We start from the raw sequence: 121,896 nt of genomic DNA on the forward strand, positions 1-121,896 counted from the left end.
TCATAGCTGTTTGGTGGATTGCTTCACCAGCGCAAGGTGTCTTTTTTGTGCATGTTTTCAAAGTCAGAAAAAATTAGTCGTAAAACATACACATCAGTCATAAATCAAGGACATTGTAATGCATAATTAAATGTATTTTAATATATTCATCTAGGCAGGGGTTAACGTTATAGTTTGGTTGTGCTTTGATGAACTGAATTTTACGGTGGTAACCCTTGTGAAGGGCTGTGTCTGGGAAGCAAACTATGAATGGCTCCAAACCATCAGTCAGCCATTTCTTGTGTTAATGAGTTAGCTCATGGTATGTCAGGCATAGGCGGTAGGAGCTTGAGCAAAGCTTCTCTCAAGCTCATGCGCATAAAGCCTCGTCGGCTCTCACATTAATGAACGATATGACCGTGCCCTTATATGGCATCGAATAACTTAAGACCTGCCTTTATTTGTTCATCCTGCACCACAATATGCACACATTTGATCCTACTCCCATGCAGAACATAAGTTCTTTGTTACTGCTAGCCTTTGTTTTCATGCTCTGGTCTACCGGGGACTGATTGCTCAGTGCTGTCAAAGCAATGGATTGGATCAGACAGTAGTTGAGCCTGGCTTTCTGTAACCTTACCCCTTGAACAAAAGAAAAAGTAGAAAGAACATTCAGATGCAAACCATCTTGATCTTAAGGATGGTAGCTGTCATAGACGTGCAACGTGGCCATGGAGAATGTGGAGCCATTCAAAGGAAGGTAGGGTTGTTTTGCTGTTCCTCATGCTGATGGTCATTATCACTTTTCCATCACAGGCAAATAGGTAGTAGTGGAGATGTACAGAAGCAGCACTGTGTGGTACACTGAGAATCAAGTCTCAATCAAGTGACAAGCAGTTTTAAGTGAGCGCTGAGAAATGCCCTCCCACCCACCATACTATGGATAATATAATACAATACAATACAATATAATACAATACAATACAATACAATATAAATGTGGTAAGGCAGCAGAAATGCTGCCTGAAAGCTCTGCCCATGAGGCTGGGAGTTCAATCCCAGCAGCCGGCTCAAGGTTGACTCAGCCTTCTGAGGTCGGTAAAATGAGTACCCAGCTTGCTGGGGGGGAAACGGTAATGACTGGGGAAGGCACTGGCAAACCACCCCGTATTGAGTCTGCCATGAAAACGCTATAGGGAGTCACCCCAAGGGTCAGACATGACTCAGTGCTTGCACAGGGGATACCTTTACCTTTACCTTTTAATATAAGGTCCTTCCAATGCTACATCATCATAGGAAGGTTCCTTGTGACAGGGGAAACCATTGTCTCTATGGTCCATTTGCATATTACAAAGTCTTTGTGTTTGTTGGGGAACAACACAAGAACTTTGTATCATGTGTACAGTGGGAATTCTGTGCCTCCCAGACATACATTGACTCTTTTCTGTTTGTGGCCGTAACAGGTAGAGAGACAGAGAGTAGTGCTGTTCTCTCTCCCTCTCCCCCCCTCTCTCTCTCTGTCTGTCTGTCTCTGTCTCTCATACATACTCTCTCTCTCTCTCTCTCTCTCTCTCTCTCTCTCTCTCTCTCTCTCTCTCTCTCTCTCTCTCTCTCTCTCTCTCTCTGCATCCTCTTTTTGCATCAGAATCCAAATACCATCAACTTCAGCATTGTATTGGATATCTGTGCTTTGTTTCTGCTAACTTGAGTAGGGTTACCAGCTCCAGGTTGGAAAACACTGGAGGTTTTGGGGGTGAAGTCTGAGGAGGATGGGTTGAACTGATCTCTGTTACCTGGAGACCAGTTGTAATAGCAGGAGATCTTCAGATGCCACCTGAAGGTGTGTTTGTTGCCCTGAACTTGTTGGGAGAAGTGTGGGATAAAAAATCCCCCAAATAAACACACATGTCCTCAGGGAAGATATATGGCTGCTGCCAGAAAAATGTCTAAAATCATCATGCCCCCAAGTCCCCCTTTCCACCTCCTTTTTCATGGCTACCACTTGCAAGGATGGGGGAATTCTGATTTCTGCATTACCATATGTTAGTAGGAAGAAGGTAAGAATTAGATGTGTGGCTGCTGCTTCTGGCAGCACTCTCCTATCCATCGTGTTGTCTAGTTCCTACTTGAGGCTCAACTAGCTCTTTTTGGATTAAGACCCCCAGCTCTGGGACATCAGTTGAAGTCCTAACAGGTTTTCTGCATAGACAAGAGGAAAGGGGCACTCCCCCCCCCCAATGATGCTTTATACGAAAGACATGAAGATACACCTCCAGTATGGAAAGACAATGAACAACCTCATCCCTTGTTTTCCTAGTACCAGCAGCCTGAATAGCCCAGTTTAGCCCAAACCTGCAAGCTAAGCAAGGCCAGTAATAATTAGTATCTGGATGGGAGACCACCAAAGAAGAATGGGGTTGCTAGACAGAGAATGGCAATGGAAACCATTCTGTTTGTCTCTTTACTGGAAGACCCCTTGGATGGACTTGCCATACATCCGCTGCAACTCAACGGCATGTTTTCCTTCTTCTCTCTCATCCCAGTGAAAGAGCTAGCAGAATCCAACCCATTGTTCAAGAACCCATCATGTGAACACTGACAGAACTTTTTGTGTGCCTGATCTCAGCCTAAGTCCACATCATCCATTTCTTTTTCTTCCTTGTAATATTAGTTACACTGATGCTGATCACTTTCTGCTTAAAATTCTGAACGCATAAAAGGCTGTCAGATTTGGTTAGTCATATCGTTCCCCAGGCTCTTCTTTTCCTCAACCAATTTCTATATTGCAAATATTCTAATGATCAAAATCAGACAGTTTTGTTTTAATTTTCTGGGCCCAGCTGAGATCCCTGTAACAGACTTCCTCTAATAAATTTGATTTTGTTCCTGCTGTTTAATAATTTGTAGCCACATTGTTGACAAACGAAGTACCTGACTGAATAGATATGATCACATGGTACTAATTCAACATTCCATCAAGAGAGAGGCAAAGTCTTAATTTGGACATATTGTATGTACACTGTGGACAGAGGATTAGAGCAAGATAGACACCAAAAATAGAATGAGGAACTATTGAAAATGAAAGGGAATAGGCTATACTTGTCAAAAATCAAAGATGCCCCCTATTTTTTAGCATGTTGTTTTCAACATGTTGTTTTCCTTAGTCTGCATAACTAACCAGTTTAGATTTTTAAATGCATATTACAGCATTGACACAGATCCTGGGAAATGTTAATTTCTTTTGTGGTCACTTCTGATTTTAACGAAAAAACTTGCATATCCCCGTTAGCTGTAACATCTGAAGTGTTTCTAAATGTGCAGACGGTGTGTCCCTGTGCAAGGACTAAGAGTCCATGTCTGCTTTTAATGCACTGTAAACGTTTTCTTTCATGCACAGGCTATTTCCACCATGGAATATCTGCACACTGACAACCCATTTGGGAAACAGGCTGCTTGATGCCTGTATCTGAGATGTGGGAAAGTCCTGTCATGGTAATTACTGGGCAAATGGCTCTGTGGCAGGCAGAACAGCAAAATACAGTTGTGTAGGTGCATCTCATAGCAATATCTAACAAGCTTGCACTTTTTTGCTGCAATGGAAAGGGAAGAGGCCTGGATTCAGTGATACGCAAGTAGAAACATACATTGACTTAGCACACTTCTGCTTGTGTAAGATTGTGCACATCTAGCACTTTTCTTCCTACATAACACTACCACAACTGGGCACACTGTATGCAACAGCCCAGCAGGGAGAGGAAAATCTGGTGCTTATGTAAGGGGTGAAATATGTGCAGAAAACCAGTGTTCAGAGGCGGAGGAGGCCCACCAAGCCTGGTGAGCCAGAGCCTGCTAAACTGCTGACCCAGATGTGGCTCCTCTTCTATCTCCCTCCCTCAGCAGCATGGAAAGGATCCCATGTTCCCTGCACACAAGTGCTGCCATATAATAGTCTGAATGGAAGCAAGGGGCAGAGGGTAAGGCAAAGGTTAGTGACAGGAGAAGTCACTAAGAAAAGCGCACTAGGTTTTTACGGGGCAAAAGTAGGCACTGGATGTGCCTCTGCATGCTCGCTTAGGGGAAGTAACATTTTGGGTGCTTGGATCTTGCTGTGGAACTGACTGGAAGTAAAAGTTTGCCAAAGGCAATTAAAGCGGAGATGGCATCTTTGGAGAGTAGCAGGGCTTGAGGATTACTCATGATGCTGAGGAGCATCACGGTTCCCTTCTTGCTGCTAGATTTGGGGCTTTACAGGGGGAACTGTGGGACTGTGCAGCTGCCTCATCCCTCTCCCCTCCTCAAAGCCTCATGACCACAGCAGTTTCTTTAAGGCAGGGCTTGTTGGGCTCCCCTAGTTGATGGCCCTCGTAATGTGCTGCACCTGCAGCAATGGAAGGCAACACTCCATGCTTCGGCTCATCAAAGGTCTCTGGCTCTTGCAACTCGGTTGCCAAGCAGTAGTTCTGTGTGCTGTGCGAAATGTCTTGGGCATATCCATCCAATAGCGGTTTGACCTGGCTCTTCTAATGAATGAGTTCGACACCTTTGCTCTATGGCCTTGCATCCCTGTTGAAGTCCCTGTCCTCCTCAGCTTCTACTGCTCAATCCCCAGGAGTTTCCAAGCTTGGAGCTGGCAACTCTAGAAAGGTCTCTGAATGCATCTCTTGCTTTTTAAAGTCTCGGAAACTATCCACCAAGCTTTTGGATTTCATCAGTTAATGTTGGATTATGGAGGACACCCTTCCTGTGTTCCGTCCCCAGCCTGCTGCCTGTGGAGTTCTTTGGGCTACCCCTGATTTGAAGCATTATGTGAGAAAGGGGACAATGCAGCCTGTCTATCCACAGGCACACAAGCAAGCTTAGTCACCCCCACAGACGCCTGCAGGCAAAGCCGGCCTCATTTCTGCAGTATGTCCTCCTGCATAGCCGCCTCTCGGTTTGGTTCTTTGCTATCCTGCATGCATTTCTCGTACCTGTGCAATGCTGACCAACCTGAGGGTGCCAATAAAGTCCAAGGCCCATAAAATCCAGACCTCATAATAAATGAGCCCATTATGGCACAAATTGAGTGCCAGAAAAGGATTGAAAAGAAGGACACCCCCCCCCCCCCGTAACTGAACTGCCGCACACCTTGATGGCCCGTTCCACACCCATAGCTTTCTGATCCTCTCCTGAAGTTATTCTTAACAAATCCAACATGTCTCCTGGAGTTATATTAGGGATACAACACAGGTTGCCTAATGTACAAGTGAAATGTTCCCCTGTCCCCATTGTTTGCAGGTGCTGTAAATGCCAGAGCCTCTCCCTGGTTTTTTATTATTTTTCCAACCTTTGTTCTGTCCCTAATCATAAACCTCTGCTGGCTTTTAGAAAATGCCACTCTGCCTTTCAAGCCAGCACAATAGGTCACATCAGGTAGAGCTGAAACTGCAAAGGGATCATTATAGCAAGAGTTATAATGTGGCTGAATGCTAGCAAAGGGTTTTGATTTTTGATTTTTTTTGAAAAAAATAAAAAAAACAAAAAAGCAGTCTGCAAAGCTTTATCCTGAATAGCACTTAACCTAGTTCGTATCATTACAAAACAATATATCTCCCCCCCACCCCCCATAAAAAATGTGCCCAGGAAGAACGAGTGGAAAGGCATCAACAGTAAGAAGCTTTGAATTGCTGAAAAGCAAAAAGGATTGATATTCTCCTGCTGCTGATAGCCCAGGGCCTGGTCTGGGTGTTTTGGAATCGTTTGCCTAGTGTGCAGTACCCAAACAGAGTGACCACTAGACTGGAAAACTTTTTATAATTTTATTCAACTGCAGGAGAACAAAATGAGACAGAGGGATTGTCCCAGAAAAGCCTGTGTGTTGAACAAAGGATTACATGAGACTTTATAATATTCCATTGAAGGCAGGGAAAGATGATGCTTCTCAGGTCAAACCAATAACCTGGGGTCTCCAACTCCTTGCACGTCCCACAGGACCACCCATTGCCATTATGCTAAGTCATCGGAAAAAGGTTACAAAAGGCAATTTCCCATTCTTTCTCAATCCTCGAGTAACATAAACAATGGCATGATATAAACAATTGTCTCTGGCCTTGAGAATAGAACATATCAGATACAGTCAAAAATAAGTTTCTGGTCCTTCTATTAAGAAACAGTCTGGTACGCTAAGCTTCTCTTTACAGAACAATAATTAAGAAAATATTATTTTACCCCCTTATACATCACTACCATTCGCCCTCCCCAGACAGAAATGGTCCACAGTGACCCCCCAAAAAAGAAGTTTCATTTTTGCCGGAATATGCATGCACATGTGTGTGTATGTGCTGATATGCCAGTAACACGAAGACTTCCTGTTAGCAGAGGTGTGGGGGAGGCACTCACCTGGACTGTAGGTCCTAGACTGATGTCAGCTCCCTTATCTTTCCTAAATATGTATTGAAGTTGGTGCAAATAAAGACAAGGAAGATAGTGCAACTCAAATGTTTGCTATTTTTGTCCCTTCCCACCAATCGCTTAAGGTTGGGTCTGTGAATAGAAAGTGTTTATGGGATGGCTTTCTCCACCTTCCCCTTAGCACTCCCTTTCTGCCAGTTTGGTGTAGTGGTTAGGAGTGCGGACTTCTAATCTGGCATGCCGGGTTCGATTCTGCACTCCCCCACATGCAGCCAGCTGGGTGGCCTTGGGCTCGCCACGGCACTGATAAAACTGTTCTGACCGAGCAGTGATATCAGGGCTCTCTCAGCCTCACCCCCCTCACAGAGTGTATGTTGTGGGGAGAGGAAAGGGAAGGCGACTGTAAGCCGCTTTGAGCCTCCTTCGGGTAGAGAAAAGCGGCATATAAGAACCAACTCTTCTTCTTCTTCTACCCCCAAGCTACTCCTGAAGGCTAAATAGCCAGGGCCTTCAGCAAGGAAAACAATTGGGCAGAAATTGCCCATCCTCTTGCACAAGCTCTTGCTGTTTATTGTTTGTACAGCTGATTTTTAGCTTTTAGCAATATGGTGTTTATCCCAAATTCCTTGCTTCTCTATTTTTCTTTCCCCTTGTGTTCTAAAAGGCACCTACTTTTATAGAGATAGGAGCATGATCAAAATTGCTGTGTGGCTGAGATACTATTTGCAACAATTTTTATACCTTCCTATTGCTCGCTATGAGAGTGGGTTCTGTTTTCCCAGCTCACACCCAGTGAGATAAGAAGATTAAGCTGATCTCATGCTTTGGGGCATGAGATGACTGCTAGTTGGGATCACAGTGGGGGGAAATCCCCATTTTCCTTTAAAAGGCTTTACAGATTAGTTCAGGTATATTAATGCAGAGGTCTATGCGTCTTAAGCTCCCCATGAATGTATCAGCTACAGGCTACAAGCAAAGCATGGGCGGATCAATAGTTCTGTCATGGTATCTTATAGCCTTCTGGGCAAAATTCAAGGAGATGGTTTTAACCTGTAGAACTTTTTAACTCTCTGACATTCCTAACAGCCTTATCTTCCTATGGATCAGTTCCCACTGTAGTAGCATCCTATGTTGCTCATGACAGTCACCGCCATATATTTAGGTTTTTTAAGGAACCTTATACAAGCTAAGTTATGAAGCTGTACTCTGGTGTTGTTGCTAGAGTGGAGAACAGAAATAGTGGAGGTGTTAAAAATTCTGAAGCTGTAACATCTTGGATTATTGCTTGGAAATAAAAAGTTGAAGTTTCCTGAGGTGCTCAAGAGCTGTTTCTTAAAAGATTAGGTCATGGCTAAAGGTCATGGTGCAAGGAAACACAAGACATTGTCCCAAAATTATCATGGCAAGCAAAACAAAACATGAATTGGTAAAGTCCAGACGAGGTACAGGTGTTGGTGTTAGATGACTGGCGAGCAAGAGGAACAATCATTTATGAGTTCCATAAGAAGTTATAATCCTCCTTAAAGAACTGATGTGCAGCCTAGACTAACCTTGACCAAATCTAGCTGCATAGTAGCCACAGAATATCCACCCTCCACCGCCCCCATGCTTGACTTTGACTGATGAGCCAACTGCGACCTTTTTCAGAAACACCTGTCATGCCAGCACTAGTTAACCTCTTGTGTAGACCACCACAGACTGCTCCGTTTGGAACTGCATTTGAAATTGGCTTCAAAATTGCAGATCTCATTGGCTTACTTTCCAGTGAGTATAAGTGCAAAGAGCACTATTGTCTGGTTGCTATTAAGTTTTCGAATGCCAATGCAAAAGTCTTTGTTCTTCTGTGTAAGTATTGTGTTGTGATGCTTCACAACACATAACATATAATGGCGTGGGTCCTAGGGTGATTCTCGGCAGAAGAAAAAGATTTCTGTCAGTGTAGCAGACTTCCTCATTGCCTCCTATAATTCTGTTTTTAGGGCAAGGGACCCTGTGATGGACTGTACTTGTTAAAATCCTAGATGTTCTATACAAACAGTTGAAGGGCTGTGAAGGGTTAATTCTTTACAGAAACGGAAAGCCTTGTGTGACAGGCTGCTCCAAGCAATCTATTTAGCCACCTCCAGCATAGATTGCTGTAACTCGCTCTATGTGAGCCTACCCTTGGATCTGACCCAGAACCTGCAGCTGGTACAGAATACAACCGCCTGGGTCTTTACTAGGATACCATGGAGGGCCCATATACAACCTAACCCCTAACAGCTACATTGGTTGACAGTCGAATTCTGGATCAGGTTCAGGTTTTTAGTCTTAACCTTCAAGGCCATACACAGTCTGGGCCCTACACATCTAAGGAATCATCTCATCTAGTAAGGGGGTGCAACCATTTTGACAAGTAATAATGCATTGGGGCGGGCAAGTGTTCCTCATCCCACTGTGTCACAGGTCTAATCAGGATTGGGCCCTCATAGCATTTTTAAATCACTTAAAAAGTGCAGTGAGATCCTCATGGCTACTGTAAGAATGCCATCACATCTCAACTGGCCCCGTGTATGAATAGTGAAGATCAGACCAAGGACATCCTGACTGATGGTGGTCTCTTAGCCCCATGCTACAACAGCATTCCAGTGTGTCATTGAGCATCTAGGCAATATCAGGAAGACTAAACAGTAGGGACTTTTCTACCATGGCATCTGATGGCTGGCATTTCCTCTTGAGGGAGGCTCACCTGAACATCCCTTTTAGGCATTTCCAGCAGGGAAACTGATATCCTTGGGAATTTACCCTGGGGATTCTACTACTGCTTTTAGTGAGGCTGTGAGTGTATTATAGTTATGTTGTTGCTATGGATTTGGATCCAATGAACCCCACAAAGAAGTGGGACACATGTGAAAATGTGGGGCGTGCCAACCCAGCCCCCTTCTCTGCTTCTTCCCACACTAGGCATGCTGCTGGAGAGGGCTTTCCAACACTTTATTTATTTATTTGATTTCTATGGCACCCTTCCATATGGCTCAGGGTGGTTTACATACAACATCATGGGGGGGGGGTTACATGGAACAGATTAATATATAACATAAACAAATACAACAACAATAATCAAACAGAGGTTCCAAATAACACAATTTAAGTGATCTTAAACAAAAATATAATAAGAAAAGGAACTTAGCTAAGGCCCTTAGAGAGGTCAGACTGATTCAGGCCATGGAGGGAATGTCTGAAGTGGGCCTGTGGTTGGTCTCAGGCAAATGCTAAGGAAGAGGGCATACGAACTTGCATTTTGGGGGAAGGGAGGAATCAACCACAGTCATGAATGAACCCTTTCTGGTTGATTCTCATTGTTCAAGGGGATCTTTGGTTTGAAGTTACTGAAATGGTTACTTCATTGCATTGCTCACATTTTAGTTGCTTTTTATAGTTGGAGTTTTTAGTAGAGAAGTGGCAAGTGAGTGCAATAAATGGGAGGTTGTATCCAGATGACCTTCCATATGGTTTGATGTTGAGACTTCCAGCTGTCACTGTTGGCTCCTTCTGTGAGATGATGGCTGTGGTTGCCATTATTTCCCTGTTTGAATTTCTCATTCTACCAGACAAAATGGTTCAACTTGGAACACAGCTGACTTGGGATAGTCTTCTTCACTTAATTCTTGATTATTCCATTTACATGGGAACCTGCTATTTTAGAAAAAGTGTTGGTTTTTATATCCTGCTTTTCACTACCTGAAGGCAACTCAAAGCAGCTTAAAATCACCTACCTTTCTTCTCCCCACAACCCTGCGAGATAGATGGGAGTATAACCCAGGTTTTGTTTTTAAATTATACTCAGGACTCTTGGGGGGAAGGGGGGAGGCAATCAAAGGTGCAGAGTGGTGGGATTAAGGGGCATGATGAAAACAAGGGTGCAAGCAGGCATCAGTTTGCAAAAAACATATTGTTGGATAAGGGGAAGGGAGCAAAGCATGATGGGAGGCTGCCTCCATTGGATTCAGTGTGGGAAGCATGTTGCAAATTTCAGCCTGGGAAATCAAGGGAGAAAAACTCAAATGTGGAAACGCTGGAGTCAACACAAAGCATCCAAAGGAAATCCAAAGCAAGGCTAAAGCAAAGTTTGCCTCCTCGTGTGGAAACATTCCCTGTGATTTGATCACATCCAGTGCAAATGAGGGTCAGGTATTACCTGTCAGTAGCAGAGGACGATTTTTCCAAGAGGACAGGCAATTCTTCTGAGGAAACTTGAATTAGTGTGTTTCTTGGGGAACAGACTTTGCAAATTACTAACTTAATATCTTTTGACACCATACATGTAAGAACTTAGGAAGTGGATCTTTATAGCTTTCTGTGTAACACTGTACAACATTTTATTTACAGTCATTTCGACTCTGGGCATTAAACTTTTTATCTTCACCTATCCCAGTAGTTTGGAGAAGGTTCTAATATTCCTAGTGTTTTACGTATAACTAACAGAGCAATGGCATGAAAATACCCAACAGAAAATCATGCAATGCTTAATTTTTCTCCCACTTCTCATTCATTGCTTATGAATGGGCACAAGGTTTCATACATGGAAATGACTCGTCCAGTGATGTGAATGGGCAAGCTCTAGCAAAAGGTGAGCTTCACATATGCATCAGAAGACCTCCATGTTGCTAGCAAATCAGGTGGGTTTTTTCCCTTATCCTTACTATTCTGTGATAAACCTGTCTACCAAGTATATATCTGGCCTTCCTCCAAGAAGCTCAGGCAGATATACCTTGTTCTTTATCTCTCATTTTATAATCTCAATAACCCTATGAGGTCGGCTTGGCTGAAAAGATAATCCAGGGTCTCCAGTAAGCTTCAATCCTGAACAAGAATTTGAACATGGGTCTCCTAGGTCTATAACATAGTCTATAACCTCAATTACTGAACAATTTTGGCTCCCTAAAATATCCTCCTGCTCATAGTGAAGAATGTATATCATTGGATGCATTTGTTACATTTGTGATACTTCAGCCAGTTTGCTGTTGTAATGGGCATGATCCAACAAAAGAGATGTGACTCCCATTGTTTTCAGAAGGAAAATTAAATACCTGCTCAGGTTTTTTTGTCACTGAGATCCATGAGACTTACAAGTTTTTGCCTAAATCATCACCTATACTCATGTAATTTTTCATTCCTTGGCAACTGACATCTATAAACTACTTTTACTCTTAGGTTTCTTGTGCAGCTGTTCTGTCTGCTGCAGCCCTTGTGGTCTTTCTCAGTTTTCATACGAAGATCTTTTTTGGCCTTTTTCAACCAAAATAGGCGGTTTGGAGGATCAGAAGCTTTTCCCCAGTCAGTGGTTTTGTGGGCTAATAAGAGCCAGGATGCCAGATACAGATGGAAGAGTCATGCACAGAAATGTTATTAAAAGGACAGCAGGAGTCACTTGATTTGTCAAGTCCAGAGAATATAAATGCCTGCATGCTGTATCAGAGAAGCTGTGATAGACTGGTTTTCCTTTGTTTATTTCTACACTATGGCTCAATAGTCAGTTGAACAAAATAATCAAAAGTATTACCCTATAGAAATAGAAAGGTGGCAAAGAAAAGGTAAGCATTTTGAAAGCCAGGGAGAAATGGTAAAGAGGAATTAATGACTACTACTTTTTATTCTTTGCTAGCGGATATACATTATTTGAGCAGGGTGTTTAGGGTTGCCAGCTGTGGAAAGGGGAAATTGGATTTGATTCCCCACTCCTCCACAGGCAGCCAGCTGGAGACTTTGGGCCAGTCAGAGTTCTTTCAGCCTCACCTGCCTCACAGGGTGTCTGTTGTGGAGAGAAGGAGAGAAGACAATTGTAAGCCACTTTGAGGCTCCTTCAGAGGTTAAAAAAATATCATCAACTGAAAGGGGGGAGCACACAGACAAAGCTGTGAATTGTATGCTGGAGATTCAGTGCACTCAATGTATAAATAATATTTCAAAAGCAATTTTATAGTACAAAAGTCTTCTTATTGATAATTTTAGATATGTACAATTTTACTTATGGAAATGATATAAAATTTTTCCAATGGATGCAATCACAAAATTGAAACGAAAAGGAAAAAAAAAAACATTATTAAACACCAAGTCCTTTAACCAAAATGATCCGGTGAAATGTTGAGGGAGAATAGTAAAACAATATTTGATTGGAGAACTTATAGTAAAGATCATGGTGGCAACAGCCAGCTAGATAAACCCTTTTTACAAAAAAAAAAAAATCAAGCCACTATAGTAAAAAGAATTCTACTGACAGTCAGACAGAGAGTATATGGACACATGCCTGCTCTGGGGCACTTGGTCAGGGCTCCCTCCCTCCCCTGCAAACACACACTCCCTTCTCTTCCCCCTTCCCCTTTCCTGTTGGTTTCCTGACCTCCATCTTGGTTCCTCCCCCCTCCCTCACTCACAAACAGACACACACAGACTCCCCCCTCCCATTTTCTCACTTATCTGTTAGTTTCCCAACCACCTTTCTCCCTCCCAAGCAAACAGACACACAGGGACTCCTCCCCTTCCATTTTCCACCTTACCTGTTGATTTCCCAACTCCTCCCCTCCCTCCCAAGCAAACACACAATCAAACACACAAAGATTCCCTTCCCCTTCCCATTTACCTTTGTACCCGCAGGCTGCCTCCACCGCTTCCTTGGTCCCTGCTGGCATCGCAGACACTGGCTGGGGCACTGTGACCCCTACCTCGGCCTTGGAGGCAGCGCAGCCACTTCCTCACCCCCCTGGCATTGTAGGCACTAGCTGGGACAGCACAGCCTCTACCTCGGCCTTCTCAACTCCCTTGGCCTCTTCTGCCTCTTGTGGTGTGCTCCCTGGGGGTGGGCCTACGGAAGTCATGTCTGTATTCATATCCGTTTGAGAAGGCACGCACGAAGATGTGTCCCACATCAGTAATAGCATTAAGCATTAAGTGACCTGCTGGCTTCCTCTCTTGGGGGAAGGAATTCTGCAGGCAGCCTAGCTGGGTTGTGGAATGCAGCCTGATTTGCTGGTACCAGTGGCTGATCTCATTTCATTTTCTCTCTGTTTGCATACTAATTTAAGGTGACCAGATTGTCCCACTTTTGGAGGGACATCTGGGGGTACCTGTCAAATTGTACTTACAGTATTTGCTGGCGTATAAGACTACTTTTCCCCCCTGAAAAACATGCCTCCAAGTGGGGGGGGTCATCCTATACACCGGGTGCACTTCAGTTGGGATAGACATAGCTGCCCATAGTGGCCCTGTAATGTAATGTAACAAACTCTATATTTTGAGTGGAAATGTTGGGGGGTCGTCTTATACACCCAGTCGTCTTATACACCGGCAAATACGGTATGTTGAAATTAAAAAAATATATATATTACAATACTATTTTTGTGTTCCATGAGTTCTATGAAACTTTTTGTTGCTCCATATAGACCAAATTTTAAATCAAGAACCCTCCCGGTCAATGGTGTCCCGCTTTACCAATGTTAAAATCTGGTCACCTAATACTAATTGTTTTGTAACATTTTAAAACGAAGAGTTACCCTTCTTATGAGACATAAACAATCCTGTGTTGCTGTACTAGAATGCATATAAAGAAAGGCTGCATTGATAAATATGCCTGCCTGTAGGTCTACCTGGAAATAAGTCCCATTTTATTGATTGAGACTGACCAAGCCCAAAGTTAAGCACACATCCTTCCTATTGATTGTAATAGGGAAGTGACTCCTTCCCTGTAGTTAATGGGAGTTTAGAGTGCTTTGGTTTACCTTGATTGTGTCTGAGGTTGCTAGCTGTCCAAGAAAAAAATAACATCCTGTTCCTTTAACAGTGGTTTAACTAATGAAAGGGGACCGTGGAAGTTCTTCATGGTAGTACTTTAAAGAACATCAGCTGGTATATCATGGGCTGGGATTGCATTTCCTCTACAGGGGTTTCCCCAGAGTTGCATACAAATAGATCTTTATCCTGCTTCTGTGTAATAGCAACTCGATGTTTAGACATTTATGGGCAATATAGATTTAAACTTATTTCCATGCCACCTGCTGATTGCTTTAGATCAACAAGCTTTTAAAGGTAGGAGTGAAACCTGATTATTTGGCAACTCTACATTGAATCAGTAGGTTAAAACTCAGAATGCTAAATAATTTAGATGTTTAAAAAGGTGGGGCCACAGCTTTACAGGGAAGATGCTTCTGTCTTTTGTTTGTGTGGGGGGGGTGAATTTCTACTCACAACATCTATGTTTTCTTGTCAAAAAAAGGAAAGGTCATCAACAAATGATATATTTCCCATGCAGAACAGTTCTTTACATAGAAGGCCTGCTCTCCACCATGCTTAACCTCACAAAAAATATATCTGGCTACCTTCTTGAGAACCACCCTGGCTCAAAGCTTGGAGAGATGAGGCATCTGCTCCTCCCTCATTCTTGCTTCCTTGTCAAACCCTGCTGAGAAATGCTAAGCATCAACACCCTTGCACTGTGTTGTTCAGCAAGCAGATACAGGAGGTGATGTCCATTACTAAGAGAGTTCCTCTTGCTGTGATCTTGCCTATAGTTTCCGGTTTGGTTACTCGCCTTTCTCCATTACTAGATGTTTCTAGGTGCTTGCTGATCTAAACTGCAGCACCTAACTTACACTCATCTGACCAAGTGTTAGCTCAACCTTTCTCAACATTTTTACCATTGAGAAACCCCTGAAACATTCTTCAGGCTTTGAGAAACCCCAGCAGTGGTGTGATTGTACAGAATACAGTTGGGAAGCATAGCTGTGTACTTGCCCTCCTGGGTCCCCTTCCCACCCCCTCCATCATTGATCATTTTGGGAGGGGAAAAGGGGGGGTCATATATGGTCATATCGCCCATTAACTGTTTAACCACTTTTAAAAATATATTGAAAAATGATTAACTCCCACCATTTGGGAAACCCTTCTAGGGTGTCAGGGAACCCCAGGGTTTTGAGAAAGCCTGCATGAGCTATTTAACCAGCCTCACTGGGACACACTCCAACAGGAACAGTGTGAAGCAGGCAAAAATATAAAGGACTCATTCCTTGGACAGCTTTGGATTCTTGTTCCATCCCAGAAGGAACCAGCTAGTCCTATTCTACATTAGGGTTGGGCACTTCGGCATCTGAAGCAGCCGTTCGCGCCCGAATCAGCCAGCATTGCAGGGGGGGGGGCGGGAGGCACAGGCATCGGCGCGCTGACGGGTGCACACACTCAAGCGCCCCCCCCCTGATGCCCATGCCCCCCCCACACACACACTGCATGGCGCTGGCTTCGGGTACAACCAGCCGCTTCGGATGCTGAAGTGCCCAACCCTAATTAGGATGTCAAACTGGCGTCGACCAGGGCCTTCATAGCCATGCCTGGTGGAATGCTCTGCCTGGAGAAGATCAGGGCCCTGCAAGACATAGGATAGTTCTGTAGTGCCTGTAAGCCAGAATTGTTCCCCCAGGCCTATAGTTGAGGCCAGGAAAAATAACTAAATCCTGCTCAACACATCCCTGCTCAAAACATCAGTCAAACATCACCAGATGATTGACAGGATGACTTCAGAATGAGTGGTTTCAATGTATGTTTTATGGTTAGGATAAAATGAGTATTTTATTATTTATTATTATTAATTATATTTCATAGAACAATAGAATAATAGAATAATAGAGTTGGAAGGGACCTCCTGGGTCATCTAGTCCAACCCCCTGCACCATGCCGGATACTCACAACCCCGTCGCTCATCCACTGTAACCTGCCAACCCTTTAAGCCTGATGCCACCCTCCCCTGAGGCTCAAGGCAGTTCACATGGAACATAAACCGTACATGGAACTTTATTTCTTCATGACATATAAATGGACTGCAACAATGATAACAATAACAATAACCACCGTAACCAAAGGTAAGAGTCTAATCAGAATAACAATCGAATTTTGCTAATTTATTGTTATACTAGTAAAAAAGCCCATTGTATGAAGAATACAATGGGCGCTAGCAGGCGGGGGCCAGAGCGAGGGGCAGGCGAGGGACAGAGCGAGGGACAGAGCGAGGGACAGGCTACCTGAAAGAGGAGGCGGACGGCGGCTCCTCGGCGTCTCATGTTTTTCGGTGGCCATTAGGCAACGGAACCCCCAGCAGCCGCGCTGCCGGTGCCTCTCAGGCGTTGTGCGCTGGGCTGCGGCGGCTCCTCAGCGGCTTTTTTTTTCTCCTGCGGCTTTCCCGGCAGTCCCATGTTGTTTTGCGGCCATCAGGCTCCTGACGGCTGCTCCTCGGGGTGTTTTTTTTCTCCTGCGGCTTCTCGACGGTTCCATGTAGTTTTGCGGCCATGAGGCTCCTGACGGCTGCTCCTCGGCGGTTTTTTTTTTCTCCTGCGGCTTTTACTGGCGGATCCATGTTGTTTTGCGGGCATTACTTGGTCTTTCGGCGGCGGCGGCCTGACGCGGCGAGAGGCGCTTCGCGCCTGCCGATTGGTCCCTCCGATTGTCTGTCATGAGGAAGGGTCCAATCTGGACCCTTCCTCATCCCAGACACATCCCGCCCCAGAACCCCTTACTGTTTTATTTAGTCCATGGCGCCCGCGGCGCCACGGGCGGTTTACAGATGCTGTTACTGAGCTTTCAGGGAAAGGCAGGTTATATGTAAGTTGTTGTTGTTGTTGTTGTAGCTGCTGCTAAGGATTGGTAGGGCAGCTTTCCTCATAAACAGCTAGCAACATTCCTGCATAGGCTTCAACTAGCCTGCCCTTTCTGCCTCTCACGTTAGCCAGGCTGTGCCCAGTAACTTTTGCCTGTTTTTTTTTTCAAAGCACTTCAAACAAATAACCATTCACATTCTAACAAGCAGGAACAGCACTTACCTCAGAAATCTTCATACCACACCTGTTAGCATCTAGATACAGTTGCAGAGAACAAAGTAACCTCGCTGTCATGTAAGGAGTTCATAGTATGAGGGAGAGTTCTTGCACTCGAAAGCTCATGCCCTGAATAAATCTGTGTTGGTCTTAAAGGTGCTACTGGATACTGATTTTATCTCACTGAATCCAACTCAGGTCAAGTTTGGGCCTGAATTGGGTACGTTCTGGGTATTTTGTGTAAGTTGCCTTCAGTTTTACAATGTGCCAAATCTGGGATTAAAAATTAATTGAACAAATAAATAGCAACTGAGTTTAGATATATTGTGAGAGGATGAAAACAGGAAGTATGACCTTCCTTGCTCTTCCTGCTTCCCGGACATGTTGAGTGTCTAAAGCCACTGGAAACCATAGGGCAAGCTAGGACTTGACTTCAATAATAGTGTCTCCTCTCTTTTTGATTAGTTTTCAGAAGTCCCATTACGGATAATGGGAAATAACACAGGTGATGAATAGGATTGTAACAAGACAGCAATTGGATACCAAAGAGCATTTGTTCAATAAGTGTCTTTTTTATTACCCTCTGCAAAATTGGCATTCTGCAGAATTGTACAATTTATTCAGACATTCATTTTTAGTATTGATCCAATTATTGGGGATATTGTAGATTTGTGTGTGACAAGGTTAGGTTGAAAAGAATGAAAATCTACTAAATTCTGGGAATCATTAATGGCATCTTGAGCAACATTAAACATTTAAAGAATGATCGTCCTCTGCCAATGGATAAATTAGATTGTCCTTAATAAGAAATCACAATGGCCTGTTAGACAAATAATGGCAAAATGAAAAAAAGCTGTATATCACTAATATTGTGTTCAATTCGTATCTTCTTCTAGCTGAAATGTTAGCTTGATATGAAATAAAGGGCTGTTAAGAAAATTAAAAGCTTAACACAGATGATATAGTGTCTCAGATGATTGACCGAGTTTGAATTAAGTTTCTTAATGTTCCAGCCAGGTAAAACTGGTTGAGGCAATCATTCAACCTGCATTTTTATTATTATCTTCAGTGTTATTTTAACAAGACCTCAAAGACATTGGCACATTGTCTCACAAGGATATTTCCTTCTACTACAATGTGAGGAACATTTTCCCACTCACAAGTAATAGATGCACACAGTTATAATGAACACATGTGGACCCTGAATGTGATCTACAAAAGCTGGTCATGCCCATGGCACTGTGGTGGGGTGGGGTGCCAATATATATTTTGATGGGGAAATGTCCATTAAATACAGTAACACTGTCCTCCTGATGGTAGTGTATAACATTTTAAGAAATACATGAGGACTACCACCAACACCACATTTCCTGCACTGTGCAGGGGGTTGGACTAGATGACCCAAGTAGGTCCCTTCCAACTCTATGATTCTATGAGATTCTATAACTTCAAATTTAGGGTTGGGGGCGGTACTATGAATGCTTACTTCCATTTCAGGTTTCACTTTCATGTGGTTTCAGAGGGAATTATTTTCAACGGGGATTGTCTCTGAGGCCTGGGACAGTGGATTATAAATGCACTACCTTTGCATAGATTCCCTGTAATCTAGAGATCCCCCAGGTTCATTATTAGCATTTTATTATGTCAGCCCAATACTTTCAACAGTTGTCAGTGGTATGGTCAGATATGGATGTGGCAAACTGAGATCCGGACACATGGAAAAAGCCTAATATTGGGAGGAGAAACAGGATGGTTTGAGACATGATCTATGATATTTATTTGTTTTGCTTGTGCCTGAAGTATGTGAGAAGGCTGAGAGAAAGCAACTCCTCACTAACACTTTTGTCTATTTTAGTGTGAAGTAATACTGTTCATGTAAGGCTGATAATGTGAGTAACCCTGACATACTTCCACCCATGATAAATGTTCTGCCCTTCCTATGCAAAAAAGGAACTGTGTTCTATGAGGCAGCGACCACTGAGGGCCTGAGAATAGGGTGTGATGGTGTTATCATAATGTTAAAATAAATGCAATGTCTTCACCTGTTCCCTAGAGTTTGAATATTTTGGCAAATATGTTAATAGATCGCCACTGGAACTGGTATTTTAAATCAATAAATGTGCAGACAGATACCTTGATATATTTCACCATGGAGAAGAACAAGTCACAAGGCTCTTTGATGAACAAAATTTGAGATCCACCTTTCTTTCCTTTTTTCTCTCTTGTCCCTTTTTATATATTGTCCTTATTTTAAACAATACTTGAATCAGCTACACCATGCAGCAGCAGTCAGCTTTGCTGAAAGCTTACTAGAATTAAAGGCAGATCAAAGGAAAGGTCTTCCAACAGAGAATGTCATGAAACTGCCGCTGAATAGATATAGATATTTCCTCTAATTAAAAATAATCTTTCTGTTGGCAGAGTTTTCCCTCCATTTCAGAACTATTGTATCAATTACACATTCCAGGGCATTTGCCGGCCAATTAATTGGCATCTTTTAGATAGTTAGTAAAAACTGTCCTCTCTAGAATGTCGATTGATTTGAGTTGATGATTTTTTGCAATCTACACTTTCTTATAATAATTTCATAAACTTGTTTCATTTCTTTTTAAAAGGGTATTTTAAAATATTGTAAAGTTTTCCAAAGTCAATGCCAAGAAACATAATGCAAATGTTATGAATAATAGTTTTCAGAGGAGAGCAAAATTGCCAAATATTTATGGGAAACAGTACAATCCTGAACTTATCCTTCTAAATTCCTTGCAGTTAATAGTTTAAGACAGGTTGAACTCTGTTTAGGATTGTACTCTGAGAATTGTGTATATTTAGAAATAGGATTATTTATATATTTTTTTATTTTTATACCGCCACTCTCGGTAAGTCTCACGGTGGTTTACAAGATAATAAATTCAATTAAAACCCATAAAAACAGCCCTTATCAGAAACCAAGCAGATGGTGATCACTACCATGAAAGATTCTAAACACTCCACCCCCTATCCCCCAATTCAGCCCAAGAGCCAGGTTCTCTTCTGATGGACACGGGGAACCAGATATAACCTATCGTTTTATGTGGGGAATGGGCCCTTGATTTGCAAATAAATACTATGGATGGGGCAATTACCACCCACCAATCATTTCAGGATGTGTGACTAGTGTTATTTGCTATCAAAGTTCAAAATTCTCAAGCTCAGGATATAAACTTGTTCATTAGATAAAGGATAGATATATGAAGTCATAGAGGATATGAGCCCAGACTGCTCCTTAGAAGGCCAGATCATGAAGATGAGACTGAAATACTTTGGCCACCTCATGAGAAGGAAGGACTCCCTGGAGAAGAGCCTAATGCTGGGAGCGATCGAGGGCAAAAGAAGAAGGGGATGACAGAGAATGAGGTGGCTGGATGGAGTCACTGAAGCAGTTGGTGCAAACTTAAATGGACTTCGAGGAATGGTAGAGGACAGGAAGGCCCGGAGGATCATTGTCCATGGGGTCGCAATGGGGCGGACACAACTTTGCACCTAACAACAACAACAGCTGTCTGTAGAGAATTATTGTTCACACAAAGGTGACTTGGGAACTGACACTATTCATATGTCTATTGAAAAAATAGTTTTGTAGGAATCGGAATGTTTAAACCCAGGAACACAATCCTGCTCATGTCAGCATTCAGTGCAAACTGAAATGAATGAGGCTTAACATGTGCTGTGATCCTGGGCACTCTTGCCTATCAGTAAAGTCCATCCAACTCAGCAGGATTTATTTCAGAACAAGCAAGATCGGTATGTGCTCCATGGGGCTAAGAAGAAGAGAGCTCATTTGATTGTACGGGGAACATTGCATTGGATAACATATTGGGAATTAATTTAATCTGAAAACTATCTATAGATATAATCATATATCCTAGGCATTGTTTTCCAAGCAATACTCTAATGCATCACTCATTGATTTCACTTGGAGGGTTGTGCTCTTAGTGTCAAACTCTCTCAATTTCTAGTCCTCGGGGGATAACCTACTCCCACTTTCTGGCTCCATCACAATCATCTCACCCTCCACTGGCTCACCGTGAAGCAAAAAATCAATACGCATTTATTTTAGCACGCAATGGGCCACATAGCATAAAAGATTTTTTTTTTTAATTCCGTGCTCTGCTGTTTTCAAAGCAGGGGCATGTTTTTATCTCTCATTCCTCTGTCGCCACAGTTAAGGTCCATAAACCTGTGTCATCGGTTGTGAGCAGCTCTCTTTGTTTCGGCGATGTCCGCAATCACATTTTCAATCAGTGTAGCGGTACATTTTTAGCAGTTAATGGAGACTTTACGTATGATTTACTGTATTTTAGGCCTTGCTTTGCTAGCTTTTATTGTGCCCATTTATTGATATACAGAACACAGCAATTGAAACAAGAATACGGATGTGGGCAAAAACACACGCATACTCCAGAACAGAAGATCCTGTATCTTAGACCAGGGGTAGTCAACCTGTGGTCCTCCAGATGTCCATGGACTACAATTCCCATGAGCCCCTGCCAGCAAATGCTGGCAGGGGCTCATGGGAATTGTAGTCCATGGACATCTGGAGGACCACAGGTTGACTACCCCTGACTTAGAACATTGTAGCTGAACTAGAATATGACGGTCAACAGTAGTCTTGGAGATTCTACGGCAAGAGTCATGTTTCGCAACACACACTTAAACTTGTCCAATCCACTGGGGAATAATTAGTCATCCATCCAAGCACACATTGAGTTCTGGAACTCGTGTGGTTTTGTGAGGGGAAGGCGGCGAGATCAGATCCCAGACTATCCAGAATCCTTTGCCAATTTAATACATGCCCCTATCAGGCCTTCAGGTGGTATTACAGACATGGCTGCACAATTCACCCTATGAATGGTATATTGAACACTCCCCACCCAACTTTACATTCTACAGTGGAGGCACAAGCAAACAACAGAAAGCATTTATAGTGGTGAATGCTGCAGTAGACACCCTGAACACTTTGTGCTTCAAAAGAGCACTGGTCAAAGCGGAGTCAGAGGTCTGACTGAAATGTTTAATCTGGAAGCATGTTTGACATGATTCAGTCTGTTTTGTCTGAATGTCTCCTATCTGTTTTCTTTGATTTTTTTCCCACAAACCTCACTACCTAGATCTAAGAGCACTGCTTCAGAGGAGACCTGACTGGGCTGACCTGTAGGACATCCTGGCCAGGTTCAAGTCAAGCCCGCATGGCATTTGCAGCAACGTCTCTAGGACGTGGTGCCAGTCACTGAGCCACTATTTGCTGGGAGTCAATTAAGCCCTTGCAGGGCATCAGCACTGTCCTTGCACTGATCCGGTTGCGTGGGTATCTTGGCCCACAAATGGGCTCTACACTCAAGATCCAAAGCTAATGTTTGAATTAGGGCTTTTTGTGTCCATTATAAAAAAAAAAAAAACCCAGCAGCACATTCTAATTGGGACTTTCATTTCATTGGACAAGATTATTTTTGGACAATCAGGATACTCATTCAGTTTAGAATGGCGGGCATCCCGGAGACTATTTTTGATGCTCCCCTCTCTTTGAAACTCTTCACTTCATTAATTCCTCTGAATAGTTACAAAAAAAAAACCCTCACAAGAAAACAGAAAACAGACTCAATAGTTCAAGTCCTCAAAGATTTTAGTGTTTGTGGCCTTTGTCACCACCAATGTGACCCTGCGTATACATGTTTAGATGTTCTGTCTTTTCCAGTGATTTCAAATGAGCCAGAAGTGCTAACGCCTCATGAATGACAAACAAGGGCTTCTTCCTTCTCCTGCTCCCCATTAACCTTCATTAATACAAGAATCCGCATTGGGGGAATGCTTTTGAGTGGATGACAATATTTATTCATGCTTACTTGACAGAGATCTTTAGCGTCATGCTCTTTCTTCCATTGTGGAACCTGAAAATAAAATAGCTTTTATTTTCCTTGTCAGGCATCCACAATATTGTATACAAGTTGCAGCTATTGCTTCATTAGGGCTGTGCTGATTTTTGTTTTTTTGTTTGAAACTAGTGATTTTCCCATAGTACAAATTCTCCTTGTCAAATTTATAGAATGTTGAACTTTTAAAAAATCCTATCTCATGCCATTATTCCATTACAGCCTCTTATTCTTTCCTGAATTACAGGGCAATCAACTGCTGAGGCTGGAGCAACTCTGCACAGGGTTATACTGCTAGTCATATGCGCAATCCCAGCCAATCAATGATCACATGTTGAATGGGACAGCATCAGAACACTGCGATCACACCCACAGGGGAATGGTTCCCCCACTACTGTGGCTACGTATGAACAGGAGCTGAGTCTTCACCCCAATCAAATGCAGTGTTGATGTGGTAGGACTCCAAAAGTGTGATTGACGATGCCTTCAGCCAGGAAGATGACTAATTTAGCAGAAAGTTAGCAACAACATTCTCATTCCATAAATGTGCTGGCTTTTTCCAGCACAACGACCTCATTGCACAGAAATGTGAAATTGCAGGAATCCAAAATCACTCCGAAGTGCTAAGTGACAAATATTTGCTTTAACAGTATGCATAAAAAATCTGTTGCTGCCGCTCAGTTATAATTTACCATATGGCCTTAGGAAGGTACAAATCATTTCTGCGCACTCGAGACCTGTGCCAATGTCTCCCAAAATGAACAGGTCACTTTCCATCCACTTGTGCACGGTCCGAGTCATGGTCTTTTGTTAAATTCCCTTTTAGATTTAAATTGGAAACTCTATCAGCACTTATTGAGGTGAAGCAGATGCCAGATATCGGCCAGCCTTTTCATTTTCATAATGGAAAACCATTGTCTTAGTCCTTTTTTCAACAACCTGTTAACACGCCGGTGTCGAAAATTTCTGTCTGTAGCACCTGCTGATAATTACTATACATCAGTAAATTAAAGTGCAGTCTTGATGATATTGATTAGATACTGGTTTTGCTTTAATCTACAGCCCTGGGGTGCAATAAAATCTGTTCAAAGGTTTATTCTTTGCTAAGGCCCTGACAAAAATGTTAAAGGAGATTTTTTGCAAGATATATCCTTCGAACATTTCCCCCTTCAACTCCGAAGAATACTGTGGCACATTACGTTTCTTTGATTATTGATGCGATGTGCCATAGCGGAGGAAGATAATAAACTTTATTAACTGTACAGCAAAGTCGTGAAGTTCAAGATCAATACCACGGAACTTCTTATCAGGCAAGAATATGAAAATCTTATTTTCCGTTGCACTTAAAGGAATGGCATCAATAAATTACATGGAGCACATGAGTGTTTGTGTTGAAAATAGTTCAGCAGTAAAAATGACCTGTTCTCCTTAGCAAGATTAGATTTCAGCTTTCACTTTCCCGTCGTTAATGTGGCTTTCTCCCATTTCAATGACTTTTAAGCTGTTGCAAAGGTGAGCTATTTCATTATCAAAAGTACTTACACTTGATCGTAAAGCAGAGGCATTCTTTCCATCCAGCGTCTTGTATCTTCAATCTAAAGCACCAGCAACCTTCTCGTTGATCTCAAATATTTTATATATGGTGCCATTTTTTTCTCTTTTTTCCCTAGGATTGTGAGGTCTATTCTACTGAGTGATATATACAAGCATGCACCACATGGGCCAAAACTGGTATTATATAGCAGTTGAAAGCTATTTCCAGCTTTCCGGAAGTTGTTTTTGAGCTTATAAAAACTTCCACTATTTTATCGATAGTGGGGACCCACAGTAAACTTGAGGAAACTGCTATCCTATTTCCAAATCTTGTACCTCCTCTCTCCTGTTCCTTTTCTCAGTCTCTCTCTCTTTTCCCCTCACTATCCCTTTTCTTACTCTTTCTCTCCCCCGTGCCAGCCATATTTCTCTCTCTTTCTGCCCTCCCATGTGTCTCCCAGCCTGCTGCCCCCCTACCCCTACCCCTCCCAGCACTGGCACTGGCTTCAGCCTCCTGAAAATCAGAAGCTGCTCAGGGAAGGTGGGACTGGCGACAGCAGCATTTCCACACAGGTGCTAAGAGGTGAGGTTTTCTTTCTTTAAAAAAAAACAAAACTTTTTCTGGTAAATTTTTAGATTTTTCTGCAAACTTGGATGGCCACCTAAGATACATGTATAATTCTGCTTCACAAAATTTAGCAGAAATTTAGAGATATACAAATACTCCCAACATACATGAGACTGTAATAATCATATCGTAATTCTTACTGTATGTCATGTGAAACCCTGGTACAGGCTTTCTCAACCAGGGTTTCATGGAACCCTCGAGGGTTTTGATGGCCGTGGAAGGGTTTGTGGAAGGGATGGGTTTTAATTCATTTTTATTTTTTTTTAATGTTAAATATTTATTGAGTGATATGACCATAAATAATCATGTCAACCCACACACCCCTCCCCAAATGGTCAACAATATTTCTGGGGGGTGGGTAGGAAGGGGAGGGGTCCTGGGTGGGCCTGTACACAGCTATGCTTCCCAAACATATTCTGCACAATCATGCCACTTCTGGGGTTTTTTGAGGCCTGAAGGATGCTTCAGGGGATTCTCAAATGGTAAAAAAATGTTGAGAAAGGCTGCCTTACTATGTGAGTAGAAGGTTTTTTTTTTTAAGCTTTCAGTCACCAGGAGCCTAAGGGAATGCTTGTTCCAGCGATCTTTGAATAGATCCAAACAGAAGGCAAAGTTAATTCTCAATGTTGTTTTGTTTTTGTGAAAGGAATATTCCTTTCCAAATTAAGCACATCTGTCCCATTGATTTCAATGGAATGGGATTAAGCATATGCTTAATTTAGCCACTAAAAAGAAATGTGATTTAAATGTGTTTAGCTTTGGCTGGGTTTCTCTCAAAGTTTGTTCCTCATTAAGGAAGTTCTGACTTCCTCATGAGGTCCTTCATGTTTATGGATCCTTAATTTTATATTGTAGTCTTGTTGCCAATTGTGTGTGAAAATCTAGCAGAAAAGAACTCATAAATATAACACACAAATAAATAAATGCCCTGGGATGCTTTCCTCTTTCCTTTATCCCTCTTCTGCTCCTTGAGTATAAGAATTTTATAAGTGCTCTGAACCAGTAAGAGATTTTTAATCTCCAATTAGTCAGGCTGTCTTTGAACTGATGTATGCATTAAGTAATTGATTAAATTTAAATACATTTACATTGGCAGATCCCAGTGAAGGTGCCTTTGTTCAAGACCCCAAATGAAGGGGCAGCTTCTTCTTCAACTTAAGGAGGCAATAGGTAACAAACAAAAGTTATGACATGTTTTTTAGGAACTAAAGCCACATTTTAACGTTCACTTTCCCACCGAAGCTCGTAATATATTCCCCTTTTACCAAAATAGCTTAAAAACAAAGATCACCAATGATCAGAAAAGGGAATAAACAAGCATTTCTTTCAAGGTCGTGACTGAAAAATTGCAAAAAGTGGGAAGAAGGAGGCACTTCACAGTGCTGCCTAAATATTCATCAAAAAACTACTCTTTGTTCAGCCCTAATCCTAAAAATATAAAAAGTTTGTGTGCAATGCCTGGACAACCTTTTTCATGCTCTGGAGAGAATCACTCTGAATTAATAAATGACTAGCCAAGTGTTTTTGGGTTTTTTGCCTGAAGTATATTTGTGTGTCCTCCAGCCAGCCCCAAGCACTGAAAACAGATGCCATAGTTATACTTTTGCACAATTTAAGCCATGCTCGTTAAGGGAAAAAATGTTTTCTGTGAGTAGGTTGAGGCCAGCAATGTCTTGGGAGGTACGGCGCAGGGAATATCCCAACCTCCGTGCTCTACTGGAGAAAGATGGAAAAGTGGTGCCCTTACAGATATGTGACAGGAGGCACTGATGGAACTGCCTGCCCTGGTTGCGGCACTGTGCAAGCGTACAACTTCTGAATGACTAGTGGATCCCAGCACGTGAATGGAAGGATGACGTCATTTGTTTTCTCCATGTTCTGCTACCCAGTTAGAATTTGTGCATGGTGCTGCAGCTCATAGCCTCGGGAGTGCCATCACCACTTCCAGTCACCACCAGTGAAGGCACAGTCTCTCCCTCGCCCTTCAGGCGTACACAGAGATCGGGATATTCCCTTGGCCCCCAGTCCGCTAAGTATGTCGGCCTAAACCTGTAGATGGTTTCCCTGCCGTTCTGGATCTACAAAGCCAACATTGAAAACCGGAAAACTGAAACCATGACAGAAATATAAACTAATATGAGAACAAATAAAATTAGGGAACATTCACTCAGCTCTACTGTGGCCCAATGTTTGCCATTTTGAGAATTCTAAGAAATATTTCTCAGCTTGTAAAAAAAACAAAAAAACAACTAAATACAGGCAATCAGTAGTTTTTTCTCTATTGGAGCTGAAAAGCCTTTTCTCATTTGATTGACAAAATGAAACCATCCAGCACCCTTCTCCCATTCCCCTCCACTGGTAGAAAAACCCTCATCTGAATCACTTCTACAAAATTCAGGTTTTGCATTATGCTTCACAGTGAAGTGACTTAACCAGCATTTCAATGCTTGACCTTCCTAAGGTCGGAAAATTCCAGCTGCATTTTCTGACCTTAACACACACCTTAATATAAAATACAATCCAAATTCTGTCACCTTTGGAAGAATTTCAATTACTCGCAGGTGGGAAAAGGTTAAAGGTCAATGTTCTTGGCTCTGTGTCCCCTGAAGAATAGAATGTAATGCTCTGTAGGCACCGGGAGAATTATATAGATATAAAAAAAAGACACGTATTGACATTTTATTTCACATAGCATCAGACTGTATATTGTTGATATTTAAAAGAGAAGGGCATTTTTTAAAAGGATGCACACACATACCGAATAAAAAACCTCAGAGTTGTTTTCACCAAACTTGAGGCACTTTTATTTGTATTTTATAAGAGGAAAGGGGAGGGGTGAATCTGTAATGTCTTTTCTAAAGGACAAAAACATATCCAAAAGGGAAATTTTAGGGAAATTGTCAGAATACGAGGCATGCCATTTCCTGTTGATGATAGTGGAGGGGGTGGATAGGTCTTACCTCACTGCCGATAGAGGCCAATGATGCTGTCAGCTTATGTCAGTGAAAATATTGCTCCATACAGTCCAAACTGGAATGAGGGCAGTGCAGAAGACCAATCCATAAATGCAGAAGCACCCAGTTCTCCATCCCATGCTCATCTAAGCATTTCACCTAACTGCAAATTTGGACCTCCTTAGCCAACCCACAATCCAGGTCACAGCAGTATTGGGTGCTCTCACACCAGTGTGATTTTTCTCATCCTCTGTTTCTTGAATAGTGTATTCTGAAATACTCGTAAAGCAGTGCTGCTTTGAACTATGAGGAATCCAGCTCCTTTTCTAGGAATGCTGGGAGTATATAGGTAAAGGTAAAGGTATCCCCTGTGCAAACACCGAGTCATGTCTGACCCTTGGGGTGACGCCCTTCTAGTGTTTTCATGGCAGACTCAATACATGGTGGTTTGCCAGTGCCTTCCCCAGTCATTACCGTTTACCCCCCAGCAAGCTGGGTACTCCTTTTACCGACCTCGGAAGGATGGAAGGCTGAGTCAACCTTGAGCCGGCTGCTGGGATTGAACTCCCAGCCTCGTGGTCAGAGCTTCAGACAGCACGTCGCTGCCTTACCACCCCGTGCCAGAAGAGGCTCCGGGAGTATATATTAAAGTACAAATGAAATGACATTAGGATCTACTCTAATTTAATTATTAACATTGTTCTGAAACATCCTTGTTTTTCCATATGCTCCCTGACTGGCTGAGATCAATCAATGCAGGGCTGAGAAAAAAGCCCCCACCAGAAAAAAATCTGCCAAAGAAGCAGTAGCAGGGAGACGGAGTGTCACCGGATAGAACATCGATTACTTGATTATTAACATGCATCAGATAAAAACACCAGATAGAACAAAAAAAGATGAATATTATTAAAACTTTATGAGTTGGGTCCAACGGCTCCCATCCACTGTGAGAAGTCTTGTTCCAGTGTATGATTGCTACAAATCGGTTTAGAACATATAATCAAGTCAAGTTGAACACAGTGACTTTTTCACCCGCTGGCATGCATACTCATAAATAAATCACATTGAGTTCATGGAACTTACTCCCTAACGAACGTCTGCACAAGATTTCAGCTTTAATTAGATGGGGGCTTTTATACAATGCTTACTAATCCAGTCTTCCCATGAATGGGGACCATGAGTGGTTACACAAGATAAGATTGTAAAACAAGGTTCATTGTGCCACCCCAAAGTTTTTGTGTTTTTCCAGAGAGTATTTTATATATGATGCTGCTGATACATTATTGATATGTCTTTTTATTTTACATGCTGGCTGTCCATGTTGTAGGAGTTTCAACGCTTCGATTTTCTATCAATGGCTCCTTAGAACCATCTGAATAGAAGGGTGAACTGTTTTAAAGAAATCAGTATAATCTTTTATTGATGTATTTATTCATTCCTTGGACTTCTATTCTGCCCTGTCTCGGCTGACTCTTATTCTGGGTACATAAAAGGAGCGGTTTTCCTCATTTCCAGAGAATTATGTAGCCTGCTTTAAGCTGTGAATATCTGGACTTTCTGTAGGTATAGCCACACATTATAAGATGCGCAGAGCTGCTGCTGAAAAGGGCATCCCCAATGTCAAGTTTTCTCCTGCTGTAACATGAACTACAACTTGCCCTGGGTCCTGATGGGATTATTCTGAATGTTCTCTGCTCCCTCTAGCAGTGATTAATTTTGTATAGCAAGCACCACTGAAATGTACAGTGTAAGGACGTTACGTTACAATGCAGTCTAGAGTATATGTTATGAGGAATAGGGAGGAACCCACCTTGGGTTGCTATTTTAACCAGCTGTCCCACCTTTTTTTCTAATGTGTACTTCTGCTTCTTGTCAAGACAAAATGAAAAATAGCATATGGTTTGATTGCAATTCTGCTTGTTATCCCTCGGAAAGCTTGTTGTTGCACATCTCAATCCATCTTGCATTGTTCCACATAAATAATAAATCTCTATATTTTCAGACCCCCCCCCCCCTGACCGATTGGTTTGCTTTGTTTTATTTAGGGTTTCCCCTCGCACTGGTCTTGAGGCTCCTCTACTGAAATCTTTGCCTGTTGGCTTTATCCTGTTAGGCTAGACAAATGAGATCATATACCATGCAGTACACCGTTGATGAAATTGCCGCTATATCTTGCCCTGCCTGTAGCCAACAGCACTGCTTTGGTTCACATACTTTCTTATTTGCATAGAGATGAGACGTGTTGTGATCATAAACTACGACAGAAAGTTCCACTTTAGAAACAAAGTAATGGAAGTAATAGCTCCGGGAAGCACGCTTATTTAATTTGCATTGGGTATTGCTTTGTGAACATAATAGATATTTATACAGGAAGAACAGTGGTTAATAACATGCTATCATTCTCCCTACAACTTGCTCGTTGGGGGAAGTAATGCTGATGCAAAATATTATTCTTTCTATTGGCAAGGGTTACCGTGCTTTCTCCTTGTCAACGTGCCCCACAAGATCAAATGATAATGGTCCAACAGTTTGATTTGATCAGGAGTGCTATTGCCTTCTTAGCTAACTCTATATATAATACCAGATAATGCCCTCACCCCTGTAATAGATGCCATCAGGGTCATATGGGTCAATAAGAACCTGCATGGTTCAGTGGTTAGAATACTGGACTGGAACTGGTAAAACCTGAATTCACACCATGAAAGTTACTGGTTGATCTTGCACCAGTAATTTTCACTCAGCCTAACCCACTTCACATGATGAAATGGAGGAGGCAAAAACCATGGGTATCACCTTGAGCTCCTCTGAGGAATGTTGGGGTTAAAATACACTACATAATAAATAAATAAAGATAGCAATTCTAAACAAAGTATATTGTGGCCCTTTACTTAGGACTGCTGCAAATCAGTCCTAGCTTCCTCTCTTTCAGTATTGGTGTGGTGTCCAGAACAGGTAGTCTCCCAAATTTTTGCCCAATTACCGAAGTGTCACCCCGATATACCCTGGGCCTTCCCTTTTCTCCTGGTAAGTTCCCCTACCAGCCAGCTGATCTGCAGCACAGAGGCTGGCAACCCTACCTGTATGTATTCAGTGTCAATTACCCCCAAAAGAACAAAAGTTGTTTTTTTATACCTTGTTTTTTTCTACCAGATGGGGTCTCAAAGGAGGTTGGACTAGATGACCCTGGAGATCCCTTCCAACTCTATGATTCTATGACTTGCAATCTTCTTCCCTTCCTCTACTCACAACAGGTACCCTGTGAGGTAGGTGGGGCTGAGAAAGCCCTGAAATTACTGCTCTGTCAGAACAGCACTATCAGAGCTGTGACAAACCCAAGGTCACAGGTAGTTGCATGTGGAGGAGTGGGGAATGAAACCATCACTCTTAATCACTACATCACTAGAAGCCATCACTCTTAACCACTACACCAAGCTGTTGTAGATGTTGTTGACCAAAGAGATGTTGTAGAGCTGAGTTGGAATTAATCTCCTACAGGTTGCTCCCTCTTCGGGAGCACCTAGAAGTGGACCACTTGGGCCAATCATTCTGAAATTTCGAGTCAGGGAAGAGCCTCCTGAAGCTACCCTGAAAGTTTGTAGGCTTTACTTCAAACCCCCAGGCAGGAATGCTGAAATTCCCATTATAAAATATAATGGGGATTGGGGGTGGATTGGCTGCCTAGATTGATTGACAGGTGGAAGAGAGGCGCATAAGGTGTGTTGCTCTCTTCCGCCATTTCCAGCAGCACATGTGAAGTGTAAGAAGTGTGAAACAACAGCAGACAAGGCGAGACAGCATAAAAGGTGAGGAATGGCTGGGAAGCGAGATAACATTCAGCTGGCAAAACACTATTTTTACTGATGTGCGGAAATGACCTCAGTTTTCTACTGACAGCTAATCCATATAGTGACTGGACAACCAAGAAGGTAAATATTTGGTAGTGGGAATTTTGGCAATGAGATGTTAACTACCAATTCGGACCAAATTGGAAGGAAAATTCTTTGTAGGAGAGAAGGAGAATCCCTGCGTATTTAGAGTGTGTATTTCCTCAGGCTCGTGTGTGTTTGTGTGTGAAGGTGCTTCAGAATCCTCAGTAAGCAGTGGATGCTGGTTTATCTAGGAAGGAATAGTGGAGGTACTTGGAAAGAGTGTCCCCTTTCTAGAAGTCAGGAGAGTTCAGGGGAACTCAACAGATAAAAAGATAAAAGAAAGAAAAAACATGTGTTTTGTGGATAAGCACCATAATGACACCACTCAGAATAAAGAAATGTCAACACCTGAAAGAAACCACACTACAAGGCTATGTCAACATTTTTCTTTGCGGGGAAAATTTACCTCAAAGCGGGGAAGAGTGTAGAAGTAACTATCACAGCATTTCCTAGAATAACTTAGAAAATACTGCAAAATATCTGCTGTTTTTTTTTTAAGTCCATACATTTCTCTGTGCTGCTTAGCTCTATTTCCAGTATTCTACGTAGACCAAGCTCTGTTTCTAGAACATAAACTTGATAATTTATTGGGTGGGTTGTGAATAGCTCAGGGTATTTTGATTCTTCAGTAGACCCCAGATCTAGTCCTACCATTAGGAAGTTTCCTGTATGTTCTACTCGCCGGAACTTAATTTTATTAGATCAAATTGTTCTGCCTAAAGCTGCAGAGAACAAATCTTTTCCCTTTTCCAGATAACAGCTGTTCAGATATTTGAAGGGTGCAATCATTCCCTTTTTCTGACCAAATATACAGTTTCTTCAACTTTTTCATGAATAACTACTCTTCCTAACTCCCAGGCTGAGTTGCACTCCTTTGAATCTTTTTCCAATTTGTCTATATTTTTCTTAAAATGCAGTGCCCAGAACAAGTGGACATATGATTCCAGATGAGATCTGACTAGCACAGATGACTTCGTCACATAACTCAGATATTCTGCTTCTATTCAACTAGGTTAAAAACCACATTCATGCCCCCCCCCCAAATGAGACCCAAATGAGATCAACGGTGATGCAAGAGAGGTCCCAGATCTCCAAAGCCAAATTATTGATGTGGGTGGAAATTGACTCTTCTATTCTTGTGACGTAAGTAGCTCTATTTATAAAAAAAAACACAAGTATTCATCTTTTGTCTTGCAAGGGCTCTCATAGTATGAGTCACTCTGTTTTTATTAGGAAAAAAGTGCATGGATGAAAGAGTTAAACTACTTCTCCCCTACCTCACAAGACTTCAGTCATGGCTGGGGTCCCAAGTGGTACCGTAATTCAACCTCAATAGATGCTGGGAAGATCCAGTCAAGAATCTCCCACACCTTGTCCGTTCTGATCTTGAGAAGCCAATGAGATGCCTCCGATTGAGAAACAGAGGATAAAATTCACAGAATGTTTTATTTTGTGCAATTATTCAAAATCTTAGTGGTGCAGAGAATTTCCCATCCCCCTCCCATTTTGATTCTTTGGCATCCAGATTTGCCCTTGCAGAGTGAGCAATGAAGAGCCATAAAGGGTGACAAGGGCTCAGGAGGCCCTGTTGGGTGAGATGTTCTTTGCAGGGGGTGTCAGATCCCTGACCTGCCTCCTGTTCCCAGAAGCCAAAAGCGATTGGCCTTTTTGTGCTAAGCAGCCACTAAGATGACAACATGGCATGTGCATAAGTCTGTCATGATTTATCCACTCATGCTTTCTTGCTTACTGACAGTTTTTCTTTTGTGAGCTCATACATCATCCTCAGTTGAGAGGAGGCAGGGCCTCTCCTAGGCCTGTCGGCAGGCATCACTGTGGGAAGGATGTAGCCAAGCATCCCCTATTAATTGCAGGCTCGTTAACTGGTATTTGTTGACAAGGGTGATTTAACTTTGTGAAATGGAAAAGACAAGGGTGAATGGGAAGATGCTTCACACTGAGGGATGCGCCTCAGTGTTTCAAGGCAGCATTAGATTTCTAAACCAGCGTACAGTAATCTCTGTGGCTCTCTAATCATAGTTCCGAGAGTGAGTGTGGGGTGATGGTGGTAGGGTTGGCAGGCCTCCCACTATAGCAGGAAATCTACTACTGGCTCTCCCCGCCTCTGTCTTCTCCTCACTACAGCCTTAGTAATAAAAACTATTTTATTATTTTAAGCAACACAGTGCTATGCTCTTTTGCACATTTAAACTCTGCCAACATTGATTAGCTGAAATATAATTTTTAAATTGATTCCGAGACATAGCAGGCACACCGGCACTGTTTTGACCAGCTTCTTGAAGAGAAAAAGAGGGAATCATTGCCTCAGCTTCAGACTTTGAGAGTCCGTGTAGTGAAGAAAACGAGCTTGGAGTTTGGAAGGCTTCATAGGCCACCTCTTCCAACCTTAAACTCTGTGGGGAATATGCAAAGCCAGAGTCCACTCTTGTGCTTTACCATCTTTACCATGTTTTATACTGGTCACGTTGGCGGTCAGAAAAGGAAGGGTCATAATTTTTAAAAGTTTTAAAAATGAAAATCAATAATAAATAAGGTTTCCAATTTTCAGCTTCAAGGATGTCCTTAGGTGTCTTTTCTATCACTTTGTGGCAGAGAAAAGTTTCCAGGAAGAAGTTTCACCTCAAAATGTAACCTTTGGACAGAAGAGTCTGCATTGTGTTCACCCTCCTGCAGTCAAACCGTGGATAAAGGTAGGCCTATCCTTTATTTGGCCGTTGCATCATTCAAGACGAAGAAACAGGCACATAGACTTCTGTTTTGCGCTGGAGACGAAATGGATCTATAATTCCCTATAAATATTTCAACCAAAACTACGCTCACCTTTTTTGAACTAGATGTGCCCTAAGCTAGCATTAAAAAATCATCGCAGCAGAAAATGGCTTGACAGGTAACATTAGGAGAGATGGTGAATAAATATTAGTTCCCACCCACACCAACATGCCAGGAGTCATCTTCTGAGCAGGGAACGTACACACAGACTGCTCATATTCCATCTGTTGTTTACAGAGCCTCTATAAAAGCAACTTCAAATACACCTATCGGGAGCCATAAGTGTGAACTATTGAAGGCAGTCATGTTAACCAAGGTGTAACTGATGGAGTCTGTGGAATAAGCTCTCCCTCCTTTTAGGCAATACAGAAGAGAGAAAGTATATTGGTCCTGATCCTACACAAGTCGCAGTCGCTTAGAAAACAGCTGGATGTCAATTTGTGTTCTGGAGATCTCACTCACTCTAGGCCTCAGGCACATCCTTCCCAGGCAGTCACCTTTGAGGGCAGATGAGACTGCCCTCCATCTCAAGGCTTGGCTGGGATCTGGCAGTGATGCTGATAGTGTAAACCAGTGCCCATATATGGCCGTTGGGATTGCCAGGCATTGTCTGGCAACCAGAAGGAGGGCTGAGAATGGGATAGGAGAGTGGGATTCTGTTTTTAACACAGAGTTTCTGGCCATTCCTAGAGCTACCCTATGTCATTTCCATTGTTTATTGAAAGTGATGTGACAGTGCAACTGGCATATCTTTTGAAACATTTTCTCTATCACTTAGAATCATAGAGTTGGAAGGGTCCATACAGGCCATCTAGTCCAACCCCCTGCTCAACGCAGGATCAGCCCAAAGCTGATCAGCCCAAAGCATCCTAAAGCATCCAAGAAAAGTGTGTATCCAACCTTTGCTTGAAGACTGCCACTTCAGGCAATGGAAGTGATGGGTGGGGCATCTCCCAGTCTGATTGAAGACTCAGCAGCCCCAAAGGTAATGCCTAGTAGACTTTGGTATGGTCCTCTTTTTTTTCTTTTGGACCATTTATGCACTGGGAACTTCACTGCCCTAGCTCCCGTGCAGAAGCAAAAATCGGAGGCAGATGAGGAGCGCCGGGCCAAATGCTCCCCCGTGTGGGTCCAGGAAGAGGTGGGGCTAACTGCTATGACTAAAACTCTAGCCTGCAGCCTGGCATGAAACCTCCAGTGCATAAATGGTCTTGGTGAAGCCACCAGTGCTGGTCACATCAGTATGTTTGCTGCGTGCTGATGCTCCCATAGAGTCAACAGTTCACACCATTGAAGCCTCCCCACAATCACCTGAGTTGTTAACAGGGCTATTGATGCTTATGTTACTCAAAACCTGAGGCTGGCACATGTAGGAGTGCAACTCAACAGCATAATGATCACTTAGACCTGGCTGGCCATTGCACACGTTGCCCCCAAAAGAGTCAGTAAGAAAGACACCTCAAATAAGCAACAGTAAACGTTATTACTAATTAAAAATTAGATGGATAAAAGGAAGAAAGGAAAGACATCAGTTACCCATTGGGAGTTCATGCTTGCCATAATGACAGTCTCAATCCTAGTGTGACTGTTTCTTTATTTGACAGAAATGATCTACCCTATTCTGGTTCTCTTTGGAGGGAGGGGCAACAAAGGGGAAAGAGGTTGTGTGTGTTTTATTATTAAAGCAGATATTAAAGGGAGCAATCTGCAAACATCTGGAAGACAATTTGGAGATCCAAGGAAGTCAGCATGGATTTGTCTCCAACAGGTCGTGTCAGACCAACCTGGATTCCTTTTTTGACCAAGTGACAGGTTTGCTGGATCATGGAAAATCGGTTGATGTCGTTTACTTGGATTTTAATAAAGCTTTTGATAAGGTTCCCCATGATTTTCTGTTGGATAAATTGAAGGACTGCAATATGGATTTTCAGATAGTTAGGTGGATAGGGAATTGGTTAGAGCAGGGGTAGTCAACCTGTGGTCCTCCAGATGTTCATGGACTACAAATTCCCATGAGCCCCTGCCAGCAAATGCTGGCAGGGGCTCATGGGAACTGTAGTCCATGAACATCTGGAGGACCACAGGTTGACTACCCCTGGGTTAGAGAACCGCACTCAAAGAGTTGTTGTCAATGGTGTTTCATCAGACTGGAGGGAGGTGAGTAGTGGGGTACCCACATATTTATTAATGATCTAGATGAGGGGGTGGAGGGACTACTCATCAAGTTTGCAGATGATACCAAATTTGGAGGACTGGCAAATACTCCGGGAGATAGAGACAGAGTTCAACGAGATCTGAACACAATGGAAAAATGGGCAAATGAGAAGAAGATGTAATTTAATAAAGATAAGTGTAAAGTTCTGCATCTTGGTCAGAAAAATGAAAAGCATGCCTACTGGATGGGGGATACGCTTCTAGGTAACACTGTGTATGAACGAGACCTTGGGGTACTTGTGGATTGTAAACTAAACACGAGCAGGCAGTGTGATGCAGTGGTAAAAAAGGTGAATGCCATTTTGGGCTGTATCAATAGGGGCATCACATCAAAATCACAAGATGTCATAGTCCCATTGTATACGGCACTGGTCAGACCACACCAGGTGTACTGTGTGCAGTTATGAAGGCCTCACTTCAAGAAGGACATAGATAAAATTGGAAGGGTACAGAGGAGAGCGACGAAGATGATCTGGGGCCAATGGACCAAGCCTTATGAAGATAGGTTGAGGGACTTGGGAATGTTCAGCCTGGAGAAAAGGAGGTTGAGAGGGAACATGATAGCCCTCTTTAAGTATTTGAAAGGTTGTCACTTGGAGGAGGGCAGGATGTTGTTTCTGTTGGCTGCAGAGGAGAGGACACACAGTAATGGGTTTAAACTACAAGTACAACAATAAAGGCTAGATATCAGGAAAAAAATTTTCACAGTCAGAGTAGTTCAGCAGTGCAATAGGCTGCCTAAGGAGGTGGTGAGCTCCCCCTCACTGGCAGTCTTCAAGCAAAGGTTGGATACATACTTTTCTTGGATGCTTAGTGCTGATCCCGCGTAGAGCAGGGGGTTGGACTAGATGCCCTGTATGGCCCCTTCCAACTCTATGATTCTATGATTCTATGTTTATTGATTCCTAGGAGCCACCAAGAGGAAGGAGCTGCTGAGATGAGACAGAAAGAAACAGAGACAGGCAGACACATAGGTGGCACTTGATGGGGCTGAATCCAGTGGACCAAGCTTAAGAGTGTCTGCAGGGAAAGCTGCTGGGCTGCAAAGATGCCTGAAGAGTGGGGAGAAGTGGGGCTTTGGTGGTGACCAAGAAGGATACAAGGGGGAGGGGGGCTGCAGCAGGATGATGCAGTAGGACTGTATTAGCAGAGGACTGATAAAGATCTTGTAGGCTGAATGCAGTAGCATAGCGATCCCCAACCTGTGGGCCGCGAACCACATGTGGTCCGTCAACTAACTGGAGGTAGGCCGTGAAGGACACCTTCTCCCCCCCCCCCCGGCCCTTTATTTCATCCACGATCCGGCAGGCGCACATGGGACTATCTGGTTGCAGAGAAACAAGCTCAGGGTTCCCATTGATTTGTCATTGTCATGAGTTAAAATTTCCATGAAAACAAAATGTTCCTTATGTTCATTGTTGTGGCGTGTCTGTATCTTATTTTGAAGGGATGTTTAAACATTACCATAGCGACCAGAGTCAGAGAGCGTTAGGGCAGTGGGCCTCAGTAAAATTGTCAAGCGTTGAGGGGTCCCTGGTGATAAAAAGGTTGGGGACCATTGCAGTAGCAGAGACGGGAGGTGGAGGGAACAAGAAATGAGAAAGACAGGTAAAGGTATTGAGCCATACTTTGCTATATTCTGTTGTCCTGGTGCTGGAGAGGCAGTGGATATTCATCTGCATGCCAAACTCAATCCATTTTGTGGATGAAATCCAATCCTACTCCTTATATACCTAAAAAAAATTTTTTTAGGGGAAATCAATGACAATTTCAAACTGAATTAACTTTTGATTAGTTTCCTGATTCACAGAAATTGTTTCCTTGCCTTGTGTGTGTTTGTGGCAAAAAAACCACCGTGACATGATTAACACGATGGGTGAATATTTGCTTACAGGTATGTTGGGGCTCAGGAAATGAGTTTTTTGCAGCTCTGTTTAACTCAGGAAGGAGACTAAATGGCTCTTTTCAGTGTGTTAAGATGTTTGGCTTAAGAAAGCCCCTTTATGGCTTTTGTAACAGCTCTCTTTTGTTGTCACATACCAAGACCATTTCTTATGGCTAGTATCTGAAATGATCTCCACTAATAAAGGTGTTACCTTTTAAGATGAACTTTTTGTGACAGATTGCCTTACTTTACATTTTAATTTTAATTGTTTGTGAAATGCAGAATTGAATTCATGCTACTTCTTTCCCTGGCTTTTTGGTATCTGGGTCTAGAAGTGAAGGGGGTGTAACATACTGGTGTAACATTGCTCTATGTTTAAGAGTATGTACAGATATAGATAAAATATAAAATGAGAACTCATGGAGGGTCATTAAGCCCAACGTCACAATTTGAATGATATTCATGCCAGTGAATCAAATATTCTAGGGAGACAACACACATTTTACTTTTTAAATAAGAGGGATATGCACATTAATTTGCTTATACACATTCATTTTGCAAGTTATTCCTTAAAACATTGAAATGGATCGGGGAGCCCTTTTGGTAATGGCACAATTGCTCGTGGATTAGCAGTGTTGAATGTTATGTGTAGAGCCTCTTGTGGCACAGGGTGGTAAGGCAGCAGAAATGCTGTCTGAAGCTGTCTGACCATGAGGCTGGGAGTTCGATCCCAGCAGCCAGCTCAAGGTTAACTCAGCCTTCCATCCTTCCGAGGTCAGTAAAATGAGTACCCAGCTTGCTGGGGGGTAAACAGTAATGACTGGGGAAGGCACTGGCAAACCACCCCGTATTGAGTCTGCCATGAAAACGCTGGAGGGCGTCACCCCAAGGGTCAGACATGACTTGGTGCTTGCACAGGGGATACCTTTACCTTTTATGTTCTGTGTGGCAGGACTCCACTCTATAGACTGGAGACTATACATATAGACTATACATATAGACTATACATACTGTCCCCATCAACCAGTGGCACCTCTCAACCATCCAGGCTTATGCCAAAGCCAGACACTGCTAAGGTCTGCCAAGACCCAATTGGGCCAGACTCCATCTCCTCTCCTAGCTTGCTCTTAGCCACAGGTACAACATGACAGCTGCAGCTTGAGTCATGTCTTGCCTTTGTCCCCCCCCCCCCAATTGTATTGCTGATTGAGTGTCCATCTGAGTCAGGTTTGCCTAGAGACTTCGTGCCCATTGAAAATTCCATCATGCGCTGACCCTGCTCATATCATGCCCCCCATCACAAGCTCAGCATGACCCCTCTCCCAAAAACATATATAAACTCTGGCTTTGCCAAGCCAAAAGATGCTTCTGATTCGGATCCATTCAGAACACCCTTTGTGCTGGTCATGTCACTCACTGCCTCTACTCCAGGACTGGTAACTATACTGATTGTAATCCTTCCCTTCCCCTTTATTTTCCTAACTGCTTGAATGTTAGTATGCCAGATATATGTTTGTCTATTTCTTTTTATTATTTTCTTTGTAATAAATAATTTTCTTTGTTAATTATTTTACTATAACAACTATACTATAATAACTGTCTGCCTTGTGTTCCAAAGGGTGTAATCACCTTGTAAATGTTGGCAAATGATCCATTTGCTATGTTACCAACTTCTCGCAAAGCAATTTCTCACTGCTCCTAGACACGTGTCTTGGACATGTGTGTGCATTTCTGTTAACACTCCAGCCAGTTTCTGCTGCAATTCTTTTTGCCATTTGACCATGTAGAGAGAGGAGACATCTGTTTGAACTGAAGACAGTGAAAGCCCTTCCAAAATGGCCTCACAGCTGTGGAAAAAATGTTCACTCTAAATCTGCCCCTGAATACCACAGCACATAGCCGCCATTGGGTGGTAGGAAGTGAGTATACTTTCTCCACTGACAATTAGAAATATTTCTGTAACTAATAAGTTGCCAAATTGTCTAGCCCAGCCCCATCGGTCAGATCCCATGTCATTTCAGTGTAATCATCCAAAGTTCTTGCTGACAGCCATTCACAGGGCGGATCTTGCGAAAGATTCAGAGGCTCTTGAATTTTCCTCAACGCTTTGATAGTAGAGCTAATGGCTTCCTTACTCCAGTGCCTGGCTGTCAGATTTCAGATTTATTTGGAAGAAAATCAGATAGTAGTTCCCAGAGGATAGAGGTTGTCATGCCATATCATATTCGCAATCCACTTGTTCTCTGCCCTGTGAATTCTAATCAAGGGAGAAAAGTCAATTGCAGTAACCTACAGGTTATGAGACTTTCCAATCATATAAGCCTGGCTGGCACCAGGCAAGTGCAGGAGCAACAAAGGTATGGGAGAGAACTGTTGAAAGGAGCCACATAATAAAGAAAAATGTTTAGATGGAGTCAAAGAAGAAATGGAGCTTCCCCAGGAACTTTTCTCTTTGGTTTTTGAGAATGCACTACTTACAGTACAACTCTATGCATATTTATTTCTAGTTAGTCTCTTTGTATTCTATGGGGCTTAATCTCAGCTAAAGGTAAAGAGACCTGGCAAGCTACAGTGCTACACAGGCATGTACAGCTGATTACACAGTCCCATGTGACTGGCAAGGAATTGTGCATGAGAGAGAGAGAGAGAGAGAAACTTGAAAATGATCACATTTATGATTCAGATTCAAAGTACCTTTATTGGCATAAACACATTTATGATTATCTGAAAGACTTCCCCATGATGTCATTAGGTAATAAACATGCATGGGTGAAAATAACTGTTTCTGAAAATCAAACCAGAGAACATACTGCAAGTTCTGTGATAACACCTCCCAGCAGGGTTTTTTGTCAAAGTTATTGTGTGGGGCCCTGATTTGTATTAGAACCACAAAATGAGTTGAGAGGATGTAGTTATATCTACTCCTTGTCCTGATTTCCTAATCTGAAACATTGATGGAACACGCAGATGTCAACATGGATGCTTATGTTTACTCCCATAGCAACTCTCTAAAAATGTTTCAAGTTAGGGGAAAGGCATGGAGAGGGGCAAGTTTAAGCCAATTTGGGGCCATAATATAACAACTGACTTTTAAAATGCACAAGAACTCCAATGATGGAACTTCCACTGCCTTTTCTGGTTTGACCTTCTTTGGCTCCTACCTTAATATACCAGTTTCCCGTAAGTTTAAATTCAGGAGATGTATGGGATGATTATGATTAGAAGAATGGGATGTATGAAAATTCTCCCCGAAGAGAAAAAATATTTACTAGGACCTGCCTCTTCTCCCCACTCCCTTCAATACAGCACATGGTGGATCACAATTTATTAATGAAGCTACAGCTCCTGGGTCAAGAGAACTTTAAGCTCTTAGCTGCTGGAAAGTTACTTGAGCTAGTGCCCCAGGCTCATTGCGGCCTTCTGCTACTAATGCAGTGCTGAGGGTGCCCAAAAAGATGCTGCCTTTGCACAGACATGATTGGTATGGAGCCCAGCCATTTTAATATTATACACAATTAGAATCATAGAATTGGAATAGGCCCTATAGGCCAACCCCCTGCTCAGTGCAGGATCAGCCTAAAGCAGTGGTCACCAACCTTTTTATCTCCGGGGACCGGTCAATGCTTGACAATTTTGAGGCCCGGGGGGGGGGTTGTCTTTTGCTGAGGGACATCGCCACCGCCGCCTGAGCTCCTGCTCCGCTTGCTTTCCTGCTGGCACCCCTGACTTCTCGCCGCCCACTGAGGGGCGCTGCCAGCAGCAGTTGCGCAGTGCCATGCTGAGGGGGAGCCCCAACCATGGCGGCCACCGGTGAGCACCAAAGGTGAGCCAGCAGCAGAGTGGCAGGGCAGCCCCCGAGGCAGCAGCCAGGGAGGAGGACGAGGAGGAGCTGCGGCCCGGTACTGACTGATCCATGGACCGCTACCGGTCCCCGGACCGGGGGTTGGGGACCACTGGTCTAAAGCATCCAGAATAAGTATCTGTCCAGCCATTGCTTGAAGACCGGCAGTGAGGGGGAGCTCACCACCTCCTTAGGCAGCTGATTCGATTGCTGAACTATTCTGACTATGAAATTGTTTTCCTGAAATCTAACTGGTAACATTCTACACATAGTTTAAACTCATTATTCTGGATCCTATCTTCTGCTGTCAACAGGGTCTAATCCCTGCTCTCCTCCAAGTAACAACCTTTCAAATACTTCAAGAAAGCAATCTTGTCCCCTCTCAACCTCCTCTTCTCCAGGCTGAACATTCCCAAGTCCTTCTTCTGTTCCTCATAAGGGCTTGGTCCCCAGGTCCTGGATCATCCTAGTCATTCTCCTCTGTACCGTCTAAATTTGGTCCATGTCCTTTTTGAAGTGAGGCCTCCAAAACTGTACACAGTATTCTAGGTGCAGTCTGACCAATGCAGTAGACATCATCTTAAATTAGTAAATTCATAGTAGAAATCCAAATAATTTTGCTAATAGTTTTGTGATAAAAAAGGGGTAGGGGAAGACATTTCTTCAACAGCAGCGTCTCTTCTATACCAGTTTGGTGTAGTGGTTAGGAGTGCGGACTTCTAATCTGGTGAGCCGGGTTTCATTCTGCACTCCTCCACATGCAGCCAGCTGGGTGACCTTGGGCTCGCCACGGCACTGATAAAACTGTTCTGATCGAGCAGTGATATCAGGTCTCTCTCAGCCTCACCCACCCCACAGGGTGTCTGTTGTGGGGAGAGGAAAGGGAAGGCGACAGAACCAACTCTGCTTCTATACAGCAGAATGCTTTTGAAACAGAGTAGACTTCCAAAATCAGATTGCAGTGTGGGAATCTGCTATTTACATAAAGCAGAAGAATGCTCTACCAAGTTACTAAAGCATATATAGAAACTTCAGCATAGCAACAAGTTTAGAGAGATTTCTGTTGATTGTCAAGAAGCTGTTTATTTTCCCTTCCTGCTGTACCTGAGCATGCAACTGTCCCTCCTGGCAACAGAAGCTGGCAATGGACTTCTACATGGGGAAGGAAAGATTGGGCTATTTGTGTTCTTTTTAATCTTTTCTTTTTTGCTTTCATCATTGTGAACAATTTAGTAAGCACTGGCAATGATAACAATAATGATACTTGGTTGTAATTATGTGGTCCTTGAAGCAGGCTGCAATCTTAAAACTGCTTTCTTGGAAGTGAGTCCCATTGAATGAAATTATAAGCATGGAGGGCTTTAAAGGGGGATTAGACAATTTCATGGAAGATAGGTCTACCAATGGCTATGAGCCATGGTAGAAACCTCCACAGTCACAGGCTGTAAATGACTGAATATCAGAACTAGGAGACAGGGAGAGGCCTGTGTCTTTATGTCATTTGACCCAATTAGAAGAAGAAGAAGAGGAGGAGGAGGAGGAGGAGGAGGAGGAGTTTCTTATATGCTACTTTTCTCTACCCGAAGGAGGCTCAAAGCGGCTTACAGTCGCCTTCCCTTTCCACTCCCCACAACAGACTCCCTGTGAGGTGGGTGATGCTGAGAGAGCCCTGATATCACTGCTTGGTCAGAACAGTTTTATCAGTGCCGTGGTGAGCCCAAGGTTATCCAACTGGCTGCATGTGGGGGAGTGCAGAATCAAACTTGGCTTGCCAGATTAGAAGTCCACACTCCTAACCACTACACCAAACTGGATGCTGGACTAGATGAGCCACTGTTCATATTGCTTCCTTTGAAACAGACTTGCTTTCAAAAGTAAACTTAAGCAGTTTCTATATCAAGGAGCTTGCAGTCTAACATTTGTGAGTAGGAGATACAAATGAATGGGAGAATAGAACATGCCTGTTCTTCCCACTTTTTAATGAGGCATAAGGCTATTCACAGTTGCTGGTTAGATCACCAGGTTTTTTTGTTGTTGTTTGTTTTTTAAGGTATTTTTGCAAATGAACGCCTAAGTAGAAATCCCACAGAAATATATGAAACGAATATTTGAACCGTTCTTCAGGAAGGCGGGGTTTTTGGTTTTTTTGTTTGTTTGTTTTACTCTTCATTAATTGTGAAAAAGTATGTCCAGGAATCTCTTTTTCCCTCCTGAATACCCATTTATACTAGTTTAACGTCACTCCACTTTATCATTTTAGTAGTAATTATGAAATTAAAAAGCTTAGCATTTCTCGGTGTGAATATGATTGTTACTCAGTTCCTTGTTGTTGTTAGTTGCGAAGTTGTGTCTGACCCATCGTGACCCCATGGCCAATGATCCTCCAGGCCTTCCTGTCCTCTACCATTCCCCATTCGCTCCCAGCATTAGGCTCTTCTCCAGGGAGTCCCTCCTTCTCATGAGGTGGCCAAAGTATTAGAGTTTCATCTTCAGGATCTGGCCTTCTAAGGAGCAGGTAAGGCTGATCTCCTCTAGGACTGACCGGTTTGTTCGCCTTGCAGTCCAGTTCCTAAGTAGTGCAATTAACTCTCTGGGCAGTTAGATTTCCCACAAAAGTTTTATTTGTTTTAATGCATATCCTTGTTAGATTTGAGTAAGTGTGGCAAAAAAATGCATCCATAACACTTAGTACAAAATCTGGAACTTGAAAAACCCATGAAACAACAGCGGATTTTTTTTTTAATGAAAATTTATGAAATGACAACAAGAGACAGTGAAGAATTCTTAAGAGGAAAGTTCCCTCTCACAAAAACCAGTTAATTTGGAGAGTTGTAGAATTATACTGTCATTCACACACCAAGTCATTACATAGAGACTGGTTGACACTCTTGCCCGTCTCTCCTATGCTGTGTTGCTACCTACTCCCCAGCTTAATAAGTCTATGAAAAAACACTCCATGACATAAGATATTGTGCATGACATATAGTAATGAGCATTAGACTTTCATGGTCTCATAGTTATGTCTGGTATATTAAGTAAGAAAAGGGCTGGCCAGTATGACTGAACAGGAAGTTATATGAGATGATTTTTATTGATAAATATCCTGTTTTTCTCCCCAATGAGGATCCAAAGTGACTTACAGCATTCTCCACTCTTCCATTTTATTTATTTTTATTTATTCATTCATTCATTATATTTATATCCTGCCACTCCCGCAAGGGCTCGTGGCGGCTTACAATAAAAACCCCATACATTAAAAACCCCAATAAAACACATACAATTTATAATCGACTACTAAAAATTAAAACAGACATCCAATCATTTGGAGACAAAGACCCACAGTAATACTATTAAGACCTCAGGGTGGATGAAGGGGCTGATCTCTCCATTTAATCTGCTCATTACTAATTACTAGTAATGCGCTCATTACTACTCACAAACACAATCCTCTGAGGTGGGCTAGACTTGAGAGTGTGTGACTGGCTCAAGGTCACCCAACAAGCTTCCTTGGTAATGTGGAGATTTGAACTTTGATTTCCCAGATCCTTGTCTGACATTCTAACTCACACTTTCATAAATGGGTGATGATAGATAGATAGATAGATAGATAGATAGATAGATAGATAGATAGATAGATAGATAGATAGATAGATAGATAGATAGATAGATAGATAGATAGATAGATAGATAGATAGATAGATAGATAGATAGATAGATAGATAGATAGATAGATAGATAGAATTGTTAAACATTTATTGGGTGAGATAACCATATATGGTAATACTGATCCCTCCCGCATGGCCAATGATGGTCCTGAGAGGGTGGGTGGAAAGGGGAGCGGCCCTGACAGGGTGTCTCTTCAGCTATGCTTCCCAACCATATTCTGCATAATGGTGCCACTTCTGGGGTTTCTCGAAACCTTAAGAATGTTTCATACGTTTCTCAGTGGTAACAGAGTTGAGAGAGACTGCTCTAACTGCTATATGAAACAAGGAAAAGTTATAAAAATATTTTGTATCATAGTATATGATTATTTTGCTGGCCTCACTTGACCAGTCTTTGTTATCTAGCCTTCCCACAGCACCTGTGATTTTACTTTGATTTTATATTTTATTGTGAACCGCCGTGAGACCTTTTGGCGAATGGCGGTATATAAATCCAATTGTAAATAAATAAATAAATAAATAAATAAAATTATAGTGGGTTCAAATATGCAACAAAAGATTCAAAATTGTAGGTGTTCATTAAGTATTGTGAGATCTTTATTAATCTTATTTCTTGATAATGTCTGTGGAGATGAAAATCTTCAGATTATACAGTTTGAGATTTTTGAAATTTTCATTGTATATTGCTAGGTCTTCATGTCATTTTTTTTTAATTGCATGTTTTTTATTTTAAGTATTTGTTCTCTTGAGATACCATAGATATTTTTAGATGGATGAATCTTGCTTTCATAAAAAGTTAAGTTTAGACCCTCCTTCATTTTGTGTAATGGGTTCAAGTAAACTGTATAATTTTTCTGGTGTCCAAAGTAAACTTCATCCTGGTCACTGTCCGTATCATTCATAAAATTATTAAAGCCCTACAACAGTGGTCCCCAACCTGCGGGCCGCGGCCCGGCGCCGGGCCGCAAAGGCCATGGCGCCGGGCCGCGGCTCCCTCTCCCCGCCCCCCCCCCGCAGTAAAAAACTTCCCAGGCCGCAAGCTTGCGGCCCGGGAAGCTACTTACTGCGGGAGGGCGGGGAGAAGGAATCAGGGCCGGGCCGCGCTCGTGCAGGCCGCGCCGGCGTGGCCCGATCCGCGGGCGCGGCCCGCGGGTGCGGCCCGATCCGCGGGCGCGGCCGGGCGCGGCTCGCGGGTGCGGCCAGCGGGCGCGGCCGGGCGCGGCTCGCGGGTGCGGCCAGCGGGCGCGGCCAGCGGGCGCGGCCGGGCGCGGCTCGCGGGTGCGGCCAGCGGGCGCGGCCGGGCGCGGCTCGCGGGTGCGGCCAGCGGGCGCGGCCAGCGGGCGCGGCCGGGCGCGGCTCGCGGGTGCGGCCGGCGGGCGCGGCCGGGTGCGGCCCGCGGGCGCGGCCCGAAGCGTGGGCGTGACCCGTGCGGGCACGGCCCGAAGCGTGGGCGTGGCCCGCGCGGGCGCGGTCCCTGCGGGCACGGCCCGATGCCCTGCCGGTCCCCAGCCTAAAAAAGGTTGGGGACCACTGCCCTACAACACCCATTTGGGATTTTGAGATCTCTTGTACCATGAAGAGTCATGAATTTGTTCTGAAAGCTATGCATTTTGAAAGGAATGAAAAGAACCAGGAGAGAAGCATTATGTTAGGGCTGTATGCCAGTGTGGGGAAGAAGAGGTATATGACTAATTTAATATTTTATCAAGCTGGCCCACTGAGTTTACAACACATTCTGCCAACATTAACAACTGCCAATATCCTTCTGCTGAAATAGCGTGTCCCTAAACAGCCCCGGAAGTCAGACTATGTTTTAAGGTTGAACCCAAGACCCACGTTTGTCATGTGAGTAAAGATTTTGTGTCTGTGAAGTCAGCATTCATTTATTCAGGAGGACAAAGGGAAAATAAGCTTTTCAATGTTATAAAAATCTCCATTCCTCCTAGCACTGACATATTTATGGAGCTGAAGAAACTTCTTAGGAAGGTTCTAGAGATTGCTAAGTTGGCTGTGATTTATTCCTCTTGTATGTGTGCTCCTAAAATGAGTACAAAATGAGAAGGATACAGCCCTGAATAATTAAGCTATCTGACCAGATTATTACCACAGCAACAAACAGGTATGATGAGCACTTCAACACACACTCCATTGCTGCCTATGCTGTCTATGGATTCCCTCTTCTTTGAGTGCCATCCAATTCCATAGTTTCGTCTGCGCAATCATATCTTGCAAAGTGCTTGGTAGCAAAACAGAGAAATTGTTCAATATTTTCCCTTTAATCTCTCTAACTATCTTTCATATCTTTCTCCTCTATTTTTCTCTATTCTTTCATGATCTGCCATTCCTCCGTCCCTATTTCTAATCCTTCCCCTTATTTTTCAGTTTTGGTCTCAATTTCTTCTTATCCTGGTTGGCTACGTAGAATGTATTTAATAGTACGGTAACAGAAAACCTTTGTTAATGCTATGAACAGGGTAAAGGTAAAGGTATCCCCTGTGCAAGCACCGAGTCATGTCTGACTCTTGGGATGACGCCCTCCAGCGTTTTCATGGTAGACTCAATACGGGGTGGTTTGCCAGTGCCTTCCCCAGTCATTACCGTTTACCCCCCAGCAAGCTGGGTACTCATTTTACCGACCTTGGAAGGATGGAAGACTGAGTTAACCTTGAGCCGGCTGCTGGGATTGAACTCCCAGCCTCATGGGCAGAGCTTCAGACAGCATATCTGCTGCCTTACCACTCTGCGCCACAAGAGGCTCTTATGAACAGGGTGGGGAGGAGTTAATATTTCCCCATAATCTATCAAAGTAGTAAAAGAATGCTCCCACACACTCTCTCTTTACTTCCATGATAAGGTAAAGGTATCCCCTGTGCAAGCACCAAGTCATGTCTGACCCTTGGGGTGACGCCCTCTAGCGTTTTCATGGCAGACTCAATATGGGGTGGTTTGCCAGTGCCTTCCCCAGTCATTACCGTTTACCCCCCAGCAAGCTGGGTACTCATTTTACCGACCTCGGAAGGATGAAAGGCTGAGTCAACCTTGAGCCGGCTGCTGGGATCGAACTCCCAGCCTCATGGGCAAAGCTTTCAGACAGCTGCCTTACCACTTTGCGCCACAAGAGGCTCTTTACTTGCATGATAGCAGAATGTAAATCTACCTCAACAGTAAGAAACAAGGAACAGAATTTAGCTTAGCTGCTGTTGCAATAGCATTTTTTTGGTGTGTGTGGGGGGTGTCTTGAGATATCCTGGACCAGGCTACTCCAATTCTTTAACAATGCCTAACTATATAATCTACTACATCTAGTAGATTAGATAGTGCTTACTTTTCAATATTCAAGCTTAGACTACAACTCTCAAGAATAAAGGACCAACAGCCCTCCCCTATAGGCTCTGCCCCTTTGGCAGGAAGACTCCCTGCTCAATTAACTCTAGATGAAAGACTTTAATGTAACCCCTTCATGACAAAGGGAGACATTTTCTAAAATACACAACACCCCTTTTCAAGTATTACACTGAAATCATGAAGGTTCAGTTTCTTCTGAAGGTACTAGAACTTCCCTCTGGCAAGTAGCTTGGTAAGTAAGTCAGAAAAAAAAAACTTCAGCTCAATAAGGCCTTGTTGCATCTCTCACAGAATGGTACTTAATGGTGGTATGCTTGATCCTTGCCCTGATGCTTTCACTCTTAGACAGAGCTGTGCATGCCTAGTTGTCGTCAAACAAGATTATTGGCACAGGGTCATCTGTGCTAAAGTCTTTGAGTAGATAAATGATCCACTCATTCACTGCATGTATTCAAAGCAGATATGTATTCAGCCTCTATTGTTGACTTGGTTACTAATGATTGCTTTGGGTTATCCAACTGATCAGGCTATCTCCACAGAAGAACAGGTATCCAATGGCTGACATAGTCAGTTTTGTTTTCAACCCAGTTGAAGTCCATGTATCCAACCAGTCTTGGGTTGTCTTTAGTTTCCGGAAAGCTGTTCCTGTGAGGTATCTAGCCAGCCTATTTATTTATTTTATTTATTTATATTTAGACTTATATCCTTCCTCTCCTGACAATGTCATCACGAAGCAGGTCACAAAATAAAACAATAAAACAGAGTAACCCGTAAAACCCCAACATTCCCCACAGTTAAAACCAACATTCCCCACAACAATCTCCTGGAAAACATTCCCAATCAAAAAGATGGCGGTATAAACACAACACTTCTCCCTTATTTAACCCAGCTGTTCCCAATCTCAGAACCACTCCCATGGTACTGGTTGATGTAACTGAAGGTCCTTGATCTTCCACAACCAGCTGAACACACTAGCATAGGACAGGACCCCAGATCTTAACTCCAGGCACCTCCCGGCCTCAACCAGATGCCTAACAGAAGAGCTCCGTCTTACATGCCCTGAAGAACCTTGATAAATACAATTTTCCAGTCATAGTAACTTGGCAGATTTCTCTTTCTGTAGATCTTAACAGTTGCAGAAATGCCAGGTGTGTATATTGTACTCAGAGAAGTTTTCCAATTGCCTCTTTATATTGCTGATTGCTCTCAAGTAACACTCCATCTTTAAGACCAAAATAAGCTGGTTCAAGTGGAGTTCTTATTCCTTTATCATTGCTCATTCCCAGAGACTTGGCAAGGTCCATAATCATGTGGTTTTGGTTCAAGAGGAAACTTCCATTCTCAGTCCTCACTATTTGTTTTCCAAAGTAATTCTTTACATCTCCCAGTTGCTTCACTTCTGTCTTTTTGTTCATATTCTCAATTTCTTGAACATCTTCTTTGCTTTGACTATCGTGTCATCTACACATGTCAGCACATACTGATATTGTCCATCTTTTTGGTCTTATGAACAGGCCTTTCCCTGTTGAAAATTTCAGTTGTTTCATCAACATAGTTAATTTCTTGTTCCATACTCCGACTGCTTGTTTAAGTCCATAGATGTGCTTTTTGAGTTTGCAAACAATATTTTCTTTTCCATTTTCTTGAAAGCCATCTGGTTGTTCCATGTAGATCTCTTCAGACAAATCTCCATTGAGGATTAGTGTTTTAATGTCCAGATGTTTAACGTGCATTCTTCTTGATGCTGTTATTCTCAGAAGAGTCCTGATGGAGGTGTACATGACAACAGGTGCAAAAGTTTCTGAAAAGTCAGTCCCTGGTCTTTGTGCCACAAAATGTGCTTTGTAACTTTCCACATTTCCCTCCGTACTACATTTACCCTTGAACAGCCATTTGCAGCCAATAGCTTTTCTTCCAAAGGGTAATTTAGTAAGTGTCCATGTTTGCTTTCTTTGCAGGGATTCAAACTCTTTCAGCTGCCTCTATCCATCTGCTTTTTTCATGCCCAGGCAGTTCAATCATTTCTTCTTAGCTTGAGAGTTCATCCAAAGGTTGCACATTTGCACACAAGGTAAACTTCTGTCGTGGTATTACTTTATTGCTTCCTTGTAACTGTCTCACAGTAGTCTCTGACTTCTCTGGACTGGATTCTGTTGTCTCCCCTACTGAGTGTGGGGTGTCTTGTTTATCCTCCTGTTGATTGGAAGTACTGGCAGGTAGCCATAAAGGTAAAGGTAAAGGTATCCCCTGTGCAAGCACCGAGTCATGTCTGACCCTTGGGGTGACGCCCTCCAGCGTTTTCTTGGCAGACTCAATACGGGGTGGTTTGCCAGTGCCTTCCCCAGTCATTACCATTTTACCCCCCAGCAAGCTGGGTACTCATTTTACCGACCTCGGAAGGATGGAAGGCTGAGTCAACCTTGAGCCGGCTGCTGGGATTGAACTCCCAGCCTCATGGGCAAAGCTTTCAGACGGCTGCCTTACCACTCTGCGCCACAAGAGGCTCTCTAGCAGGTAGCCATATGGCCACATTAGTAAAAGACGCTGCTTCAGCTTCTTGGCTGATTTGCACTATGGACTCTGTTTGCTTAGGAGTTTGTAGTACATAACTTTCATTAATATACACCACACTGCCTACTTTGACTAAATGTGTCCTAAGATCCATAACTCTCTTTTCACCTTGAGCATATCCAACAAGGATTCCCACTCCAGCTCTGGGACCCAACTTTCTTCTTTTTTCTTTGGGTAGAAGACCATATGCTTTAGAGCCAAATGCCTTCAAATGCTTTTAGCCTGGCTTCTTCCAAACATACAATTCAAATGGTGTTTTTCTTGTATCTCTGCTAGGCATTCTATTGCAGAGGTAAACTGCTATATTTACTGCTTCTGCTCTGCAGGGGTCAGGCAGACCAGAGAACCTACCATCTCCAGGAGATAAGGCATTTAGCTGAGCCAATTTTACTGAGGGGGAAAAGCCACACGTGTATTATGCTCTGTTCTTTCCTTCTCCAGGAAACTGTGGAACTCACTGCTAGAATGTTCTGTAAACAGCACCTATGATATATGCAAGGCAACTCTGGCTATAAACTAAATAAAAATGAGACAAAAAATGACAGCAGCAGAAGAAAGACAATTAGAAAAATTAGTGGGATGCGTGATAACAAAAAAAATCAATTAAATACTTGGGAACAAACGTAATAGATCAAAGTTACAATCCTTATAAAGAAAACTACCAGTTGATTTGGACAAAATAAATTAAGATATACAATGATGGGAAATTTTTAAAATATCTTGGCTAGGACAAATATGAATGAAATGCAGCGTATTCCAGTGTATGGTACTATTTCAATTTTGAGAAAATTATTCACTGAACTGGCTCAGGCTGCTCATTGAATGGCCTGATGAAAAAATGGTCTCTCTTCATAATGAGCTAGCAAAATGTGGGCTAAAATTATGCATGCCCAAGCATCCTCTGCATTAGAGCAATAAACTGCAGCCTGAGACCCCATGTGCACCTACACTTTCAACAAACTAAATCATCTTGATTCCTGGAAAAGAACCCTGTGCCTCCCAAGGTCACAGCCAAGTGCAACCCTATGTATACACTGCATCATTGACTTCTGTGGACTTAAAAAGAGTGTCTCTCTGCTTAGGGTGGCACTACCAAGTAACCTACTTATCAGACACTGAATATTTCACGCTTTGGCTCCACTGGTGAAGTGTGATGCATCCTTTAAATTGTGCTATTGAGATTTGGCAGTGAATGGGTTCTTCTCCAATTTGTCTTACATTGGGTGCTAATTTGATGGCAGCTGTATATGGCATGCCTTCCCTCCAATGCCGATCTCCAGGCCATTCTGTTTTCCTGTAATCATTGCTGCAACTCTGCCTCTGGGGCAGTGGCAGGATGAAGAGTCAGGTCAGTGGCCTGTCACTATACCCTATCCCAATGTCAAAATCCAAGAAAATTGGCTTCTACTGTAGAATTTTGACTAGCGTGTTTTTTGACATTCATCGGGAACTGGGAAAGAACTGAAAAGAATCTCTGGAGAGAAACTGATTTTATTTCCATCCTCACATAAATAACATGGTTATAAATATCTCCTTTATAAACTTCTACAATGATGAGCTACATCTCTCTTTGATGTTATCTTGTATTCCAAAATTTGGGGGAAAGCCTTTTTTATGGGCCATCAGCTAGAGGTATACTGAACAGGCCTCTTGATAAAACAATATCACTGTCACAGCATACCTTTCCCCATAAATACTGAAATATATAATATGTAAGACCTGCATACCTTTCTTTTCCTGCCTATCTTTTAGATGGGGACAGCATTATAATTCTAGCTCTGAACTGTCAAATACATAGCAGTTATGAATCCAAATGTATATTTTACAATATTTGCTATTTTATGAAGTATTATAGTTATGATTTACTGTTCAGTGCATCAATGAATATTTGAGGAGGGATATTTTTCCTTGTTGTCAGGTTTGAAAAATATTGATTTTATTTTTCTACTCTCACCTTTTATTTCCACATTAACAATTTTAGGAGCTTATTTTTGTTGTTGCCATAAACCTTGGTGGGTTTTTCTTTCTCATCTATAGTGGTGATGTTTTTATTGTGTGCTTTTCTTTTTCTTATAGAAGAAAGAGAGAGGGGAGATTTTCATGATGGAGGATCCAGACCAAGAATATCTGCTATGCAACATTGTCTTGATAATGGTCACTGCTGAAATCATAGAATAAGTTCAAGATAGATAGTCAGCACTTTCACTACTTTTCAGTGTGTACCCTAACAAGCACTCAGCACTGTGGTGAAGATGGGGGGGGGGGCAAATATCTAGATATTTCCTGATTTCCTCCCTGGTTTCACTGGGAGGGAAAGCAGGATGACAAGATAAATACAGTATTTGCTGGCATATAAGACTACTTCCCCCCCCTAAAAAACGTGCCTCCAAGTGAGGGGGTCGTCCTATACGCCAGGTGCACTTCAGTTGGGATAGACATAGCTGCCCATAGTGGCCCATAGTACTGTAATGTAATGTAACAAACTCTATATTTTGAGTGGAAATGTTGGGGGGTCGTCTTATACGCCCAGTCGTCTTATACGCCGGCAAATACGGTATTCTGTGCTGGTCGGTATCCTGTGCAGTATGGTATCCTGTGCATGCAAGCATACCCCAAACTACAGTCTCCATCTCAATGACCCCTACCTGACCTAGTGTCAGGTGGCATGACCCCAACCAACTTTACCAGCTGCAGCAATAGGTTTTACACCTGTCTCCAGGAGACAGAGATTAGCTCAGCAGGAGAAAATGGCTGCTTGCTCCCCTCCCCAAACACTTCCTTCTACAGGCTCCACCTTCAGAATTTCCGGGTATTTCCCAACCCTGAGCTGGCAAGGCTATTGGAACTGTATGTGCTTGATGTGCCCACCCAGACTTTGCCTGTCTCATAGCTATGATGACACATTTCATTGAAGTTGGGGAAGAAATTACAGACAAGAGGATCCTGCATCATTTCAGCACCATGTTATGTAGTTTTCAGGTGTACTCCAGGAGCTTAGCTATGGAGATTATTTTTCAGAAATGGCAGGCTTGTAAAAACAACTGAAGTTTCAGTCATCCATCAGAAGTCACAAGGCCACTCTCTTTGTAACTGTTATTACAGGCCATGTCTTCAGAATAATTCCTAACATACGTAAATACACAGGCTGGCCTTCAGACTTTTCAGTTGCTTCAGGCATGGCTTCTGCATGGAAACCTCTCTCATTTTCAGCTGACCATGGAGCCACAGATGGCATACCTTCTAATGCTCTGTGTGACAACATAAAGGAAAAAAATGTGCGCCACCTCCTGCTTGCAAGCATGCAGTAGTAAACTGTGCGTTTGCACACTTCCTGCCAGGAGACCTTCCCACATTATCCCATCGCCTCATCACAGCTTTTTGCCTCCTGACAAGGCGGTGGAGAAGCAGGAACAACCCAAAATTTTCTCACAGCTCCTTAGATTGTCAATCAATGCAAGCCACCAATCCCTTCACAGCGGGACTCAAACTTCCACCCCTCCCCAAAGTCCTGAAATTATTTAAAAAAATAATACACTTCTGCATTACCATGGGAACATGCCACAACAGTTAAACATTTTTTTTTAAACGTATACTTCTGCATTGCTATGGGAGCAATGCTGATCTGGCAGAGAAGGCATGGGGTGCTCATTTTTGCCAGATGGCCAGGGGTCAGCCAAATGAAGTTGGTACCCTTTGCCCCCCCCACAGGTCGCTTCCCATGTTAGCGAGATTCCAGTAGGCAAGGGGATCCATGCTCCCCACGGAGAACTGGGGTGGACCCCCAAAGTATCTCTGGTATTTGTTGGGTTACGCAGTCAGTGGACTGCCAGACCAGGGTCCTCTCTCATGTTGTGTCAACCTTCCATGTTTAAGCCAACCAATAGTGTCGCATCTTCTTCCAGTCGCATAATGCCCTCCTGCTAGTCAATGCAGAGGGCAGTTTCTGATTAACATTTGCTGATATGCAATATTAGGGGGAAAGGGGCTGCATGCTCTCACAAGTAGCAAATGCTTACAAATGGGCACAAAACAAATGTTCTAAAGCTAAGCAAGACTATTTCAGTGCACGATCACCTTGGACTGGGGATGTCGTTACATTAATAGTGACGCCTGTCCAAGAGAAGCAAATGGAACACAAAGATAATCGAGTTTTGTTGCAAAGCAATGCAAACACAGGGATGTAAATAGCCTTATTATGAGACAGAGAGTTTATTCCCCTGCTGAAATCAGCACAGTTCTCATGCGTTCACCTGCTTATTTGATTTTAATATAAAGCACAAGACCAACTGTTGATTTCCTTAGACGTCGCTTGCTAATGGCCCTTTAATTAGGAATAGTATGAAAAATGTAGATTGGAGACAAGTTAGCCCCAGATTTCTAAGCATTTCAGCCTCAGAAACTAACAAATGTGTTGACATTGGCATCCTCGTGCATAAATGTTAGGCCAGAGGCAATGGAGACACTTTTCACAATGGCTTTTGCCCCTGCAGTGATAATTTTAAACAGGCCCCTGTGAAAAGAGGCAAAAACGCAGCTCTCATTCTGCACAAGGCTGGTTGACTCCTTCTCATGAAATTCGGGGCTGATGCTTTCCACCTTGCACAGTGCAGCAGCGACAGAGAGAGCAAATAATGAAACTATTCCACGCAACACAGAGAGCATCAACCTGGTAGGAAAAACAATGAAAAGCTTTTCCTTTCCCCTACTGAGAAGAATGAGGAATGATGGACAGAATGACTGGCAATGTGGTTTTGTGACATCACACTCTCTGTTGGCTCTGTTGACTGTTGTTGTGCAGGGAAGGAGGAAGAAGTCCTGGGTGAGAAGAAGTCTTACAGAAGCTGGGTGGGAAATGTTGCTGAAACAGATCAGGGATAAAGGCTACAAAATAGCTTGGGGAAAAATGGGAATGTTCTCAAAAACAGGAGTTGGAGGAAACATTCTAGGTCCTCTTGAAAACATCCCTTTTATGTTGAAAACTAGGTTTCAAAGCCCACTTATAAGAACAGGCTTTGAAAGGCCGCCACCCCCCCCCCCCCCCCCGGCGCCAAACACACCCAGCACCCCAGGGAGGCAGATTACAAACCCATTATTTTCGATGGACAATTCTTCTCTAGTCCAAACAACATAATCTTTTAGTAAATCACAATGGGCCTCACTACACAATACTCTTTTTTTTTAGGTCCAAGTTACCTGGACCCAACATGCTTTCCTGGCAGTCATGTTGCAATAGCTAAAAAAAAAATCAGAGGGAGCCTGATTCAGTTCTGAACTGTGGTGTAGAGGAGAGGTTCCTGTCAACCTACTGTGCCATTTGCCCAAACCGAAACAATTCAGCAAGGAGCAGTCCTTGGAGTACTCAGGACATTTCAGCTTGGGAAAATGAAGTGTGGATGTGAGGAAGGCAAGTTGGATCTGGAGAAACCACATTCCACTCACTGAAAAATGTATTGTGTAGTTTGTCCCTATCATGAGCCAGCCGCAGACCAATGGGGGGTCCTCAGGAGGAACTGAGCAGGAAGAGCATGGCACAGGTCAAACTTCATAGGGTGAGACTGAGGGGCAAGCTGCTCAGGACTCCCAGATGAAAGTTGATGAAAAAACAACCCTACCTGGCCGCCTGCCCTGTTCTTTCAATCCAAGGCCAGCTGCAAATCGTCAGGCTGATAGTTCTCGGGAAACACCAAGGAGCCCTGCAGAAGACGTCTTCAGAGTGAGTTACGAAGTAAAGGCACACTGCACGATTAATAGCCTAACATCAAGTGCTGGAATGGGATGAGTTGTCTTACCCTGGGCATAAGATCTACTTAAAGGCTGCTGGAATGATAGCCAGTCATGGATGCAACTAAGCATTTTTGCCTGCAGTCTTGCTGGCACTCGTCAGACTTCTGCCTTGTAAGACAGACTGGAACCTCTTAACTTGGACGATTTCTTGGACTGTGAGTTTGGACTCCTCTTGCCTGATTGTGCTGATCTCCCTCCTAGCTTGACTCAGCTTCCTCAGACCAAAGCACTTCTCTGACCCGCTCTGCTCAAGAAAACAATTCTAGGCTGCTCTCAGCAGTAACCTGACACCTCCAGCCTGCTGCCTGTGACCAACACAGTCCCAAAGTTATCCAATGTGTCTAAAGGTAAAGGTAAAGGTAAAGGTATCCCCTGTGCAAGCACCAGGTCATGTCTGACCCTTGGGGTGACGCCCTCTAGCGTTTTCATGGCAGACTCAATACGGGGTGGTTTGCCAGTGCCTTCCCCAGTCATTACCGTTTACCCCCCAGCAAGCTGGGTACTCATTTTACCGACCTCAGAAGGATGGAAGGCTGAGTCAACCTTGAGCCGGCTGCTGGGATTGAACTCCCAGCCTCATGGGCAGATCTTTCAGACTACAGGTCTGCTGCCTTACCACTCTGCGCCACAAGAGGCTCCATCCAATGTGTCTATTCTCTTTAAACTGCCATGCTTGCTGGGAATAAAGCAAGCAAAAGGATGTGCTGAAGATATGGATGGAGCCATATTTCATAGCTAGCTGTCAGAGATTCTTCAAGCAAATTCCAGGAAGAGATGATGATCCATGAAGGTGCAACTCCAAGCCAGCACCTGAGGGGCTGTATAGATCAGTTTGCTTCAGGGCTCTTGGAAAATGTCAGTCCACTCCTGCCCAAATCAGAAGTTGTCATGAGTCCCGTGGTCACGGCTATCATTCCCCACTGCATGCCTCTTACCTCTGGGCTGAAGACTTCAGAAGGGACAGGTGGTATCTTCCAGGGTGCCAGGTTTGGCCCTGGAGCCATGCTCATCCCTGATGTAAACAAATATTCCCTAGTTTGCCAGAACACAATTGATTTTCATTGCAAAACTGTAATTAAGGTGTAGGGAGAGATTGAAAGGGCTGCCTGTCTGAGCAGATGGCTGGGGCTTGAAGAGACATAAAAGAGTGCTCTTCTGTGATTCTGTGAAGTCTTCGGTGATTTCAATGAGAGGAAGTTAAGAAAATGCCCATGGAAATCAGTTGGGCAAAATTGCTTAACTTTGACAGGAGTGTTTCCTTGAACGTGCTCATGATAGCACTAAGTCCCAGGACTTTCTTCCATGGAAACAACATGGAATTTATTATACTATGGCAAAAGCTTTCTTAAGAGAGCATGTTCTCCAGCTCAAAATATTTGAACTATAACAAATTTCTTGATATTTATGTTTAATAAGACCATACTTTTGGGAACATGAAGGGCTACTGGTGTTGTACTCCAAGCAGGACCATATACAGCAGTGGTCCCCAACCCCTGGTCCAGGTGCCGGTCCGTGGATCACTCGGTACTGGGCTCCTCCTTGTCCTCCTCCCCGGCTGCTGCCTCAGGGGCTGCCCTGCCACTCTGCCACCAGCTCACCTTTGGTGCTCTCTCTAGCAGCCGCCATGGCTGCTATAGCAGCCCCCTTGTCGCGGCACTGCACAGCTACTGCTGGCAGTGCCCCCTAGCGGTCAGCGGGAAGTCAGGGGCACTGGGGGGAAAGCAAGTGGAGCAGGGGCTCAGGCAGCGGCAGCGACGTCCCTTGGCAAAAGACTACGCCTCCCCGCCAGGCCTCAGTAAAATTGTCAAGCGTTGACCAGTCCCCGGTGATAAAAAGGTTGGGGACCACTATTACAGCATCAGTGCAATTTGTGTAAGCATAAGAGAACTTCTTATATGCTACAGTGATAATAATGCAAATTGTGGTGGCAATCTACAGGCCTTGCATGAAGCTACAGATTCATATACATTACACCATCGTATAATCTACAAGTCATGAGTCAAAAATTTAGATCAGAAAATTTGAGCCATCACTGATAGTAGTACAGAATAATATGTTTTCACCCGCCTGGAATTTATTTCTGCATATGGCAGGGGAGGCGGCAAACTGGGGCTCTCTCCAGATGACCATGGACTACAATTCCCATGAGCTCCTGCCAGCTGGCAGGTGTTCATGGGAATTGTAGTTCAAGAACATCTGGAGAGCCCCACTTTAGCCAGCTGGACCTTAGACTTGCTATATTTCTGTCCCTATTTTTGCCTTTCGATTCTAGTCAAAAGCTCTGTCTGATGACATGATAATGTATGAGAATATATTGTCCTACCCCCCCCCCCCAACAAGACTAACATCCTTTAAATTCTGTGATCAGACCCAGGTTACAACACCAAGTACCAGACTGCAGCTTCTGCTAGCACCATGTCAAGGTATTTAATATTGCCAACTGTGTTTTTGAGTTGTGATAAATAAAGGCATGAGAACAAGAACGGGTGGGGAACAAAGAAACAGCCATGATGAGTTTACTAAACCTCAGAAAGCTGACCAGGAAAGATTATCGCAAGATAAATGAATACAGGGTACAGCTAGCAGCAATGTGCAATGCAGGTGTGATCATAAGAGAACTCCATGTCCACAAATGTCCTTATCCTGTGACATGTTTGGAGGGGGTGCATGGTGAGAGAAAAAGAGAGTGTGCTATACATATTCCTAAAGTACCTTTAAGTCCACCTGCATTTGTTCAGAAGTGAAGGAGCAATAAAGTGACAGAGTGCCTTCTCCCCCCTACCTCCAACAGTACTGATTGGATTTCCAAGTTGGCTGTTCAAGCTGACATCTAATGCAAGGGGTGTGTGCCCTTACAAGCGAAAAGCAAACAAATCCCTGGCTCTGTAAAAGACTTCATAAGGTCTGCTCACCGTATTAGAATACACAATGTTTGGGGAATGTCAGATTAGCTGCCGTTGGCTTCAGCCAGGCGCGTTTCTGCCGGCGGTTTCTGGCACCCTGCCACAACCGACTTGCTTTTCATTCATCAAGTCCTGCCGCCCGGCACTCTCACTAGGCCACTGTTCCTCCTTCCTGCCGAAATCTCTTTATATCAGGACTGGGTGCCTTTCACAGAGTTTATCACGGCGAAAAGGGTCTGCAATGCAAAAAGAGGGAAAGGAACAATGCTATTTATCAACACAGGCAAGGAGACGGCGGGAAAATGATACATTTCCTTATACGTAGCCGGAGTTTATCACCAGTTGATTTGAACTTCACCTTCCACTAATGCTGCAAGTTGGGATGACAGGCACGGTTTAATGCATCACTTTCTTTCCACTCCATTTTATTCCATAAATATGTCAAGTATTTTTAATGGAGGTTACCAAAGCAAGGTAGGTGATGCATCAAAAGGCAAAATGGACTTCTAAGTATTCCAAGAGTGAAAATTAATGGGTATCCATGTTTTGTTAAGATTTTTGGGTGAGAAAAATTGCTTATAGTCCCAGGAAAAAAATAATGCTGAAGTATTTATTTGGGGTAGTTATCTTTCTTTCAAAACCATTAGAATTTAAGTTGAGCAGCAACAATAAACACAGTGGCCCCCAAACTCTATTAAAATATATAATCAAACAATAAGTCAGAGCTTATCACTAAACATAGCTTATCTACATGCTTTGAGTTTTTCCATAAGCAGCCTCAATTTTTTTTACAGCCTTGCCAGATAGCTGCAAGATTAAGCACCTGTCTTACACTTTTCAGGAGGCTGTCCTTCCACAGAAGTGAAGCAGCTACAGAATAGGTCAGGGCCGTACCTGGCAGTATTTTGGAGGCCAAGCGGACTGCTAGGAGACCTTGTTCTGAGGAGCACAATTACCTCAGTGGTTCATATCTAGAAGCATCTAAGGTATTTATTCACACTGCAATGTGTTCTACTGTTCCCTGTTATGGGAAATAAGTTGTCATGACCACGCAAGAACTGCATTCTGAACTTTAGCTTAGCACAATTCAAGCCATCTTTTCAGAGCACCTCCTCAGTAATTGAATCAAAATAGAACGAATAGGTGGTCCTTTGAAAGATTTCTTGAAGAAGACCAGCAGAAATGTCAGGATTCTACAATGGTATATAAAATTACAGTGGACTCCATAGCCTTATATTTTACTGAGGCCCCTCCCCACCCCAAATCCTGTCCATGTCCAGCTCGACCCCCAAAGTCTCCAGGTATTTCCCAAACCAGAACTGGCAACCCTATGGCAACTCAAAATGGGATGATGCACTCTCTGAAGGAGATCATGTGGAAATGTTTTCCCCCTTTTTTAAAATTCTGAAGTAAGAAATATTAGAAAACCCAGAACACCAACCCAGTGGTAGACTTGCAAGCATAGTTCAACAAGCAGATAAACTTTATCACCTTGTTTCAACTTCATCTCCCCAGAACAGAAAGACCAAAACTGAGTCCTAAGTCAGGATTACAAAATATTCATATTCTGTATGATGGGATAATTTCTTTTTCCACAATAAAAATATGTAGGAATAAGACCATATATGAAAACTAGAATCAAATACAATACCACCATGAGGGGATTTTTGTGCTTATAATTTATGCAGTAGGATGGGAAAACCATTATATGGTTCTGTACGAAACCAGACTGTGAGAGAGAGTGTAGAAATAATATACTTTTGGCCTTGGTTTAAAGAACTATCTAGATTAGAATATTTCCCAGACTGGTTGCTGTGGTAACTGGTTGAGTGCTATTAGCGACTCCCCTCATTTGAGTGTCTGGTCATACAGAAATCAAGTTGTGTGACACCAAATTAATTTCTACACTGAGCTGAGTGGTTTCCGCATTGATGCAGAGGAAGGAGCAGAATATTCCAAGGCCTGTATTTAATGGGCTGCCTAATGACCTAGCAGAGAGTAAACAGAGAGGTAGCAGCAAAAATCTGAGGATGGCAGGAAAATGTTTCTGGATAGTTAAGCACAAAGTCGTATGTGAAGAATTAGCAAAAGGCTGTGAAGATGAAATAATCAGAAAATTCAGCAGCGGACTGCATCCAACCTTGACGAGAATGCTGTGTGAACCTGAAGAAAACCCAAATAGCCGTGTCAAAAATTTACTGGAAGGTATGTGAATCTTAGGACTCATTTCAGTTTCCAGACAAGTCTCAGTGGTAGAGCAACTACCCCAGGTTAAATCCCTCACATTTCCAGGAAATAGGTGATATTGTTGGCAGAGTTTAAATATGCAAAGGAGCTGACCTCCAGTTGCTTAAGGAAAAAATACCTCTATTTAAGTGATATATAAAAGGTAAAGGTATCCCCTGTGCAAGCACTGGGTCGTGTCTGACCCTTGGGGTGATGCCCTCTAGCGTTTTCATGGCAGACTCAATACGGGGTGGTTTACCATTCCCTTCCCCAGTCATTACTGGGTACTCATTTTACTGACCTCGGTTGGATGGAAGGCTGAGTCAACCTTGAGCCGGCTGCTGGGATTGAACTCCCAGCCTCATGGACAGAGCTTTCAGACTGCATGTCTGCTGCCTTACCACTCTGCACCACAAGAGGCTCTTTTTAAGTGATATATATGTGCATACATATTTGAACACCAAGGAGGGCCTTGCAGTCCAAAACACTTTTGGTTCTGTTCTAATATGGTTCAAGTTTATCAAGCTAGATATGTTGACTTGTTGGTCCTGTGTTATCGATTCACGATTTTTAGCCTAGAAATATGGATCCAAATCGGCCGTTCCAGGCCAACGCAGCCAGCGCTGCAGCTGCATTTGTGCTCTGAGTTACACACCAGCGGCCGGACCACCCCTCTTCCCCCGCGGCGCGGCACTGGCTGCGTCGGCCTTTACTGGCCTATTTGGATGCTACCGCGCACAGCCCTAAGTGATTTTTTCCAAAATTTTATAATAAAGCAGGTTGGGGGGGGGACTCTGAGTAAACAATGGGAGGTACCCAAGTGCACCACAATGTTGTGGAAACAGCAGTGAACCGAGGGCAAGTAATGACCAAAGTGAACACCCAAAAGCTAGAATTAATTTTGTCCGTTTTTGAAGGTGCCACAGAACTGCAAATCATTTAAATTGTTCTAAGAACCCAGCTCATGAGATTAGAGTCTGCTACTCTTTAACCAAGGATCTCAAGATTGAGCGGAGGGAGGAGGACTAGAACCCAGGAAGGTCACAGTGCAGGCATATCTGCTAACGTCAGTTGTGTTCCTGGGTGCAACGGCCTTTACTTTTGCTTATTTTGCTGATTCACAATTGCCGATTCTTTCTTTGAAAATCACGTTTACAAAATTCCTTGTAATTGGGGAGGATTTACAAGTGTAGAACATTAAGGAGGGTTCCAAGTTGGATTGGAGTCACCTGATCTTCTCTTTGCTAATGATGCATGGCACAGGTGTTATGCATCCTTGGAACGAGGAACTGGGAGGCAGGTGTAATCCATCAGCCCTGTTTATCACCTAAGATTAGGGATAAAAGGCAGAGTGTTGACTCAGCAAAGGGAGCTTCAGTGCAAACTGGGCCCAAGCACTGCACACTTTTTAGTTGGGGCCAATATCAGGTAAGGTGACCAGATTGTCCCACTTTTGGAGAGACATCTGGGGGCACCTGGCAAGTTGTACTTATGTTGAAATTTAAAAATATATATTACAATACTTTTTTTGTGTTCTATGTGTTCTATGAAAATTTTTGTTGCTCCATATAGACCAAATTTTAATCAAGACGCCCCCCCCCCCCGTGTCAATGGTGTCCTGCTTTACCAGTGTTGAAATCTGGTCACCTGAATATCAGGGCTCCTGATAGCTGGAGAGAGATAGACTTGCATTGTATGTATTAATGCTATATGGTTACATATATGTTATACTGTTAATTTCAACTGCCTGCTAATAGTTATCAATAAAAGTTAGTATTTCTCTGAACTGCTGGTGTGCATATTGACTCCAGATCCTAAAAAAGAACTATTGCCTTTTGGCAAAACAGACTTGGGGGTAATGATTAATGGATGAGGGGTGGGGGGCATTTGTTGATTAGCTTTTCAGTCATCTTCAGTATCTCAAAGAGGCATTTTTACTGAGGGTTTTTTTGGGGGGGTTGGGGAGGTTGGTAAAATTCAACCAATCTATGTCAGTGTACTGACAGTCCACTAAAATATTTTTTTTGTTTAATCTAGGTGATGATCCTGATATTAACAGAAGGCAAACCAGCAGCGAGTCATCAGAATTCTTAATCATCCTTGCAAGGTTAAAAAAGAATACAGAATCTTCAGGTGCCTAGAAGTTCTTTGCAAAGTGAGTACTGACTTATTGTGCGTCTCTGAGCTAAAGGTAAGGGCTGCAGGCTAGAAGCTCCTGTGAAATGCTGCACAGCAGTGCCCCCTGGGGCAAACCTGCTGCTCTGATGCTGCTGGTATCTGTAAACCACTGATGGCTTGGATGCTCTGTGGCTGCCTGTTGCCTTAACTTCGCTGTATTTTTGTAACCGGGGACCTTGAAAGTGACTGATACAGGACTGATGGCCATCTGCTCATTCCGTAGCCCTCATTCTGTCTCACTGCTGGGTGCCACAACTTTGACATTTGGGGGTTGTTTGATTTTCGTCTCTACTATTTGACATATTGCAAAATGGAGACATGCGTGCAAGAAAGAAGGGAAGTAGGGTGGGGGAGAAAAGTGTGATTTAGAATGTTGTAGGATATGAAGAGCTCCTTCTGCAGTGCATTTCTCCCCCCCCTCCCTGCCCCCCCCCGTCCCAAAACAGGATCTCTACTGTGAGTGGTTTCTGGGTACAGATGGCAGTAAATGTATGATATGAATGGCTACCATTTGCAGGGGTCATGGCAAGCAGATGAGATGGACATTGCCCAGGGTTCAACGCATGGCATATGTATGACATTCAGGTTAGAGGGGAGAGAATTAAGAAGAAGACTAAGAATTAAGAAGAAGACAGTGCTGTGGTGAGCTCATAGCCATTGGTAGACCTATCTTCCATGAAATTGTCTAATCCCCCTCATTCAATGGGACTCACTTCCAAGAAAGCAGTTTTAAGATTGCAGCCTGCTTCAAGGACCACATAATTACAACCAAGTATCATTATTGTTATCATTGCCAGTGCTTACTAAATTGTTCACAAAGATGAAAGCAAAAAAGAAAAGATTAAAAAGAACACAAATAGCCCAATCTTTCCTTCCCCGTGTAGAAGTCCATTGCCAGCTTCTGTTGCCAGGAGGGACAGTTGCATGCTCAGGTACAGCAGGAAGGGAAAATAAACAGCTTCTTGACAATCAACAGAAATCTCTCTAAACTTGTTGCTATGCTGAAGTTTCTATATATGCTTTAGTAACTTGGTAGAGCATTCTTCTGCTTTATGTAAATAGCAGATTCCCACACTGCAATCTGATTTTGGAAGTCTACTCTGTTTCTAAAGCATTCTGCTGTATAGAAGCAGAGTTGGTTCTCATATGCCACTTTTCTCTACCCAAAGGAGGCTCAAAGCAGCTTACAGTTGCCTTCCCTTTCCTCTCCCCACAACAGACACCCTGTGAGGTGGGTGAGGCTGAGAGAGCCCTGATATCACTGCGCGGTCAGAACAGTTTTATCAGTGCCGTGGCGAGCCCAAGGTCACCCAGCTGGCTGCATGTGGGGGAATGCAGAATCAAACTCAGCATGCCAGATTAGAAGTCCGCACTCCTAACCACTACACCAAACTGGCTCTTTTCATGCTGCTCTTCCAAGTTCCAGCAGCCTCCAACCAGAATTCCCAAACACTGTGGAAAAATCTTCCTTGGGTTAGTGACAGAGTTTGAAATGCAGAGCATTCCCTTATTGGTGATTTGTGGACTTGCTCCCAAACTACATAACCTTAATTCATTCTAGAACTGGATTTAGCGGCTGCTGCACTAGTTGATATAGTTGCTCTTAAACTATTCCTCGTTCAGGTAGCCTCTTTTTCTGGACTTGTGCAAATCATTGGAAACTCTACTATAAAACTAACAGCTGCCTCCCACCATGTCCCTGACTCACTGCCCTGCCAGTGGCCTGGTAACCTAAGTAGGACTTCACTGCAAGTGTAGCGGAAGAACAGAGCTTTATTGAATGAACTCTTTGCAGATCCCTTAAATCATGGGAAGCTGGACCTATGCTGGGATGGATTTTGCTTTTCTTTTTTTGCAGTTTTGCATCCTCCATCCCCCAGTAGCTAGAGCAGCGGTTCTCAACTGCCCTAATGCCACGACCCATACAGGAGCAGCAGCGGCAGCATGCATGCACATGCGGGCACACACGTGTGCACACATGTGCACCCACTGCTGCTGCTGCTACTCACCGCAACGCTGGCCTCCTCCGCACAGCCTTGATGATCTCCATAGCTTTCATGAGCTACGAGGCAGCATGGAGGAGGCCAGTGCCATGCAGTGGCCACCGCCAAGCTGTCTCGGCAACTCCCGGGAAGAGGCCGAATGACCCCACAAGGGGTCGTGACCCCCATGTTGAGAACCACTGAGCTAGAGGGAAATCCTAGCTATGTTCAGTTTTCTACAGGCAGCCTACAACCTGGGACCAATCCTGGTCATGGTTTCTAAACTGTAATCTAAGTTAAACTCAACAAAGGTAAATATACACTCTTACCCTTTTCATTGGGCTGTTTAAGCCCCATTCTGTCAACCGTCCTTGGCTCCATCTCTCCACCAGCTGTTTTCCAAGTACGAAAGATCCTTAAGAGGAGAGTTGGCTTAGCATCCCACATAAATTCAGTTTCTAGCACTGAACTAGGGCTTCTAAGCTGTGGTTTAAATTTTTATGCTTAGATCGTCCTTGTCTCGTCTTAAATTATTTATCCTACATTGCACATTTCCTATGTGACTGACAGTTTTCCTTTTCAATATTTCATCATCATTTTTTTCATCCTGTTTTTGCTATGGTGTCCAATTCCTCTCCACTGACCAAGAACATGAAAGAATTATATATATATAATAAAACAAAAGTAGAATTTTAGGTAAGGCAAAAATCTACTTATGGATACCCAACGTCGTTTTAGGATTGAGTTGTTGGGATAAAACAATGAGTAAGATATATACACCCTTCCCTAGAACATCTCAAAGAATAGCATGGTCTTAAGCCAGACCTTGACAAATCTCAGCTATCATGCCACCAGGGTGCCCAGAAATTTTACTGTGGCACCTAATATTTTAGCGATGGCTCTCCTATTTAATTAAATGGAGCTTTTAAAGAAATAGTGGAATGATCCAAAATACTGGAGAAGTTATGTTATAGTTAGGGGGTCAGCTTTTTGTTGTAGCAATGGCAACCAGAGCTATCCTATATTTACATCATATTGTTCTTCTACATATCTCAACCAGAGAAGCATACGGGATTCTCCCATTAACATTTTATCCACACAACAAGTGGTGACTACACTTGTCAGCCCTCTCTAAAATATTTCTTCTTTAAGTCATCCTTCATCTAGACAGGGAAGGAATATATCTCTTCTCTGGTCCCATATTGGTGTGTTCATTATTTATTTAGGATATTTCTATACTGCCTCTTCAGTTTGGTGGCCTCATGCTCAATGTAGCTTCCAATTAAAATGACATAACATAACAATATATAAAAACAAGCCATTCACAAGAAGCCATGAAATCAGAATTGCACAGATCTGGAAGAGACCACAAAGGACCATCCGGTCTAGCCTCCACACCTTCTTCAGGGACTTCTCAGGACTTACACACTCCAGTCTCCTAAACACTTCCAATGAAGACTTCACCACCTTCTGAGGTGCCATATTCCATCTATGAACAGCCCGCATAATCAGAAAATGTTTTCTAATATTTAAGTGGGATCTCCTTTCTCATATTTTGAGTCCATTGCTCCTAGTTCTTGTCTCTAAAGCTGTAGTAAGCAAGTTGGCCCCCTCTTCAACTTGTCTACCTTTTACGTAATCACAGCTATCCTATCACCTCTTTCCCTTCTCTGATCATAGAATCATAGAATGATAGAGTTGGAAGGTTCCTCCTGGGTCATCTAGTCCAACCCCCTGCACTATGCAGGATACTCACAACCCTATCGCTCACCCACTGTAACCTGCCACCCCCTTGAATCTTCACAGAATCAGCCTCTCCGTCAGATGGCAATCTAGCCTCTGTTTAAAAATTTCCAAAGATGGAGAACCCACCCCCTCCTGAGGAAGCCTTGTTCTACTGAGAAACCGCTCTTAACTGTCATGAACATCTTCCAGGTGTTTAGACGGAATTTCTTTTGAATTAATTTCATCCCATTTGTTCTGGTCCGTCCCTCTGGGGCAAGAGCGAACAAACTACATGTACTCTCTCAGCCTCTCCTCATAAGGCATGGATTCCAACCCCCCAACCATTCTCAACCATTGAATATAGAGATCATAATATAACTATTCATGAAACACAGATGCAGACCATTAGAAAGCTGATAAGATAAATCCCCTACTTAAAAGCCTAAGTAAAAAAAAAATGTTTTGTCCTGGTGCCTGCAAGAAAATAAAGAAGGCATCAGCTAAGTCTTAAGGGCCAAGTGTCATTGCAGCAAACACCCGCCCTATCTTTAGTCCCCACCCAACTCACCTCTGAAGGCAGAGACAAAGAGAAGCAAATCTTAACTGGAAGGCTGGATACTACAGGAGGAGTTGATGCTTCAGATACCCTGTCCCTGAGCTGTTAAAAACCTTCAAGGGAAGAACCAGCATTTGAACTGTGCTCAGAAACAGATGGGTAATCAGCAAAGATCCTTCAGCACAAGGATAACCATTCTGGGCCATTTTCAAAGGCAGCTCCATTACATTAATTTTTACAGTTCACAGTAATGGGACAGGGTAAAAGCCGGAGTGGGATGGAACGGGCATTAAACAAACAAGAGTAGCACCAAAAAACAGCTGGGTCATTACAGACACTTGGGAACAATGTTTTCCAAATGAAAAGGCAGAAATCCCACACCTCTATTAACCCTTGCCAGACAAAAAAACCTCTGGAACACACAGGGCCATTTCGCACGGCTTCAAAATAGCACAATGGTTGCTAATTGAAAACGCTACTAATTTGCCTTAACGCACGACGTCGCAGACAATCTGCAACACTCCTGAAACCAATCAGCAAAAAGCGCTTCGTTGTAGCGCTTTCAGGGGAATCCAGAAAAGTGGATTCACCCTCCGGATAGCGATACACTCCTGCAACCAATCTGCAACACTAGCGCTAAAGACCTGTGCGTTACCATTGTTGCGGGTTCTTCAAAGTCCCTCCTCCTGAGCCTTTCCTCCAAACTTCCGGCGAAGCGATCGCCATTTTTTTTTCTCCGAGCGAGCGGGGATAAACGCACCAGCGAGCCTCTTTCTGTTTAGAGGCTTCCCTGGCTTCAGTCCTTCACCTTTAGTCACTAAGCACAAACCACATAAAAGCCCGTTTGCTGAAATAAAGTCCCTTTATTTTTTACACATTAATTCAGCCGAAAATCGGGCCCGTGAGAGGGGGGGGGATTTTTTTTTTTATCACTCGAGGCAGCGTGCCAACGATCATACAATCAAACGACAGCTCACATTAGGCAGCTGGATGGGTCACTCCGTTGCAACGAATCTACCTAGATTCGTTGCTATGGGTCTGTTTTTTTTAAAAAAAAACCTTTCTTAAAGGGAAAGGGGCTGTTTGGGAGCATGCTAACGGCTGCCCATTGGCTGCTTGACGGCCAGGGGCGGGACGAGCTTGGCAATAGCGCTTCCTTTCTAGCGATTTCTGCCGAGACTGGAAGCCTGTGGGAAACGCTAAAAAACGCAACTGATTCCACTACAAAGGCAGGTATGCATAACGACGAATTCCACTATTTTAAATGGCGATTTTTCATTCCGCAAACAATTTGCAACAAAGATCCCCGTGCGAAAAGGCCCACAGAATAGGCCAGAACAGGCATTTAACAAATGAGAGTACAAATTAGATCAATTTTGAAATTCAAGATGAGATGGAGTGTGTAAAAAACAGTGGGATGCATTAGACATTTGAGAACAATATTTGGAAAATGAATTGGTGAAACTCTTACCCCTTTATTAAACTGTTCCAGGTCTGACTCCCAGAGATTTTGCTGATTGACTAGTTCAGGCTGACTGCTGCTGCTGCTGGAGGTTCCTTCTTGCCTGATTGGATTCCCAACGCTCGAGAAGACTGCACTGGTTTGGGTGGAGGGAATCTCTGGAAAATTTTACCTTTTCTTTTTTTCTCATTTCTTAAAACTTGTTTCTTTTTGGTCTCACACTTAGGGTTTCTACAGATGTGTGGGTGGCTGTGGGTGAGTGGGAAGACTGTGATATTTCATTCTCTTTTTCTGCACTTTCTGGCTTTAAAATTATTTAGTTATTTAAAAACCCTTTAAAATCCTATTTTGATTTTCTCTTTGGTTTGTGCTGTCTTTGTGGGGAGGCTGTGTGTGTTGGGGTTTTTAAACTTTGGTTGAGGCCAGAGCAAGGAAGATCTAGAGCCCCTCTTCATTCAAAAGCAGGTCTCCCCAGACCCCTGAGGTGCTGGATGGGAGGTTATGGAGTGGGTGGGGTTGAATTTTTAGTTCACCGCCAAGCTATTGTGGATTTTAATGTTGGATTGTACCTTTTTATGTGGTGTTTTACTGGTATGAACTGCCATGAGACAGTTTTTCCAATAGCAGCCGGTAAGAAATCCAAATAATAAATAACTTTTGATTCTGTATTCTGGTTTATTTTTCCCCCTGGAATTATTTGCTGTTAAAAGTTTTGCAATTTGGTTTGCTTGAGCTTGTTACTATTTCATTTGAGTGATATAATTTCTTGTTTTTTTATTATTTGGGTTTGTGGCCCTGGTAGTCTCTTCCTGCTTGTTGTTTTTGGTTTATTGGATTTGTAGACTGTTTTTGGTGTATTCATGCCCCATTCATATGTGTTTTGTTTAACTTTGTTTCCAGGTTTTGGACTTGGCAAGTCAAAAACAGAAGTATTCAGATACCTGCTGTATGTTCTCTGACTTAAAGTTGCTTGTAGTTGCAGGATCCTTGGCTTTGTGTTGTTATTTTTTCCTGTTGGTTACTAGTTGGTACCTTTCCCCCTGGCCTGTCTTAGACCAGGTTGTTACAGTGGTTGGTGTTCTCAGTTTCTTGGTGAAATCTAAAATTTTAGTTTTCACCAAGACTAGGAAATGGAACCCCCTTTAATGGTCAATTAATAGGTTCAATATTGAGCAGATTAAGACATTATATTTGGGGATTCTGTTCTTGGAAAATCTTGGACCCCCCCCCCAACATAGAGCAACATTCAACAAAGCAAAACCATATGCAAATGCTATAAATTGGCTCATCCATAATAAAGGAGGGGGGTATTCCAAGTGTCTTGTTAGTTGGAATGTTGGCTCAGCATATTTCTATCATGAGCAAATCAAAAGTGTTTTCTTTTATCAAAAAATATGTCCTAGAAACTGATTGCTGTAGTTTGTTCTTAAGATCCTGCCTTGTTTGCTCATCCTTGTCTTTTGGTCTTTCTTTTCCAAATTCTTTACCTTTCCCCCATATGTAGTGTCTTACCATCCCATGATATTGCAGAGCCTTCTTATTCACAAAATTGAATACTCAGTGGTTCTACAGGGGAAATTTCTGAATATACTTATTCCAATAGAATTTGTTCTTGTCTGAATAGGATTGATTCATCATTTCATGTTTTGCTTGAATGCAGGCTTTTTGAGAATATAAAGGATCATTATCTTAAACTACTAATTGTTTAGTAATCCCACTACATCCTGGAAACTCATTCTTCTTTGTTTAGTGATAATAAATGAAACACAAAACACGAAACACGAAAAGAGCCAAAAAACCCTTAAAAATAGAAAGCAAATGAAGAGACCATGAAGTATATGGTATTGGTGATAATGGCTAGAATAATCAATGCAGAAAAATCAGATGTCTGTCCAAACTGAGAAGAATGGGGAAAGCTTGTTGATGATGCAGTAATGGCAAAATCAACAACTTATTTGCAAATGAGATCTATTTTGAAATTCAAGAAGAGATGGAGTGTATATTTTTACAAAAGCAGGGGATAAGCCTAGAATGAAAAAAAAAGTTTCAAAATAACATTAACATGTATTACATTGCAGAAATAGAATGCAAATTTAGAATCTAAAGTTATAAGAAAAATAGATTTTGAAGAAAAACATCCTTATTTTCAATGTGAGAAAAATATGTATTATCACCCCCATGAACACAACACTGTGTATATTAGAAGTTGTGGCAAATATGTAGAAAAAAAGAAATATAGATCATATAATATTTGTTAATGATGAAATTAACAGTATAGCTGTGAAACATATTGGTTATGAAATTAGAAGTTTGAAATGTAAAATGTATTTCGTAAAGAATGTTTTGAGGATTATACTAAAGGGTCTGTTGGGAAAGAAACTCTCTTCTGGTTTTATATTTGACTAGTAGTCAAACCCATTGCATGCTGAAATGCAGTGGGCACTAGCTAGTGGCTCAGGGTGGGTTACCAAACCCTCCATTTAGAACAGTGGATGGGTGGACTGGCTGGGCTGTCAAATACTATGCCAAGATCAAGCAAGTCATAGGACATGTGTGTTCTTGTGTGTAATTGTCCCCAATAAATCAAGAAAATAATGCTCCTAATTTTATCCTGAGAACATCCCTGCAAGGTAGGTTAGGCTGACCAATTGACTGATCTAGGGCGAAAGTCCAGGAGATCCCCAGGCACCGTCTGGATATAGATAGAAAGACTTAAAAAGTGTATTTATTCTCTATTCAAAAACTTGGAGGTTGATAGAAAGACTACAAAAGATTATCAAAAACATTCTCTTCCTTATTCAAAAAATGGAGATGTTCAAAAAGGCAGAGCAATTTTTAAGCGTTTTCTATGACATTTTCCTCAGTGGCACAACTAGGGATAAAATGTGTATAAATTTCAAATAAAAATAAATTACAAAAAGCATTAATGGTCATTATTGTGAGTTACTCACTCAGATCAATACTCTACACAATCATTTGTACAGCTGAGTATCTTTCTGAAACAATGTTTGAAATAATCCATAATGATAACCAGTTACAAGGAATCAGAACAAGCAAAAATAGTGCATGTACAGAAGCAAAGGCATTTTGTTATTAGAACATACCTTAATAGACTTATTCAGTAAAATCTTCCTCAGTATTAAATGCAGTGAACTGGGGGACCAAGTATATGTGTCCTCAGCTAAGTATTCTCATATGTCCACCAAATTAACAATGGTGAATCTACACTTAAATACATAAATTCCTGAAGTTTATGTAAAATTTTAAAAGAAACATTTACAAAAAGCAACTCAGATCCATATGTAAACCAAACCCCCATAATTCATATCTTAAGTGATCTGGTGGAAATACCTACATATACAAGATGGCATTTACAAAGACTGGCAGTCTTCAAGCAAAGGTTGGATACACACTTTTCTTGGATGCTTTAGGATGCTTAGGGCTGATCCTGCGTAGAGCAGAGGGTTGGACTAGATGGCCTGTGTGGCCACTTCCAACTCTATGATTCTATGAAATGACATTCTGACATCCAGCCGTTCTGTGACATCCTTTATGCATGCACCAGGTAGGCAGCAGACCTCTCAATAATCACCCTGGAAAGGAAAGCAGTGGGAGAGCCTGCCAGCACTCCCCCTGCCCCAAGCAGGCCCAGCATGGCCTTGCCAGTCTTCGGTAGGCTTGTCCGAGTTGGGGGGGAAGGCTAGCGCCCATTGTATTTTTCATACAATGGGCTTTTCTGCTAATCCTTTATATCTCAAAACTTATAGAATCATAGAGTTGGAAGGGGCCATACAGGCCATCTAGTCCAACCCCCTGCTCAACGCAGGATCAGCCCTAAGCATCCAAGAAAAGTGCGTATCCAACCTTTGCTTGAAGACAGCCAGTGAGGGGGAGTTCACCACCTCCTTAGGCAGCCTATTCCACTGCTGAACTACTGACTGTGAAATTTTTTTTCCTGATATCTAGCCTATATTGTTGTACTTGTTACTGCGTGTCCTTTCCTCTGCAGCCAACAGAAACAGCATCCTGCCCTCCTCCAAGTGACAACCTTTCAAATACTTAAAGAGGGCTATCATGTCCCCTATAGGGATATCCCTTGGCAAATTTCTTCCTTAGGCATATTTTGGGTTTACTCGAAAGATCTCATCAACTTCCAACTTAATTTCTTCCTCATTTCCCCCCAATTTCTCGCACGGAATGTTAACTACACTTGTATACTCTTGTATATCTTTTCCTTGCAGCTCTTGTAGTGCCCACAGTCTTAAAAGTCTTTTATTTTGTCTCACTTCCATACTCTTTCTTGATTCTCCTTCTCCAGACTTTCCATCCGATCTTTTAGCTTTTCCAGTTTTTCATTCCCAATTTTAAAGTCTTCCAATAGTTGAGATAGGCGCTGTTCCAGTTTTGTGATCTTTGCTGTTTCCTGTTTAATATTACTTAAATCTTCATCAATTTTATTTATGTCATTCAAAATCTCAGTCATTTGTATTATTCTTGTCATCATTTTCTGCATATTCACTTGATCTGGGGTGAGGGCAACAAATTCTGTCCTTTTTCTTTCTAGGTATCATTGTTCCTTTTTTGAAAAATATTATCACTGTTCCAGAATTAATAAGCCAACAACCAGAATCTTCTGTTACTTTGCACACCTGTTCTCCCTTCCCCTTTTGACTTCTCCTTCAGCATCTTAGTCAGGGATGGGGTATTTCTATCATTAGTCCCTACAAAAATAAAGAATCTACTCTCAGGAGTTTATTTCTTCAACAATACAGCTTCCAATTTGCATTTCAATTGCTTATTCACAATAGTATAAGGAAATGAAAGGTCACTCCAGCCCCAGTCCCCTCAGGGTCTTATGTGCTGATAGAGAGTTCTTTCTCTCCTGCCATGGTGAGACACTGCTCTTGGATTACAGTCGCCACAACTGCTTCTCCTTCACAGCTTTCACCTTTTTCAAGCACTAGAGATCACATGGTGCTTCTCCCTTATACTGGAGAACTCTAAATTTGCAGGTAATTGCAGGTTTTTACCTGCATTCTCTAACACGAAGAAGCTCTCTTAATTCAGAGCCAGCCAACTGCATCTGTTTTGTTCCCTCCTTTGTTGTTCTGTCCATGGTGATATTGAACAGTTTAGGGGACAATCGAGTTCCTTGCTTAATCCAAGATTGCAACCTAATAACCTCTGTCTTTTTCTCTTTCATTTGTAACCTTGTGCTATTTCCTTCCATTTTACATCAAGTCAATCCTATTATATGATCATCTAATCCTCTATTTCTTAAGGTCCATCCAACACTGTTTCAGAGGCCTTTGCAATATCAACCAAAGCAACAGCAAGCTTATTAGTTTTGCGCTTCACATTCTTCATAACAACTTTTACAATTTTTCTGAGCAGCTGAAAGAAGGTCTAAAACCTCATTGCTTAAGGACATACTTCCTGCAATTTTGCAGTTAAACTTCTACAAAACAATGTAAGTACCACAGAACCAATAGTGAGTGGATGTCAATTTCCAACTTCTATCAAATCCTTCTCATCATTAATCCTCAGCAATTAATATTGATTTATGCTGTATAACCACTAGGAGAATAAAACCCATAATCAACTATAAATTTAAAAATTCACCTAATCTCCTCCCCTCAGGGTCCATTCTTTTCAGATGAGCTATCATAATTCCATCTGGTCCTGCCACAGTTTTGCGGGTTTTTGCATGCCTTCTAAATTTTTCCACACCTCTCTAGAAGAAGTCAAATTTCTAAAATATTAACTTTTCCAAATGATTGAAATTGTCCTTAATCTTCAAACTGGTAAACACTTTCCTATTTCTTCCAGTATGCCTCAAAATTTCCTCCATCTCTATCTGGCCGTGTGCCCAGTAGTTCCATCCAACACATATTCAACTGCCTTTCTCCTATTTTTTGTATACTGCGTTGCAACTTCTTAGAACCATATATCCTACCACCTCTTCTCTTGATTCAACTTGCCTCCTTATTCTCCCATCTACCTTTTCTTGTCCTATTTGCCATTCCTTCTACCTTTTTAGTTCTCTGATTCTTTCAAAAATTGAACTAGTAACTCCATAGTCATATCTTCAACTAGCTGTTGTATATTTTCCCGCCCCTCAATCCAAGACTCTAATACTACTTTTGTTTCTACTAAATACATTTTCTCATAATCTCTTTTCATCATCAGCTATTTAGAATACTCTTGTAATTCTACAAGTTTCGCACTAATCTCTCCTTTACTTACCCAACCACATCTTCCTCAGTGCCGCACATGTGCGTTTGTGGCCGTGCATGGTGCAAATGCGCATGCGCGGCAGCCGGATCGCCCTCCCCCCCCCCACCGGTCCACAGCCTAATAAAGGTTGCGGACCACTGCTGTAACCATTGTTCAAGTGGTCATCTGTGCAGGCACACATGGCGACTGCATGTTTCTAGGCTTGGAATTCTCCAAGGAATACAACTATTTCTCAACAAAGTGGAGTTTTATGACAACAGTTAAATATGTTAACAGTAAGAGGAATGGAAAGGAAATTGAACTATCTAAACAAAGACATTTTGAATTTGTAAATCAGAAAAAAAATGGTTGATGTATAAATTAAGGAAAGAGAAAAAATGATTTGGAAATTACATGAAGGTACTGTAATAACAGGTAATGTGTCTATTAAAATATTCCATAAGTATTATTCTAATTTATATAAAGGACCAGACATTCATCTGGTAAAATTGACAAATATCTTAAAAGCAAAATTTGCCGAAGCTTACAGGAGGCCCAGTGCCTGACTAGGAGATATGCTGACTATTTCAGAACATTCCCAATATGTCTCCCAGAGAGTTCAGCACTTGGCAAATACCAACTTGCCTCAAAATTACACTCCCATCTGGTGGAGCAATTTGCTAGTAGAGTCTTGGGCCCTGACAGTACTGACAAAGCATTCTTCATATATCTAGTGTATGTTGTGTTCTGACACTAACATCTGGGATGGAAAGAATACTGGAAGGGTGATCTCTTGGTTGAGATGAATTTGTGATACCGAATTAGAAACAACACAAAGTCTTACTATTATTTTGTCTATGTAAACTTTCATTAAAGGAGGGTTACAGTGAAGTACCCATAGTTCACTTACCCTTCTTGGGGAGGTAATCACTACTCAAAAATTGATTTTATTACAGACAAAAGACAAATCAGCACTGGCTATGTCCTGAATCCCTTACAACAGTGGGAGTGTCATAGGGCCAGAGTTGGAGCTGTACAAATTCTTCATTATTGGACGGTTGTGGCTCTGAGGCATTTTGCCATTTGGATCAACTGCTCTGAATACTTCTTAAAGTCATCTGTTGGGGATGAAGCTGACGAGTCAGCAATGGGCTCTTCTAGAGATAGCATCAAAGTGTCATCTCAGGCTGCTTGTGACATTTGGTAGAGTGAGTCCTCAGAATCAGAACTGTGATATGGGGAAACCCATAATGGAGTAGTACGGGTACTCATGGTCCTGTCTGGATCTTGTGGAAGATTTCACAGGTTGCTATAAGTATGAAGCCTGTGGGTGTGCCCATTGTTCCCACTGCAATGGTATCATGAATGGAATTGGGCCGCATGGATTTTGCTGAAATGGTCACTGATTTGGTGGATGTGGCTTTGGTTGTCCTTTGTCTTGTGATACGGGTGAGCCCATGGGAGGGACCTCAATATTTGAGGAATCTGGGGGGTCTTGGTACCCTTTTCAATGGTGAGGGCATATTAGGAGTGAAAATGAGTCAACATTGAGCCTCAATGGTGCTGGGGGAACTTTGACTTAAAGATCGTTGTGACCAGGATGAGGAGAATTTATGACCTTGAGCAGTTGGACTGCAATGCCATGATGATGGAGATAACCGATTCTGAGGGGAGATTGAACAGTGCCATCTTGTCAGCAATCTGACTGGACTCTGATGTGAGTGTTTGGCTCAGCCTTTGTCACATGTCCTTTTAGGCAGGAAATGGACCTCTGTAGACATAGGGGAGGGGAAGAATTCCCGAGCCTAGAAGCTTCTTCAGAAAAGCTTGGAAGCTCTTCTTCACAGCTGGCAGGCAACCATGCTGTCCCCATGAGTTGTCTGTGGCCCATGTGACACAGAAGCCACAACAATGAATGTGAAATACTTTACTTGGTGCTTTCCTACTTGGACTTTTTGCTCCATCTTGGCTTTTTTACGCCATTTGTTTTTCTCCTCCCTTACACACATTATAATTTGCCAGTTACTGCTTTCCCATTTTTTCTTTAAGTTTATCTTATGTTTTTTTGAGATGTCTCAAAACACACAAAAAGCTCAGGGAAAAATAGGAGGGCAAAGAACAGCAAACAGTATTGTTTGTCAGAGAGGGAGGAATCTTATGTAGTTATGAACTCAAGCTGGGGGGAAAAAACAGTTCAGAGAAGCCCTTGACATTCACTGTTGTTCAATAGCATATTGTTCAATAGCCAGCACTGGAAACATCTCATTTTACAAGAGTCTTCTATTCTTTTATTTTGTTTACTATTAGATATATCGGTGATGATTCTAGGAATCAGCATTATTTTTAATATTTTTAATGTCTCTTATAGGCATATTATTTTAGGCCAACCCATGGGTGGTAGGCCTATTCAGTGTGATCAGACAGCAATACCACTTTTGGTGGTTTTTCAAGCACGTAGTTTCCACTACCACTCCCTTTCTATTTTGTTTGACTACTTTCTTTGCCTTTTTTTCTGAGGCCAACATATTTCCACCTTTTCTGGAACTCCTTGCTCTCAAAAATTTCAGGAAAATGTCAGGCCCCGATCTCATATTATCAAGAAATAACATGACTGTGGCCTTTCCCAAGCTATTTTTAGAATGATGATTGTGTTATTTCCAGCTTTGGAAGGCAAATAACTTGAGAGAGGCCTCACTGACACCATTCCCCCACCCCCATTTTTGAAAATGGCAAAGCTTTAAGACTCCAAATAATAAACGTGTGAGATAACACAAAGCTTCTTTCTCATCTGGGCAGATCAGCTTTACCATCATCCTAAAATCGGGGTGGAAGAGCAGGAGTTTTTAAAATGTTTCAAGATCTGTGGGTAGGGAATGTAATCTTAATGTTAGCTTGTGTGGTGTGACAAGTATTCTCAGGGTTAATCCCCCCCTCCCTGAAATGATACCACAGAAGGTACAATCATGCTCTGAAGTATTTGAGGGGGAAGGTGTATAGTAGTCACAGAAGCCTTTCTGGAGTGTCCAAGAGCATTTCAATGCCTTTTGGGCTCATTGAACACAAAATATCAAAGAGTCGCTAGCTAGACTTCTCTCCCTCATAAACTTAGACCAACAAGATTTGGGGGGGGGGGTATATGTTGATTTGCAGTGGGGCATGTAAGCTGCAAGGAGACACAACACAGATGTTCTGACTTTTAAATGGCCACAGCTTTAATACATAACAAGGTTGGCACCAATGAGAAGAAAGCCTGTCCTGCCAGTCAGCCGACTGGTTCCTTAAACCCCAGACTCTGAGGAGGCGCCTTAGAGCTCCTACCCATTCTCAGCTTGGAACTCAGATCTCCTTGCATCTTGGAATCCTGTTCTACCTTGGAAGGGACCTCTTTGTGGAGGCGCCAACCTCAGTTGGCTACCTCCAGGTCCTCTGGCCAACACGTCTGTTTAAACCTACCCAGCCGGGTTGGCTTCCCCATTGCTGTGCCACCTCTTAGGAGGTCCCGCCAACCCCCCAGGGGCTCCTGTACGCAGACAGGGCCCCTACCAACAGGCTCTTTCTCATGGCAAACCCACGCAGCTATGTTAATAAATTTTTAACATGCAACCCAATACAACCAACCAAAATACAGCATTATAGGGAGGGAAGCTGTCCGTCAAAGAGCCACAGCAAAGAGGCAGAACGTGAACATGTGGCGCCTTAACTAGGTGTGCTCAGGTCCTTCCCCCCATCGCTCCGCTGCAGTGTGCCACCTCCAGTCTCCATGCATGTGCCAGTGGGCACATGGTCATGCCTACCTTTCAGTCACCCCTGTGCCGCATCAACACACGGCCTTGGTAAGACCCAGCTATGCCATTTTCAAGAGCCAAAACTTCCTTCATTAAACGTTAAATAAGCCCTTATCCAGATGGAATATATTGCTGATTGCATTTGAGGAGCTAATGTTCTATTAGAACAACCAGATCCTTTGTGAAAGTGACTCTTCTATTATACCAGCTTTTATTCTTTTAAATCAAGTTTATTATTTAATAATGTTTATGGTTAGTTTATTAGCACACTTTACTTCAGAGCCCAATGTAGGACAAGAATTTAAATGAATACAACAGTGTGTAATAACCCTCTTCCAGAAATGATTTTTGGAGTAAGAATAAATGAAACCTACAGTAATTGCTTTGCCATTGTCAGGGGCAGGATATTGGGACTGCCTCACTCCTGCGCCTTAAAAAACTGCAATAGCCGCTATTTGTTTCCAGGTACGATTAATTTAGGGGTAGGATTGCCAATTTCAGCTTCTGAAATTCCTACGGGGGAGGACAGGGTATGGGGATGGTGGCGTTTCAGGAAGGAAGGGAGCTCAGCAGAAAAGCGATGCGATATAGACCATCCTCCAAAGCTGCCATTTCCTTTAGTGGACTTCATCTCTGGAAATCTCCAATTGGAAGTTGGTACCCCTGCCTATTTAGGAACCTTTAAGGCCCTAATGGCTTGGGAAGAGGCTTCAAGGACCACCTCCTCCCACACATTCTGACCTGTCCATTAAGACCCTCCTCACAAGTCCTGCTTTCTGTACCCCAGCCTGCAGAGAAGAGATGATAGGGACCAGAGACAGGACTTTTTTTCAGAGATACTTTTTCTGTAAATGTCCTTTCCCTTGAGGCTTACCTGGTGTCTATTTACTCTTTTTTAAAGCAAAAAACTAAAACAGGGGTAGTTAAACTGTGTCCCTCCAGATGTCCATGGAATACAATTTCCATGAGCCTCTGCCAGTGAATGCTGGCAGGGGCTCATGGGAATTGTAGTCCATGGACATCTGGAGGGATGCAGTTTGACTACCCCTGAGCTAAAACATATAGTCCTACCTACTATTAATCCTTTTCAGTTGTTTTTAGAGTGGACTTCTAGGGGGCTTTTCGCACCAGGATCCTTGTAGCAAATTGTTTGCTGAACGAAAAATCACCATTTAAAACAGTGGAATTCGTTGTTATGCATACCTGCCTTTGTAGTGGAATCCAGTTGCGTTTCTATCGTTTCCCACAGGCTTCCGGTCTCAGCAAAAATCGCTAGAAAGGAAACGCTATTGCCGAGTTCGTCCCGCCCCTTGCCGTCAAGCAGCCAATGGGCGGCCGTTAGCATGCTCCCAAATAGCCCCTTTCCCTTTAAGAAAGGTTTTTTTTTTTTAAACACACCCGTTGCAACGAATATGCGTTGCTTCGTTGCAACGGAGAGACCCATCCAGCTGGCAGGTGTGTTTGAGCTGCCGTTTCATCGTTGCCACGCTCCCCCCGAGTGAAACCCCCCCCTCATGGGCACGATTTTCGGCCGAAAACAGTGTGAAAAATAAAGGGAAAATAAATCAGCAAATGGGCTTCTCTGTTGTTTGTGCTTAGTGACTGTAAACAGCTCTGGGGAGGGACTGCAGCCGGGGAAGCCTCACTGGCTAAACGGAGGCTCGCCGGTGCGTTGATCTCCGCTCGCTCGGAGAAAAAAATGGCGATCGCTTCGCCGGAAGATCAGAGGAGAGAGCCAGGGGGAGGGACTTTATAGAAACCACAGCAATGGTAACGCACAGAAGTTTCCCGCTAGTGTTGCAGATTGGTTGCAGGAATGTAGCGCTTTCCGGAGGGTGAATCCACTTTTGGGGATTTCCCTAAAAGCGCTACAAGGAAGCGCTTTTTGCGGATCGGTTTCAGGTGTGTGGCAGATTGTCAACGACGTTGTGCATAACGGCAAATCAGTAGCGTTTTCAATTGGCAACCATTGTGCGATTTTGAAGGAGTGCGGAAAGCCCCTAGCTTGCAAACTGCTTTATAAGGCACATTTTAGGCTGTTTTGCAGTGTGGCAGAATTCTTTAATGCTGGGTTTTCTAATGCTGCTTAAAATGGTTTGTTATTTTTCAGTGATTGTTTTGCTGTCATAAAATGTCATCCCTCAAGGTCACCTCCCCCCTTCTTTAAGAAGTACGGGAAATTAGTGACCACAACTAAACACAGTATTTAAAATTCAGAGCCAAGACCTGTTGCCCACATTTTTGCTAGTAAATACATGCAGTTCATGCCATCAGCTGACCCTGGAAGAATCTCCGTCCCATTCCCAAATTGTATTCTCTCACCTGTCTGTCTTCCTCCTTTTTAGTTTCTTCCCTCTTTCTGCCACTGTGGACATTGCTCAAGATGTAAAACCCTGAAGGGAAAAAGCAAAAACACTGGGAAGACAGCAGCTTTGTTCTTGGTAATTTCCTGAGATCTTTCCCCAGTTTTTTCCAATGGGAAATGTGACAATTTGGGGGAAGTACTGAAAAAAGTTCCTATGATATTTTTCCCCCTGCCTTGGAAGGAGAGAAACATTTTCTTTGACAAAGTTTTAGCTGCAGTGTATAACATGAAGATTTTTTTTTTAATATGATGAACAGCATTGCATTATGATAATTCCCATCTATGCTGTGGGCAGCTCTATTTATTGTTTAAGTTAGACTCATTAGTATGTTATATTATTTATGACAATAGCTTATGATTGAAGGTTTCCGTAGTGAGCTATGTAACTCAATATTCAAAAGTGCAGTTAACTGTATTAAGACTGTGTGAAACTGCTGCTATGCAAATAGCTCACTTTCTATAGTACAGAGCTTGTATTTTCCATTTTTAAATATTTATTTTTTACCCTTCCTCTCAAATGGCAAAAAGTGAGATACGTGTGCTAAAGTGGCATTGTGTATAACAATTTTCAAGTGTTGCTGTTTTTAGAAATGGGTATGCTACACGTGAAGCTCCCAAGTGGGGCAATTTCTCCCTCCCATCCCAACCTACAGATTTTTAAAATAAACTGACTAGTTTTTAAAAGTCTCGTGTAGTTTGGCCTTTAAGGTTGCAATCTAATTACACTTTCCTAGGAGTAAGCACCAATTAATCACTTATTTTTGAGTAGACTTGCTTAGGATTGCTCTATTAGGTACGTAGATATTTAAATTTCATAAATATGCTAAGTTATAAATGATAAATTTTATGTTGTTAGCAGTAAAATAAGTTTGAGCTTGACAAAAGAAGAAAAAGTGTATGAGAAGAGAGATTTTTTCTGTGGCAAACCTTGCATGGTCCCACCCCATTCCACAACAAATACAATTGGTAATTTGCATTGCTTTCCACGTGTACACTTTTAGTATATATCATAGTTAATCTGTTTTTATATACAACAGGTATTAGAATATATATATGTGTGTGTGTGTGTGTGTGTGTGTGTATGTGATATATGTGTTTGGTTTGAGTTTTTCAAAAGCCTCCAATGATGGCTGCAGAATTCCAGATAAGTATATTGATTTTTGTTGAACATCCCACAGTATTCAGTGACTGAATGGTTGTGAATATTAAAAGATTTAGTCTGTAAAAAATGTGATATTTAACAGAAAACATCAGTAGATCTAAGACCTGGAGTAGGATGGGATAAAATCCTGTTGCATCTATCCCACACTTTGGTCTAAAGAAAATAATCAGATTTTGGCCCATAAACTAGAGTCAAGTTGGATGCCATTTCCAAAATATTCCACTGATCAACTTGTTCTTTTTAAAAATAGAGGTGCCTCAGATCTTTGTCTCTGAACTATCATTTCATTTCTGACTTCATATTTAAATAGCTTGATGATTCAGACACCTATATTCAGTGACTCAGACGATTAACTATGCTACAAGAATCTGATGTATTTTTCAGACTTTTTTAGCTTTCTGACCCATAGCTCTACGCTTCATTCCTAGTTCTCTGTCCAAGTTGGATGAGAGCTTGGTTGCAGCTCCCTTTGTTGATTGCGAGGGTTATCTACCAACTCAAGCATGGCTGGGAAAACATACACCCAAACATTGGTCTCCCAATATCTTATGGATTTGACTTTCAGGGCTAATACCTTATGTGAATCTGTCAGATCCCTTTTTTACAACCATCTAAATTGTATCTTATTTTCATGTGGATAGCTGTGTTGGTCTGAAGTAGTACAACCAAATTTGAGTCCAATGGCACCTTTAAGACCAACCAAGATTTATTCAAGGAGTGAGCTTTCGTGTGTATGCACACTGTCCAGCAGAGAGCAGATCCTTGAAGAACAAGGCAAGATACAAGACCAGCTTGTATCTGGGTGGTCTGCCTGGACAAACTAGCCTTGTGCCTCCCCCTGCTTTTCAAGGATCCGCTGTCTGATGGACAGTGTGCATGCAGACGAAAGCTCATGCCTTGAATAAATCTTGGTTGGTCTTAAAGGTGCCATCATTGGGCTCAGATTTTAGCAAAGTTGTATATTGTCCAAACTGGGTCATGCCAAACCCGAAACAGCCCACATTTATTTATTTTTTCCACATACCTAGTATGAACTGTTTATCTGTGGGATGCCAGGAAGTCTGGATTTTGCAGCTAGATTAAGCAGTCCCAAATCAACACATGAGCTTTATTGCTCGACTTTCTTTCTATATGACTTTTGTGTGGGTGTGTTGGCTTTCACCCTTTGGCTGACTCCTACCATCAACAAGCATCTCTCCACCAGGGATTGCTTCGTAGCCTAAATCTCATATAGTTAAGAAGCTCTTTTTAGAGTGAAAGTTGTTTTTTTCACCTCTGTTTCAAGAGGTTAAAAAAAGTTAATTTCCAGGCATTCCTTTAATTAGAAGGAAGCTAAAATATCCATTTCCTCCACCATTTGGTCTAAACAAAATGTCAAGGAATCCATTAGCATGTCACAACAACAGGTCAATGAGATCACAAGCAGAAATGTATTGAGTAAAGTTATTGCTAATGACTCAGCAAAGCCTCCTTGGGGAGTAGCAGCCAAAAGTAGCAAAGAAGGCAGTTGTGAGAAGTTTCTTCTCTGTTCCATCACATTTTGGATTTGATCTCTCTCAGGGATTCACCCCCACTGATCTCCATCAACATTTGAAAATGCTGAGAAGCAGAATGTCTGGAATCCAGAGTATGCCCTTCCCTCATTAAACCAAAGGCATTATTTTCTTGAATGCCCCAGGAGACCATAGACACAAAGGTAAAAATTCTGAATTTTTTTTTCAAGTTCCAGGACCACTTACTTTAGATGGAGTTCTATTTGCAGCACATTCTGTGAAAAGCCCCTACTGTTTCCAGCTTTGTTTTAGCCCCAGCACACTCCTGAGTCCTTCAGATAAAACTGCAGCTACTGACTCAAAATGCCTCTCACTGCAAAACTGGTGAAAACTGCCAGAAAGCATTCAGTTAGGAAATGCACTAAGCCACAATACAGTGCAATGGCATAGGTGTGTGTTTGGGGGGGGGGGGTGATATTAGATCACAGAGACATTATACTCCTGAGAGGAGGAGGAGGAAAGTGATTTGGATTTTTTTTTTTTACAGAAGAGCAGGGGAAATGGTAGCCCAGACAACAGATTGAACAATGTGATGTTACGTGGGAGTTGGCAAACATTTTGTACAGGAACTTTTATTGTACTAAAAAGAATGTGTTCTGAGAAAAAATGGGCTCAGAGAAATGAAACTATATGGAAAGACATCTGGCGTTCATATCAGATCTTTCTAAATTTAGAGCCACAGTCTGTGGCAGTGTCTCTAAAAGCAAACAATCTTTATTTTTATTTTATTAAAAAAAGATTTATAGCATTTCATACGTTTAGTCCATGGCATAACTGGCTTTCCAGTCTCTTGGCAGCTTCCCTTAAGAAACCAGATAAGTGAACACTTGTGCTTTTAACTTGATCCCCTTTCATCCCAACAGTATTACTGTTCTGATAGAGTTCAGTCTTGTTGCTTCTCTGAAGGCTGTTTGCTCAAACAAAGAACAAAGAGATGCTAATTTAATAAGGTGGCTTTGTTTTTGATAGAGGCCTTATATTTATATTCTCTATAACCCACGAGATCTTGCAGACAGCATTCTATATTTTCCTACAAACGTGAGATCATGGTATTAGGTTGACTGCGGTAAATAAATATACTAACATACCTGGGGCACTCAAAGTGATTACTGATGTTTCTCAAGTCTTACAATTTTGCTACAGTTTCACATTGTCTCAAAAGAAAAATTAGGATTGCCCTGTGCTATTGAGACAGTGGCCAAAGTGGCCACCTCATGAGAAGGAAGGACTCCCTGGAGAAGAGCCTAATGCTGGGAGCGATTGAAGGCAAAAGAAGAAGGGGACGACAGAGAATGAGGTGGCTGGATGAAGTCTGAAGCAGTTGGTGCAAACTTAAATGGACTCCGGGGAATGATAGAGGACAGGAAGGCCTGGAGGATCATTGTCCATGGGGTCGCAATGGGTCGGACACGACTTCGCACCTAACTACCACAACAACAATTGAGACAGTATCCGTTACTTTGCACATGCCCCAAAGCAAGTGAAAGACAAGGCAGATGTGGCTGATTACTCCCTGCTTCCCACCCTGGGCCTGTTTTCCACTGCCCCACTGCTCTGGTGTCTTGCTTGCTTATTTGGCAAGGGAAGGACAGAAACTACCAAGGAGGGGAGAAACTACAGGTATGGGAAAAAAACAGGTTGAAACCCCCGAATATTGTTATTTCTTGGTATACTTTTTTGGTATATTTTTTTCCATTCCATGAGTTTGAGGCATTTAAAAGAACTGAGATCCATTTAACAGCTTGAGATTCAGAATTCACTCCCAGCCGGAGAATTCACTTCAGACTCACAGCGGTGGCGGCAGGAAAGGCAGTGGGAATGGCCAGGCAGAAGGGTCAACAGCCGCGGTGGTAGCAGCGGTGACCACCTGGATTCAATGCTTGCCCTCTCCAGCCACCACTGAGCTGCCATCCATCATAAGATCAAACCAAATTCCTGACTTTGTGTATCACTATAAGCTGAATATCATCCAGGCATAGTAGGCGCACTTCCTCACCTGTGCCCTTCCTACCTAGCCACATGACCTCTGTCTTCAAGGAGCTGAGTTTCAGGCAACTCTGCTTCATCCATACCATCACTTCTTCCAGGCAAAAGACAGTGGGCTGAGCCTGGGCAGTCACTTATCAGGAAGCAGAGAAGGGTGTCATCAGCATATTGATGACATACTTCCAGACAAGAGGGTGCATAAGGATATTCTAGTTGGGGGAGAAAACCATACCCTACAGCATGGGCTCATTGGAATTGTAGTCATGAACATTTGGAGGACCACAGGTTGACTACCCCCTGCCCTACAGCACTCCACAAGGAAGTTGACAGTAGTGTGTTCATATGTCCATCACGTGAATTTTGCCCAACTCATTAAGAGTCAGTGATCTCCCCCATTGCTCAGAGGATGTTCTCACTTTGACCGTTTATGCACTGGGAACTTCACTGCCCCACCCCCCTGTCAGGAGCACAGATTGGGGGCAGATGAGGTGCACCAGGCCAAATGCTCCCAATGTGGGTGCAGGAAGAGGTGGGGCAACCTGCCACAACAAAATTCCAGCCTGCAGCCCAGCATGAAACCTCCAGTGCATAAATGGTCTATTAGAAGGCCTAGTCTAACTTGCAAGTATTTATGATCTCAATGTCCCTACATTTTGAAGGACCACAATGCATAGATGCTACTGTGTGGATTTTATGCTGCAAAAGACTGATTGTCTAATCCTAAAGTATTCAATGGATTAGATAGAAAAATTAGCTTCTTTATTTTCTTGTTGCCAAGCCATAAAGACTGTACTGCATAGTCAATTATTGTAATTAATTATTACATATATTTGACAAGGTGTGGTCTTCTTGAGTGCATCAACCTTGAGGACCAACTGGCTGGCACATTGGACAAGGAGAAATAATCCAGGGGGGCTCGTGCTCAGTTCTCTTGACAGTCGCCAACTATGTAAGATTCATTTTATCCTTCCATATGTAAATCATAGCTGAATAATGAAGCAAGTTCATATTTTAGGTGAACAGCAATCACAGTCTGCAAGAAACCTAAGAACTCATTCGAGCAACCAATAATTCATCGTTCCTAATTACTTTCATTAAATAAATCAGTGTTAACTAGCCATATATATCATCTGCTGAATCATTCTTCTACCTAGAATAGTCAAGGTGCTGAAACTCTTTTTGTAACCATTCCCAATTGCTAGTGAGCATCTCCCTCCTTGTCAAAGTGGGATTGCCTTGGTAATCAGCTCAGGTTATGATTAGATGAACCTAGTTAGCTCAAAGGCAGAAGGCTACTGTTAGCTCAGCAAGAAACCATTTAAGCTGGCTTCTCTGCAAATACGTTTTAAATACATATCCACTTGGAGCCTGGAGTACTCAGAGGCCATGAAGTTAGCCTTGTCTGCTATCTCTTATTGTGAAAGATGCAGAGGAGAGAGCATTGCTTCCGGTTATACTTCTAGGCTTGCAGAGTACAGAACCACATTACCTGCAAGAGGGAATTAAATATTTGGATGTATTTTTAAATAAAAAACATCCTTTCAGAATTACAGCATTCTATTTCTGACTGTTCTTTCTTTCATTGTACCTAGAGGGCTATAGCCAAATATTTTGAGAGCTATATATATATATATTTATACATACACTTAGATACTTTTGGCCACCCACAGCTCTAATATTACTTGCCATTTATTCCTCTCTGACCATTCTCTCCCCTACTTTTCCTTCCCATTTAATATTGATTATTACTATGGAATGCCTTAGGGATGTGCAGTCAGAAACTGGCCAATAAACGTTTCACTTGAATCACAACCAATTTGTAAATATAGTAAGCTCTAAATGTAGATTATTTCAAGACTATCCAGTGGCTAGAAACCTTCTAGAGAAAAAGTGATCACAGTCCCCATAGAGGGACTCTGTCATCATCACCAGCCTGGCATTCCCAACCATATGTCCTATTGTGATCGGACTACCCCATTGGGAGGAATGGCCCTCATTTACGGAGTCCCCAATAAGGCCCGGCCATCTACACCCAACAAGTCAACAGTACAAGCTTCCTTGGGAGGGGGCAACACATTTTCTGTGAGGAGAGGGGGATCAGTCTTTTGCTCCTATCAGGAATTGTTCTCTACTGCACAGGCAGAACATAGGGAGGATACGCTCCAGGTGCCGGTGGAGAGTGGAGGAGGCTTGAACCTGTTCCACAGTGCATGTGGGCCTTGCAAATCCTGCACCCCACAACACAGGGGTCACTGGGAATCATGTGGAAGTGGTCCAAAGATCTGGCTGAAACCTGGGACCCAATCTGGGATTATGAGCCGATCTAAGAGGCTGTGAATGAGGTCCACTACTAGTCCTTGAGGATGGGCCAAAGGGTGTGTTTGAAGCAGATGTAGACATGGTGGCTTTTGATTTGGAGGGGCTATAGTTTGTCCACTCCCCATCCTCCAGCTTCGCAGGAGTCAGGTTCTTCCTCCAGAAACAGTGAGAGCAACTGCTGCTCCTTGGGCTGATCAAGGAATTGCTCCTCTTTGGAGTCTGGAAAAAGACTACAAGTCTGCGATGAGGAGTACACCTCTGCATCCTTGCCTGCCACACACCACCCAAAGTAGAACTCATGGGACTGATGGGTAGAATAGTTAACTGTGGGTGGCTGCTCACAGGAGGAGAAGGAGAAGTGTTGGTTCTTATATGCCACTTTTCTCTACCCGAAGGAGGCTCAAAGCGGCTTACAGTCGCCTTCCCATTCCTCTCCCCACAACAGACACTCTGTGGGGTGGGTGAGGCTGAGAGAGCCCTGATATCACTGCCTGGTCAGAACAGCTTTATCAGTGCTGTGGCGAGCCCAAGGTCACCCAGCTGGCTGCATGTGGGGGAGCATGGAATCAAACCCGGCTCGCCAGAAGTCCGCACTCCTCACCACTACATCAAGCTGGCTCTGCATTGTAAGAGAAGTAGTGGACCTCCCCACATCATAATGCACACCCCTCATTTGCACCCTACCCCTCATTTGAGCCTGACCACACATTTGCACTGTACCACTCATCTTGTTGGGGAAACAGGAAAGTAGTTTGATCTATGGGGGAGAGAGCAGACACTCTCAAACTCTCAATTCAGGCCTGGCACATAAGTCAGAGTGGGTGTGAGACTTATGAATCAGTCTCTTTTTTTTTTTTTTTTTTGAGAATAACAGTGGGGTCACAACCAACCCTTGCAGGAAATCAACTAGGGGATGCCTCAATTGTCATTGGATATAAAACAAGAGAAAGCCCCAAGGCATGGAAAAACCAAAAAGTGCGATTACTCAGGTAAACGACCCTGGAAGGTAGTGGAAAGTAGCAAACGGGATCCTCTCCCAAACCCTTCCCAAATGACCCCTTGACACCTATGACTGGACTTGCTATCAGACTACGTTATTTCAAAAGGGGCAACAAGCATGCAGGTAGAAAAGAAGGGGGACTATGGAATGGATATCCTCCAAAAGCAGGACCACAGCCAATTTTTTTTAAACAGGAGACTACTCAGGAAGACCCAACCTGTTGAGGGAGAATCACCAAAGAGGATCCCAAACTGATCACACCCTGATGCAGGAAAAGCAGTGATGTACGACTGGCTTCAAAGTGTGTCAATGGGGCCTGAGTAGGGGAAAGAGGGTAGAAAAAAGAAAAGCACAGAAAATGAAAACTTGACTGGTCAAGGTGGCACTTTAAGGTACTCCCATGTGTGATCTGGGGGAAAGAAGGAAGAGGAAAAAACGTGCAAGCCAAGATTCTGATTTGGCTATCCAACCGCAGCCACTCCAGATACCAGGAAAAGATGCTGGGTTTGAAATCACAGCCCCCCACCACACATGCACCCAAGTGAAGGTGAATCTTGAGGTAAAACCACAGCTCAGATTCAGAATGTTGGGAAATAGAAATGAGGATTTATTGGTGATCTTTCACCCTACTCCCAGGAAGAAAGTTACAAATGGATTTGAGATTATCTGCTAAAAATCTGAAAGCCTATATGCTGATTTGGCTGTGCAACAAAAGCCCTGAGCCTTTGGGAGGGGGGGGGGCAGGCAGTATACAAATAAATAAATAAATAAATCTTCCGGGATCTGATGAGATTGGACAAGCCTGGGTTACAGCAATACATTAAATACAGCAGAACAGTCTGCATCCCCAGTCACTTTAGTCAAGCATATTCAAAACCATTCTGTTCTAATATAGCCATATTCCTTTTATAAAAATTCCCCCCCAGACAATTCTGTTTTACATTGTTATGCATTCCCATCCGGGTGGAGAAGGAGATATAAACTCACGCTTAACTAGATTACTGACCTCCTTAGGAACTCTCCAATAAAGAGTTTTTATTTAATCCATGGTGGCTCTAAAGACTTCCAAGACTGTTGAGGTAAGAATCGTACTGTATTTATCGATGGATTAAATATTTGTACCCTGCTTTTCTCCCAAATGGGTAGCAGAAGTGGCTTATAAAATAGTTCTCCTCTCCTCCCTTTTAAGTACATGATGTTGAGAGACCCTACCTCACATGGCCCATAGCAAAAACTCCATCCCTCTTTAACCCCAGAGTTCCTCTTTATCTTCAGAGCAATCCCAGAACCTCCGAAAGCAGCTTACTCCAGAAACACACCTGCTCTTGCCAAAAGTTAAAGTTTCTAGGTAGATTCCAGGAGGTACAAAACTCTGCTCTATCCCTCCACACAGTTTATAGTTGCTATAGGCAACCACATGAGTGGCTATAGAAAGGCCTGCATTATGTAAGCAATTGTACTAATAGACAGTAATTTGGTCAATCACCTTTTCTTTTCACTATATGGCTGATTTTTCTATGAAGAACAAAATGCCAGCCTGAGCAGCTTACTTACCTTTGTGCCAATAAATTAATTGAACAAATGCTAATAAGCAACAAAACACCCCTTTGAGCTGACATATTGAATTTATGTTTGTTTGGCAAGTCCGAGCAAGCCATTACCACACAATTGTACTTTGCTTTATTTAACGGAGCTCAATTTTTTTTTTCTTTTGGATGTTATTAGGGAAGGGAAAGAAAGGTTTTTCATTTGCTCCCCAAGGGAGAGATTATAAGAACAAGTAACAATGGTGGTCTTTAAAAAAGAATCTGAAGAATGCTGGCACTCTATTTTGTACTTGAAATTGATTTTTTTAAAAAATCTGGGCACTTATAATTCTTAAAAAAGAACTATTACCAAAGATTTTTAAAAGATTACCTTGAGACCTGGCCCTGTTGCATTTGTCATAAAAGAAATCCATGCAGCCAGCAGCATTCTGCTAACTTTTCTGAGTCCCACCACTCAATATCCATCGCTCCATATAAGTACTACTAGATTGTGCCGACTTTATTATGGACCCTGAGCGTTTGTGACATGATGGGCAGATTGTTCTGGCCCATGGAGAGTGGTTGCTAGAGCCACAACCCCCAAAAGACAAGGAAGGATCCGAAACTTGGTGAAATGGCATCATGCTATCCCATAACATCACTTTTGGATGCACAATCTGAAATGATGTCACCAAGTCATGCAACGCTCCAGAATTTTCCTGAAACACTACAGTAAAAAAGCCATTGGAGAAATGCATAGATCATCACACAATGTGGTGATATCTGTTATGTGTATGCCGCCAGAAAAAGCTTTGTATGACACTGTTCCCCCGACAATTCCCCCTGCCCCAGGACAGAGCAACCTGACCACTCTAATAGTCCCTGAAAATGGGCATTGGCCTTCTCTTTTCATTAGTACTCCTGACTAGAAGATTAATGCAGCCCAAATAGTAACCATGTAGCAGATCTTTAGCCTGACCCTCATTATATATTGGTCAACGACAAGAAATGACAGCCGTGGGCGCATTGTTTTCACAGAAGGCAAAGCATATATGTAATCTGCCATATGGCCTGGAACTGGTTTTTCTCTTTGGTGAGTTTGGGAATAATCTAGTAAAATGCCTCACCCTTGATTTTAGTATACTTGAACAGGGCTAGCATTCCGCCATTTCTTTTTGTAAGCTACCTAAGCAACAACTCTGTTCTTTCTCTGATTTTTAATGCCTTGCCTTTGATCCACAGCATCACCACAAAAGCTTGTTCTAATCTATCGACTCCCACAGCTGATAAATCATGGATCAAACACACCCTTAGATTATAAGCCTTCTGTAGCTCCAAAGTAGCCTGTCAATAAGTTAACCGAGGCCTGATTGATGTCTTTATCAACCTCTGTCTTGTATTGTTTAAAATGTGCAAGGGTTTACAGAAGCCATCCATTTAAACTATCTTCAACCTTTCCTTTCTGTTTCTTCCTCTGCTGTGCCCTCTCCCGTCCCAGAGATGCCAGAAGCAAAGACCTCCAGTTTTTGGTGTTTTGTAAACAGTTTCTAAAAAACTTCCACCAAAGGCTATAATTCTCACGTTAGCCGAGTTGACAGCTAGGTGCAAGACTGCAAGCAGGATGGCCGGAATGACAGTTCTCACTGTGAGCAGTCTGAATTTTCAAATAATATTTTGTAACATTTATCGATTAGCGGTTGCTTAAGATGGTGCGGAAAAGGTAAGGTGGGGGAAGCTATTTTGAAAAAGTGTAATAAGCTTTAGTACTTTGAGTGTTTACAACTCTTCACACCTACTCTGTCTCAGTACTTAGCAGGAGTGTGCAATTTTTTGTAATTGGTATCGTTTGATTCAGATCCTTCCCCCCCCCCCACCCAAAAAATGGTATTTCTGAAAAATCCTGGATTCCAATACATGTGCAAAAAACCCTGTATACTTTCCAATTCAACTGAATCTGAAAAACACAAATAACCCTTCACCTTTTTGGAATCAGCTGAATCCCAGACAGTAGCAGCTCCACTGCCTGAAAAGAAGGGGAAAGAGAGCACTCACTGATCAGCTGGTGATGACAGGCATCCCACCCACTCTCTTTCAATCCTTCTGTGGTCAGCATTGATTTGGGTACTTTTTGGCTTATCCGAACCAAACTGCCTATGCCTAGTATCCTTTTTGGTTATGGGATTTGTAATATATGCCTCCCATTGATCAAACTCTCTTGGATGTTTTGACTTCCTTCTTGTTTCTTTCTGCAAGCTGTATAACCTAAAGGTCTCTTTGGTACTGCTTTTTATAATCCTGGTCTTGCAGTAAAGTTGACAGAATTCTGCTCAGAATGTATGAGACTGTTTTCCCCTCTAGCTCTGCTAACACCTGTTTTATCTTCTACAATCAGGGAAGTGGGATACCAAGATAGGTACATGTAGTTTTTCCTATCTTTGTTTGATTAATAGCTTCGAAGAGTATGACATGTGTAGGTGTTCTGTTTTTCAACAGTGAGGAAGACAAACATAAGAAATGTTGAACGGATTGAGAAACTAGAGATACAGGGGAGTGCAAGTGATATATGAAAAACCTGCCACCAGATACTTTGGAGAAACAAAGTTTACCACTTTATTGAATATACCACAGGAGCCCTGGTGCCAGGTGGCAACAGATTGTGAATCAGGGGAGCTGCCTGCCACCTCGTATTCTCACACCGCAGCCCACCTGCTTGAAAGGATACCAAGGAGTGGCAAACATGAGCTACTTGTGGGCCCTTTAAATGCTTCTCCCCCCAGCTTTCTCTGACAGCAGAGAATTCCCTCCACCAACAGTGAAGACTGGAGGATGCATTTAAAGGGCATGCCTAGCAGCTGATGACACATCAGCTGATTGGTGGGTCCTTTAAATGCCTCCCCCCTTTCTCAGGCAGCCCATGAGAAAGCAAGGGGGGAGAGAGCATGAACCAAGCAGCTGATGTGTCATCAGCTGCTTGGTGGGCTCTTTTAATGCCTCCCCTTGCTGCATGGTGTACCCTATAAATGCTTCCCCCCTTTCTCAGATGGCAGGGGGAGAGGCATATGCAGGGGGGGGGATTTGGACCACTTTAGATTTGGCCAGGGAAGGGTGGTTCTGATTATTCTGATTTGGCCCAAATCTATTCTAGCCAAATCCACAATAGTCTGAATTTTCCCATGCACCTGCTTAGACAGGACTAGGGATAGGTGATTCAGTTCAGATAAGTCAAAAAGTACCTGAATGAATGCTGATTTGGGTACTTTTCAGACCTATGCAAGCCAAATTATCTCTGCACTTTTGAAAGGCCAAATCAAAGGTGGCCAAATCATGATTTGGAGATTTGGCCACAATTCAGCCAGTTTAAAGGAAGAATCTGGGAGGGAGGGAACATGCCAAGCAGCTGATGTGTCATGATCAGCTGCTCAGCTGACCCTTTAAATGCCTCTCTAGCCTTCTCTGGCAGTATTTACTGCTCTTCACTGCCAGAGAAGGCTGAACGGGAAGCATTTAAAAGGCCCACCAAGCAGCTGATCATGACACATCAGGGAATCATCATCATCAGGGCGCTGTCCTGGCAACCCTACTCTGGAGCATACCTTTTAATATCAAACTTGAAAACCCAAAGTAAACCCAATGTAAAATGCAGAACCTTGCTTCGATGTGCTAGATCTAGCTGATTCCAAGGCAACACTGGTTCAGCACGCAAAATGCAATAATACAACTGGATGACATTTTTAAAAGACAAACTGGATAGCATTGTACAACACAGGGCAATAAGAATCACAAGATAAAATTCTCAGCCTTAGTTTGCAATCATCGGCTACTTTCCGTGTGTGGATTCAGAGGATGTAATTAACAACATGGAGAAGTGCTGTTGTCAGTCTCACTGTATTCCACTCTCCAGTTAAGAACTCCCCAAATGGCAGTTTGCTAATTCTCTCATAAAGTAGTTACTCCATACTGTGGGCACCTGAGCAATAACACTAAACAGCCTTCTTCCCAATGCACAGATACACTATTTCAGTACCAGCATAATTTCAGAACCAGCATAATCTATACAAATGCCGTCTTTCTGTTTCTGTTTCCATTCCCCTATATCGCCTACAGCTTCTGGAAAGCCCTTTCTTTCTAGTCTGCATAAAACTATACAGACTTCAATGTGAGCCATACAGAACCCACTGCAATACAATTAACTTGCCAACACGTATTTTTTTCCAGGTGCTGCAGTAAAACAGCAAGCTATCCTATAGCACAGTGTCATCCAAGGGTTGCATACCGCCCAGTAAATTACGATACGTGCTTGAACTGTAGCCCAGAAGTGATATCCCCTTTTTGTGTGACCTTCAGGCTACCTTGTATAGCTGAGAACTATTCTGATGGTCGTACGTCTTCAGCAATCTCATAGACCGTTTATGCACTGGGAACTTCAGTGCCCCAGCTCCCATACAGGAGCACAAAACTGGGGCATATGAGGCACACCAGGCCAAATCCTCCCCCGTGTGGGTGCAGGAAGAGGTGGGGCAACCTGCCACGACTAAAACTCCAGCCTGCAGCTTGGCATGAAACCTCTAGTCCATAAACGGTCATAGTAAGTCAGGATGATTCCTTTCTAAATTGGCTTTCGAGCCAGAGTAGGCAAAGCTTTTAATAGGCAAACTGCTGGGTTTTTTGCTGGTCTCACAGTTGGCAAAATTAAAGAGAATAACTAGGGTAGTAAGGGAAACTTGGAAGAATGCTTACCATGTTTAATATCCGCCTTCACTGTCTTCTAATCAAGTGAGTGCTAAAACTCCACTTCTGCAGGAGTTCACTTGAGCAAAAATCATCAACTGGCTAGTGCCCTCACACCACAGAACCGCCACTGTGCAGATGGGAAGGGAGCCTACCTGGGTATTTCGTTGGTGGGGAACAGTGGCAGAGGCTGCTGCTGGGTCAGCTGCCAGAAAGCAAAAGCAGAGGAGGAGGTCAAGGAGGGACTGGTCCTATCGCTCATCAGACAGGTCTTCTGGTGAGTTCTCCTCATTGGATGATGAAGCCAAGGTTATACATGCTGTGGGGTCTTATTCGTTGAAAGGAACTTTTGTCCATGAGGTTGCCTCTTGGCTGCTAAAGTGTAGGGAGGAGGCACAGGATCAATTGCTGTCAGGTGAAGGGGCTAAGGGCCTGGTGAACACGCCTAAGAGCTTTGATGACAATGAGGAGCCTCCTGGGGCCCACCTGTCTTGTTCTCTTGGGGCCAAAGCATGGGAGGAGCAGGGAGTGTTACGTGGATGTTTGTAAATTCATCAAGCCAGTTGAGGTGGCTGCTAGGACTAGCATTCATGGTCAGTCATCAGAGAATGCTAGATACGAGGGTGATAAGTCATTTGGTGCTTTGCTCCGCAGTTACACCAAGTATATGTGCTTGGTGTCTGCTGCTTTCCTGGAATGGTCATGGCATTTGTTTCGACACTTGTCCAACGTTTTGGATACAAAGGCGCTTTCTGCGGAGGAGGCAGCTTTGGCTTACAACAGCTCTTTTAGAAAGAGAGGGTGTCCAATAATAGTTTAGTGAGGTGGGACAAGCGCAACTCAGACACCTGGTTGCTTACAGTGGGGTCATGCTTGAGGCAGCATGGTGGATCAGGGAGTGCTTGGTTTTCTTTTAAATGGGATCAACAATGGGTGTGCTGGGGGATGCAGGAGAAAGAAGTGCCACTATCTCCATGGGTGTGATTTTTTGTCTGTGGGGCCAGTGCTGAGTGGCTCCAATCATCTGTAGAAGATATCAACTGGCTACTGCCTATAATGTCACTAATTCATATTTTCTGCGCAGGTCACATTTGCTACATATGCAACTTTCTGTCAGTTTTTTAAATCAACATACAGATTAGTAAGGGAACATCTTATTGGGGGATTTCTGTTTGATTTTACTGGGGCTTTAATCTCTTTTCGCGTAATTCTCCACGAGTCTACGGAGAGTGGCGGGATACAAGCCAAAATAATAAATAAATAAATAAAACATCTGCTAATTTTTTAAAAATAAACAGCAGACAGCCTATCTGCAAACAAGACAGGTAGCTGATCCAGAGCTGAAATGCCTGGTATGTATATATTTAACTCAACTGCTAAGCGAGGATGACACCAGAATATGAAGAAACCATTGTGTACTGTTTAAATTTTAAGTTACCTTACCCTCAACAACACTGGACAGTACTCTTCCCCCTTGCATGTATAATTAAAACCCTACTCCTAATTTATGTATGAGAACACCTAGTTCAAAATAAGGGATTCAAAAAGTCCATTCAACAGTTTAGAAACATATTGCTGTGTAGCTCTCCTCAGGCTACAACATAGAATTCCCTCAGGGACATAAAACTGCCCAATATGCTTGGATAAGTGTCTCTAGCTTGATCAAGTGACCCATGGGAAAGTGTGGAAGGCAATATTGTTCATCCACTGTGATATGATGAAAGTGCAAATTATTTATGCAAAGAAGACAACAAACTGAGTCAAGTTGCCAGGATGTCACCCAGAAACTCTCAATGTATATTTAATTTGCACAGCGCATGGGGTGTGTAACCTCTTCTGCTCATCCCTGCTTTTGATCCTGTTGTTTAGCTTCGTCTTAGAACTCTGTATTAAAAAGTACTATACACAAAGTAAACAAGGAACAGCACCCAACAGTATTAAGACTGAAAACCTTCTTTGCTTCGTTTTTTTACTTCCTTAGAGACTTTAGAGCAGCCATCTCAACCTTTTTTGGGCCACAGCCCTTTTAGGTGCTCTTCTCAGCTGCCAGGGCCCCCTGTCAAACAAGGATACAGAAGCACAACACGTACAGATAGCAGAAAGTCATTTATTATTGAGCATCAAGAAAACTCGAACTTTCCAGCATACTAGAAAAACTATCTGTATGTGTATGAAATTAAAGTTTAACCATCCATCAAGCCAAATGTGATCCATGAGCTTGGCGCTTTTCTGCAACTTTCATATTGACCAAGTAGATCTTGAGCTTCCAGCACACTCACTTATCAATGTGGAGATATGGTGGTCAGTGTTACAGTGGCTAGTCACCTCTCTCCAAGGTCAATGATAGAGGGTTGCTATTGGTGACGATCAGTTATGTGGGAGGGCATTATTCTCTCCCTGATATTATTTAACATCTTTATGCACCCTCTAGCACAGCAGGTCCAAGGAGATGGGCTAGGGTGTCACTAGTATGCAAGTGATACCCAGCTCTATCTCGAGTGGTCAAATAGACTAGGTCCTTGGCCAGGTGTCTGGGAAGCATGATGTAGCTTAACCCCATGAAGACAGAAGTCCCTTGACTGGGGAGGAGGGACCCAGAAGAGGAAGTTTGCCTCCCCTGTCTTGACAGGGTACAACTGAAAACAGCACACACCCTCTGGAATCTAGGGGTGATCTTCGACACCTCCCTCACAATGGAGGGTGCTGGTCAAAAGGATAGCTTGGCAGGCTATGACAAGTAAAGCTACTAGTGATCCATGATGGTCCAGGTTACATTGCTGCAACTTGTTCTACGTGAGCCTTCCTTTGGCCTGGATCCAAAAATTACAGCTGGTTCAGAATGTGGCTGCCTGGGTCATGAGGCCTCTGAAGAAGGCCCATATTTGACCTGCCCTCAAGTACCTATATTGGCTGCCAGTTGAATTTTGGATCAGGTTCAAGGTGCTGGTTTTAACCTTTAAGGCCTTATGCGGTCCAACCCTGTGCATCTGAGGGACCGCCTCTCTGACTACCCAGAAGAGCCTTGTGCTCTGCCAACTCCAACTTGTTGGTGATCCCAGGCCCGAAAGAAGTGTGATTGGCCTCAACTATAGCCAGGGCCTTCTCAGCCCTGGCACCAGCTTGGTGGAATGAGCTGCTAACAGAGACCCAGGCCCTATCGGAACTAGGAATTTGGAATTGGAATTTGGAAACATTTTATTTTATCTTATTTAAACTGATAGTTAAAGTTTAAATGCTAACAGTTTTTAACTATGTGTGTACTAGTTTTATATGTTGTTAGCCACCCTGAGCCTGCTCACAGAGGGAGGTGGCCTACAAATTTAATAAATAAATATTGGGACACCATACATGACAAAAAGGGTATTGCATCAGTTGAGTTACCAAGGCCTCCCCTTCGGCTCCCCTTCTCACATTTTTTTCATTCTGTGGCTGCCTTGAAAGGGCGCTCCAGGGACCCATATGGCCCCCATTGAGAATGGCTTCTTTAGAGCCCCAGCACAGCTGTGTGGATTGTACAACAGCATCCCTAGCAGTTGAAAAATGAACTCTATTTGTACCAGCTAATGTGAAGGCCACTTAAAAGCTAAAAAACTGTCTTTAAAGAAAGCAAATGTCTCCATCTGTATATGTCCGATGAGGGCACCATACTATTATTCCAGTTTTAGATACTATTTTAGCATGCTTTCCTCTCTAGGGAGGCCTCAACACAGCTTTCAAAGTACAAACATGCAATTTAAAGAAACGAATGGGAAACAGCACAGAGTATAATGCACTAGCCCCAGAGGGAAGGAAAGCATCATGGTACAGGCTGACCGTCTCATCCCAGAAGCAAAGTAGGGTCATTACTTGGATGGGAGACCACTCAAGGAAGTCTTTGCCGAGGAAGGCAATGGCAAACCATTTCTGCTTTTCATTTGCCTTGACATCCCCTTGAAGTCATCATAAGCCTGCTGTGACTTGTCAGCACTTACGTACATGCCAGTCCCAGATCTGTTGGCCCAGCTTCGACACCTGCTCAGGATCCCTGGCCCCAGATATCATGACTTTTTGGCCCTGGCCCAAGCCTGATGGAACACTCTGCCTAGTGAACTTAGAGCCCTGCAGAGCTTTGACAGTTCTGCAAGGCCTGTAAGACAGAGCTGTACTGCCAGGCCTATGGTTGAGGCCTAGAAGACAGTAAGATCAGTACTCTAGTTGGTCTTCCTATTTCAGTCTATCTGGTTATATTCATCTGAGAAATAAATTCTTTCATATAGCCTGTGTCTTCTCTTTCACAGTAAGGATGTACCACCCAGTACAGTAGGGATTTGTTTTAATATAATTTTAGAGAGTTAAATTTTAATATCTGTGTATTTTAAATTCTTCTTTGTAAAAAATTTAAATGTCTGTCTTCCAATATGCTGTTACCTGCCCTGATCTCTCTGGGGGATAGAAATACAATATAAAATCAAATTAAATCTGCAAGCAATAAGCCACAGGTGAAGGACTCTTTGGCTCTTGCCTTATCACTCTTGCCCTTTGCTTCACAACTCAGCCATGCAAAGATTTAAGAAGGGAAATACAAGCTTCTTGTTGTTGTCAGTCATTCAGTCCTGCCCAACTCTTGATGATCCCATGGCACAGCTGCTACCACAATCCCTGATCCTGCACTGCCTCCCACAGCTATGCAACGTTCTGGCTGGTGTCCAACCCAATTGCATCCACCATACATTTTGTTGACCTGGTTTCCTTATTTCCACTGACTAATCCCTAGCATAATTGCTTTCTCCATTTGGTTGGATTGCATGAGATGGCCAAAGTAAGTGAGCTGGAATTTCATGATTTTGACTACCAATGATACATCAGATTTTATGCATTGGTAGTATTTCCTTGTTGGTAACTTTTGCTGTCTATGGAACCCGCAGAAGCCTTCTCCAACACCAGAGTTCAAACAAAACTTGTTTGATTTTTCCATTGGCCAACTTTCACAGCCATAAGTGGCTACTGAAAATTTAATAGATCTAACTAATCTATATTTGGTAGTCAGGCTTATGTCCATGCTTTTCCATGTTTGATTCCAGCTCATCATTGCTGTGAGCCTCTTGTGGCACAGAGTGGTAAGGCAGCCGATATTCTGTCTGAAGCTCTGCCCATGAGGCTGAGAGTTCAATCCCAGCAGCTGGCTCAAGGTTGACTCAGCCTTCCATCCTTCCGAGGTCGGTAAAATGAGTACCCAGCTTGCTGGGGGGTAAATGGTAATGACCGGGGAAGGCACCCCGTATTGAGTCTGCCATGAAAATGCTAGAGCGCGTCACCCCAAGGGTCAGACATGACCCGGTGCTTGCACAAGGGATACCTTTACCTTTTACATCATTGCTGAGCAACCCAGAAGCTTCTTCTATGAAGTTGGCAGAGCTCTGTCCAAGATTCTCCAGCTTCAGCAAGAAATTCAGAGAAACTGTATATGACACAGCAACTCTAGACCACAAGCTCACTCTGTCCCAGGTAGTCCATTTCTGAGCTGACTGCTGGACTCCTTTTCAGATACAAAACTCTAGCCACCCAATACACCAAGTGTTCATGTTCAGCTACTATGGCTAGCCCATCACAAAACAGCAGACCCTTCACTGATTGAGCAGTAAAAGTTTGCTGAAATAGATAATCATTTCCCTGGCTCTCTTTCAGCATTGCACGTAGAAATTTGTAGGAAGTTGTACCGAGAAAGCTGCTTCGCAAGGAAATGGAGAGAAAAATGATCTCCGAACACACAGGCCTTAAGAGACCTTAATTAAAGTTAATTGATACTACTCTGCAGCATATTCCGTTCCCTTGCTGATGCCTCTTAGATGTTCCTGCTGTGTCAACGCTGCAGGTATGAAAAAGTAGTATCTCTTTGCCCTCCTCTTACTTCCCAGAACAGAAATCCCCAATATGCTCAACGCATTGATTTATTTTAAATGAAACCGGGGATGCAGCATTGCCATCCTTGGATGCCTAGCATCATCTCATCCCGGATTAACAAAGGCATTGATTTAAAATATCCCAACAGGGAACGAGAACTCCCAGCCTCTTTGTCTCCTTTTCAAAGTCTTCACCGTAACCAATGCACCTCGAATCCCTGCAACACACAGCACATTCTCTTTTAAGGGGAAGAAAGGGCTTTCTCTCCTCCTAAGATGTTATAATCCTGTTGAAGTCAGTAACAGTACTATTTCGACCGGAGCTTGCACTGCCACATTGTAGTAAGGAATTTCAGGGGCTGTAGCCTCACTAGTGAGATGTCTTTTAAAGAACAATAACCTAATGTGTCCAAATGACAGTAAAGGGTAGTTAGACTAGAAGTAGGCATACAAGAGATACAGATGTTGCTGCCAAAAACAATAGTCCAATGTTTCACTTTTCATTCTCAATAGCATCTAGGGATAGTCCTTACCTGAACCATAAATATTTATTTTATTTATATATTTATTCATATTTATAATTTATATGAATATTTATTCATATTCATAAATAAAGCCAGAGGGGGATTGTCCTGCTTTCTCTTACAACCCCTTTTTTGCAGCTGCCACACACTTGTTTTTGTCACCTCCAATTAAAAAAAAAACATTGATGAGATATTTACTACTTATGTGTCTGTCTGCCAATGAATGTTGTTCATCTTGCAATCATTTTTGAAGTCTTTTCATAAACAGGTGCAAGGTAAAGTATTCAGTGTTGGTCATTTAAAGGATCTATCCAATTATATAAGTGCGTCCACTGATTCCAATGTGAAGAAGGGACATTCCATTAATTTTAATGACCCAACTGTGCTGCAATGCCTGTTCTCAGGTAACCGAGAAGATCTGGTCAATGTTACTCTTTATTAAAATGGCACCATCTGGTCCTTCAGCACAAGTGGCTACTGCACAGGTGTCATGCTGCTCAACATGGTGTGCAATTTCTATAAAAATCATCACAGCAAATAGTAACTTAGATCAAGATGGGTAGCCTGTAGCAACAGACAAGAACAAGAGTCCAGGGCCCATTCTGCATGCATTGGAGAACACACTTTCAATGCACTTAAGAAGGAGATTATCCTGTTCTGCACAGGAAAATCCAGCTGCAAAAGCACCTTGAAAGTGCATTCTCCAATGTGTACAGAATAGGCCCAGGAGTACCTTAGACTAACGTAATTTGTGACAGGGTTTGAGCTTTTGTGAGTCATGGCTCACTTCTTCAGATAACAAACAGGAACTTGTTTTGCTCATAACTGGGACAATTCAATTAGCTATCTTCACTTAGCAACCATATTCATGTCAGAGCCTGGACAGGCATCTATGTCACATTAGATGCTATTGATATCCCACCACAATGCAGTCTTCTGTACTCCACAAGCAGTAGGTCATGAAGTGAAGCATTGATAGGAAAACTCACAGCAGGATACAATCATTTCATACTTAGAGTTCATTCAATGTTATGGGAGGAAAAACCCAAACCCTTGGTTGAGGCCAGAGCAAAGAAGATCTAGATCCACATCTAGACACATCTACTTCATTTTCAACTGGAACAGCAAGTGCCCCAGGCCCCGGAGTAGGAGGTATGGGTAGGAGGTTAGGAGTGGAGGAGGGTTTTTGTTAGCTCACCACTGGGGGATAATGGGTTTTAATATTTTTTTTCAATTTTTATTTGGGGGTTTTACTGTGACAACCCACTGCAGTTTTTCCAATAACAGCGGGTATTAAATCCAAGTAACAAACAAATAAAGGAGGAGCAGACATTGTCCAGTGCTTTCGGAAGCATGTATATATCTTGTGTAACATCTAATTCCAGTCTAAGGGACATGCTTATTTCCTGCTGAATCTCAGTGCTATTACACACACTCTGACAAATTCAAGTTTGCAGCCTTCTGCTAATACTGTTTGCCATCATGCCAATCCCAGCTTTATGCAAGTTTTGACAATAGGTGTTTTTCAGCATTTGCTGGGCAATGTGGTCCTAAGTAGAGCTTCATGCTTCTAAATCCATTGAAGTCAATGATATTAGAAGGGTATGACTCAGCCTTTCTCAACTTTCTTACCACTGATAAACCCCTGAAATGTTCTTCAGGCTACAAGAAACCCCAGAAGTGCCGTGATCATGCAGGATATGATTTGGAGGCATAGCTGTGCACCCGTCCACCCGGGGGGCCCTCCCCGTCCTACGCCCTTCAGGCCCATCATTGGTCATTTGGGGAGGGAGGGTTGAGATGAGCATATATGGTCATATCACCCAATAAATGTGTAACAAATAAATTAATCCAGGAAACCCTTCCAGGATCATTATGAAGCCCCAGGGTTTTAGGAAACCCTGGTTGAGAAAGCCTGGCATAACTAGTGGAGCCAGCTGATTCCTGACTCTTGAACAGACCTGCCTAATTTGTGACCCAACCACCCAAGTGCAACCCACCAATCATGAATAGGACCTTCATCAATGCTTGTTTTCTTTCTTTCTTTCTCTCTTTCTTTCTTGCAGTCCTAGTCAAGCAACACCACTTGTACATTTATTGAGCCCCCTTCCCATGGGTTCCTTTAATGGTGGGTTTCTTTTTGCTTGAAGGTAATAATTGCACTAATCGTTTCTAAATGATGAATAGCTACTATTCTACATGGAGTTTCAAGCATGCTGGAATCCGCCATCCTTTTCTCTAACTGGGCTGCCCTGGTTTGATGGTAATTGGGCTCAGCATTAGAGGCCCTCAGTGATTGAAAAGATACCTTCGCCACATTTTCTTTGAAACCACATCTGAATTTTCCCTTATTGCTGTTCGAAAAATGTCTCATTGTAGCTTTACATTCTCCCACTTTTTTATGGACCTTGGGAGTTACAATTGTATAATGGGCTTCACGACTCAGAAGAGTTTACTGAATTCATTGGTGCGGTGTGTTCATCACACTATCTATTGTTGTGTATTATAGGAATTGGAAGCACTGGAATATCACACTTGACATTACTGCGAGAAAAACAAATGTGAACCAGTGTCTGAAGTGAGTTGGTGGTGACTCAAAACATCCATTTTGCAGAATTTGCTCCCTTTGTTCAATATATAAGAGACAGTTCGACCAAATAGGAAGAAAAATTGAACTAATTTTTATTGGCCCTGGGCTGATTCATACATTCAGATCTCAAACTGTGTCATGTCACTTTAGGCTGGTGCACATTTATGAAATGTTCCACTGATGAAACAAAGGTCTTCAACCTCCACAATGGAAAGGGATGGATGGGTCTCTCTGTGGAAAGAGTTTTGGTGCCATGATTGAGAACCCTCTCTCTTGGAATACCAACTCCCTAATCACAGAAGGAGGAGGCACCCAAAGCAGGGCCTCCAAAGATGACCAAAGTAGTTGAGTACGTTCACAAGGAAGTAGATGGCTCGTTGGTTATGTTGGTCCAAAACCATGTGGGGCTTTAAAGGCAGACATCAGCATCTAGAATTGTACCTGAAAAATTTCACCAAATTAGCAAAACAGACACCACTGAAACGTAAGGACTGAACCACCATGTTGGCTCCCAATAATCAGTCAGTCAGTAACCTTTTATTGGCATAAAGCTCCCAATAATATGTCAAGCATGAGATTAGGCAAATCAATATATATTTAAATGCATCTAAGATATTTACCTTGTATCCACATGCCTATTATTCTAATAGATTTTAACAAGCTTTGTAATTTCTGTAATAATTCCTGGAAGGAAGTAGAGCTAAATTAATTGGATCCTCCAGAGATTCGCTAGCAGTCTTAAGAAAAATGTAACGGGAGCTTGCTATAACTAGAGTTGAGGGCTCAACACATATCCTATATCCAAAAGCATCAGCATTTTTAAGGATATAATTCTTGTTAAGTCATCTATGATTAGAACCAAGTGCTGCAGGTTATGCCAACTTGGGCAGCACAATAAACAGACCATTCACACACACACACACACACACACACACACACTCCTTCCCCCTGTTATATAATGTCACAAAAATGAGTGTTTGGACTAAATCTCACCATTAGGCCTCTAGACCCTTCATTATCCCTCTGGTCCCTATAGATCAGCATTAATGGAAGCATTACCTCCAGTACTGTCGAAGCAGCCCCTGTTCCAGCAGTGTCCTAGTAATGATGTGAGTGTTCAGTGCAATTATATTACAAAATTATGCATTACATGCCCCCAGCATCAGTCCTGCACAGTTGCAGGCCTTTGACTCAGGTTTGTAAAGTTCTGGGACAAACAGTGCTTATTAATGCCTACCAGGAAAGCAGGCTTCTTAGCATAATTAGATCCCCTGAGCATGTTGGATGGCTTCACAGCTGGAGAATTAAAAGAAAGTCATTCCAAAGTGTGGTTAGGACTGCAAATGTACCTGTAATTACATCTATTTCCCCCCCCCCTAAACACTAGAAGATCAGTGGAATGGAAAAGCACATTGATTGTATTGTAAGAGATGGGGGGGGGGGCGCATCACCAGCTCTGAAGCCTCTTATGTGACTTTGAAAACACATGGCTTGAGGCGGAGACTTACCGCACACTCCTCAAACAGTTACACTGTGCTAAATCCACTGAAGCAATGGGCTTAGAAGAGTAATTCTCATTAGATCGGCATTGCACGGCTGTGGAACAAATTGGGACTGTGTGTACGGATGCTTCAAAGCCCTCATTACAGCAGGGACTAGGTATGAGGTTGGCATGGCTCTGGATTGGCCTTCTTCTGCCCCACCTGGTCAGCAAAGTAGAATAGTCTTCCTGTGGCACCCCAGGTTCCAGATTATAAGTCATGTCATGTTTCCCGTAATATTCTTTAGGGAAGGAGGACAACTTTTTCAGTTCTAGATCCTGCTATGGCTGCCTGACCATTCCTTACGGCCACCTCTGTTAATATGCAATATTTTTTCCATGCAAGTCTCTCCCTTTCAAAAAGCAAAATGGAAAGTAACTCTTGCTGAATTAGGCATGGGTTTCTGGTGCTACATGTTAAGGATAAGGAAAATGTTTCATTATATTGTCACAGGTATTACTCCTCTCAGTTTTGGGGGGGAGGTGTGGCCAGCTGACATAACTTCCTATTACCTTGAAGCTTGAAAAATATCCCAGCAGTACCCCAATGGTCAAAACGTTGAAAAAGACTGCGCTAGGTTGTTCCTAGAATTGCCATGTCCGATTTGAGAAACTCCTGAAGATTTGCTGACATCGAGATTTTAGTCTCAGAAAAAAATCCACTGAGCATAATCAAGCCCTTGTTTATGCTTAAAGTTGAACATTCAGCCTTTTAGTCTTTTGATCCCATTTAATTTATCAGCAGCTCATTTGATCTTGTTACATTCTACCATATTTTATTACACACTTCTACTCAGGAGTTCAGAGTGGTGTCCATAATTCTCCTCTTTCCTTTTCTTCCTCACAACAACCTAAGTTTAAGTTAGTTTGAGAGTTTGGGCCAATGTTACTCAGCTATGGCTGACTGGAGAATGAAAGGCGAGTCAAGAGACGTTAGTAAAGCTCAAAGGAAGAGATGGCATAGGTGCCAAGCTCCAAGATAACAATATTGTCCTGTAGTTTGCAGATACTAGGTAAAGGTAAAGGTATCCCGTGTGCAAGCACCGAGTCATGTCTGACCCTTGGGGTGATGCCCTCTAGCATTTTCATGGCAGACTCAATACGGGGTGGTTTGCCAGTGCCTTCCCCAGTCATTATCGTTTACCCCCCAGCAAGCTGGGTACTCATTTTACCGACCTCAGAAGGATGGCGGGGTTAGTCAACCTTGAGCCGACTGCTGGGATTGGACCCCCAGCCTCATGGTCAGAGCTTCAAACAGCATGTTGGCTGCTTTACCACCCTGCGCCACAAGAGGCTCTTATAGTTTGCAGACACTAGGCAAACATTTTAAAAAATCCTCTCACAGTTGTATCATACTCTTGATATAACTTTCTGTCCCATTTTCTGATATTTATTATCATCAGTGTTGCCGCCTGCTTATTAAGCTTGGACCATCTGTGAGCTCTTATTTTTGAAGAAATTCATCTCTTTTCATATGAACAGCTAACTTTTCCAAAGTGATCTTGTGGGCCATTCAAGAGACCTACGGCAGCAGCACATTCTTTCCAGTATGAATAGCAGTGGCTTCTAGAATGGTCTGATGGAGTGCTATGCTTTGGATTGCTGAGCTAGTTTTTGGAAACCAGCATTCCCCATAGCCATTGTTTATGTGCTGTTTACCAGGAGTCGGTTCTTTCTCAAGATGAGTAAACACATTTGGCCTTGGCATAACCAGCAAAGCTTCAAGAGCCACTTCATCTGAATTACATATGACTGAAATAGGAACAAGGCTATATCAACAATAAAATATTACTTGCACAGCACAGGCATATAGTGCCAGTTTAAATTTTTGTTCAGATGATGAAGAGGAATATGTGTACACTCAGCTCCCCAAAGCCCCTGAAGTACAGGGTGAAGTAGGTGATCCACAAAGAGAACCATAACACCCAGACCTAATTCACACCACCTTGTCCTCCTTTCTTTCAAGAGAGAATAAAGACCTCTGATCTACTTAGGAAATGTCATCCTTTCTGTCACTCCTGTCTAGATCCTTCTCCTTACCCCATCAAGGATCAACATGAGGGACTGTTCTGGTCACCAGGCAGGATTTGTCCCAGCATTCACAGGGTCTCTCAGCAGGAGTTCTCAGGTCCCAGGCCAATGCTGAAGACCTGCTGAAGATTACACAAATGCAAGGCCTGAAGGCAGTCCAGTGTCTCACTTCACGGTCAAAGCAGCTGCTCCAAGTCAGCACCCAAAAATAGTCCAAGGGTTAGATAACAACATTTGGGGAGGTCTTGAGACTCTGGACTCATAGGAAGGGCCAGTCCATGCAGGACTTGGAAGTGGGTTGTCATCCTCCTCTACTGCCAATTGCATGCCAATCTACAGTGGTCCATTTATTTATTTATTTATTTGTTTGTTTATTTATTATATTTATATAGCGCCCTCCCCGGAGGCACTATCCCCCCTTCTAGACCCTTTCTTGCAGGTGGACCAGGACCAGGTCCTTAGGGTACTGGCAATGGAACTGTAGGATCAAGATAGGAGCATGGACACCAGTGCCTGCTTGTCAGGCATGCCCTTCAAGGCCATATCCCTTCCAGTCAATAAAATACCGGGCATGTGGGAGACAAATATCCAAGATACAGACCGCTTCATATTCTTCCTACCATTAAACCAGGATGAGCAGCAGTGGAACTGGGTGGACACACAAGGAGTGTAGAGTTGCAGAAGGGACCAAAGAAACACCAGGTGATTGGCCAACGTGAGAGGAAGCTGGAGATGAAAGAAACAGGTCATCTGTTTCAGGAGAGGATAGAGGTCTTTGAAGTGGGCATACAACTTCTATGAAGGCTGATAGACCTGAAGGTACTAAGTGGATAGCCAGACTGTCCCACTCCTTCAGTGGATTCCCTGTTTGCCTCTTTCTATCATTCTCTACTACCTTACATAAGCTTACTTGGTCCAGGTGTTCTTTAATGGTATGGTTCAGGATCTCCAGTATAGTACCACTGGGTGCCATAGTTCCCACCAACACCTTTTTTTTTGGTACTTAACAAAGGGCCAATTGATCCTTTCATCCAGCACAGCTCCTGATTTGCCAATGAAGTTCTGATTGGCCATGCAGATTAAAATAACATGGTCTCAACCCCAGCTGCCTCCCCAGTATTTGTTTAATTTTCTCTCGCCTCCTTTTCCTAGTGTATTTTCACATTACCTCTCTTCTCCCCTGCACCAGGGCTTCCTCTCCGTGCGTGACCCCATTTTTGCAGCAGCCATTTTCCAGTTGACTCTTGACTCTTGCAGAAGTCATTTCTTGTTGTGTCCACTACTTTGAGTCAGAATTCCAAATATGCCTACAGGCTTAGAAAGGTTGGGGACCCTTGGTATGTTATGTCGTTTGCAAGTCAGAGCCCTACAGCATAGTGTATGGCTTGCAACTCAAATCTGGAGAGGTAGGCAGTGTCAGGGGAAGAACTGATGGCATCCGTAGCTGTCCATGAAAGGAATGTGCTGGATTGAGGAGTGTACTGCATTGATATATGCCAATTCAGCTAACGGCAAGAGAGAAACCCAGATGTCCTGCTGATAATTACCAGAACTACAGAGATACTCTCAATAGTGGTGTCTGCAAGGTCATCAGATTATGGTAAACTGAGGAAAGGTGAACTTTGGTGCCCAGGAAGGTACACAGGGCCTACCAAAACTGGGAAGTGAATTGGGATCTGGCTTCATCCCAAATCATCTTCCCCAGACTGGATTCTTCTGACTACTTTTCTCTCCAGAATCAGGTAACATATATTTTTCTTTCTCCCTCTTTTCCCTCCAGTGCACTAGAGTTTATCTTTCTTCCATTCAGTCTCTTCTCTGGGTCTCTGCCAATAGGCAAGTAGGCTTGAGTGAATACTTTATTGGTGCATTGTATCCAACTGTTTTTCTGAAATGCTGCTTTGATTTACAATTCTTGCCATTCCAAACACTTTTTTCCCCATTCTAGGAAATAAAGATAATTTTTATTGAGATTTATTTCCTCTCTTGTTCTTTCAGAATGCTGTTCCAGTTTGGGGCCCTGGTATACACTAGACAATCCCAGATTATTAAATGCCATGGTGACAAATGCCTAACCCAGTACTGTGTATTATGGACCCTACACATGCATCTACTGGGTAACAGCCCTTGTCCCTATTTCCTATTTCCTGCAAAGAGACCTGATGGCAGAGCTCTGACTCTCTGACTGCCTTTTGACCTGCCAGAATCACACTAGACAAGGGGAAAGAGTGCATATGGGAGGGAGGGGGAGAGATAGAGTACACTCGGAGGGCATTGGAGGGAATCTTGCCCAAGGCCAGAGAGATTGCCCTGAATTACTCCCATGCATGATTCTTCCAGGATAACCTGGCACATATTACTAAGCTACACCCTTGGGGAGTGCTATGGTTTTTAGTAGATGAATTTCATGACTGATCCGAGCTGAAATAAAGGATAAGAGTTTATCATTTTATGGTAGCCTGTAATTATTTTTCACACAAATCTGAATCAAAGCCTCAAAAATAAGATATTGCACCAGTTGCTGTAGCCAATTTTGCCCATATTTCCAGCTTTGTCTCACCTTTGACCATGTGGCCGGGCTGCTTGGCCATTTGACTTCTGGGAAAATTGAGCTCATTTATCTTGAAGTGGACAATGGGCGCTATCTTAGACATATAGCCTACAAGTGGGAGAGGCCAGATCAATCTATTATTTTCCAGCAGGAGAGATCCCTGGGGTCAGTGACACAAGCACAGTAGAAAAGAATCACACTCCTTTCCCAGGTGCTCTTCTCAGTTGGCCCAGAAGCTCCAGAAACATTGCAAAGGGGGAAAGGGCCACAGCTCAGTAACAGGGAAGGCAGAAGTTGTACGGATTGGTCCTTGGCATCTGTCATTTGAAACCTCAGGTGGTAGGTGATGCTGAAAAATTCAGCCTGAAAACCCAGAGAGCCACCGCATGATAGAGAATGACGGTACTGAACTAGAAAGACTGCTCAGTGTAAAGGCTTCTAGGGAGCACCCCCATTCCTAGAGGTCTGCAGGAGGGAGAAGCACGTTTTCCCGTTCCTCTTGATTACCCAACTCTGGCAGAATGTTAGGGCATCACACGGACACACCACAGTCTTCAGCAGGACCGCAAAGGAAGATGGGGGCTGCTGCTATGGGGGAGGGTGTGGCTAGGACAGAAAAGAGCCATGATTAGGGAGAAAGGCGACTGCAATGATGGGGAAAAGCAAGAAGTGGCGGCATCCTTTGTTCATTAGCTTAAAAACACTGGGCTCGGATTATTATTTTGTACGTATTTATCTGGTCCTTTCTCGCGGAATCTCAGTCCATGGTTCTCCCTCACCAAACTTTTAAAGGGACAAGTCAGACAACGATAAACCAAAATGCTCAAAAGTGAATCCTCACAACCCCAGGGCAAGAAGTTACCACCAGTTCATTTTTCTAACCCTCCAGCCAGAGAACAAAGGACAGTCTCTCTAGCCCTTCCTGGTGGGACATTTGTAAGTTGGGGTCTAAAAACAATTACTCTGGTAGTAGTAGCTAGTGAAGACCAAAGTACTGGATTTAGATTGGAATCCCCAAACCCAAAGAACATCACAGCAACATCATGGTGTATTTTGGGTTAGATGACTCATGCCCTGGTCACCATACTGGATGGGGGGGGCACTTGACTCTGTAAAACCCCTATGGGTGGTGGAAGCTGCGCACCACAACTGGCCTGTGCCCAATGACACCCACCCCAGTGGGTCTAGGATGGATTGCTGGTAGGCGTACTGCCCCCCTGATGCCACGGATCTGAGGCCACGCATGGCAGCCGCTCACAATGGCGCAATGCCTGATGGCCGCCTGGCACAAGTCTTCTTTCCGGTGAGAGTGTCGGTGTCAGCCACCCCCTAACAGCTGCCAGGCCCCCATTCTACCTTCCTAATGGCAGAGACAAACTGGGGGGCTCATGGCCTGCAGTGGCTGGCCTCTCTGCTGCTGCCCTCAGCAGGGGCAGTGGGATGTCAGCTGCCAGGGAGGGGGCCAGTTCATGGATAGGCTATTCTCTGCAGAGAATACCACTCCCTGACCCCCGCATCATCAAGCCCTGCCTACCAGCTTGCCCTGGGAGCAAAATAGGGTATGTACGCCTATTATACTTCATGCCAAACTGCCAGCAGTTGACTTGAGTCTAGTTGACCAGTTCATTGTTTTGTTAGCTAGGTGGTCTGACCAATCAGGTATATTGCTAGACAATAAGTCTAGCTTCAAGACACCTTTCCACATCCAGAGTTGCTTGTCCTAGTGCAGACTTTCTCAACCAGGGTTTTGTGAAACTCTGGGGTTTCTTGACAACCCTGGAAAGGTTTTCTAAATGGGTGTGAGTTGATATATATATATGGGGTGATATGACCATATATAGTTTTGCCAACCCACCTACCCCCTCCCAAAGTGGCCAATGATGGGCCTGGAGGAGATGGGAAGGGAAGGGTCCCTGGGTGGGCATGTACACAGCTATGCTTCCCAACCATATTCGGTATGATTTTACCACTTCTGGGGTTCCTGAAAGCCCAAAGAATGTTTCAGGGGTTTCTCAATGTAAAAATATTGAGAAAGGTGGTGTTGGGATGGAATGTGAAGGCAAAATTCTCTCCCAGTTCTCTGGCCTTGAAGCTTCTAGGCCCCAATGATCTCAGTCTCACCTGCCCCTGTGTCTAACTTCCAATTCATCTCACTCTCTGACACTGCTAAATCATTAAGCTCCTAGAAAGAGGCCTTCTATCATTTTACCAGACCAAAAGCCTGAACCAATGTTTCCAGAAAGTCAAGGAATTGCTGCATGAAGCCATTTTCTTGAGTCTCTTCACCATTATTTTGTTTTCACAACAACTCAGTGAGGGTACACCAGTAGGGTTGCCAGGTTGGTCAGACCAGCGGACAGGAGATTGTAGGGGGGGGGGGTCTTACCAGGAGCTAGAAGGAAAGAACCAGGAAGTAAACATGACATCTCTGCATCACTCAGAAGTGATATCGCACATCATGGCCATCAGGGGTGATGCTCTGGCTTGTGGGCAAAAACTTGTGGTGGAATTAGCTTCTTACCAGAATTTTGTCCCCAAGCCAGAATGTCCTGCCAATGTCACTGACATTCCTATATCATTTCCGGGTGAGGCAGGGATGTTTCATCTACTTCCTGCTTGTTTCCTCCCCATGTTTGGAATGTTTCCTTGGTTTCTCAGATCCTTAAAATGGGGAGATACTCTTGAAACTGGGAGATCCCATGGCCTCAACTAGAAATTGGCAACCCAGAGATCCTGATCAGGCCCACAACACACAGCAGGAACAGGAGCCCTTCAAATACTTTTTCAAGTGCCAAAATAGAACTTGGGAAAAGGGGCATTTTTAAAATTGCCCCCATTAGACTCTTTCCCAGATCCTAATCCAACACTTCAACTACAAGAAAGCTAATCTAGAAGACAGGAAAAAATCTATCTCTGTCGAGGAATAGACCATAGAATTTGATATGGATGGAATGGGACCTGATTCAAATGTGTATAATAAACATAAAGGTAAAGGTAAAGGTTTCCCCTGTGCAAGCACTGGGTCATGTCTGACCCTTGGGGTGACGCCCTCTAGCGTTTTCATGGCAGACTCAATACGGGGTGGTTTGCCAGTGCCTTCCCCAGTCATGACCGTTTACCCCCCAGCAAGCTGGGTACTCATTTTACCGACCTCGGAAGGATGGAAGGCTGAGTCAACCTTGAGCCGGCTGCTGGGATTGAACTCCCAGCCTTATGGGCAAAGCTTTCAGACGGCTGCCTTACCACTCTGCGCCACAAGAGGCTCTTATAATAATAAGAAATAAACATAGAAATAAGAAATAAACATAATAAACATAGAAAAAGCAATATACTCCTCAAAACAGAGTTGCTTCAAACAGCGACATTCATTCATTCATTCAATTAGATTTTTATACCGCTCTTCCATACAGCTCTGGGTGGTTTACATAAAACGTCATATGGTAATTACACGGAACATCATAATAAATATAACAATAATAACATATAACATATCAACTAGAATATTTAAATAGAAACATTATTCAACAGAGACAGTAACTAACTGATCCCTTAGGTGGGTCAGATTCAGTTGTGTAAAGTGGTGTCCGGGGGGATCAGTGGATGTTGTTGGGTCGGTTGGCCTCAAGCAAATGCCTGGTGGAGGAGCTCCCTTTTGCCGGCCCGACATCAAGGTCTGCCTGTGCCTGAAAGGGTATAGTCCAAAGAAAAGGGTAGCATTCTCTTTACATATGTCTCACAGAAAATATGGTCTGAGAAGCAGAATCATAATCAGATCATTATTATTTTTAGTAGCATTAAATCCAATATTAATCTAATTCAGCACTCTGGAACTAACTTGACACCCGGCGTCTATACAGATCACCTACTGGACATTTGTGTCCGTGCCGCTAGCGGTACCAATCTCACCCGTGTGTTTTCAAGTTTGCTTGCATTATTAAAAAAGAATTTTGCCTGTGATGCCAGGGTATAATCCTGTATTCTGTTCCCAACCCCAGTGTGTCTAGCCTGTTATCAACATCAAATAGACACGGCCGAAGCCTCCATCTGTATGAAGATAAATTGAAAGTTCTACATTCTGGAGAAGTAACTCCTTCCTCCTCCTTTTCACCCTGAAGGATACCAGTCGGCTGCCGTCAGCTCTCGCAGTGAATGAGAGAATATTATATATTGCTTTCCCTCTATGTAGGACAACCTAAGGACAGAGATATTCCAAGGGGTTACTCTGCCTCCCAGCCATAAAACTTCATTATACACAGCACTGCTGTCTGATGTGCAGCCAAAGATATTCAAAGGATAAAACTCAGCTGCCACCTCAGGAACTTGGAGACAAAAGCTCTGTACAGTTCACTGTCAGGAGAAGAAAAATGTGTGAACAAACTTTTGTCCCGCTTCCCTGGCAAGCAGCGTTTCGAAATGCCAAGCTGGCTTAGCTGCAGCCCAGCTCTGTTCTGATCACTTCTGTGGCCGTTTACATTGTGATTAAGGAATGAGATCCAGCCAAGCTTCCCATGGTCTCATGTATATGGATCAAAATTCAGGGGGATGTCTATGGAGATGGGGAACCTGTAAGCAAGTAGGAGGAAGGAGAATTGTTCATGTTTTTGGATTTTAGTGTTCTGATATCAATGTAAAAAAAAAATTGCGCTTTGAAGATTAGCTGTTTTCTTGATCCTGCAGACTGAGAAGTAGACTTAGGAGCAGACATATAAAGATTTATATTCTGTGTGTCACACATGTGCATCACTAGAAGCCGTGTCAGATGGTGACTGGCACATACAAATGAACTGTCACAATGTTTTCATACCTTACTTTTCTCCTGGCTTAGGGGGCTTAGGTCAATTCCTCTGCCTGCATTTATTCTCACAACAAACCTACGAGGTAGGTAAGGCTGAGAGGAAGAGACTGGCCCAACGTCACCCAGCAAGGTTCTATATGGCATCTTTGTTTTTGAAATGGGGTAATTGGTCATCCTGAACACTTTTTCCTCTTCTTAATATTTGTGAAATTGGCCTCAGGCCTGCCCCACAGAGACCTGCTGAGTCTTGAGGCCACCATTTGGCCACTGGACTTCGGCATGAGCACAGGTTGGCCTAGGGAGCCTCCCTCCTGCGACCAAGCCAAGTCTCCAGGAGCCTTACCTGCCTCACCTCGGCCCTTTGGGTCACCGGCGGCCAGGTCACTCCCAGGCCTCGCCCGGACCGCCACTCTGCTTGCCTGCCGGATCGGGTGGGGGTCTGCGGTTCCCAACACCGGCCCAATGTCCACTTTCCTGCCGGGTGCTGGGGGGGGGAGCAGGAAGCCCAGTGTGCTCACCCAGCTGCTTCCTGCTTGCCTGCTGGGTGGTTAGGGGGCAGGAATGACTCCTTGGGGCAGCCTCACGGTGTTGGCTTGGTGGCCAGCTAAGCCCGCTCCAGGTGCCCAGCAATTTCAGTTTCCTGGTAAACGGTGGGGGGAGGGAGGCTGGCTGGCGTGCCCTCCCGAGCCTTCCCCAGTCCATGCCAGCCCAATCCTTTCTTTTCCTGGAGGGCACTACGGGCAGCCCGGGGGGTTGGGGAGAAGTCTTCCCTTCAGCCTTGGCCCATGAGGCTCTCCACCCTCCTCACTGAGGGGACTGGAGGGATTCCTGCCCCAAGGGAGCAGAGAGGCCTCCTTCTCCCCCACCCCCTTTCTAGCACCCTTTGTATCAGTTACATACATACACATACACAGTATGCAATAGATAATTAAACATATAAAACTTCTGCCTACAGTTTTATTTTTGATTCCCTATTCTAATAATTACAGTGGCAGGAAGGAGAGAGGGGGCAGAGGAGTTTTACTGGTCCTAGGTGATGTATAATTGGGGCTTTAAGAGGGAAGCTGGCTCAGTTCAGCAGTGTTTTTAGGCTTCAACCATAGGGCTGCTGGAACAGCTCTGTTTCTAGTCCTGTGGAATTGTTCAAGGTCCCACAGGGCTGTGATCTCATTCATAAGAGAGTTCCACCAGACTAGAGACAGGGCTGAAAAGATCCTGGCTTTGTTTCAGGCTAGTGTGATCTTTTTGGGGTTAGGGAAATTTTACTGGCTAAATCTTAATGCCCTTAGTGTACAAGGGGTGTACAAGGAGAGGCTGTCTTGCAGATATGATGGCCCCCAGATCATTTAGGATTTTAAAGGTCGTGACTTGAATCTGATTCGGTTTTCAATCTAGAGCCAATGAAGTTGAGAGATCACAGGTTGCATATGTGCCCTCTATGGCATCCCCGTAAAGACTTGCATGGCCACATTCTGGACCAATTGGAGTTTCCAGACCAGTGTCCAGGGTAGCCCTGCATAGGGCAAGTTGCAGTAATGGAGTCTGGAGGTAATCATTGCATGCATCACAGTGGATAGGTCAGATGCTGATAGGTAGGGTGCTGTTGCACCTTATGCCCCCCACAGAGCTTTTCCCTCTGTGGGTGCAAATTTGTTGGAAGTCCCCAGCCTGAGGGAAGTTCGTCTGGCCTTGACCTGGACTAGGGCCTTTTCGGTCCTGGTCCCGACTTGGTGGAATGAGATCCTGGGAGAGCTGATGGCCCTGATGGAGCTATTACAGTGCTGCAGAGCCTGTAAAATGGATCTATTCCACCAGGTCTTTGGTTGAGGCCAGGGGGAGGAAGATCTTGGGGCTTTCCGCACCGGAATCTTTGTAGCAAATTGGTTGCTGAATGAAAAATCGCCATTTAAAATAGTGGAATTCGTCGTTATGCATACCTGCCTTTGTAGTGGAATCCAGTTGCGTTTTGTAGCGTTTCCCACAGGCTTCCGGTCTCGGCAAAAATCGCTAGCCAGGAAGCGCTATTGCCAAGCTCGTCCCGCCCCTGGCCGTCAAGCAGAGCCCTCCACTCAGAGCCCTCCTTCCCTCGAGGAGATGTCACTGGCGGCCGCCTCCAGCAGGCGAACCGCCTCGCCTTGCGCTGCGAAAGGAAGTCTCAAAATATATCCATCTGTGGAAGGCAGTCTGGGCATTTTGGAGATGGTGGATGCGAGCAACTCAAGATCCACCCCCCAATCGCGCGCGCACACACACACACACACACACACACACGCGTGCGCGCGCTGGCGGCGGCGGGGTGGGGGCTCCGTCTGCCTGCTCGCCTCTCCTTTCCTCCGCTTCTCCGCCCCCCCTCCCGGCGCACACAAACATGCGCGCCCGCCGCCTGGGGAGCAGCTCGCCAGGACGCGGGGCTCCGGGCCGGGCCGCCACCTCGCGGCGCTCTGCAGACTCCTTAGCGTCCGAGCGTCGGGCCCAGGGCGGCAGGGCTCTGGCTCCCCCGCGCCAAAGCACCGGCTCGTACGGTCCTCTCGCCGGGGGCGCCTCGGCCGGCAGTCTCGCCCAGGCGTGGCGGATGCAAAAGGTTAGGCGACTCGAGGAGGTGGGAAGCGGGCCAGAAGCTCGCCGCCTCGTTCCTCCCGGAGCCCTCCGCCGCTGCCTCCGCGGCCACACAGCCGGGAACCTCCAGCAACGATGCTCAGAGGGAAGCTTGCTCTTTGCACACCGGCGGGGACCGTCCGGGAGGCAGCAGTAGCCACAAGCCAGCCGCTTCCATTCACGGGGAAGGAGGGCGGCAGGGAAAAATCAGAGCGCGATCCAGAAGGGGTGGATACACCTGAGTGGGGGGGGAGACGCAGCCAATGGGTGGCCGTTAGCATGCTCCCAAACAGCCCCTTTCCCTTTAAGAAAGTTAAAAAAAAAACACCCATTGCAACGAATCTGTGTTGATTCATTGCAACGGAGAGACCCATCCAGCTGCCTGGTGTGTTTGAGCTGTCATTTCATCGTTGCCACGCTCCCTCCGAGTGAAAAAAAAAATCCCCCCCCCTCTCACGGGCCCGATTTTTGGCCGAAAAAAGTGTAAAAAATAAAGGGAAAATACATCAGCAAACGAGCTTCTCTGTGTTTGTGCTTAGTGACTCTGGGGAGGGACTGAAGCCGGGGAAGCCTCTAAACAGAAAGAGGCTCGCTGGTGCGTTTATCCCCGCTCGCTCGGAGAAAAAAAAAATGGCGATCGCTTCGCCGGAAGATCAGAGGAGAGAGCCAGGGGGAGGGACTTTGTAGAAACCGCAACAATGTTAACGCACAGGTCTTTTTCGCTAGTGTTGCAGATTGGTTGCAGGAGTGTATCGCTTTCCGGAGGGTGAATCCACTTTTGGGGATTTCCCTGAAAGCGCTACAAGGAAGCGCTTTTTGCAGATCGGTTTCAGGTGTGTGGCAGATTGTCAACGACGTTGTGCATAACGGCAAATCAGTAGCGTTTTCAATTGGCAACCATTGTGCGATTTTGAAGGCGTGCGAAAAGCCCCCTTGAGTCCCCCTAGATTGAGCCAGATTATTGGCTTTATCCTCTCCCAAGGTGGAGACCACCATCTGGAGCGTGGGGTGAGGGGTTTTTTGCTTCTTGGTAAACCAATTATTGGAGTTGGGGGGAATTAATGGATTTCAATGGGGATTTAGTAGGAAATGATTGTATCCGCCATGAGCCATTTTACGGGAGCGGTGGGCTAAAAGTTGAAAAATAAGTAAATAAATAAGCCAATATCCCTCTTGAGTCTTGGGGGTTCCATTGTTCTAAATGTTGTAATAACTCAGCAATTTTCCTTTCCTGACGGTTCTTGAAGTGCCTTTGTAATAAATCAGCTACTTTGAGGTCACCCATTGAGTGTTCTGGAAGGTTAAAATGTTCTCTTGTGATTGTTGATGTCCAATTTGGCAGAGGGCTTGTCCTGTTTGCCCCATGTAGGATATTGTTACTGTTTAATGGCTTATACAATGTTAGAAGATGAACATGTGAATAAGCCAGAGATGGTGCAGTTAATGTTGATAGGTCCAGTGTCTGTATTGTAT

At 43.4% G+C, this 121,896-nt stretch overlaps 1 protein-coding gene and 3 long non-coding RNA genes across 7 annotated transcripts; 2 read left to right on the forward strand and 2 right to left on the reverse strand.

Annotated features, from left to right (window-relative positions):
* Positions 1-11,464: 11,464 nt before the first annotated feature.
* LOC143835294 (uncharacterized) lies at positions 11,465-23,232 on the reverse strand. The gene is made up of 2 exons (XR_013230069.1): positions 23,081-23,232; positions 11,465-12,160 (listed from the first exon to the last, which is right to left on the reverse strand). It is a non-coding gene; the product is annotated as an uncharacterized LOC143835294 (long non-coding RNA).
* A 137-nt stretch (positions 23,233-23,369) lies between these two features.
* On the forward strand, positions 23,370-39,840 carry LOC143835292 (uncharacterized). The gene is made up of 6 exons (XM_077332679.1): positions 23,370-25,223; positions 26,365-26,438; positions 31,373-31,485; positions 33,164-33,294; positions 34,765-34,862; positions 38,065-39,840. Exons 2-6 carry the CDS (start codon positions 26,399-26,401, stop codon positions 38,094-38,096), a joined length of 414 nt encoding a protein of 137 aa, XP_077188794.1. The 5' UTR covers positions 23,370-25,223; positions 26,365-26,398; the 3' UTR covers positions 38,097-39,840.
* On the reverse strand, positions 33,319-120,067 carry LOC143835293 (uncharacterized). 4 transcript variants are annotated; one of them, XR_013230067.1, is made up of 4 exons: positions 119,766-120,067; positions 83,602-83,672; positions 61,159-61,385; positions 33,319-33,557 (listed from the first exon to the last, which is right to left on the reverse strand). It is a non-coding gene; the product is annotated as an uncharacterized LOC143835293 (long non-coding RNA). The 4 variants fall into 4 exon arrangements; XR_013230066.1 differs by lacking the exon at positions 33,319-33,557 and adding an exon at positions 57,598-58,155; XR_013230065.1 differs by lacking the exon at positions 33,319-33,557 and having other exon boundaries at positions 60,214-61,385.
* LOC143836772 (uncharacterized) lies at positions 64,748-73,601 on the forward strand. The gene is made up of 3 exons (XR_013230727.1): positions 64,748-64,803; positions 65,413-65,530; positions 71,309-73,601. It is a non-coding gene; the product is annotated as an uncharacterized LOC143836772 (long non-coding RNA).
* Positions 120,068-121,896: the final 1,829 nt, after the last annotated feature.

The sequence above is a fragment of the Paroedura picta genome, chromosome 4 (genome assembly GCF_049243985.1).
Source record: "Paroedura picta isolate Pp20150507F chromosome 4, Ppicta_v3.0, whole genome shotgun sequence".
NCBI classification, from domain to species: domain Eukaryota; kingdom Metazoa; phylum Chordata; class Lepidosauria; order Squamata; family Gekkonidae; genus Paroedura; species Paroedura picta.

What these genes read in the sequence shown, in the direction of transcription:
- LOC143835292 (XM_077332679.1), top strand. Translation starts at nt 26,399, where the DNA reads ATGAAGGGGCAGCTTCTTCTTCAACTTAAGGAGGCAATAG. An exon ending in TCAACTTAAGGAGGCAATAG is followed by an intron (nt 26,439 to 31,372) that starts GTAACAAACAAA and finishes TTTTTCTACCAG; the next exon opens with ATGGGGTCTCAAAGGAGGTT. An exon ending in CACAACAGGTACCCTGTGAG is followed by an intron (nt 31,486 to 33,163) that starts GTAGGTGGGGCT and finishes CTATTCAACTAG; the next exon opens with GTTAAAAACCACATTCATGC.